Source organism: Macaca mulatta, chromosome 1 (genome assembly GCF_049350105.2).
Source record: "Macaca mulatta isolate MMU2019108-1 chromosome 1, T2T-MMU8v2.0, whole genome shotgun sequence".
Classification (NCBI taxonomy): Eukaryota; Metazoa; Chordata; class Mammalia; order Primates; family Cercopithecidae; genus Macaca; species Macaca mulatta.
This window is the reverse complement of record NC_133406.1, coordinates 143449440-143593618: the sequence shown is the minus strand read 5'-3', so window position 1 is coordinate 143593618 and position 144179 is coordinate 143449440. Positions and strand designations below refer to the sequence as shown.

General features: G+C 36.4%; 1 protein-coding gene across 4 annotated transcripts; it reads left to right on the top strand.

Moving 5' to 3' along the window:
* The first annotated feature begins 44438 nt into the window (after positions 1–44438).
* On the top strand, positions 44439–138486 carry PTBP2 (polypyrimidine tract binding protein 2). Of its 4 annotated transcripts, none has more exons than XM_015145532.3 (14): positions 44439–44527; positions 46224–46254; positions 75644–75719; positions 93013–93185; positions 94004–94147; positions 100834–100998; positions 101085–101195; positions 108263–108458; positions 127678–127817; positions 129299–129332; positions 129750–129842; positions 136408–136624; positions 136728–136805; positions 136979–138486. In XM_015145532.3, the coding sequence occupies exons 1-14, from the start codon at positions 44520–44522 to the stop codon at positions 137106–137108; spliced, it is 1596 nt and encodes a 531-aa protein (XP_015001018.1). In that variant the 5' UTR covers positions 44439–44519; the 3' UTR covers positions 137109–138486. The 4 variants fall into 4 exon arrangements, with proteins under 4 accessions (XP_015001018.1, XP_015001016.1, XP_001105316.2 ...); XM_015145530.3 differs by having other exon boundaries at positions 136976–138486; XM_001105316.5 differs by having other exon boundaries at positions 127663–127817.
* The last annotated feature ends 5693 nt before the right edge of the window (positions 138487–144179 follow it).

The following is a 144179-nucleotide window of genomic DNA, read 5'->3' as shown; positions in this document are numbered from 1 at the left end:
ACACGAGGGAATATGCTAAAGAAAAAAATTAATAAAATTTCAACTGAATTAAATAATTTAGCAAAGCCCTTTTTCCATAAACTTATATAATACACTATTTTTATGATATTTCAGGCATATAAACATCTCACTAAACCTACCTTAAATATATTCCTGACTTGTACTTTAATGACAAATTAATAATTTAGAGTAGCAGTGTCAGTGGGGGAAAAAAATGTCCAAGAAATATATCCAAGTGTGATTCACTTTATAAATTTGTATTTGATTTTTTAAAAGAAGGAATTAAATGCAGATATCCATGATCTCTTTCACTCAATGATCTTTCAAGTGTTTTTTGTTTTTTTTTTTGTTTTTTTTTTTTTTTTGAGCAGCAGCAAGATTATTGCAAAGAGGGAAAGAACAAAGCTTCCACAGTGTGGAAGGGGACCCGAGAGGGTTGCCCTCAAGTGTTTTTTGAGTTAAACTTTTGTCTTTAATGGTCTTTCTACTAGTCAAATCTCTCATTCCTAACATTGCAATATTTAAATATTTAATTTAAAATAAGTACATAATTTGAATGCCACGAATTCAGATTAGTCCATATCTTCCACAACCAGGTCAAATTGGTGACATTTCCTGGTACAAATATAGAGAAAGTGAAATGCTTAGCATACTATGCCTAGCACATAGTAGATACTTAATAAATCTTTGTTGAATTATTCCATGAATGAATTCTATAAACCCAGGAACTGAAACACCAATGTGGATCTTTTTCTTTTCACAAAATGTCAACTCAAAAACATAGGAAAGGTCTATTAGTGAAAGAGAAAGTGCATTTAATTCCTTCTGCATGAATATCCAAAATATTTCAAAATAAATTTATGAAATGAATTTGTCCTGGATGTATTTCTTGAACCATTTTTTTAAAAGATTGGTTCACTGTCCAGGCAACCTACAGAAGGGGAGAAAATTTTTGCAATCTACCCATCTGACAAAGGGCTAATACCCAGAATCTACAAAGAACATAAACAAATTTACAAGAAAAAAACAAACAACCCCATCAAAAAGTGGGTAAAAGATATGAACAGACACTTCTCAAAAGAAGACATTTATGCAACCAACAGACACATGAAAAAATGCTCATCATCACTGGTCATCAGAGAAATGCAAATCAAAACCACAATGAGATACCACCTCATGCCAATTAGAATGGCAATCATTAAAAAGTCAGGAAAAAAAGGATGCTGGAGAGGATATGGAGAAATAGGAACGCTTTTACACTGTTGGTGGGAGTGTAAGTTAGTTCAACCATTGTGGAAGACAGTGCAGCAATTCCTCAAGGATCTAGAACTAGAAATACCATTTGACCCAGCAATCCCATTACTGGGTATATACTCAAAAGATTATAAATCATGCTACTATAAAGACACATGCACATGTATGTTTATTGTAGCACTATTCACAATAGCAAAGACTTGGAACCAACCCAAATCTCCATCAATGATAGACTGGATTAAGAAAATGTGGCACATATACACCATGGAATACTACGCAGCCATAAAAAAGGAGGAGCTCATGTCTTTTACAGGGACATGGATGCAGCTGGAAACCATCATTCTCAGCAAACTATCGCAAGACAGAAAACCAAACGCCACCCATTCTTACTCATAGGTGGGAACTGAACAATGAGAACACTTGGACACAGGGCAGGGAATATCACACACCGGGGCTTGTCATGGGGTGGGGGGCTGGGGGAAGGATAGCATTAGGAGATATACCTAATGTAAATGAGAGTTAATGGGTGCAGCACACCAACACGGCACATGTATACATGTGTAACAAACCTGTACATTGTGCACATGTATCCTAGAACTTAAAGTAAATTAAAAAATAAATTAATTTTTAAAAGATAGTTCACTATCACTACTGTTTTAAATTATTAATTTGCCATTGAAGTATAATTCATGAAAACATTTAAAGTAGGTTTTGTGAGAGGTATTTATGCAGGCACACCCTGAAATAGCATTCCCTATAACTTTATGAGTATATAAATAAATACAATTATTTTTGAAATATTCAATGAAGGAGTTTTGCTAATGTGATTATATAAATGTGCTTCTCGATCTCCTGCAGTGGAGAGCAAAATTCATCAAAGGCCTCGGCCTTCATGCCCTTCAAGATCTACCCCAACCCCAGCCTGATCGTGGCAAGATCATGTTCCCAGAAAATGGATATAGTGGGGGATAAGCTTAATCCTGCAAGGCATGGCATTCCTTAAATGAATGGCTTTGGCTCAAGAACTCTTTATTGGCCTGACCAAAACTTTCTTAAATATGGCTTTAGTCTGCAACTCCTACTACTGACTCCTTCTTCCTTCCTCCTCTTCCTCATAGAGAGCAAATCTACATTGCACACCATCTGAATTCTCTTTCCACTTTCTCTGGCTCCTTCCCCTTTATATTTCACAGATATTTCCCCCAATAAATCTCCTGCACTCCTAACCCCACCTTTGTATCTGTTTCTCAAGCCAATCTCAAGAACAAAGCTGAATAACTCAGTTTAGTTGAAAGTTTAAGATTGTTTTGACTTTAAAATCTTCTCTGGGGTTTGAAGACCATGCAGGCCTTTATAGAACTCTTATTCTATCCAGTATAGATGTACATACTAATATTAACCATTAATATTTGTATAGAATTCCACCTAACAGTATGGAGATTTTATTGAGACTGGGAAGGACAGCAGGACAAAGCAAGCCCCAAATAGCTGTTCAATTAGGTTTGCATGAGTTGTTAGGCTCCTGGACTGGAACTGGAGAAAGGTGCTAAAAATCAGAAAGAGAGAAATATGGTGGGTGTCCTTCTCATTTAGCCCATTGTTGACCCGGCTTCTGAAAAGCTTCTAAAGTAAACTCAGATTGTTGAACATGGAAGCCAGTCAACCAAATCCAGGAGATATTGCCATTATGTCTTGGAACTTAAGAATTATTATAACTTTTTTTAGGATCAAATTGTGGTTAAAAAAATAAGTCTTAGTGGTGAGCAATGCCTTGATTTGTGAAATTAAAGCAAAGTTTAGCTTTGAAGATCTTATAAAACTTCCCTATTTTAGTAGAGGACAAAAGAAAGTTAAGATATGATTTTTGGGGTGCCAGGCGTGGTGACTCAGGCCTGTAATCCCAGCACTTTGGAAGGCCAAGGTGGGTGGATCATTTGAGGTCAGGAGTTCAAGACCAGCCTGGCCAACATGGTGAAACCCTGTCTCTGCTAAAAATACAAAACTTAACCAGGCCATAGTGGCACATGCCTGTAATCCCAGCTACTTGAGAGGCTAAGGCAGGAGAAAGGAGAATCATTTGAGTCTGGGAGGGTGAGGTTGCACTGAGCCAAGGTCTCACCACTGCACTCCAGCCTGGGTAACAGAGTGAAACCCTGTCTCAAAAAAAAAAAAAAAGATGTGAGGTTTTTTTTGTTGTTGTCAAAAAAGTATTCTTATATTTAAAGAGCTCTCAAATATATGCTTGCATATTAGTTAATGTTAAACACTGCAGTTTACTCCAATTTAACCTTCACCACTAGGCTGACAACTCTCCAGATGTGTCCTTGTTTATCCAATGTAATGATTCTTTTTCTACATGTACAATTCCATATCAAGCATGTTTCATTGTTTCAATGTTGTTTTCTTATTACAAACAGGAAATTAATTGTGAAAGAATGCCTGGAAGAGAGGAGTAATAAGTTGCATGACCTGTAAAAACATTAAAACATAACATAAAAACTACAGTAAATAACTACCATGAATTGGTTGACAAAACAGAGAAAACAGTATTTACAGTGATTATAATTGCATACCTGTACAGAAGCAAGATTATAGTATTAGCTATCAAGGGACACAACTGAGGCATCTGTAAGACATACGAGAAAAAGAGTAGAATGTTGTAGAATTTTGAAAGATGTGAATAAATGAATCAGTGAAGGCTTGTTGCAATAATAAATTGACTATTTAGAAATAGAACTAACAGAGAAAACATTTTCTTGCCAATCCAGAGATAGTACGTGGGAAGCTATCTTTGGGTCACATGTATGTGGCCTGTGTTTAGCAGGTGTCCTGCAAACTCTTCTAGCCAGCTATGAGGTTCAAGAACAAGAATGAGAATGTATTTCACTTTTCTATGACTTACTGCACTGTTATGCTATAAGATTTTCAACTATTATGAAATAATTTTAGATTTACAGAGAGATAGTGTTTGTGCAGATAGTACAGAGAATTCCCATATGCTCTTCACTCAATTTCCCAGTTTCTCCTAATGTTGACATCTTGCATATCCATGGTACATTTGTCAAAAGAGTTATGAAATTAACATTGGTACAACACTATTGACTAAGCTACGCTGTATTTGTATTTGGCCAGTTTTTCCACAAATATCCTTTTTCTGTTCCAGTACCAATTCCGGATACCATGATAACTATTTAATTATAAAGTCTTCTCTAACCTGTGAGAGTTTCTCATTATTTCCTTGTTTTTTAAGATTTTGACTGATGAACAGTTTTGAAAATTCTTGGTCAGGTATTTCACAAAGTGTTCCTCAATTTGGGTATGTCTATTATGTCATCATTAGACTAAAGTTGTAGATTTTGGGGGAACAACATCCCAGGGGAAAAGTGCACTTGTCCATTAATTTCTAATGTTCCAAATTATAATGCCTTTTTTTTTTTTGAGACGGAGTCTCGCTCTGTCGCCCAGGCTGGAGTGCAGTGGCCGGATCTCAGCTCACTGCAAGCTCCGCCTCCCAGGTTCACGCCATTCTCCTGCCTCAGCCTCCCAAGTAGCTGGAACTACAGGCACCCGCCACCACACCCGGCTAATTTTTTGTATTTTTAGTAGAGACGGGGTTTCACCGAGTTAGCCAGGATGGTCTCGATCTCCTGACCCTGTGATCCGCCCGCCTCGGCCTCCCAAAGTGCTGGGATTACAGGTGTGAGCCACTGCGCCCGGCTATAGTGCTATTTTACAAAGCAGTGTGAGCATTTCAAATCACAGGCAACACATGTCAAACCTTAAGCCAGTTTTTGATTGTGCAAAATCTAGATATCTTGGTAAATAGTTTTTTTGTTTGCCAGAACAATTTAATACATATTCTAGATATGCAAAGGTAGGCTGGGAGTCTAATCTGGGAGTGGGAGGGTCAAGACCTAAATTAGATGGTTGAGTAAAAATATCTGGTCCTGTTTTGCCCCTTTCATTACTGATCCCAGCAGCCACTAGAGAACAGGAAAAGAAAAATAGACTATTTGGTGGGCATACACCCAAGTTTTTTTTTTTATATTGCTGTCATGGGGGATGACACACTGCACAGTACTTGGCACATACTAACTGTAATAAATATTTGTTAGATGAATAAATAAATGACTGAATGACCAGTCCCCAAGGCACATCTACTGGTACCAATGACAGAATATTGGGCTCTGGGGACAATGGATTTGACCCAGTATGTCCGGCAATTTTTCTCTTTAGATGTCACAATAACCTGCCAAGATTAGCTATATAATAGCCAATTGAAGGGAAACTGCCAGTGGGATCACATCAGAGGCTATGATAAGTATAAAAGCTAGAAATTAAATTGAACCACACGAAATAAGTTCATTTTTGCTTTCTTTTTCGAACCAAAAAGAAGATCCTAGAAAAAATTATTCTTTCCATTATTTTAATTGGGTATATGTATCTAACGACCTTAAGTCACTACATTTTTGTAACATTAAAATGAAGTGTATTGTGGGCAAAGATGACAAGAATTTTCTTTCTGTTGCCAAACTTAAGTGTAATGTATATTATTGGCAGTACTTCATTTTCATTATTCTCAAGGGGTTTACCTAGACAAATTCAAAAATGCACACATCACTGAGAAGACAGTTTTCTATTTCTGAAATAATTCCCCCTTAAATAATGTTCCTGGCTTAAGGAAAATTTGGAAAAGATTTTCTCTTTGGAAAAAAAAAAAACAAAAACCTCAGATGATTGAAGAGATTTCACCTTCAAAGAGTTTTACTCCAGAGGGAGCCCCCTTTGAGAATTTTAAGCATTGCATGAGAAATGTATTCTTTGAAGATTTTCATGTTAAAAAACAGTTGCATGACTTGGGTATCCTCTTTGAAGTTTTTTTAAAAACAATATTTAAAGGATTTCCCTCTTCGAATAATTTCATGTTCCTGAGTTCTGTTTTTCTGAAAAGTATGACTCTCTACTCAGGTGGTTTGCTTTTCTTTTCATTTCCCCCCATTATTATTATAGCTTTAATGATTTTGTTCTAATAAGAGAGACTGAAGACGCTACTGTGTTAGGGCTCCTCCTACGTACTGTAAAACGAAGATTGGCTTTCCCATCTTCTCCCTGCATCAGATCAGATTCAACAATACTGTAAAATTACTACCTCCTATAAGTAGCCAATGTAGAGATATGACCTAACATAGGAGATTCTCTAAGAGTTGGTGGTATTTGGTGAATTACTCAAGAGCATCATAACTTGATTATAGGTAACAGAGAATATCTCAATGAATAATGTAATTATCATATTCCTAAATCAAATCCAGCTAAAGAGGAGAGAAAGAAATATTTTAGGGTAGATTGGGAGAGGCATATCTTGACTAACAGCAGGTTTCTTTCCTCTGCCTAACTTTTAGTGAGACTCTGTTTTATTTCCGAGGTGCTGAAGAAAACATAGCAAAAAGTATCAGACTTACTTTCAAATAGTTTAGGGGTTTACTTGGATAGTCTAACAAGGAGTAAGTGTATAATCTTACAAGGAGCCTAAAATGCACACAGATATCTACAACACGAGGTCTTGTGTTAATAGGTGCATCAGTGGAAAAAAATCCCTTAGAGCTTAGAGAAAGGAAAGGCTATTTCTGATTAGGGGCATACACATCTTTGTAAAGGAAGGGATATTTTATTAGGTTGGCGCAAAGCTAATTGTGGTTTTTGCCATTAATAGATAAGCATTAAAGCAATGCTTCCATTTGGAGCATAGTAATCCATAATTGGGTGAAGAAAACAATTTGATGGTATGAGACTAGCATTTTCTTTCCATAAAATAGTATGGTAGAAAATAGAATGTAATACAGCTTTAAAAAAGAATGTTCATCACAGAAAGTGGGGGAAAATGTGCTTTAATGAAAATTGTGTTTTATTTTTAAATTTCTGTGTATGTGTATGCATGTTTGGTTACAATGTAAATATATTTCTTACAATAGGTCTCAGTAAAACAAAGCGAAGGTCATTTGAAAGCCACTATGTTAAAAGATAGAAAAAGAGAGTCCAAGGAGAAAAATGAGCTAGGAAAATGAATACATTTTTTGTAAAGGCCTCTGCCTTTGGAAAGATGGAAACATGTTGAAGGACAAATTAGCTCACTATCTGGAAGAGAGTGTTCCCGAGCGGAGTAAGATAAGGCTGAAAAAGTAAGATGAGGTGAGAAAAGTAGTGAACTACAGAAGACTTGAAATCCAAGCCAAAGATTTCAGGTTTTGTTCTCATGTAGAGGAGAGCCATTGAAGATGTTTGGACAGGGGAGTAACAGTGTCAGAGTTACGTACTAGGAAGATTAATCCATCAGTGATAGATTGCAGGAAGTAGGAATTAGACCTGGGCAAGAGATTAGTGGAATATTATAATACTGACTGAACAAGAGTGATGTTTGTTATTTCAAAAATAAACCATATCTATTTGAAAAATACTTTATACATTCGTAAACACTAACACAGGATAAAGCATCATTGCTATTATCCCAAATAGAGATTTGTTTTCTTATATTAAAGTTTAAAAAACCTTCCTCCTTAATTGTGTTCTTTCAAATAGAAAGAATAAAAATTACATGATAGTGACACTACTGCAACACTACATACAAACACTATAAAAATTGGGAATTAATTTGTAGGCCTTTTTCTGTTTTCTTAATATTAGCATTAGGCTTTCTTTTTCCTAGGCATGCAAAAATTATAACTCAGAGATTTCCTTTGAAGTTATAGCACTCTCATGTTTAGTAAATTACCAATACAGGTAGAATTTATATTGCTGATATGTCTAAGAATTACTGTAACTCAGGAAAACCCCTCAAAAGGCCAGATTACGTCTATGCCTCATTGTATTTCAGGCCCTAGCATAGTGCCTGATGCATAAGAGGTAAGGTTGCCATATTTGACAAATAAAACTGCAGTATTCCTAGTAAAATTTGAATGTCAGACAAAAAATGCATATTTTTGGTGCAAATATGTTTCATTTCAGATAAACAGCAAATGATTTCTTAGTATGCATATGCCCCAAATATTGCATGGGACCTATGTACCCTAAAAAATTATTTATTATTTCTCTGAAATTCAGATTTCACTGTGCCATATATTTTATCTGGCAACTCTAATACTAGGTGTCCAGTAATGTTAAATGAATGCGTGAATGCTCATGTGTGTGTGTTTTATTGTGAACAAATATGTATAGTATAAAATTTACCACTTTAGGTCAGGCGCAGTGGCTCATGTCTGTAATCCCAGCACTTTGGGAGGCTGAGGTGGGCAGATCACTTGAGGTCAGGAGTTCGAGACCAGCCTAGCCAACATGGCAAAATCCTGTGTCTACTAAAAATACAAAATTAGCCTGATATGGTGGTGTGTGCCCGTAATCCCAGCTACTTGGGAGGCTGAGGCAGGAGAATCGCTTGAACCCTGGAGGCGGAGGTTGCAGTGAGCCAAGATCTCACCAATGTACCCCAGCCTGGATGACAGAGGGAGACTCTGTCTCAAAAAAAAAAAAAATTCACTTTCAAATGTACAGTTCAGTGGCATTTAGTACATTCACAATGTTGTGCAACCATTAGTGTAATCCCTCTCCAGACTTTTTCACCATCCGGAATGGAAACTCTGTACCCATTAAAAAACTGCTCCCCGGCCGGGCGCGGTGGCTCAAGCCTGTAGTCCCAGCACTTTGGGAGGCCCAGACGGGCGGATCACGAGGTCAGGAGATCGAGACCATCCTGGCTAACCCGGTGAAACCCCATCTCTACTAAAAAATACAAAAAACTAGCCGGGCGCGGTGGCGGGCGCCTGTAGTCCCAGCTACTCGGGAGGCTGAGGCAGGAGAATGGCGTAAACCCGGGAGGCGGAGCTTGCAGTGAGCTGAGATCCGGCCACTGCCATCCAGTTTGGGCGACAGAGCGAGACTCCGTCTCAAAAAAAAAAAAAAAAAAAAAAAAAAAAAACTGCTCCCCATTCCTTTTGGTCACCGCTGTTCTACTTTGGTAACCACTATTCTACTTTCTGTCTCTATGACTTTGCCTATTCTAAGTACCTCATATAAGTGGAATCATAGAATATTTGTTCTTTTATGTCTGAATTATTTCATTTGGCACAATGTTTTACCATTTATCCATGCTTTATCATATATCTGAATTTTACTCCTGTTTAAGGCTGAATATATGTGTTTTTGTTAGAGCATCTTAGTAGAATGTGAACATAAAGACGCCTCATAATCCTCACATAGTCTTTCAAGCTTTACCGCAATTCCAGCCCTTACGAGGTCGGAGTTTTGATCCTTATTATTGCCCATTTACAGGCCAACAGCTTTCCACCCCCATGTAAGGAGTATATAGGAGTCGGAGGGCAGCACCACCTGCAATAGAATCATTGAACAAACACATCCTCTTGTTCTGTCCCTATGTGATGTTGCCTCCAGCTGTCACAGCTTCCTCATTTCCTAAACACAGGAGCTTATCAACCCAGTCCTTGAAGAGCCAGCCACCAGAGTCTTCTGGCTTTGCCAAATTTCCTGAACTTCTAACACATTGTCTCAAAATAGATCCTCTAAAGCTTTCTTCGCAACTGCTGCCATGTACTGGGGTGACAGCCCTTTACAATATATTCAGTAAACAATTGCAGTAAATATTTGGTAAGACCAATTGAATTATTTTGTATTATTTTGAAAAATGTACAGTCATTGACACATCACTGGCCATTTTGAAATCATGTTGGGTAACTACATTTAATTCCATGGTAAGACTTTTAAAAATCTTTTGAAATATGTTTATATAATAATATTTTCGTATATCTGAGATTTGTTTGATTTTCAACTCTTAAAGCAATTTTATGCCATTCTCCATATATATGAGATGGTTGCTAGGGAACTATTCAAGGTAAATATCAAGTAATTTGAGTTTGGGCTTCAAAGGGCAAAGATCTAAATTTGAGAGATCAGAGAAAGATAATAGCAGTTTGTTTCTTTTCTTTTTTTTTTCTTTTTCTTCCCCACTTGCAAATCCAGAGACATATACTAAAGTCTCCTTTGTTCCTGTGCAAAATAAGTCAAGTATGGTACCCTGTACCTTGCCTGTGATGACACCCATCACATCTTATGGCACTTGTTTAACTGTTTACTCCTCTGTGCTATGCTACATACTGCATGAGGATTGTCTTGTGTTCCCGCTGGTTCCTTCCTCAATTCCATGATACAAATCTAGGCCTATAGTAGGCTCTCAATAAATATTTGCTGTTTAAGTGAATAAACTGGCTAGACTAATGTAATCGTTTATTTGATTTTTCCCAATTTTGTTTCTATTTCTCTTTCTTCTAGAAGTGGCAGCTAGGTGTGCCGGTGATCTAATAATGGCGGTCATTTTGTGTAATTTATCCTGACCTCACCCCAGCAGTGATTAGTACAAGAGTGAAAATATAATCCAAACTTGGGAAAATCAAAAGGAATTTTGGAGTTTTTGCTGGAGCTTGTGGAAAAGGGGAAACTTTCTTTGTCTGGGGTTGCTAAACTAAGGAATTGTAAACCCAGAGCGTAGAGGGGCCACTCTGTGAATAAGGCCAACAGAAGAGAACAGAATTGACAGACTGAGGCCTCCTGACAAATTCTGTATTTCTGAATTCAATTCTGCCTGACCTTTTCTATCTTTGCACATTTCAGTTTCATGAGTCATTGTATTCCTTCTTACTGTTTAAAAGAGTCTGAATTTTCTGTTACATGCAAATAAGAGTCTTATCTGAAGTAGCAAGTTTTAAAGTAGATGGCTGATATGAAAAACCCTAGTAATTATGAGCAAAATTTCTCATTTTCAAAGTAATTTTAACTAACCCTCAAATTTTTCTCTGTGTGTGTGTGTGTGTGCGTGTGTGTGTGTGTGTGTGTGTGTTAACTGTATAGCAAACACTGTTGGTCTTCTCTCCAGAAAATATTGCATGGCTTTACACTGTGAATTAGCCATGCATTTTTAGTAGGAGTAACCTTTTCATCTATTTCTGTTCAGGTAAGCACATGGAATCCTTTGGCTACAGTTTTACTACTTTGAGGATAAGTACATGACCTTACTTGGTCCAATCAAAGCAAAAATCAGAATTTTATTTTAATGGTTGTGGGAAGAAAAACTCTTTCTCTCCTGAATGATGTGGTGTGCAGATGTACGGCCTGGAATTGCTGCAGCCATTTTGCTACTGAGAGGTGAAGCCAGCTGGACTTCATGGGTTGAGTGGGGACTTGGAGAACTTTTCTGTCTAGCTAAAGGATTATAAACACACCAGTCAGCACTCTGTGTCTAGCTAAAGGATTGTAAATGCACCAATCAGCACTCTGTAAAAACACACCAATAAGTGCTCTGTGTTTAGCTAAAGGATTGTAAATGCACCAATCAGCACTTTGTACAAATGCACCAATCAGTGCTCTGTGTCTAGCTAAAGGATTGTAAACGCACCAATAAGCACCCTGTAAAAATGGACCAATCGGCACTCTGTAAAATGGACCAATCAGCAGGACATGAGCAGAGACAAGGGAATAAAAGCTGGCTACCCCAGCCAGCAGCAGCAACCCACTTGGGTCCCCTTGCATGCTGTGGAAGCTTTGTTCTTTCTCTCTTCACAATAAATCTTGCTGCTGCTCACTTTTTGGGTCCGCACTACCTTTATGAGAGTAACGCTCACTGCGAAGGTCTGCAGCTTCACTCCTGAAGTCAGCGAGACCACGAACCTACCAGAAGGAAGAAACTCCAGACACATCTGAACATCTGAAGGAACAAAATCTGGACACACCATCTTTAAGAGCTGTAACACCCACCACAAAGGTCTGCAGCTTCATTATTGAAGTCAGCGAGACCGATAACCCACCAGAAGAAACCAATTCCAGGCACAATACCAGGAGGAAAATCAGTCTGAGGATAGTCAACACACACAGGAAGATGAAGCTGTGAAACGCAGAAGCAGCCGGGCACGGTGGCTCATGCTTGTAATCCCAGCACTTTGGGAGGCCGAGGCAGGTGGATCACCTGAGGTCGGGAGTTCAAGACCAGCCTGACCAACATGGAGAAACCCCGTCTCTACTAAAAATACAAAATTAGCCGGGGTGGTGGCACATGCCTGTAATCCCAGCTACTTGGGAGGCTGAGGCAGGAGAATCGCTTGAACCCGAGAGGCGGAGGTTGCGGTGAGCCGAGATCGCGCCATTGCACTCCAGCCTGGGCAAAAAGAGCAAAACTCTGTATCAAAAAAAAAAAAAAAGAAAGAAAAGAAACATAGAAGCAGAATCTAATTCCTAATCAATTCTACTCTACTTTCATGCACCTGTATGTTGTTCTCTTTATTGTTGAAGCCAATTGAATTTAGTTTTCTGCTACTTGGGTTTGAAAGTATTCTATTACAATGTCCTAATTAAATCCCCAGTCAACTAATAAGACAAGATAAATTCACTGCAAAGTGCCTTATTTTGCTAAAATATCTCTTTTTCAAAACCAAAGAGGCTAGCACAAGGTATGGCACATAGTAGGAGTCCAATAAATGTTGACTGAATTGGATCTAAGTATTATTTTAAATAATAGCTATTATTTTAACAAGTTATGCCAGGCTATGCTAACGACATATGCATTCCTCATTAAATCTTCAAAGTTGTAGTTTATTATTAATCTTCATTTTATAGAGGAGAAGACTAAGGATTCAATAAATAATTAGTCAAAGATGTTCTGATTTAAGAGCACTTACACTTAATTTTTAAAATATTACATGCCATTTATAAAAGGGTTTTATGTTCTGAAGCTTGGCTAAGTAATAACTAACTCACATTTGAACTATGAGAGCTTCAAAAGCCAAAAAGGGCATATAAATTGACCAAGGTTATGTATCATGTTTGACAAAGGGTCCAGATAATTTTACCAAGTAGGAGCTACTTTCATTTTCCCAAAGTCTTGAGATCACTGAGGAGAAAGAAGTAAAGGGAAGGGATTTACTGTCAAGGAAGTCCCTTAATAAGGTGGTCAGTAAATTTTGCTAATTAAGTCCCCTGTTGCTTTCTTCTTGCTCCTCCCCACTGAAGATCCTGGAAAATCATAGAGAAGTAATTGTGGGGTGATTGGGTGAAAGGAAAAGAGAGCTGTAATGGAAAATGGAATGGGAGGTGTATGAGCCAGTATTAATAAAACAATAAATAATTAAGAGGACTTGATCTAACATGCAAGTTGAGAGCCCTTTCAGGAGGCTCTTGCCATTATGGTGTGTTTTCTGCCAACTTGAACATGATAGATATAGGTTTTTGCTTTTGTTCTAATTATATCTAACGTTAGTTACTGATTTTCTTTTATAGTTTTACCCACTCTTCTGACACTCATCCTATTGGTTAGGAAAGTAATAGTCAAAGCACTAAACATCACTAGAGTATGGAAATAGATGTACCAACTGTGGTAGACAGAACAACAATACCCCCTGCCCACCCAAAGATGTCCATGCTCTAATCTCTAGAAATTGTGAATGTTACCTTACATAGCAAAAGGGACTTTGCACATTTTATTATGTTAAGGATCTTGAGATGAGAAGATTATCCCAGATCATGAAGATGAGCCTAATGTAATCACAAGAATCTGTATAAGAGGAAGGCAGGGGTGTCAGCAAGATAAAGCAGGTGTGGAAGAAAGCAGAACTTGGAGTGAGGTGCTTAAAGATGTTGGAAGAAGCCACAAGCCAAAGAATGCAAGTAGAAATGCATTTCTAGCCTTTAGTAGCTAGAAGAAGTAAGGAAATGGATTCTCCCCTGAAGGCTGCAGAGGAAACACAGCCCTTCCAACAGCTTGATTTTAGCCCTTCAAGACTAATTTTGGCCTTCTGACTTCCAGAACTATAAGATAATAAATTTAGGTTGTTTTTAAGCTACTAAATTTGTAATAAGCCCTTCAGTTTGTGGTAATTTGTTATAGTAGCAATAGTAAACTAATACACCAACTAATTCTAATGGATGCTGATCATAAACACTGGCACAGCAGTAATGGTATATACTGGCTGAATAAAGTACTGTCTGCAGGAAAACCAGTCCCTATTCCAGGGATGGGATTCATGCCTGAGCCAATGAATACAATAAATTCCAATAGCTACAATGATTGGTTCAAGGATGGTTACATGAGCCAAGCCACACAATCAGAGTCCATCTCAAAACTTTTATAGAAGTTTCTGAAAAAGAGACTACTTTTTTGCCATTGGATGTGAAGTTGGAAGAATATAGGCCAGAATAATCTTCACACACTTAATGAAGGTCCTGTCTGAGAGTAAGACTAGCAGAAGAATCAGAACTAAGAGTTGAAGAAGGAAAAGCAGATCTTAATGTAACTGTTTAAAGTTGCTTTGCTCAAATTTTTCAATTATTTTATATCAGTTATCTGTTGCTGTGTAAAAATAACATCAAAACTCAGTGACTTAAACAATTAACATTTATTCTTGGTCGTGAGTCTATGGGTCATCTGGGTAGCTCTGCTGATCTGGTCAGGCTGGCTCCTTTTGACTAGGCTTTCTTAGATGTATGTGGTCATCTGGGGACTGATTGGTCTAGGATGGCTTCATTTACATACCTGGTGGTTAGTTGCCTGTAGGGTGGAGCAAAGAGGACTACAACTGGTCTTTTGTCATCTAGCAGACCAGTGTATGTTTATTCACATGGCAATTACAGTATGTATTGGATAGCAGAAATGTACAAAGACTCTTTACTCTTATACAAGGAATGTTACTTCTGCCAAATTTTATTGGTCAAAGTAGTCACAAGGAAAGCCCAGATTCAAATGCTACTGAAATAAACTGTCTTGATTGAAGGAGCTGCTAAGTCACCTTGGAAAGCATGTGAATACAGGGAGGGATGAAGAATTGGGGATAGTTTTAAAATCAATCTATCACATGAGCCTAAAGTGAGTTCTACTCTTAGATGTCTCCATTATAAGAACCAATACAGTCACTTTTTGATTGAGCTTAGTTTCTTATCTCTCATATCTACCAGAATTCTAACTAATGCAATGATTGTTTGACCTATGCAGCCAGATTTTGGGCTACCAAAGGATGAGTTTCATATGCACATATATGTCCCTCAAAGTTACTCTTGGTTGGTGCCTGGAAATTTTACTGTTTAAACTACTGTAATTGAGGAAATATTATATTAGGACTGCCCAATAGTAGCAACTAGCCACATGTGACTATTGAATACTGAAATGTGGCTAATTTGTACAATAAATTGACCGGTAATCATATTTAATTAATTCAAATTTAAGTAGTCATATGTAGTATGAGAGCATGCTATAGGTTGAATATTTATGTCCCCACAAAATTCACCTGTTAAATGCTAACTCCCAACATGATAGTATTTGGAGGTCAGGCCTTTGAAGGTAATGAGGTTATAAGCTCCTTCACCCCTTCTGAAACGTAAGGACACAATGAGAAGACAGCCATCTATGAATCAGCAAATAGGTCCTCCAGACACCAAATCTGTTGGCACCTTGATCTTGAATTTCTCAGCCTCCAGAACTGTGAGAAACACATTTCTTTTATTTATAAGCCACCCAGTCTATGGTACTTTGTTATAGAAGCCCGAACAGAGTAAGACAGAGCACTGGAGAAAACTGACAATATCGGAAAGAAGAAAATAAAACTCACCTATAACTAGGATGACTATATTACTTATTGTCCAAACTGATATACTTTTAAGAGGGAAAAGGGCACTTTACTTTTAAGAGTGAAAAGGGCACTAATGACAATTACAGTGGGACAATAGGTGGAAACCAAAACTGATCCAAACAAATCAGGGTATATGGTCACTCTGCATAATACACAACATGATGTGATCTGGGTACATATGCTCTCTGATGTCTGTCATACTATAGGGATAGATTTTGTAGTATATAAAGAAACAGATGGATGGTGTTGCTTTCAGTCAATTCTTCAAAAATAGCTTTTCTCTGGCCAGAACTTTGAAAGTCGTTGAGTAACAAATTGAAGATTGGCACATCAGGATGTATCTCTATTGAATATTGCAGATTAAAAACAGGCCCATGTGTTTTTAACAGTCAGTCAAAGAGAGGGTTGAATTTGCGTCTTTGAAAGCTTACTTGGAAATTCTAGCAGGGGAACACAGCTGCTGGTATACCCTTGACCAAAGAATGGTTCCCCTTTATGAGGGAAGGTCATCCTCTTCAACTGAGCACAGGAAGGATGCACATGAAGGGGACACCCGCCTAGCCAGCCAGATCAGCCCAGCCAACCCAGGAAATCAATGGGATAACGGATGTCACAGCCAGAGTGCCATCACATTCTGCATCTTTCATTAATAGAATTAGCAATGGCTTGCGAAAATATTTACTATCACTTTAATTCTAGGAAAATAGGAACAAATAATCTCTCATTTATGTGAATGGTAATTTGCTTACAAAATGAGAAGGTAATTTAACTGTGACTTAATAATCATGGTGCTTTATATTATTTCATTACAGCACTATAAAAACAATTTTATGGCCGGGCACAGTGGCTCAAGCCTGTAATCCCAGCATTTTGGGAGGCCGAGACGGGCGGATCACGAGGTCAGGAGATCGAGATCATCCTGGCTAACACAGTGAAACCCCGTGTCTACTAAAACTACAAAAAATTAGCCGGGTGTGGTGGTGGGCACCTGTAGTTCCAGCTACTTGGGAGGCTGAGGCAGGAGAATGGGGTAAACCCGGAAGGCGGAGCTTGCAGTGAGCTGAGATCCGGCCACTGCACTCCAGCCTGGGCGACAGAGCGAGACTCCGTCTCAAAAAAAATAAATAAATAAAAATAAAAAATAAAAACAATTTTATTTGGAAAATAAAATAGATTTTAAAAGATTAAATGTAATCATTTTTATGTAACATTTTCAACCAATATTAACCACTTCCTTTTCTTTCCCTTCTGAACCTGGGTCTTTATATTTAAGTAAATATATTTATATTTTAAAGTTAAATATAAACTATTTATATACTGGTGGACATTATATAGTTGATTCCACTTTTTATTCAAACTGATAATATCTGCCTTTTATTTGGACTGTTCACACTATTTATATATAATGTAAGTATTGATATAATTGCATTTAAATCGTTCACCTTAGGGTTTTTGTTTGTTTGTTTGTTTGTTTGTTTCCTATTTATCTTATCTGCTTCTTCACCATTTTTTTTTCCGTAAATTTTCTTGCCTTCTGTTGGATGGAATATTTTTCTGATAATATTGTAACTTCTCCTTTGGCTTCTGGCTATAATTCTTTATAGGTTTTTCAATATGCACCTTTGACTGATCATAATCTCCCTGTAAATAATATTGCACCTCTTCATATATAATTTAAGAGTCTTAGGCTGGGGGCAGTGGCTCACTCCTGTAATCCCATCACTCTGAGAGGCCAAGGTGGACAGATCACCTGAGGTCAGGAGTTCGAGACCAGCCTGGACAATAAGGTGAAACCTCCATCTCTACTAAAAATACAAAAATTAGCCGAGTGTGGTGGTGTGTGCCTGTAATCTCTGCTACTTGGGAGGCTAAGGCAGGAGAATCCCTTGAACCTGGGAGGCGGAGATTGTGCCACTGCACTCCAGCCTGGGTGACAGAGAGAGACTCCACCTCAAAAAAAAAAAAAAAAAAGGAACCTTACAACATTATGTTTTAATGGTCCCCTTCCACTCCATGTATTGCTGTCATACATTTACTTTAACATTGACTAAATTTTTTCACTACAATATTGTAAAAAAATTTTACTTTGAAAATAAAAGAGATGAAAAATTATATAATATCATTTATATATAGTATTTTAACAAATGCTAGCTAGTTTCTTCTGTTTCAACTCTTAATAAAGAGTTGTTTATTTTTGCTTTAAACTATCAATTATCTTTTGAAGAAATTTAAAAGTGAAAAGGATGTTTTTAAATATACCTTCAGGGCCAGGTGTAGTGGCTCGCACCTGTAATCCCAGCAAGTTGGGAGGACAAGGTGGGAGAACTGCTTGATGCCAGGAATTCGAGACCAGCCTGGGCAACAGAGCAAGACCCCATCTCTCCAAAAAAGAAAGAAAGAAAAAAAGAAAATAAAAAAGCTAACTGAATACAATGGCATATGCCTGTAGTCCTAGCTACTCAATGGGCTGAGATGGAAGTTATTCCTTGAACCCAAGAATTAGAGGCTGCAGTGAGAGATGGCTGCATCACTGCACTCCAGCCTGGGTGACAGAACAAGACCCAGTCTCTAAAAGATAAAAATGAAAATGAAAGGCCAGGTTGGTGGCTCACACCTGTAATCCCAGCACTTTGGGAGGCCGAGTTTGGTGGATCACAAGGTCAGGAGATTGAGACCATCCTGGCTAACACAGTGAAATCCCGTCTCTACTAAAAATACAAAAAAATTAGCCAGGCATGGTGGCGGGTGCCTGTAGTCCCAGCTACTCGGGAGGCAGAGGCAGGAGAATGGTGTGAACCCGGGATGTGGAGCTTGCAGTGATAAGAGATCACACTACTGCAGCCTGGGCAACAGAGCAAGACTCCGTCTCAAAAAATAAAAGAAAATGAAAGTGAAAAAAAATATATATACCACTGTGTTTACTTTTTCCAGCACTCTTCATTCCTTTATGAATATTCAGTTTCTCATCTAGTATAATTTTTCTTTTACCTGAAGAACATTTTTATTACAGTGCATATCTGCTGATACATTTTCTCAGCTTTTATCTGGAAAAAAATACTTTTTTTTTTCTTAATTTTGGAGACATTTTCTCTGAATGCAGCATTCTCATTTGACAGAATTTTATTTTATTTTATTAATTTTTCTGGAGGCAAGATGCCTCTCTTGGTCACTCAGGCTGGAGAACCGTGGCGCGATCTCACTCACTGCAGCCTCTGCTTCCCTGGCTCAAGTGATCCTCCCACTTTTTGTAGAGGTGGGGTTTGGCCATGTCTCTGAGGCTGGTCTGGAACTGCTGGGCTCAAGTGATCCGCCCACCTCAGCCTCCCAAAGTGCTGGGTTTACAGGCGTGAGCCACCGCCCCTGGCCCGACATAATTTTTTTTCAACATTTTGAAGATGTCATTGCATGTCTTCTGGATTTTTTTTTCTTTTTTCTCCTGGTGAGAAGCCTGCAATCATTCTCATCTTTATTTCCTTTGGCTGCTTTTAAGATTTTCTCTTTATCACTGGTTTTCAACAATTTGATTATACTGTGGCTTCATGTGGTTTTCTTTGTGTTTATCATGCTTAATGTTATTTGAGTTCTGGGATCTGTGGGTGTACTGTTTTCATCAAATTTGGAAAACTTATAGTCATTATTTTTAAAAATATGATTAGCCCTTTCTCCCAACTCCAGTATTTTAATTATGCTGTTTAAACTGTTTAATATTGGCCGGGCGCGGTGGCTCAAGCCTGTAATCCCAGCACTTTGGGAGGCCGAGACGGGCGGATCACGAGGTCAGGAGATCGAGACCATCCTGGCTAACACGGTGAAACCCCATCTCTACTAAAAAATACAAAAAACTAGCTGGGCGAGGTGGCGGGCGCCTGTAGTCCCAGCTACTCGGGAGGCTGAGGCAGGAGAGCGGGCGTGAACCCGGGAGGTGGAGCTTGCAGTGAGCTGAGATCTGGCCACTGCACTCCAGCCTGGGCGACAGAGCGGGACTCCGTCTCAAAAAAAAAAAAAAAAAACTGTTTAATATTATCCCATGGGTCTTTGAGTCTCTGTTCATTATTTTCAACTTTTTTTTCTCATGTCAGTTTGCCTAGTTTTACTGATTGCTCTCCGTAAGTTCACCAATCTTTACTTTTGCAGTTTCTAAACTCCACTAGGCTCATCCCAGCAAAATTTTCATATCAGATATTATCTTTCTCAGCTCTAGAAGTTTCATGTTATTTCTTTTAAAATCTTAGTCATATATTATGTAATAATGTTATATACAGTAATCTTTTTATATCTTTTATGTCTGTCCTACTTATGTTTATATTTTTATTTAAATCTTTGAGCATATTTATAGTATCTATTTTATTTATTTTTATTTTTTATTTTTTATTTTTTGAGACAGAGTCTTGCTTTGTTGCCCAGGCTGGAGTGCAGTGGCATGATCTCTACTCACTGCAACCTCTACCTCCTGGGTTCAAGAGATTCTCCTGCCTCAGACTCCTAAGTAGTTGGACTACAGGTGTGCATCACCACTTCTAGCTAACTTTTGTATTTTTAGTGGAAACAGGGTTTCACCATGTTGGCCAGGCTGATCTTGAACTCCTGACCTCAAGTGATCCACCCACCTTGGCCTTACAAAGTGCTGGGATTACAGGTATGAGCCACCATGCTTGGCATTATAATATCTGCTTTAAAGTATCTGCTAAAACCCATCATCTGTATAATTTCTGGACATATTCCTACTGATTGATATATCTCTTGCACATGAGTCTCATTTTCTGCTTATTTGCATGTCTTGTAATTTTGGGTTAAGTTCTGGACATTGCAAATGTTGTGTGTGTGCTTTTTTGTTTTTTAGAGTATTGAATTTTGTTTTGTAGACATCTAAGTTACTTTTGGATCAGTTTGATTCTTTCAAGATTTGTTTTGTAGCCTGGTCAGGATGGTAAGATTAGTCCTACCATGAAGGTATGACCTTTCTGGGGTCTCTACTGAATTTCTAGGGAGTTCAACAAGGTCTTTCTATTCAAATACCTGCCAACCCTGTGCGAGCAATGGGATTTTCTCAGTTTACAGTTCCTCAGTCATTCTTTATCAGCCTTGTAGAGTTTCATCCTATGCATATGCAGCTCATTATTCACCATCAGACTTAAAGGTAACCCTTTTAGCAGATTTCTGGAGCTTTTTCTGTGCTCTCTTTCCCTTTTAATTTTCAGTACTTCAAATTTCACATGACTTAGCCTCCCCTAAATTTGATATTTGATATCAAGTCTGCTTTTCTTAACTGTCTCCTCACTTCACCAGAAAATGCCTTCAAGGCACAAAACTAGAGAGAACATGGAGCTCATCTCATTTTTTTCCCCTTCTCTTAGTCCTACACTGTTTGTTGCCCAATGTATGAAAACAGTTTGATATGGTTTGGCTCTGTGTCTTCACCCAAATCTCATCTTGAATTATAATCCCCATAATCCCCACGTGTCAAGGGAGGGACCTGGTGGGAGGTGATTTAATCATGGGGGCGGTTTCCCCATGATGTTCTCATGGTAGGGAGTGAGTTCTCACAAGATCTGATGGTTTTATAAAGGGTTCTTTCCCCTTCGCTCTCTCTCCTGTCTCCTGCCACCATGTGAAGAATGTCCTTTCTTCCCCTTTGCCTTACACCATGATTGTAAGTTTCCTGAGGCCTCCCAAGCCATGTGGAACTGTAATTCAATTAAACCTCTTTTTTTTTTTTTTTTTTTTTTTTTTTTATTGAGACGGAGTTTCGCTTTTGTTGCCCAGGCTGGAGTGCAATGGAGCGATCTCGGCTCACTGCAACCTCCACCTCCCGGAATTCAGGCGATTCTCCTGCCTCAGCCTTCCTGAGTAGCTGGGATTATAGGCATGCGCCACTACGCCTGACTAGTTTTGTATTTTTAGTAGAGACAGGGTTTCTCCATCTTGGTCAGGCTGGTCTCAAACTTTAGACCTCAGATGATCCGCCCGCCTCGGCCTCCCAAAGTGCTGGGATTACAGGCATGAGCCACCGTGCCCGGCAAACCTCTTTCTTTTATAAATTACCCAGTTCAGGTATTTCTTTATAGCAGTGTGAAAACAGAATAATACACAATTTTTTTTAAAATATTTTCTCAAGTTTTCTGGTGTTTTTTTTATTTTAATGTTTGGCGGAGGATCCAATCCCAGTTACTTTCTAATGACTAAGGACAGATTAATTGCACGTTAGAGCAACCATGTTGTTCATTAGAGTGTGGCCTAGATTCTTGTCTGGGGTCAACTGTCTTGACTATTTACTAGTAAATTTTCTGTTTTCCCCTGCGTGCACTGCTGCTGCGTTAGCTAGGAACCCAGATTCCACCACATGGAACTGGGTTCAGTTTGATCTACTCCTGAGAGTTGGAGATAGAACACAGTGATTTTTGAAGAAAAAATATAGAGCAAACTACTACCTGTGGTCCTTATGTTTTCTGTAGCTAAAGGGCCTTGTCCCCAGATGCCCAGACTGTGGTGAAGCTCATACCACTAGAGACTCACTCAAGATTTTGGTCATTATTTCCTAACCCAGGTGGTATCAGTTTAATATTCTTTAAAGTATTTGTGAACATTTGTGTATGGTATGCATGAAATATTTCACAATGCAAATTAAGAGTTTTGCTGCCAGGCGCGGTGGCTCACGCCTGTCATCCCAGCACTTTGGGAGGCTGAGGAGGGCGGATCACGAGGTCAGGAGTTCAAGACCAGCCTGACCAACATGGTGAAACCCCCTCTCTACTAAAAATACAAAAATTAGCCAGGCATGGTGGTGCATGCCTGTAATCCCAACAACTCAGGAGGCTGAGGCAGGAGAATCACTTGAACCCAGGAGGTGGAGGTTGCAGTGAGCCAAGATCACACCACTGCACTCCAGCCTGGGTGACAGAGCGAGATTCCATCTCAAAAAAAAAAAAAAGAAAGAAAGAGTTTTGCTTACAGTAAAGTTGAAACTTTAGAATTATGAAGTTCACATTTTGTGTTTTAGCCTTTGTGAGGTGAACATATTCCTGTGGACATATTGTGATCAGAAAACAGCAAACAACCAACCAAACAAACCAAGAAATAAAAACCTATTTGGCAATGTTCTATCAATTCTAAAAACAAGATGTCCAGGGAAAAGTATTAATAGTTATGAGGAACCCGATTAACTGTATTTCAGTATGGTAGCACTATTAAAAAGTTGGTCAATCCAGGCGAATAAAATGTAGTTTCTACCCTTAAGGACCTACAAGGTGTATATGGTAGAAGAGACAGGGCAATGCGGACAGATCATAGGCTTAAGGAGATAATTAAGAAATAACAAGAATGGGTGATGGAGAGTCACAGGATATCATTACAGCACAAAGGGAAAGATTTTTAGGTAGAAATGGCTCATTAACTGACTCTAATAAAGTAAACAAATTATTTAGGCAAAGGGCATGGGTGATGTGATGTGATGTAATGCAGTGTGGGAAAGTTGGGAAGGTCATAAACAGACATAAACAAGGGCACTAAGACAAGAAATGCCATGATGGGTGCAGAAACTATTGATGTTTTGTTTGTCTGGGGCATAAAGTAAGAGACTGGGATTGCCTGGAAATGAGGCTCAACACTATAAAGAGTTTGCATACCATGTTAACAAGCTTGAACTTTACCTACAGTGAAGGGGAATCATTAAAGGACTTTAAGAAAATTGGTCCCATAAACACATCTGTGTTTCACATACGGTGGAGTGTGGAGTTAATATGGACAAGAACAGAGGTTAGGAACAGAGGTTAGAAGAGTCAAGATTATTATAGTAATTGAGTTCAGAGATGATGCCTGCCCCTAAACAAAGGTTAACGATAGAAGAGACGGAGTAATTGACGAATCAATGACACAGATGGTATACCATCAAGGAACTAGAAGGAAAGGAGTGTGAATGGTTTATGTATATTATTTCATAGGAAAAGATCTGCAAATTAAGAGAGATTGTGCTTTATGGCTCTGGTTTTCTCAGTGAAAGTAGTCTGAAAGTAAGTGGAGTATTTCATAAGATGTGTGCAGACTTAGAGTACTAGTTGAGGGAGAGGAGGCTAAGTAAAAATAAAAGAATTGATGGGTGCTGAGCATACAGCTGAGGTTTGAAAATATGACCTTATTGTGGCAGCATCTAAAAGACTAGGGGATTTCTCACTAGCAGTACTCAACTGTTAGGGTGTAGGAAAGAGGAGATTAAAGCCCTGATTAGGGTTTTTTGGGGGCTAAGTTAAGAGCATAAAGTTTCAGGGTTTCTCTGAGCAGTAGTCAAAAGCTTCTCTAGGTGAGCAAAACGTGTTTCTTAAGACATCTGTCCAGTACTCCTATGACAAGGAGGAAAATTGCATTTATTGGAGTTTCTCTTGGGAAGAACGATGTACACTATTATTTGAAAGAATTATTTCTGGAATAGTTCCCCAAAGATATGTTGAAGCAATAAATAATATGAAATGATATGCATGGGGGGTGATTTTGTTTTGATCAACAGAGAGAGGAGATAGTACAAAAACAAGAAAAATGGAAGAAAGAGAAAAAGGTTGCAGAAGTCTGACTCCTGTACAACGTAACTCCTCACCATCACCCCTAAGTATTTGGGGACATACTTATAAATACCTAATGGAAACACATTTATCATGTAAACTAGACAAGAAACTGAATTTCAATGCAAGGGATACAGATGCAAAATACAGATACAGGAACTGGAAGCACAGTGGATCATGAGAATTTAACCTCTCAGGAGTGAACATTGGTGATTCACATTGTTTACCTTCATTGGCAGGAAGGCCCCCACTACAGTGTCTCAAGAGCAAGATTCAAACTCTTTTCTCTCCATGTCCTCTGTCTTTATACATATGAAGTCTTCAATAGATAAACTCTATTCTGAGGCATCCCCTCAAGGATGTATAAGAGGAAATGAAGAAAAAAGTGACTGGATTTCTGACCTTTCACTGCCTCTGAATAAACAACTCAAAGCACAGCTCAGTACTGTCATTTTCATATAACAAGGGCATGACATTTTCAAACATCAAAGTACTATGATAGCACATGAAAATTTTCTGAGCAAGACTGGGTAACCAAAAACATGTGCATTCAGTACTTATTGTACCCTCCTGTGGCTGGGCTAAAAAGTAAAACCACTCTAAAAGCAACTATATACCAAAAGCCATAGACTTCTGTTCCTCAAGGTAAATGCTGGCTCTCAGGTCTCTTCTGGCTGTTCCAAAAAAGACATTGTCTGGAAACAGCTTGTGAGATTGGTCACTATAATGGCTAATGCTGGATTAATCAATAATCAGGCTAAATTTGTGCTTAGTATGTCAGGAAAGCAGGGCTGCCACATGGTTTTTTTCTCCATTGAAATGCTTCCAAGTAATCACTGTAGGAAAATGTATTGGGCAAGGGTTGGAATTCTTTTGATTTGGGATTATACTGGGAGCTGGAGAGATAGAAACCACACTTTTATCAGTAATTATGTCTTCAAACATTATTCTGTGGCTTCTGTAGATGGGTATTATTGGCAGACATATTGGTGTCGGTTCTTAAACAAAGAGATACCAAACAAGTTGAGACAGTCACTGAGGAAGAAAAAGGAAAATGTCGAAGTTCATTTGATGAAGATGAAGGACAGAAAATATTTTACAATATTGTCTTACACATTCAGCTATCAAGTCTTAAATAACTCAAACTCTTTAAGCTAACAATATGTTGACTAATAGAAGTCCTTCGGGAACTGATTTAATTAATAGATAATAATTATTCATAAAATAATCATAATTAGCATATCAATTGTATGTAAATCCACTACTTCTGAAGTATTATACTTGAGGGTGTTGAAGGTGCTTAGAAACACTTTACAGTCTACATTATTTTAAACCTTCTGCTTATAATTAAATTATACTCTCTGTAAGCAAAGAATTATTTTTGGTAAAGAAAACTTTAAGTCCATTTCAACCTCAGATATCCTAAACAATCATGAAATCTGAATATTGCAGTTTTAAAAAAGATTGTATTGTAGCTTTTATATTTTCCTCCTCCTCCTCCTCCTCCTTTTCCTCCTCTTTCTTCTTCTTTTGGTAATATAGGGAGGGAAATCCAGAAGATGTGCCTATATTTGACATGAATAAAAAAAAGTCCAAAGATAATTTACAAAATTATAAATTATTAACAGTTTATCTTAAAATATACCATAATTGCTCATTTTGCATTCCAAAGCACATGTAACATCAGAGTGGTCAGGTTGGTATCTTCTATTTTGCTATAGCCATGTGACCAATGGGATAATGTATTGCTTATTACTGCCAGAACCCAACAAAACTTTTCTATTTTTATGGAAGATATGAAAAGGATAGCTTTTGATGAGATGTAAATAAGCTGTGTCTCTGTTTACTATCAAAAAGTATTAATCCATTATATTAACCAAGGTAAAGTTATTATAATAGTATTAACATTAATATCAGTGGGAAAATATCCTATTGGCCTACTATAGAAGCTTTGAATCAAAGATAGTTTCCAGGCTATACTAAGAATCCTTAAGAAGTAACTAACAAATATCTTGGAACTTAAATATCCTCTATCCTGTCAATATTAAAGAGAAACTATAAAATACTATACTGGTTTTTCCCTCCTCTTCTGAGATATCAAGAACCTCAAGTGGCCAATTTTTTTATGAAATAATCCTATAACTTAAAAAAAGTTAAGATCTCATGTGCCTGTTTTCAATCTCTACCTAAATATCTCATATACTGATGTATGTGTACATGATTGTCCTGCTGCTGCTTAAAATCTTCCAGCACCTATCTACTGCATTGCCTTTAGGATGCAATTTACATTTATTAGCATGGCATATACAGGCATTTCATGGACAGATTTCCTATTCATTGTCCAGTTCTTACCAGAATTCTTAACGCCATTTTTATCTCTCTATCTACAGGTTCCAAGTATTGCATCCTCTCTCATGACTCCCTGTCTTTGCACATGCTGATTTGTCTGTTGGTAATGCCCTTCCCTGCTGTACCTACTGGCAACCTGACACATGAATCCACAATCACTGATAAAAGCTGATCATGTGTTCCCAACATTTTCCAACTCACATTCTGAAAAAATTGCGCAGGAGTTCTCTCCTTTGTGCTTCTCCTGGTTATACTGGTGCTATGCTGAATTATAATCATTGACTTTCTTTTCTCTTTGCCAGCAGTTGCTTTACTTGAGGTTGAGGACGGTTGTTGTTGTTTCATCTCTATCACTCTAGGATATCACACAGAGATTGAGACATGGTGGATTTTTTTTTTTTTTTTTTTTTTTGAGACGGATTTTAGCTCTTATTGCCTAGGCAGGAGTGCAATGGCAGGATCTGGGCTCACGGCAACCTCTGCCTCCCAGGTTCAAGCGACTCTCCTGCCTCAGCCTCCCGAGTAGCTGGGATTACAGGCATGTGCCACCATGCCCTGCTAATTTTGTATTTTTAGTAGAGACGGGGTTTTTCCATATTCATTAGGATGGTCTCGAACTCCTGACCTCAGGTGTTCCACCCGCTTTAGCCTCCCAAAGTGCTGGGATTACAGGAGTGAGCCACTGTGCCTGGCCCAGACATGGTAGATTTTTAATAAGTATATGTTAAATAATTTTGAAAAATTTTGAAGAACCACAGTTCCATATCTTTACCAGCCTGGATTATTATACCTGTAATCTCGTACTTTTTTGTTTTTCTTTTTTCTTTTTTAAATCTTCCTTAAGTCTCTGCTTAAATGCCACCTTATCAGAATGGGCTTCTCTAATCTCCCCATTAAAAAAAAATCACGGCCGGGCGTGGTGGCTCAAGCCTGTAATCCCAGCACTTTGGGAGGCCGAGGTGGGCAGATCACAAGGTCAGGAGATCGAGACCATCCTGGCTAACACGGTGAAACTTCGTCTCTACTAAAAATACAAAAAAAAAAAAAAAAATGGCCAGACTTGGTGGTGGGCGCCTGTAGTCCCACCTACTCAGGAGGCTGAGGCAGGAGAATGGCGTGAACCTGGGAGGCGGAGCTTGCAGTGAGCCGAGATTGTGCCACTGCACTCTAACCTGGGCGACACAAAGAGACTCCATCTCAAAAAAAAAAAAAAAAAATCACTCGATTCTCACTCTATTACCCTCTTTCTACCCAGCCTTGCTATCTTTCTATACAACAGTTATCATATCCTGATATATATATATATATATATATTTTTTTTTTTTCTCCCTGTTTTTTTCTCTGGAAAGTAAGTTCCTTCATAGCAGTCAGAGTATTTGGTTTCTTACCTGTTGTATCCCTAGTTCCTAAAATAGTGTTTAAAACATAGAAAGTATAAAATTCATTCATTTAATAAATATTTATTGAGAGTCCAGTATTGTTCTAAGTGCTTTGGATACATTGGTGAACAAAGCACTTTGCCTATGTAGTTTACATTGAGTTGCTGAGGTGGAGGAGTGAGGAGGGTGAAAGAAATATAATAAAAAATAAATATAATAAATAAGGTAATTATGTACTATATTGGAAGACATATGGAAAAAATAAAGTGCAGTGAAAGGGTCAGGTGTACTAAGGGGTCAGATTACACTGTTAAATAGGGTGGTGAAATAAATATTTAGGAATAAATAATATTTATTGAGTAAATAAATATGTATTATATGAATGAATAAATATTTGTTTAATGAATGAATATGTCTCCTATTCTGCTTGGCCAGCTATTATATATATACATATATTCCCTTATCTAGAACAATGCCTGGCACAAAATAAATAACCAATAAATAATTATGGAATGAATGAATTAATAGACTTTGTTAAATTTTCAGTAGTAATCATTTCTGTATCCTCAGTGCAGAGGTTGAAATAAGTAATTAGATATTACAATAAGTAATTACACATACAACATTTATATGTATGTAAAATAGCTGACCAAATAGAATATATATGCATACATACATACATAAACTTGAATTAATTGAATAACTTTGGCTCACTAACAACAACGACATGAATGAAAATTTCGTGAATAGAAACTTTCTTTTGTTTGAACTAGATATTTCAGCTAATGTAAAAATAATTTGGAAATCTATATTCTTAAATAAGGTAACCTGATCATAGGACATCTGAGTTGGAAATAAATTTGTACAATTTCTAGTGATGTAATTCCTTTCAGTGAAAAAAAAGCTGTGCTATATTTCACTCAGATAGGGCTTTAGAGGAAGAGCCAAATCTCCTAAACTACCAATCTAGTGTTCTTTCCATTGTATCAGACCAATTCAAATCAAAATTTTATTTCTGAGTTGACCTACTAGCCTCATATAAATGCAACATATGTTATGTCTCTAGGTAAAGTCAACTTGTTTTCTGTATTTCAGTCTCCTAAGCTATAAAAAAGGATAAGGAAGAAAAAATTTGCCATCTGCTTTGTAATGATATCACTAGAAATAATAATGTTCCTATATGAACTTCTAACTCCCAACTTTAGCTCATTTGACTGTCTAATTACTTATTTCATATATTTAAGGATTTTTACTGGGCTGGTTCAGGCACTGTGCTAAGCACTGAGGATACAGAGATGATTACCACTGGATAATTTTTTTTTTTTTCCCAAGATGGAGTCTTGCTCTGTCACCCAGGGTGGAGTGCAGTGGCATGATCTTGGCTCACTGTAAACTCTGCCTCCCAGATTCAAGCAATTCTCCTGCCTCAGCATCCTGAATAGCTGGGATTATAGGCACATGCCACCATGCCCAGCTAATTTTTGTATTTTTAGTAGAGATAGGGTTTCACCATGCTGGTCAGACTGGTCTTGAACTCCTGACCTCGTGATCCACCCACCTTGGCCTCCCAAAGTGCTGAGATTACAGGTGTGAGCCACAGCACCTGGCCACCACTGGATAATTTAACAAAGCCCATTTATTAATTCACTCCATGATTATTTATTGGCTATTGACTTTGTGCCAGAAATTGTTCTAGATATAAGAAGAGCAGCAAAAAACAGAATATGCAGCCACTGCTGTTATGTAGTATGTGTTTTAGGAGATGGGAGGTGAGACAAATAATAATCAACTAAACACAGATAGACAATGTAATGTTAGGCTGATTATCCCTAAGAAGAAAAGTAAAATAAAGAAGGGGATAGAGAGTGATGGGATAGTTATGATTTTAAATATAACCATCAGGAAAGGCCTCTCTGAGGGGGTCACTTCTGAGCAATACCTAAAAGAAATAAGAGAAAACTGCAAAGATGTGGGAGATGGGGAATCAAGGCAAAAAGTAGAGCTGGAGACTGATCTGCTTGACATCATGTTCTAGATATAACAAGGTGGCCTGTATGAGCAGTGTGCTGAAGCCAGCTAGTACTGGCCCGTGAGGACTAATTACGTGCATCTCTTCCCAACTCTATGTTTATCACATTTGTGGCTTGAAATTGGCCATAGCGGGAGTACTTACATTAAGCAAATCAGCAGACACAACGAAGCAGTGCTTCTCTGCCAAAGAGCCATTTCTTAAACTTTTACTGGCACACCACTGCTTCTGTTCCAGTGCACTGAAGTAGGGGAGATTAGTAAAGGCAAAATCATCTCGTTAGGATTTAGATCTGACTTCTATGAGTCCAGTTCACATGGTGGAGTCCTGGTCAAATGATTGTGCTTGTTTCCTTATAAATCCTTATAAACTCCCATACCCCAAAACTTGAAGTAAGCTTGATAGTTACTGCTTTTCTTATTGCAAATAGTGTCAAAGAAAAAAGCCTTTTTTCCCCATCCTTGAACTTATGTGCCATTCCTACTTTTCAAAAATGTTTAGTCTCCTCCTTTGACCTGTAACATTGGTTTTATAGTATTCACAATACCACCGTCTAAACCTGAAAGAACAAAAAACAGCCTTGAGAAAGGCCAGGAATCAAAAATACTAATACCTTCCAAAGTGAGTAGGACATAATAATGGTTTCATAATATCCAAATAGAAAGATATAGTACTTTCGTGTGACCCTAAAATACTCAGCATCGTAGAACTGCTATCTTAATTTTTTTAGAACTTTTTGTCAGCTGGGAGTGTGATGGTAGTGATGGTAAAGCAAATAATGCATTGCAAGAAATGTCATATGACATTGTTTTCTTTTTTTTTTTTTTAATTTTTGAGACGGAATTTCACTCTTGTTGCTCAAGCTGGAGTGCAATGGTGCCATCTCAGCTCACTGCAGCCTCCACCTCCAGGGTTCAAGCAATTCTCCTGCCTCAGCCTCCTGAGTAACTGGGATTACAGGCACACACCACCATGCCCGGCTAATTTTGTATTTTTAGTAGATGGGGTTTCTCCATGTTGGTCAGTCTGGTCTCAAACTCCCGACCTCAGGTGATCTGCCCGCCTCGGCCTCCCAAAGCCCTAGGATTACAGGTGTGAGCCACTGCACCTGGCCTCATTGTTTTCAATTAATTCACAGTGTATGCAATTATAATTAATGTATACAGAGAATCTTATTTTTACTATTTTTTATATGTGATAGAAGTTTTCATTTATTAACTCAGATACTTAAATACAGATAAAAAGAGGTTAAAGGCTGGGCGCGGTGACTCACGCCTGTAATCCCAGCACTTTGGGAGGCAGAGGCAGGTGGATCACCTGAACAGGAGTTCGAGACCAGCCAGGCCAACATGGTGGAACCCTGTCTCTACTAAAAATACAAAAAGTTAGCCTGGCGTGGTCGTGGGTGCCTGTAATCCCAGACACTCGGGAGGCTGAGCCGGGAGAATTGCTTGAACCTGGAAGGCGGAAGTTGCAGTGAGCCGAGGTCGTGCCACTGCCCTCCAGCCTGGGCAACAAAGTGAAACTCCATCTCAAAAAATATAAATAAATAAAATAAAAAATAAAAGAGGTTAAAAGCTAAATAAAAGTTTTATTGGTTGTGAATCTGGTTTCAAGTCATAGAAATAACTCGACTGGCTTAACGAAAAGAGAGAGAGACACAGAGACCGAAGCAAAGAGAGACAGAAACTCAAGGGTAAGATTAGCTTTGGATCTTAGGAAATACTGGAACTAGGACCTGGAAAGCCATTGTAGATATAGTCTCTGTCACTTAGTTTTGTTCTCTCTACATCAGCTTCATTCTTTTATTCCTTCTTTAGATCAGTTATCTCTCCTCTTAGCCCACATTGTAGAAACTGACTATCCATTATTTCTGAGTTGACATGTTATCTTTCTAATCACAAAAGAAGGCCAACTGAGTCTTTTCTCCTATTTCTAAACTTCTGTGTGGAAGAATCTGACTGGCACACTTCGATAAGCAGCCCATTCCTGATCTAATCAGCTATGGCCTAAAGGACTAGGCTCACACAGAACAAATATGGCTGCTGAAAGCCCATCTGTTTGAAGAGGGTCAAGGAATTAGGAAAGAGATAATTCATACAGAACAAGGATTTTTTTATGGGCTAAGCAGATATCCCATAAGTGGCCACATCAAAATCTTTTTTGTTGTTGTTTTTGTTTGTTTTTTTGAGATGGAGTCTCACTCTGTTGCCCAGGCTGGAGTGAAGTGGCACTATCTTGGCTCACTGCAACCTCCGCCTCCCAGGTTCAAGTGACTCTCCTGCCTCAGCCTCTGGAGTAGCTGGGACTACAGGTGCCCGCCACCAGACCCGGCTAATTTTTGTATTTTTTAGTAGAGACGGGGTTTTGCCATGTTGGCCAGGGTGGTTCTCTAACTCGTGAGTTTATGATCCGCCCACCTCGGCCTCCCAAAGTGCTGGGATTACAGGCGTGAACCACCGTGCCCTGCTCAAAATCTTTCATAGTAAATTCTAGAGTAGAAAGGGACTTAAAAAAAATCACCAAATCCAATCCACTGCCCAGTCCAGTGATCTCTTCTGTCATCTCTCTAACAGATGCATTAAGCCTCTGCTGGTAGAGAGCTGACTAAAGCATGAGGCAGCTCATTCCAGTATGAAGCAATTTTATTGTTAGAAGGTTCATTCTTAAGCTGAGCTGAAATTTGCCTCTCTATAACTTTAATCCATTCTGCTTTGTAGAACAATAAAAACATGCCTAGTTCCTCTTTTTTTGTATGACAGCCCTTTGTTTATTACAAGATAACATGTTCTTCACTAGTCTTCCCCATGGTAAACATCTCCAACTCCTTCAAACATTCTTTCTTGGACATGGATCCCCTATCCTTCACTATTTTAGTAGTCAGTTGGTTTTCATTGTCTAAAAAAAAATTTGTACTCTAAATGTATAAAGCAGTAAAGGAATACCTTGGCTCATATCAGAGTCAGTCTTCAGAAAGTGGATGATTCAGCAGCTCAGTTACTCATTCATCCTTCAACAAATGTTTAGAGAGTGTCTACGATGTGCCAGGCATTTGTACTAGGCACTCGAGAGACATCAGGGACAAAACAAACTGTTGTTCTAGAACTTGTATTCCAGAGGAGGGAGAAAGATAGTAAACAATAAATGTAAAACTAAATAAATTATATCACATATTACCATATAATATATGTTTTGAAAAAAGAATAGAGCAAGAAAAGGGGGTTTGAGACTGTCAGGGAGGAACACCAAGTGGCTGTATTAAATAGCGTGACCAGGGTATTTCTCATTGAGAAGGGAGGACTTGAATAAAGGCCTATAAATGAGGGAGTTATCTAGGTGAAGAGGGGAGCAGGGAAGTTTGAGGGAAGAGCAGAGAAAGAGCTTAAACAAAGGCTGTAAGGCAAGACAGCGTCAGGCATGCTTTAGGAAGAGTAAAATAGGCCAGTGTATTGGTGAGCAATGAGTGAAGAGGAAAGACATTAGAGATGAGGTCAGAGAGATGACGGGATTTAAAAACCTTTGTAAGGACCTTGGCTTTTGCTTAAAATGCAAGCAGTTTCCATTTCTAGATTCTCAGCAGAGGAGCGATATGATTTTATAATTTCAAATGAATCTCCTTGGTTTTCTCCTACTAAGAATAGATTGTTGGGGCCAGGCGTGGTAGCTCACACCTGTAATCCCAGCACTTTGGGAGGTCAAGGAGGGCAGATCACCTGAGGTCAGGAGTTTGAGACCAGCCTGACCAATATGGTGAAACCCTGTCTCTACTAAAAATACAAAAATTAGCCAGGCGTGGTGGTGTGTGCCTGTAGTCCTAGCTACTCGGGAGGCTGAGACAGGAGAATTGCTTGAACCTGGGCGGCGGAGGTTGCAGTGAGCTGAGACGGAGCCATTGTACTCCAGCTTGGGCAACAGAGTGAGACTCCATCTCAGGACAAAAAAAAAAAAAAAAAAAAAAAAAAAGAATAGATCGTTGGGATACAAGAGCTTCTTTCCTCTTTCTATAGGCTTTATGTTTAGGTAAGCACCTTTTGCGTTTTAGTGTGGCTGCCAACATTGATCAGAGCTATATGCTTCCATTGAATACATTTGTGTCTATCATCACACATCAATTTCATGCTTATTAACTCACCTTTGAACCAACTCCTGGATTCAAGGAAATGCTATGCTTTGACTGATTTTAGGTCTGAATTACCTGAAACTATCACCATGAAAGGAGAATGATCACTTTGACTGGTTTACATCTGGAGCTGGGAAAGAGGGTCAAACCTACCCAACTTGCATGGCTACTCCACATCAAGAGCACAGAATGAACACTAAGAATGCCCGCCCTAATCATCCTAGTATAAGGAGAATTATTTTTTCATATTTATTCTAACTCAACATAATATGTGCGCAAAATTGAGTAGAACACGATGAAACTGTGACAACCTTAACTGAATACTTACTTCATTAACAAAACCTAAGATTGTAATTGCTTTGGGTCAATGCCTCATGATTTCTTTACAGGGACTGTTATCAAGCCACACATCTCCTTATATGGTAAGTATTTATGCAGCTTGCTTTTTTTTTTTTTTAAATACTGTAAACACATAAAATTTTTATTTGTCAATTAGAAATGAAAATAAAAAACTAAAGCAATACGGCCACTGTGTACATCAATGGATTTCTAGTTGGCAAGTTAGGTTAAGTGAACAGGAGGATTCCTAAAAGCCAGAATTAGGAATGGGTGTATATATCCACAGTAGTATACTGTCTCTCTCTACCAGTTCATTCAATTTTTTTTTTTAATTAATCCTTTCTGTTGTTCAGAGCTGTAACATCCTTCTCTAACCACCTTTGTAAAACAGTACCCTCACTCAGCTACTCTATTTTTTTAATCTGTTGTATTTCCTTCAAAACTCTTACCATCCTCAAAACCATTTAATTTGTCTACTTGCACATAGTTTATTTCTTCCACTACAATGTAAGGTTATGAGAGAAGGGCTTTTTTACATCTGGTTTACTGTTGTATCCTTAGTGCCTGGAACAGTATCTGACATACAGTAAGTGCTCAGTAAGTACTGACTGAATCAATGAATTAATTATATAATGGATAAATGAATAGAAATGCTATGAGTGGACCACTACAATCTCAAGAAATAATTCATATACATTATAAAAATGGGAAATAACAAAAGTTGTTTGATGTTATAGAAAATTGAGCATACTTACTGGTTTGTGATTTTTTGTGTGTGTTGTTTTTGTTCTGTTTTTAACTTTTATTTTAAGTTCAAGAGTACAAGTGCAGGTTTGTTACATAGGTAAACTTGTGTCATGGGGGTTTGTTGTACAGATTATGTCATTACGCAGGTACTAAGCTTGGCACCCATTAGTTATTTTTCCTGACCCTCTCCCTCCTTCCACTCTCCACTCTCCTAAAGGCCCTAGTGTGTGTTGTTCCTCTCTATGTATTCATATTTTCATTATTTAGCTCCCACTTCTAAGTGAAAACATGCATTATTTGGTTTTCTGTTCCTATGTTAATATGCTAAGGATAATTTCCTCCAGCTGTCCCCGCAAAGGACATGATCTCATTCTTTCTTATGGCTGCATAATGTTCTATAGTGTATATGTACCACATTGTCTTTAACCGGTCTATAGTTGATGGGCATTTAGGTTGACTCTATGTCTTTGCTTTTATGAACAGTGTAGCTCGATTTTTTTAACCTATGAGAGACTTTCCATTTATATTCATTTTATACTCCTTTCAATATCATTTGGAATGCTGATTCTGTCTTCCCAATATATTTGTCATTTGCAAATTTGGTAAAAATACTTCACTGTAAATATTAAGTAACAACAAAATCATATTCCCTTCCCCTTCCTTAAAAAGATACTTTATTTTTGTCAGGCCTCTGAGCCCAAGCTAAGCCATCATATCCCCTGTGACCTGCATGTATACATCCAGATGGCCTGAAGCAACTGAAGATCCACAAAAGAAGGAAAAATAGCCTTAACTGATGACATTCCACCATTGTGATTTATTTCTGCCCCAACCTAACTGATCAGTGTACTTTGTAATGTCCCCCACCCTGAAGAAGGTTCTTTATAATCTCCCCCACCCTTAAGAAGGTTCTTTGTAATTCTCCCCACCCTTGAGAATGTACTTTGTGAGATCCACCCCCTGCCCCCAAAACATTGCTCTTAACTCCACCGCCTATCCCAAAACCTATGAGAACTAATGATAATTCACCACACTTTGCTGACTCTCTTTTCGGACTCAGCTCGCTTGCACCCAGGTGAAATAAACAGCCATGTTGCAGCCATGTTGCTCACACAAAGCCTGTTTGGTGGTCTCTTCACAAGGACACGTGAGACAATTTCTACAATTGAAAATGATTATGGGGGTGAGGGGATCATAGTCTGAAGTGACAATCCTTCAACAGAGACATCTATTGCAAAACAATTAAGAGACAACAAAACTGGAGCTATTTTCAGCTTCATTTTTTAGTTCTTCATTGCTACTGTTAAGAATTAAAACTACTTTGAAAACTTTAGAAATATTAATAGATTTTGAAAAGGCTGATGGCTTTCATTTGTTGTTTCATTTGTTTCATTGTTTCAAAGTTCCTTTCTTTGTGACGTTTTCAAAGAATTTAGTTTTGAAGTGTTTTTCATACCAGGTATGAGCTTAAAACTTGTATGTTGACTTAAATTACAGTATTTTTTTCTTTTTTTTGAGACCGAGTTTCACTCTTGTTGCCCAGGCGGCTGGAGTGCAATGGCACGACCTCGGCTCACTGCAACCTCCAACTCCTGGGTTCAAGTGATTCTCCTGCCTCAGCCTCCCTAGTAGCTGGGATTACAGGCACCCGCCACCACACCCAGCTAATTTTTTATAGTTTTAGTAGAGACAGGGTTTCACTATGTTGGTCAGGCTGGTCTAGAACTCCTGACCTCAGGCGATCCACCGCCTCAGGCTTCCAAAGTGCTGGGATCACAGGCCTGAGCCACCATGCCCGGCTCAACTATAGTGCTTTTATTTGCAAATCACTTTCTTTGTTTTCACCCATGTGGCTGTTTGCATAAGGCCACATACATTATGATGTGGATTTTATAAGATTTTTGTATTTCATAGTTGGTAATATTACAAGCAAAATGATGTTGTTTCCTTTGTATTTAGCATTTTTTTCCCATCTTTAACTTTTCTGTGTATTTTTCTTTACTTTTCTCATTTTCTCCCCTAGTTTAGGTCTTTATGTATGATCATTCTAAAAACTGCTGATCCACTCAAACTATTGTGTTCTCTTCCAAGAATAATCTTTATTATGTGCGCAATATAGGAAGGACAGCCAGCTATGCTGAGCTTTTTTCAGTAAACATGGAGATAAGCAGTCACTATTGCTGAATACAAAAGAGGCAATGTTTGTGCTAAAACAGTCCTTTTCTCACTGCCATCTAATTCCTTCTCTTTTTTAATGTAAAATTTATTTTTATCAAAGTAACACATGCACATAGCTTAAAAAGTAAATAGTTCTGGAAGATTTACTGTGACATTTTTAAACCAAAAGTATCTGAGACAGGTTTCAATCAATTTAGAAGTTTATTTTGCCAAGGTTAAGGACATGTCTATGACAGCCTCAGGAGGTTCTGAGAACATGTGCCCAATGTGGTCAGGCTACAGCTTGATTTTACATGTTTCAGGGAGACAATTTGTACATGTTCTAACTGAAAAGGTAGGACAACCCAAAGCGGGGGCTTCCAGATCATAGGTGGATTCAAAGATTTGATGATTGGCAATTAGTTGAAAGAGTTTATCTATAGACCTGGAATCAATAGAAGGGAGTGTCTGGTTTAAGATAAGGGCTTGTGGAAACCAAAGTTTTTATTATGCAGATGAAGCTTCCAGGTAGCAGGTTTCAGAGAGAATACATTGTGTTAAGATCTCTGTTTTAATGTTAATGCTGGTCAGTTCCTTGATTCTGAAGACTAGAGGATACAGTGAGGCCACCCATGCCCATCAGGGCCTGAACTCCTGTTTTGGGTTAACTCTGGAATGCCATTGGCCAAGAGGAGGAGTCCATTCAGTTGGAGGGGAGGGGCTTCAAATTTTATTTCTGGCTTACAACAAAAACAAAACTCAAAAGTATACTTTTCTATCTCCTTATTTCTCATCCTGTGGTGCCATGCCCCAGAAGCAGCTACTTTCAATTCTCCCTAATCATCATGATATTTACCTCCATACTTCTGAAAAATATGCTCATGTGCCATTTTCTCACCTGTTAATTCTAGACATATTCTATTGACTTCCAACTTTTGAAGATGAGAGTTTATAACCCTACCACATACACATATGTGCACATCCATATTTCTCTTCCTTCTTTGACAAAATTGTTTCATAATCTTAATTTTGTTAGTATTCAGTGCTTATATTATTATGAAGATGGAATTACTTTTACAAACCGAGCCACAGAGTATGCTATAATTATATTTCTTTACAACTTTTCCTTATTCTGTAGTTAATTTAAAACATATTTCATGTGTTTTTGATTAATGCTTTCCCTAAGCTTGCCAATAGCACCACAAACCTCCGCTAAACATATACAGACATACTATATTTTATCTATAAAAGTTACATGTTTTTCTTAGAGACTTCTTTCCTTGAGCCTTCTGGTCTCATATTCCATTGTAATCATAGGACTAATGCAGAGCTATTGGAGCTTCTTTCACCAACATACAATTTTCTTCTCTTCTATAGTGGATCTCTGGTTTCCTGGGTTCAACATCTTCTTTCCTGATATATTAACCTCATTGGGAAATACATCTTCCAGAATATTCCAAATAAAAAAAAGCCATAGAAAACAAAATTTTGACATTTTGTGTATCTAGAGTTATGTTTATTCTATTTTCATATGTTACTGATAGTTTGGAAAGGAATACTTTTTCCCAGTACTGCACTCAGAAGCTTTGTGCTAGTCTGCCTAGAAGGGGTGTTGACAAGTGAAAAAAGTATCTTAGTACAGTTTCACCTTGAATTCCTTTAAAATGAGGCTGAGCATATTTGTTTTTACTTTTCTGTAATATGTCATAATCTATTCATATGCTTTATCTATTTTTCTATTTGATTGTTGACTTTTGATTTTTTATTTGTAGGAACTCCTTATATATTAAAGAAATTAGTACACTTCCCTTTTTAAATGGTAGGAATTGCTAATATTTTACACCCATTTAGGCAACTTGGCAGCCTTTTAAAATTTAAAAAAAAAAAAAACCCTATCTAGTAATTTTTATTTATAGTATTTATCCAGAAGACATATTCACACATGCAGGGAACATCTTAGAGACAAGGATATTCATTGCAGAATTGTGTGTAAATAGCAAGATTGGAGGCAACCTAAATGTTCATCAATATGATCAAAATAAATAAATCATGATTTACTTATTCAGTGGCGTATTATGCAGGTGTGTATAAATGATGAGGCAGCTCTAAACATACTGATAAGGAAATATCTCTAAGATGTAAATTTTTAAAGTTGAAAATATGTTACAGAATAGTGTACATAATAGTTACCAATTTTGAATCAAAAGAAAAACTATATATGTAATCAATATATGTCTTTGAACATCTCTTAAAAAGTATGTAATTAACTGGTAAGATAGTTTGCCTCTGGAACATAGAACTCAGTAGCTGGAGAGCAGGAGTGAAGAGTATATGCTTTTTATTTTTTTGACACCACCTCCAAGCAGATATAGCAGAAAGTTTACAGGCACAGTACTGAGAAAAAAAGCATTCCTTTCCAAACTATCAATAACATGTGAAAGTAGAATAAAACATATCTCTAAATATGCAAAATATTAAAAAAAGTTTCCTACAGATTTTTTTTTTTCTGGAACCTTCTGGAAGACTCCAGAAGAGAATTGGATATATTCCCAGTGAGGGAATATATCAAGAAAGAAGATATGGGATCCAGGAAACCAGAGATCAAATATAGAAGAGAACTATATATTGGTGAAAGAAGCCCCAGGCCAGTAGCTATACAGCAGCTTTATTGATATATAATTTACATCCTCTGAAATTTATCAGTATTAAATGTTTAATTCAATGAATTTTAATATATTTACAGAGTTGTACCATCATCTCCACAATCTGGTTTTCAAACATTTCCATCATCCTGAAGAGAAATTTGTGCCCGTTTATAGTAATTCCCCATTCCCACTCCCAGCTCTAGGCGACCACTTCTTCACTTTCTATCTCTACATATTTGTCTTTTCTGGAAATGTTGTATATGATTTCACGTCTTTTGAGTGTGTTCGCCTCTATTTTGTATTTTGATCACCTATTCAAAAGTAAAATATTATCTAGTTGATCCTATTATTATTCCTTCTTCTCAAATGAAGAAACTACAGGATGAAAAATTTAAATGATGTCTTTGGTAGTATAAGCAGTCAAGAGGTGGGGCTAAGAATAAAATCAGAACATTACAAACCAGATTCTACTTCCTATTTTTATTGAATAAATATTAGTCCTTATTTTGGCCTAGCATACGCTGAAATTTAATCATCGTTCACATAAGTGTAAATCTCTATAAAAGGTCAAAACATTTACCATTCAGATGGGAAAGAACAAATAGTTATACTGAAAAAAGATATGGGTATGAAAATAATACTGTACAGACACTTCACTTTTTATTGCCTTATTTTGTTAGGAATTCATAAACACTAATAGAATCTTGTCATATATTACAAAGGCTGGCCATCTGCTAATGTTGAGATTAATAATCTACCCCATGGTTAACTCATAAAATCATACAGATTTAGATTTGGATAGGGCTTTAGAAATTTATCTATGACATTTTCCCAGATTTATTCCTGTAGATACTAGCCAATCTTACTACTTTAGTGACATGTTTAACAACCTTTGTGAAAATCTCTATATAGATTTATTTTTATGAATATTGTTGGCTGTTACAATCTAAGCTACAAATTTGTGGTCTGTTCCTTCTCAAATGAATAACAGTGATAACAAAAATAATAAGCATGATGATAACCCTCTTTGCTAAGTATTTACTGTAAGTTTTTAACTGATCTAGGGAGGTGCCTTACATATGTTAAGGTGTTTACTTCACAGTCATCTAGGATGAAGGCCCTATTTCCTTTTTTTTTTTTCTTTTGAGATGGAGTCTTGCTCTGTCGCCAGGCTGGAGTGCAGTGGCGCTATCTTGGCTCACTGCAACCTCCGACTCCCTGGTTCAAGCTATTCTCCTGCCTCAGCCTCCTGAGTAGCTGGGATTACAGGCACATTTCACCACGCCCGGCTAATTTTTGTATATTTAGTGGAGACCGGGTTTCACCATGTTGGCCAGGATGGTCTCAATCTCCTGACCTCGTGATCTGCCCGCCTTGGTCTCCCAAAGTGCTGTGATTACATACCTAAGTCACCGCGCCTGGCCCAGAGGCCCTATTTTTAATCCTATATTCAGCAAAGGAAAGTTTCCTGGAGAGGTTAATGAATGTGCCTAATGTCACACAGGTATTAAATGAAAGAGCTCAAATCTGAACACAGGCTTTAATGAATATGCTTTTGCGTACACTGTTGCATTAGCCTCATTCCTGACTCATGCTATGCTTTGCCCTCTTGTTTTATTCTTATTTCACTTCATGTCTTAATCTAGTACTTTATGTGCGTTGATTTGTAAATTACCTTGCATTTTTTCTTTTCTTTTTTCTTTTTCTTTTTTTTTTTTTTGAGACGGAGTCTCGTGCTGTCGCCCAGGCTGGAGTGCAGTGGCACGATCTCGGCTTACTACAAGCTCCGCCTCCCGGGTTCACGCCATTCTCCTGCCTCAGCCTCCCGAGTAGCTGGGACTACAGGCGCCCGCCACCTCGCCCGGCTAGTTTTTTTTGTATTTTTTAGTAGAGACGAGGTTTCACCGTGTTAGCCAGGACGGTCTCGATCTCCTGACCTCATGATCCGCCAGTCTCGGCCTCCTAAAGTGCTGGGATTACAGGCTTGAGCCACCGCGCGCGGCCACCTTGCATTTTTTCAAGAAAGTGTTAGCTTAAATAAGCAAGGAGATTAACTACTGTATGTTTGTGGTTTTGTACTGTATTAGGAAAAAAATAAAGAAAAATGTGTTTTTGTGAACACTGTAATTTCTTCTGCTGCCTAAGGAGAAGCTTCCCTCCTCATAGAATGGTTTGTCTTTGCTAAGGTAAAGTGAGAACCAATCAATCAATATTGATCAAGCGAATGTGAGTAATACCGAGAATTAATACCATAGTTCCTGCCCTTTGGAAGCTTGCATATTTAAGTGTTGAGTGAAAACACATGTACGAAACCACAATATGAAAAGTGATTATTAATGGCACCAATAACAGATCCTTTATTTTAAGGTTTAAGGTGAAGGGGGTTATTGTAGGAAATTTGACGTGTGTGTGTGTGTGTGTGTGTGTGTGTGTGTGTTTTCTTTCTTGAGGCGGAGTTTCACTCGTTGCCCAGGCTGGAGTGCAATGGCACTATCTCGGCTCACCGCAACCTCCGCCTCCTGGGTTCAAGCGATTCTCCTGCCTCAGCCTCCCGAGTAGCTGGGATTACAGGCATGCACCACCACCCTGGCTAATTTTGTATTTTTAGTAGAAACGTGGTTTCTCCATTTTGGTCAGGCTGGTCTTGAACTCCCGACCTCAGGTGATCCACTTGCCTCAGCCTCCCAAAGTGCTGGCATTACAGGAGTGAGTCACCGCTCCTGGTCTTTTTTTTTTGACAATCCCATAGGCAAATCAATAATTTGTAAAAATGTGGGTGCTTTGAAGAGTTCTATAGCAAAGTGTTTGGACAAATGCTCTTTAAGGGTCTATCCAATTTAAAAGTAATATTATTTACTGCCGGGCGCGGTGGCTCACAGCTGTAATCCCAGCACTTTGGGAGGCCGAGGAGGGCGGATCACCTGAGGTCCGGAGTTCGAGACCGGCCTCAGGAGGCGGAAGTTGCGGTTAGCCGAGATCGCGACATTGCACTCCAGCCCAGGCAACAAGAGCGAAACTCAAAAATATATATGTATTTTAAGAATTATATAGACTATAATTTAGTATAGTGAAATTCCAATTAGTAAAGGATAAGCGCTTTGCCTGAAGAAGATATGGAAAAACCCAGAGTATTGAGAGTAACTGGAGGGACACAGGGAGTATTTGTCATTTTTCAGAATTATAAGTGCCTTTGTGCTTGTGTGTGTTGGGGGTGGAGGTGAAGGGTGCAGGAGAAGGATGGGTACTGGCAAAGTCGTTACTCACTGAGCAGATTTTCAAGAAGTAGGTGCCTCTCCCAATTTTGTTGAGCCTCTGGTAAAAACACTTTAAAGTAAAATGTCCACTATAGTATCAAGTAAAAATTGAGACCGTAAGATATAGCAAAGGGAGTCAATTTGCATAGCCCATTTTAATGCTTCTACCTTCTCTAAACAATCTGAAGACTCAGTTGCTCCCACTCCCATCTCCACTTTCCCTTTCATGCCTCCAAATGTTAAACTCCAACTATCGTAGCATTTTAACACATCGCTCCATTTGTGTCTATTTCCACGTAGGGTATCGTGAATATTTTCTACAGTTGCACACTAATCACCAACTGAAGTGAGGATCACATTTTCCTCCACGTGGCTTGGTACTACAGGTCTTGAAGCAAAAGCCTTATATTTCAGTCTGAGGAGTTCTACTTGCTTGAGAAAGTACTGTTGTTACCAAGTGGTCTTGCTCAGTGGGGTAAAGATTTTTGTTTTAGAGGCCGGAGCCAGTCTGCAAATAAAAGATGGCTTAGGAGAAAAGCTATCCAACGTTTTTTCCTTGGCCCGCATAGGTTGACGGTAGCCAAGCTGGTACTTGGCGTGGAGTGAAAAGTGGAGGCTGCTTAGGGGCCGTCCTGCAGTCAGGGAAGAGACAGTGTGGAGGGCTGTTGGGAGGTGTCCCACCCACGCCCCTCAAGGAGTGGAAACCAGAACGCCGCTGTCTGCAGCAGCAGGCCAGGTTCCAGAGGGCGGCAGGCGGAGGGCGGAGGGAGGAAGGCGCGCGGAGGCGCGGAGGAGGCGTCGGCGGCGGCGCCCACTCCCCCTAGTCCCCGCGCCCCGCCGCTCGCCTCCCGCTGTCGGGCGCCGGCGCGCTCGGCTCTTTCCGCCGCCGCCGCTGCCGCGCGCTGCCCCGTGCGCCTCGGCACCTTCGGCAATTTCCGTCGGGCCCCAGCCGCCATTTTCTCGCCGCTTGTGTGGCTCGCTGGCTGCGTGGCTCGGTTCTTGTGAGCGAAGCTTTGTCCGGTTCGGCAATGGACGGGTATGTAATCGGGCCGGCGAGAAGGTGTGTGTGAGAGAGGAGTTGGACCGTCCTTCGGCCCTATCCCGGGCCGGGGAGAAACCCTCCCGCGGCCCCTCCCAGGGCTGGGCTGCCGTTACCCAACCCCCGCCCCATCGCACACACCCCTCCCTTTGCTTCCCCCGGCGGGCTTTGGTCGAGAAAATGAGAAGAAAGCGGGCTTGGAGGCTGGGGAGGCACTGGGGCGATGGCGGGGGTGAGGATCCCGGAGTGGGAGCGGGCACCGGCTTGGCGGCGGGGGATGGGGTGGGAACCCCATAACGTCTCGCCGGTCCGTCCCTGCCCCCTCTAGGAGCCATTTCGATCCGTACCCTGGGACCCGACCCTTGGGTTAGCGGTGCCTGTGAGAGCGAGTGGGATGGGCAAAGACAGGCCTTTGGAGTGGGGGAACCTCTAGGGGAAGAGAAGAGAGCCACCCCTTGTGGACCCCAGCCGTCCGCAGCCTCTCCGGCCTCGCCCGGCCCGCCGTGGTCGGGAGAGATGCCGGTGGCGGGAGCTCCGGGGAAAGCCTAGTGGGAGCCGCTGGGGAAGGGGGGAGGGCGTGCGGCGGCGGGAGGAAGGGGGAGGGCAGATGTCATACTCCTTTGTTTTCATTTGAGTCTGGTAGTGGGGGCGGGAGGGAGGAAAAATGCCTTTTTGTGGGGACTGAAGACATTCAAGGCTTGGCAAAAGGGCCCAGAAATTAAATCATCTAAAAAGCGAAGTGTTTGAGGCCGACATCAGTCACATGGGCAAAGGCCAACAGCAATGGCAGAAACAAGAGCAGATAGTCAACACAGGGCTATCTCTTTAGCTACTTTGGTCAGTTTCTGGAAAAATGACTACAAAAACCCAGAACCATGCTACATCTTTGCGAACCTGAGTGAAAACAGAATGCTGAGTGAGGTGAGAGGCAAGACTGTGAAATGGTAGGGACCAATGTCTCTCTGACACGCTTCACACCTGAAAAGACTCAGTAATTTAAGTCATCGTTAGAAAGGGGGCAGGCTTAAGGTCGAAAATATAGCAGTATGCAGCTCTTTTGGGACTGTAAACATAATATCATTTAGCAAATACATTTATTAAAATCAGTGAGTATTTGAAGAATCAAAAATTTGGTTAAGCGCCTAGAGTTTGGTGTTTTTTAAAAGATGTTATAAAGAAGATTTTATAAAAGTTAACACAGTTTTACAGAATTCAAATCGTCCTAGATGTTACCTTAAGATTATTTTCCAGATGAAACAGATCCAGAGAATTTCAGTTTTCCCCCCAGGTCAACACGGCAATTGATGTCAAAACTTGCACCAGAATTCATGTTTCCTGATTCCTGGTTCCTATGGAAACTACTAAAGAGTTTAAGCGTTAAATTATTAATCTCAGTGTATTGGTATTGTGGAAATGGCATAGTGTTTTGGGTTTTGTTCTTTTGGCTATTGAATATGTTGTCAAAAGATACCACGAGGTTACTGAATTTTTGCCTCACGTTTGAAAGTTACTTTTAGAAAACCAGGTTGATAACAGTACAGGTAAGTCACTGACCATCTGTGGTATTTTTTTCCCCATCTGTGTGTGAGTGGCTGGAAGATTTATGAATGATGAACTATCTTAAAAAGTTGTAGAGCCAAAGAGTGATTAGAAGAATAACAAGAAGTTGAAACTATTTATTTTTTCTTTGCAGAATCGTCACTGAGGTTGCAGTTGGTGTGAAGGTAGGAAAAGATTATGTTTGAAACTGGGATCGTTGGATCTACTGTCATCATAATTACTGGAAAATTTTAGCTTTTGCTTTTGAAAACTATACTGTAGCTAACAAAACCCAAGTGTAAAATGTTTCATTTCTAAAGTTGGACCATATTAACAGTTTGTAATCACCATAAGTTTTTCTAGAACTGGCCATCTGCAAGAATAACCTTTTAAAGTAAGTATGAATGATCAGGAAATTAAAAATGCTTTCATACATGGCTTCTTGTAATATAAAATGATACCCCAATTTTCTGAGGGGAAATAATGATTTTAAATGGATGGTAAGTGGTTTGACCTATATCTTATAATTTTGTTAATCTAAGTTTTTTTTTTTTTTTTTTACTTTTTGTCATATGAAAATGAATATATTTTGGTCAATTAGAAGGCACATTAGAAATGAATTATCCTGATCCTTAAAAAGAAAGTTGTTGAGGCAATTAGCTTCAAATTTGAATCAGAAGTTAAGAGCTGGTTTTTCTATTAAAGAAAGGCTTTATGGTAGAGATCCTTTGGAATCCTTCCTTTTGGCCAAGAAAACTACTCATCGTTTAAACTTTAGTTCTAATGCTTAACATTTTCTTGAGTACTTGCAAGTTTTAATGTCACGATGTATTGTAATTTTTTTTTTTTTTTTTGAGATGGTGCTTCACTCTGTCGCCCAGGCTGGATGCAGTGGCGCGATCTTGGCCCGCTGCAACCTCTGCCTCCTGGGTTCAAGCAATTCTCCTGCCTCAGCCTCCTGAGTAGCTGGGATTACAGGTGCTCACCACCACGCCCAACTAATTTGTATTTTTAGTAGAGATTGGGTTTCACTCTGTTGGTCAGGCTGGTCTCGAACTCCTTACCTCATGATCTGCCTGCCTCGACCTCCCAGTGTTTTGGGATTACAGGCGTGAGCCACCGTGCCCAGCCTGTATTGTCATTTTTCATTTGCAAACCTGTCTGTCCTGAGAGGCTATCTGCTTAGTCCATTGATGCTGACTGTTCAAACATTTTTTGGAATTCTTAAAATTGTATCCATAATGATGTTATGTTCTTTCGAATACTTTTGGGGATGTTACTGTGTTTTCTTGCTTATTTTCTGTCGTCTTACCTATAGTGAACTAGATATTTGTCCATTCTTTAGGCTTGTTTCTTTAGTTCATTTTGTACAGACTGAAGGAGAAATAATAAGCTCTTTTTGGTGTTAGTATTTTTCTTTTTTTTTTTTTTTTTTTTTGAGCCGGAGTCTCGCTCTGTCGCCCAGGCTGGAGTGCAGTGGCCGGATCTCAGCTCACTGCAAGCTCTGCCTCCGGGTTCACGCCATTCTCCTGCCTCAGCCTCCCGAGTAGCTGGGACTACAGGCGCCCGCCACCTCGCCCGGCTAGTTTTTTGTATTTTTTAGTAGAGACGGGGTTTCACCGTGTTAGCCAGGACGGTCTCGATCTCCTGACCTCGTGATCCGCCCATCTCAGCCTCCCAAAGTGCTGGGATTACAGGCTTGAGCCACCGCGCCCGGCTGGTGATAGTATTTTTCAAGTTGAGTTAGTCATGGGATTTAAAATCAGGAATAGCTAAAGAGTGCAGAATGGTAGATGTTGTAGTTTCCATCCAAACAGATTTCTTCTGTGAATTCTGGAAAATAGTAAATGATACAAGTGTGAGTGTCCACTGTTAGAGGAAAAGGAGAGTAGTTTGTAGATAACGCTCAGAATGAGTAGACAGAAAAAAACTGAGGAGACTAGGAGTAGGATGTCCAGATGTAATGTATTGGTTACACCAGTTTTTTATGTTAGTAATTTGAGGAGAACACTTTAGAAGATGATAAAAAAAAGTTGCAAACCATTTTTAAAAATCCATTGTTTAGTATAAAAGTCTGAATAATTAAAGTTAATTTAATTTTCTGGAATAATGGTTAAGAATTTTTGCTTTGGCGTCAGGCCTGTGTACAAGTAGTTAAGTGTTCTTTAAAAACATTTGTGGCCGGGCACGGTGGCTCAAGCCTGTAATCCCAGCACTTTGGGAGGCCGAGACGGGCGGATCACGAGGTCAGGAGATCGAGACCAGCCTGGCTAACACGGTGAAACCCCGTCTCTACTAAAAATATAAAAAACTAGCCGGGCGAGGTGGCAGGCGCCTGTAGTCCCAGCTGTTTGGGAGGCTGAGGCAGGAGAATGGCGTAAACCTGGGAGGCAGAGCTTGTAGTGAGCTGAGATCCGGCCACTGCACTCCAGCCTGGGTGACAGAGCGAGACTCTGTCTCAAAAAAAAAAAAAAAAAAAAAAAAAAAAAAATTTGCTTTAAAGACACTGATGCATGTTTAAAAAAATTCAAACTGATTCACAGGTTTTTTTTATTTCTTAGGTGTAGGTAATTGTGTTAAAATTTTGTGCCTTTTTACCTGAAATTATTGATATATTACCACACATATAAACATCTTTATTTACATAATTGGATTTAAACTATTGTTCTGGCCCACATCTTGCCTTTTTTTTTTGTTTTTTGAATGGGAGTCCCCTCTGTCACCAGGCTGGAGTGCAGTGGCACGATCTCAGCTCACTGCAACCTCCGCCTCCCGGGGTTCAAGTGATTCTCCTGCCTCAGCCTCCCGAATAACTGGGACTACAGGCGCCTGCCACCACGCCAGACTAACTTTTGTATTTTTAGTACTGACGGGGTTTCACCATGTTGGCCAGGATGGTCTTGTTCTCTTGACTCCTTGATTCGCCCGCCTTGACCTCCCAAAGTGCTGGGATTACAGGCGTGAGCCGCTGTGCCCAGCCCGTCTCTTGAGATATAATTTGACATAAAATAAACTACCCATATTAAATATACAATGTTTTGTCTCATACATACTCTTGTGCAACCATCACCACAATCAAGATAATGAACATCAGTCACTCCCCACAATATCATCTTGCACCTTTGTACTCCATCCCTTCTGCTTTTCTTTCCCCAAGCAACCACTGATCTGCTTTCTGTCACTGTAGATTAGTTCACACTTTTTAGAATTTTAGGTAAATGTAATCATGTGGTATGTACATTTTTGGCCTGTGTTAGTCCACTCAGAATTATTTTGAGATTCACCCATGTTGTGTTTCAATAGTCCATTCTCTTTTATTGCTTAGCAATATTACACTTAATGGCTATACAGCAATTTGTTAATCCATTCAAGTCTTGAGGGACATTTGTTTTCTGTTTTGAGCTATACCTGTACAAGTCTTTGTATGGACATAGGCTTTCATTTCTCTTCGTCGGCGGGGCTATGATTGGAAAGTCTGGATCATGTGGTAGGCATATGTTTAACTTTTTAAGGAACTGCAAACTTTTTAAAAGTAGTTCTACCATCTTACATTGCCATCAGCGGGGTATGAAATTTCCAGCCCCTCCACATCCTTTCTAATGCCTGTTATCTTGTCTTTTTGATTGCAGACATTCTAGTGTATATGAAGTGATATTTCATTGTGGTTTTAATTTGCATTCCTCTAATATCTATGATGTTGAACATCTTTTCATGTGCTTTTTGTCAACTGTTACCTTTGGTGAAGTGTGTGTTTATATCTTTTGCCCAATTTTTTATTTGGTGGTTTATTTTTAATTGAGTTTTGAGAGGTCTTCATTGTGGTTATAAGTCCTTTATCAGATATATGGCCTGCAAATCTTTTCTGCCACTCGTCTTCTCGTTCTCAGCATTGTCTTTTGAAGAGCAACTGTTACTAATTCTTGTGGACTCCAGTTTACCAAGTTTTTCTTTTATGGATTGTGGTTTTGGGGTCTTGCCTGAGCCATTTTTGCCTAACTGTAAGCCATGAAGATTTTTTCCTTCTGTTTGTTAATAATAATAAAAATAATAATAATAATATTTTTTAGAGACAGGGCCTGTCACCCAGGCTGAAGTGCAATGGTGCAGTCGTAGCTCAGGATAATCTTGAACTCTTGGACACAAGGGCTCCTGCTTCAGCCTCCCAAGTAGCTAGTACTACAGGCACACAGCACCATGCTCAGCTAATTTTTAAATTTTTTATAGACCTGGTGTCTGTCTGTTTTGCCCAGGCTGGTCTTGAACTCCTGTCCTCAAGCAGTCTTTCTGCCTCAGCCTTCCAAAGTGTTGGGATTAAAGGAATGAGCCGCTGCCCTTGGCCACCTTTTTTTCTAATAGAAGTTTTATACTTTGGTTTAACATTTAGGTCTCTTTCATTTTGACTTAATATTTTGAATATGGTACAAAGTGTGGGTCAGAAGTATTTGGTTTTGCATGGGGACATCCAGTGTTTACAGCATTATTTGTTGAAAAGACTATCCTTTCTCCATTCACTTGGCTTTGCAGCTTCATGAAAAATCAGTTATCTCTGTATGTATGATTATATGTCTGTACTCTATTCTTTTGTATTGACCCATTTTCCTTCAGATGTTAGAAACATACTGTCTTAATCATTGTAGCTTTATATCAAGTCTTGAAACCACTTACTTAGTCTTGGCCCTCCAACTCTGTTCTTTTTCAAAGTTGTTTTTAACTCTTCTGAGTCCTTTGTATTTTCATATGAGTCAGTTTTTACAAAAACTGCTTGGATTTTACCGGATTTGACTTGAATCTGTAGAGCAATTTGGGGAAAATTGTCATCTTAACAAGTGAGTCTTTCTAACCATGACTACAGTTGATGTCTCTATTGGTCTTTAATTTCTTTAAGCAGTGTTTTTTTTTCAGTGCACAGGTTTTGTACATTGTTTGATTAGATTTATCCATAAGTATTTTATATATTTTGATGTTATTGTAAATGATATTTTAAAAACGTAATTTCCAGTGGTTTACTAGTATATAGAAATGATTATGGCATATCGCTCTTGTGTTCTGATCCTTTGCGAAACTCATTTAGTAGGTCTAATAGTTTTTTTTATATGTCCCATCAGATTTTCTTGAGAGGGAGTCTCAGTCACCCAGGCTGGAGTGCAGTGACACGATCTTGGCTCACTGCAACTTCTGCCTCCTGGGTCAAGAAATTCTCCTGCCTCAGCCTCCCAAATAGCTGGGACTACTGGTGCATACCACCATGCCTGGCTAATTTTTGTATTTTCAGTTGAGGCAGGGTTTCACCATGTTGGCCTCAAACTCTTGACCTCAAGTGATCTGCCTGCCTAGGCCTCCCAAAGTGCTAAGATGATAGGCGTGAGTCTATACCATTATTACCTATACCAGCCTATGCCATTAAATTTTCTACATAGACAATTTATACCCAATTGTTTTTAAATAGTTTTCTTCCTTTTCTATCTGGGTGCCATTTTTTGTCTCCATTTTCTTGTCTGTGGTATCCAGTACAATGTTTAATAGAAGTGCTGAGAGAATATCTTTACCTTGCTCCTGATACTGGGTGAAAACTCTAAAATTTCTTCCTTAACTGATACAATTCACTAGTGAAGCCATGTGGGGCCAGATGTTTGTTTTCTTTGTTGGGAGGTTTTAAACTACATATTTAACTTATTTAATAGATACAGGGCTATTCAGTTTGTTTAGTTCTTGAGTGAACTTCGGTAATTTGTCTCTTCTGTAGGACTAGTCCATTTCCTTTTAAGTTGCTGAATGTATTTGGGTAGAGTTGTTCATGATACTACAGTTTTTTTTTGAGACGGAGTCTTGATCTGTCGCCCAGGCTGGAGTGCAGTAGCGCAATCTCCGCTCACTGCAACCTCCGCGTCCCGGGTTCACGCGATTCTCCTGCCTCAGCATCCCAGGTAGCTGGGATCACAGGCACACACCACCACACCTGGCTAATATTTTGTATTTTTAGTAGAGATGGGGTTTCACTATGTTGGCCAGGCTGGTCTCGAACTCCTGACCTTGCGATCTGCCTGCCCTGGCCTCCCAAAGTGCTGGGATTACAGGCGTGAGCCACTGTGCCCAGCCATGATACTACACTTTTGATACCGTTGAATCCTTAGTGATGTCAGCTCTCTCATTCTCAGTAGGGATAATTTATGTCATTTTTTTTCCTTGTCTGTCTGGATTGAAGTTTATTGATTTTATTAATCTCCAAAATATCAGCTTTTGGTTTCATTGAGTTTTCTCTGTGGTTTTTCTGTCTTCTATTTTATTGATTTCTGCTGTTTTTATTTTGTTTTGCATTGTGTTTAGCTTGATCTTCATTTTCTACTTAGTTAATGTTGAAGTTGATGTCATTAACTTGATACTTTTACTTATGTAGGAGTTTAGTGCTGTAAGTTTCCCTTTGAAGTACCGCTTTCATGGTATTCCTCAAATTTTGACATGTATATTTTTATTCATTTCAGAATACTTAAAAAAAATTTTTTTTTTGACCCAGGAGTTATTGGGAAGTATGTTATTTATGTTATTTAATTTCCAAATATTTGGAGTTTTCTATATATCTGTTATGTATTCTTAATTTTTGTTTTATTCTGGCCAGAGAATGTATTTTCTAAGACTTGAATCTTTGTAAACATGGAGACTTGTTTTATGGTCCAAATATTATATATCTTGTTAAGTATTCACTGAATACTCTGATTTCTCTGCAGATTTGGAGAGATCTCTGCAGCTCTTTTCTCTGGTACTTTGACCTGTAAACTCTAGTTACTTTGGTCTTCTCAGGCTCTTGGCTCTTTCACAATTAAAGTAGACTTTGAGGCTCAGTGTGGTTTCCTTATAGTTGTGCTGTGGCCTGGACACTTAAGGGAGTAAGCTGAGGCAAACATGGACTCATTTGTTTTCTAACTTTCAGGGACTATTGTCCATCATTGCCTGATCTCCAGTGTCTTGAAAACCCATTGTTCTGTATATTTGCTTGATTGTTTGTTGTTGTTTCGGGAAGGCAAATCTGGGTCATGTTATTCTATCTTGACTGGAAGTAGAAGTCCACTGTTTTTTTAAAATTATTTTTAATTTTTTTTATTATACATTAAGTTCTAGGGTACATGTGTACAACGTGCAGGTTTGTTGCTTATGTATACATGTGCCATGTTGGTGTGCTGCACCCATTAACTCGTCATTTACATTAGGTATATCTCCTAATGCTATCCCTCCCCCTCTCTGCACACCCCACGACAGGCCCTGGTGTGTAATATTCCCCTTCCTGTGTCCAAGTGTTCTCATTGTTCAGTTCCCACCTATGAGTGAGAACATGCAGTGTTTGGTTTTCTGTTCTTGTGATAGTTTGCTGAGAATGGTTTCCAGCTTCATCCATATCCCTACAAAGGACATGAACTCATCCTTTTTTATGGCTGCATAGTATTCCATGGTGTATATGTGCCACATTTTCTTAATCCAGTCTATCATTGATGGAGATTTGGGTTGGTTCCAAGTCTTTGCTATTGTGAATGGTGCCGCAATAAACATACCTGTGCATGTGTCTTTATAGCAGCATGATTTATAACCCTTTGGGTATATACCCAGTAATGGGATCTCTGGGTCAAATGGTATTTCTAGTTCTAGATCCTTGAGGAATCGCCACACTGTCTTCCACAATGGTTGAACCAGTTTGCAGTCCCACCAGCAGTGTAAAAGCGTTTCTATTTCTCCACATCCTCTCCAGCACCTTTTGTTTCCTGACTTTTTAATGATCGCCATTCTAACTGGTGTGAGATGGTATCTCATTGTGGTTTTGATTTGCATTTCTCTGATGGCTGATGGCCAGTGATGATGAGCATTTTCTCACGTGTCTGTTGGCTGCATAAATGTCTTCTTTTGAGAAGTGTCTGTTCATATCCTTCGCTCTCTACCATCAGAGTGAACAGGTATGGCAGAAAATTTTTGCAATCTACTCATCTGACAAAGGGCTAATATCCAGAATCTACAAAGAACTCAAACAAATTTACAAGAAAAAAACAACCCCATCAAAAAGTGGGCAAAGGATATGAACAGACACTGTTTTTTAAAATTACATAATGTGGTCTCAGCAGTTATAGTTCTGCCTCATTCTTTGTTAATGACAATGGAGGATACTCTTGTGTGACTGCACCACAGTGTAGTTACTGGACATACCACAATTTAGTTTCCTACATTGATGGACATTTAGGTTTGATTCCAGTTTGTGGTTAGTTATAACGTGTGGACATATTTAGAATAGAAGTAAAAATGCTGTGTCAAAAGAAATTTATGCTTAAAGAGTTACTAGAAACCACACTGCCAGAACACTCATTTGTTTTTTACAGGTGTGTATGGGAGTGCCTGTTTTTCCATACCCTTGGCAATTCTAGGTTTTATCAAAATTTAGAATATTAGATTATTTTACACTAAAAATGTATTTCGTAATTTATATTTTGAAATGAGTGAAGTTTTCAAATTTGGCTATCTGAATTTCATTTTCTGTCAACTGCTTGTTTGTGTACTGGACCTAGTTTAATGGTCATTTTTATCACAGTTCTTTGTATAAAAAAATTGATTTCATATGCATTGTAGGTATTTTTTCTTTGAGATTTTCTTTTTTGCTTTTTTGATATTCTTTGTTGTATAGTTTTAGGCATATATATATTTTGATTAAGTGATTTTGCTTTTAAAATCCATTTGATATGTAAACATTTTTAGCCGCAGCTTCTTCATCTTTAAAATTAGGATTTTATTTTTTATTTTATTTATTTATTTTTTTTGAGACGGAGTCTCGCTCTGTCGCCCAGGCTGGAGTGCAGTGGCCGGGTCTCAGCTCACTGCAAGCTCCGCCTCCCGGGTTCACGCCATTCTCCTGCCTCAGCCTCTGGAGTAGCTGGGACTACAGGCGCCCGCCACCTCGCCCGGCTAGTTTTTTGTATTTTTTTTTTTAGTAGAGACAGGGTTTCACCATGTTAGCCAGGATGGTCTCGATCTCCTGACCTTGTGATCCGCCCGTCTCGGCCTCCCAAAGTGCTGGGATTACAGGCTTGAGCCACAGCGCCCGGCTAAAATTAGGATTTTAATAGTTCCACAAACTAGGTCCTTAGTTAATGTTAATGTATTTGCATTTAGAATATCCACATTTTTATGGCTTCAGGATACAAATGAAATCTCATTTTCCATTATTTTATAAATTTGCTGTATTTGGCTTTTCTTGATTTTAGACTTTTTTTTGTTAGCTCAGTGAGACTATAAGAAAGAATATTTGTGAGTTTGTAATAGGAAATTTGTTACTTTTTTTAAAATGGCTTTTTATTTTGTTCGTAATTTGTAATTTCAGTGGTGTCATTTCAGTACTCTTAACTGTTTTGCCAATGTGAAATCCTTGCAAAGTAATGGACCTATTACTTGGGAAGACAGAATTGTATGAAATGACTGTAGAATAATAGAGGATGGTCCCCAATACGGTAAAATGTTAACTTTTTAGATGTAGATTTTAAGTATGGTGAAAGTTGTAGCAGTGTTCTTTAGGAAGTTAACTATTAATATCTCAAGACCTATAACTGGACAACTAATAAATAACCTATTTCTTAAAATGTCAGCTTTTTCTAACTATTCTGAAAGTACTAGTTGTAAATTGCTGAACTCATGATTTAAATTATAATATGACTGTTGAATTCACTATCATTGGCTTGCATAGAAAATTACAATCAAATAATGCTAAATGTAACTTTTCTGGTGATAGTTGAGTATAACTGGTTGTTTATTATGGATGTGTTATTCAAAACTTTGGGTTTTTAGGTTTTGACTTTTCTTAAAATGCTTTTCTTATGCTACTTAATGCTTTCTCTAGGGTATTTTTATTAGAATTTCAATTAACAGATATTTTAATGTCTGCGAAATGACAGTACTATGTTAGATATTGATGTATTGTCTCCTTGAGGGCAGTGACCCTAGTTGTTGTGTTTGTTCCTCCAACATTAATAGTACATGTGTTAAATAGTGCATACACACTTAATATTTAATAACTCTTAGAAGTGTCATAGGCTTTAATATGCTTATACTCTAATGAACCATTTATCAATAAAAAGGTGAATTCCAAGACTATGTCTTTTAGGACTTCATCTAGTTAGAGAAATAAGGATCCAAGGTTTTAATTAAGTGCTATGTGGCTACAGTAGGAAAGATTGATTTGGGTTGGTAGGCTCAGAATAGTGATCTGTGACCTAGCCAAATTGGGAGATAGGGGAAGGAGTGGAGAGCAATAGGCATTGAGAGAATGACATTAACTAAAGTTGTGTGTGTAGGTTGGCATAATTTTACAACCATTGATCAGTGAGTTGAATAATTTGGCCTTTATGGCTAAGAGTGTGTATATGGATATAAGAGAAAAGATAGAATGGCAGGTTATATAGAAGGCCTCAATTACAGGTTGTGAAATTTGTACTTCATCTAGTAGGCATTATTCTATATACCTGTAATTTCTCACATAAAAGTAGCTCATTATTCTGCTTTCTTTTTTTTTTTTTATGCTATAACAAATTTATTGTAACAACACAAAGGTATTATCTTACAGTTTTGTAGGTGAGAAATCTGACACAGGTGGGCTAAAATGAAGGTGTTAGCAGGGCTGTGTTCCTTTTTGCAGGATCTGGGGGGGAATTTGTTTTCTTCACATATCTCAGCTGTTAGCTTCATCTTCAAAGAAGCAATGGCAAAGAAGACTCTCACATCACATCACTGACACATTCTTGTGCCTCCCTTTCCCACTTATAGGAACCTTGTGATTACACTGGGCCCAACTACATAATTCAGGATAAATGTTTAAATTACAAATTAATGAAGTGGCAACTGAAACAAGTTTTAACCTATTCACAAGAAAGGGCTTTGCTGGAGTGGTGGCTCACACCTATAATCCCAGAACTTAGGGAGGCTGAGGCAGGCAGATCGCTTGAGCCCAGGAGTTTGAGACCAGCCTGGTCCTCATAGCAAGACCCCATCTCTACAACAACTTAAAAAAATTAGATAGATCTGGTGGCATGGGCCTGTAGTCCCAGCTACTTGGGAGACTGAGACAAGAGGATCACCTGAGCCCAGGTGGCAGTGAGCTGTGATCGTATCACTACAGTCCAGCCTGGGCGAGAGGATATCCAGTCTCAAAAAAAGAGAAAAAGGCAAAGGGCTTTCCTGAGGGTCAAATGAAGTACAGTTGACCCTTGAACAACATGATTTTGAACTACACAGGTCCACTTATGCATGGATCCACTTATACAGAATTTTCTTCTCCCTCTTCCACCTAAGACAGAAAGACCAACTCTTCCTCTTCCTCAGCCTACTCAATGTAAAGACAGTGAGGATGAAGACCTTTATTATGACTGATCTCCAAAAAGATTGGCTTCAATATTTCATGGAGTGTTATGAATTAGAATCCTGAGTCTCTATATTGTTAATTATTTTCGTCTCTTGGTCTGTGTGTGTTCCTAAACTGTAGTAGCTTTCTTAATTTAGTTCCAGGCATACTACATTAGGGGATAAGGTGGTTAAGTGATATTTTCACTTTAAAAGTAATAAGGTGTCACAGAAAGTTACCACAAGAGGTTTTTTGAGTAGTACTTCTTTTTTATAACTATTGTAATGAATTTTAGACACAATAGTATCATGAACCATTGTGTGTGTATCATTCAGTCCCAAAAACCATCAGCAACCCCTAGCTAAAATGATGATATCCAAACTCTGCTTTTCTACTTCTGTTATTTTGAGATAAATTTCAGATATTCATATTGTTTTATCTGTAAAGGCTTCAGTGTATAACTTTAAAAATAAAGACTCTCTTTTCTTTTTAAAATATAATCAAAAGACTGTTAGGACACACACACAAATTAAGTTACTTCATATTATAAAATGTCAAATTTGTATTAAAATTTCTAATTGTCTCATAAAAGTCATAGTATTTTTATAGGTTTTTTTTAGAGGGGGAAGGAGTCATGATAAAATAAGATCAGCATATTTAACAGGTCGTTATTACCTCTTAAATATCTTTTAATGTACAAGTTCTCCGTTCCTGTTTTTTTTTTTTTTTTTTTGGTTTTTTTTGTTGTTGTTGTTGTTTTTTTTGTTGAGACAGAGTCTCGCTTTGTCGCCCAGACTGGAGTGCAGTGGCCGGATCTCAGCTCACTGCAAGCTCCGCCTCCCGGGTTCACGCCATTCTCCTGCCTCAGCCTCCCGAGTAGCTGGGACTACAGACGCCCGCCACCTCGCCCGGCTAGGTTTTTGTATTTTTTAGTAGAGACGGGGTTTCACCGTGTTAGCCAGGATGGTCTCGATCTCCTGACCTTGTGATCCGCCCGTCTCGGCCTCCCAGAGTGCTGGGATTACAGGCTTGAGCCACCGCGCCCGGCCTGTTTTTTTTTTTTTTTAAGTTGCATTTCATTTGTTGAAGAAAACTGGTTGTTGGTCTTACACAGTTGCCTATAGTCTACATTTACTGATTGCATTCTGATTTTGTAATTTAATATGTTCTCTATGTTTCCAGTAAATTGGTAGTTGGATCTAAAGACTTGGTCAGGATCTCTGTTTTTTTGGTAATATTTTTAAGTGGTGGGTTTTTATTTCTATTAGACATGGTTTCTGACTTTTCATGTATGTGATGTTTTTCCTAGGAACATTTCTTATACTTTACCTTGTTTGTGCTAGGCATAGTCTGTGCTCAATAATTATCTCTCTTTTTTTCCTGTTTTTTGAGAGATGGAGTCTTGCCCTGTTGCCCAGACTGGAGTGCAGTGTCCCAATCTCAGCGATTCCTCTGCCTCCCGGGTTCAAATAATTCTCCTGCCTCAGCTTCCCGAGTGCTGGGACTACAGGCGCCTGCCACCACGCCTGGCTAATTTTTGTATTTTTAGTAGGGACAGGGTTTCACCACATTGGCCAGGATGGCTTCAAACTCCTGACCTTAAGTGATCTGCCCACCTTGGCTTCCCAAAGTGCTGGGATTACAGGCATGAGCCACTGTGCCTGGCCAATAAATGTCTCTTAATGAGTATTCTTAAAGGATATCTAAAAAGAAATGTAACTTAAAATTCACATAATAGTAATACTATGCAATGTTAACATTTAATGTAAGTTGGAACTATTGATGGTGGACAAGAATGTTTTGTCAAGTTAAGAACATATGATTTGGAATGAAAAGATGAGGGTTTGACTTTTATAGCATTGAACAGGTTAACCTCTGAGCTTCAGTTTTATACATTTTTAAATGGTTTAAATTGTACCTACCTCCACAATTATTTTAAGTGTTAGATGAGGTAAGGAAAAGACTTATGCTGAAATGATGAGAATGGTTGTTGTTGTAGTTCTTTAATCTGTAAATCTACATTTGGAAGGAACACTTATGGAAATCAAATACAGTAAATTAATTTCTAAGAGATCCTGGAGTTCAGGTTAAAAATAGCTGCAGACAGGACTAAATATCTTTATTAGTGAACAAAAAAATAAAAGTGACTTAGAATTTAGCACAGAGAAACAAAGAGATGAAAATAGAAGGGTTAAAAATACATTGGAAAGGAAGAGAAGTTCTAACAAACATCTAATTAGAATTCCAGAAAGAAGTTAAAGATTGCAGAAAGGCAAAATATGAAACTCTAAAGGCTGATAAGTTTTTAGAATTGGTGAGCTATATGAATTCTTAGATTTAGGAGACACAAGAAAACCTGGACATGTAACAGTGAAAGAGCGGAGCACCAAAGACATAAAGATCTTTAAAGCAGCCAGAGAAAATCAGATTCCCTAAAGAATAAGAATTAGAAAGCCCCAATATGCTTCATCAGCATGGGCATCCAGAAGATAGTGGAATAATATTTTCAGTGTGTTGAGGGAAAATAGCTGTCCGCTTATTATTTTGTAGTCAACTAAATTATCATATAAGGAGAAGAACAAAATAAAGACGCTTTTTGAAACACTTCATTCTGCCTCCAAAAAAGCAATTTAGGAAATTTATCAACAGATCCACTGAAGGAATTTCTGGAGTTTGTACTTCAGGAAGAAAGCCAATGACACCAGAAAGTAAGTCTGACGTAGAAGTGAGGCTAATCAAGAAAATTGGTAGGCCTGTGAGTAAATCTAATTATTGACCATATAAGAATGTAATAGCAGTGATTGTTAAGGGGTTTAAAAATAGAATTAAAAATACTGAATTATAACAATATGTAAGAGAGTGGTAGAGACACTGGAGTTTAAGTTCTGATGATGTAGTATTTATTGGAGCTGTGTTATCAGTTACAGTAGCTACTAGTCATTTGTTACTAAGCACTTGACATGAATGTAGTTTAAGTTGATTTTCTACCTTAGTTGAAAAATACAGATTTCTAAGCCGTAGTCTGAAAGAAGAATGTAAAATATCCCACATTTTTATATTGGTTACATGTAGAACTGATAATATTTTTGTATTTTGGGTTAAGTGAAATGCATTATGCATTGCCTTTTCCTCTTTCTTTCTTTCTTTTCTTTCTTTTCTTTCTCTTTCTCTTTCTCTCTCTCTCTCTCCCTCTCTCTTTCTCTCTCCCCCCCGCCTCCCTCCCTCCGCCTCCCTGTCCTCTCTCTCTCTCCTCTCTCTCTCTCTCTTTCTCTCTCTCTCTCTCCCTGTCTGTCTCTCTCTCTCTCTTTCCTTTTTTTAAGATAGGGTCTTGTTCTGTCCTCCAGGCTGGAGTGCCATGGCATGATCATGGCAGCCTCAACCTCCTGTGCTCCAGTGACCCTCCCACTTCAGCCTCCCAAGTAGCTGGGACTACAGTTGTGTGCCACCACACCTGGCTAATTATTGAGTTTTTTTGTAGAGACAGGGTCTCGCTATATTGCCTAGGCTGGTCTGAAACTCCTGGACTCAAGTGATCCTCCTGCTTTAGCCTTGCAAAGTGCTGGGATTACAGGACTGAGTCTGGCCACCTTTTTCTTTGTACATAAATTGGCTAATAGAAATTTATGAGATTATATTTGTGGTTCATACTACATTTCTTTTGGACAGTGCCAGAGTGAATCAGATAAGCTTGCGTTTTGAAATCCTAAGGGTGAACACAATAGAGATAGAACCCAAAGAATTGGGGAGTGGGGTTGACTGAAATTAAAGATGTATAATCCAAAAGAAGGCAAAAAAAAAAAAAAGAGTAAGACACAAAATTAGCCTATATGTTAATAGAGTGGAAAGGTTCTGTGAAGGGTTCCTTAGAACCTTTAAAGGTAGAATTTTCTTGTCTGGTTGCAGGAAAGAGTGGCATTGTTTTTGTTCACTTTTGAAGCTACAAAAACAGGTAATGATGAGGAAAATTGGGACATGTTGAGGAAGGAAGTAGTTTTTTGGAATGTAGGTTGGGTTAGAGTAGCAGAAGACAATTTAAAGAGTAGTTTTTGACAGTAATATGGAGAGCTTTGAATGCAAAGAATTTGCAGTGAGGACCTTTGAAAATTGGACCTGCTTTCTCCTATCTGTATTTATGTTTAAATAAACTTGACTCTCTGTGAGTATTGTTATATATGTTTTCATAGCTACTGTTGTAGTAGCGTTTCGTTTTTTTACTAGCTTGCTTTCAAGCCACGCTGTTGATTAAATATTTGTGGGCCATTTTAAGACTTCTAATCTTTATCTGTGATGAACTTTGAGGAACAGTTAGGTTTTGTAAGTGTTGAACTCCAATAAACATAGTTCCACTTTCCTTAACTTCTCAAAAAGATTGCTGTTTGATACAGATAGTTGTCTAGGCAAGCTATTAGCAGGGTTTCAGGTAAGACATAGTGTTTGCTATTTGTTTTAAGCAAACTCTTCCTTCACTTACTCAAATTGTAGCAAACATCTTCTACACCCATTTCCAGTTCTTTGTCTTAATAGTTCAACTATTGTAAAAAGGAGTGGTATATATGTAAACTCTTGGTAGGCTTTGGTTTGATTGAATTAATAAGGTGGTTTTTTGTGTTTGTTTTGAAACGGAGTCTTGCTCTGTCGCCCAGGCTGGAGTGCAGTGGTGCAATCTCGGCTCACTGCAACCTCCGCCTCCCGGGTTCACGCCATTCTCCTGCCTCAACCTCCCAAGTAGCTGGGACTACAGGTGCCTGCTGCCATGCCTGGCTAATTTTTTGTATTTTTAGTAGAGACAGGATTTCACAGTGTTAGCCAGGATGGTCTTGATCTCCTGACCTCGTGATCCACCCACCTCGGAAATACTTTGCATTGTTGCATTGATTGGGTTTGAGCCCCTGTTGTACTTAAGTGATAATGAACAAGCCTTTTATTCTCTGAATTTCCCTTTCTTAGTTTGTAATATTGAGGATAATTTCTAACTTGCACGATTGTTGTGAAGATTAAATAAGACAATAATATTGGTAGGAGCTGTTTATAATCTTTCTCTCTTATGTACAATTCAAATATATGTGGGTTTAAATACCAAAATACCACTTTAAAAAATCTAGGCTGAAATGGACACTTCTAATGTAGAAGTAGTGCTTTAGAAAAGAATGCTTTGTTTCATACTCTTTTTTTTTTTTTTTGAGACGGAGTCTTGCTGTGTCGCCCAGGCTGGAGTGCTGTGGCGCAATCTCTGCTCACTACAAGCTTCGCCTCCCGGGTTCACGCCATTCTCCTGCCTCAGCCTCCAGAGTAGCTGGGACTACAGGCGCCCGCCACCACGCCCGGCTAATTTTTTGTATTTTTAGTAGAGACAGGGTTTCACCATGTTAGCCAGGATGGTCTCGATCTTCTGACCTTGTGTGATCCACCCATCTCGGCCTCCCAAAGTGCTGGATTACAGGCGTGAGCCATCATATTCTTTTCCCAGTATTTTATGTCTAGTAACTCAGAAAAAAATGATCAGATAAGTATATTTTTAATATGCTGATTACAACATTATTTAAATATTTAGAAATAACAAATGTTCAGTGATAAGGAAATGAATCTGTTCATAAACATTACAAATGTTTTCTAAATGTTTTTCATATGTGTGAAAAGTAGGATTAAAAATAACTTTGACAAATGCATACAATTTGTATGTGTCCCCAAAAACTGGAGGGCAGTATACCAAAATAGAGTAGTTCTCTTCAGGTTGATGGGATTCGTTTTTCATAATTCTTTATATATTTTGTCTATATTCCACATTTTAAGTATTTTATGATAAAGTTATTAATATTCAGTTATTAATATTTCTTAATTGATTAAACACTGACATTTTCTTGTTTCTTTAAAAAACTTAGCATAACTTGATATAAATCTTTTTAATTGCAAAAAAAACATAAAATTTACTGTCTTAACCATTTTTAAGTGTACACTTAAATTGTTCAGTTATTCTTATACGTACTTAATAATGCTACATTGCGAAACCCATCTCCAGAACTTTTTTCATTTTGGAGAACTGAGACTCTATACTGATTTTAAAACTCTCCCTTTTGTCCTTGCCCTGGTAACCAGCATTCTGTTTCCTGTGTCTATGAATTTGACTACTTTAAATACCTCATATAAGTGGAATTATACAATATAGGTTAAGCATCCCTAATCTGAAAATCCAAAGTCTGAATGCTACAAAATGTGAAACTTTTTATTTTGTTTAGTTTAGTTTAGTTTAGTTCAGTTCAGTTCAGTTCAGTTTAGTTTTTGAGACGGAGTCTTGCTCTGTCGCCCAGGCTGGAGTGCAGTGGTGCAATCTCGGCTCACTGCAAGCTCCACCCCCCAGGTTCACGCCATTCTCCTGTCTCAGCCTCCATCGAGTAGCTGGGACTATAGGCGGCTGCCACCACGCCCGGCTAATTTTTTTGTTTTTTGTTTTTCTTTTAGTAGAGATGGGGTTTCACTGTAGCCAGCATGGTCTCTATCTCCTGACCTCGTGATCCGCCTGCCTTGGCCTTCCAAATTTCTGGGATTACAGGCCTGAGCCACCACACCTGAAACTTTTTGAGCACTTACACATGATGCTCAAAGGAAGTGCTTAGTGGAGCATTTTGGATTTTAGATTTTCAGATTAGGAATGCTCAGGTTGTGTTTGTCCTTTTGTGACTGGTTTACATTCACTTAACAATGTTCTCAAGGTCCATCCGTGTTGTAGCATGTGACAAGATTTCCTCCGTTTTTAAGGCTACATAGCATTCCATTGTGGTACACAAAAGTTGATTTGAAGCCCCCTGTGTCATCACTCATTCTTCCATAACAAAATACCATAGACTGAGTGACTTAAAAAAGAGAAATTCTTTTTCTCACAGTTCTGGAAACTGGGAAGTCCAAGATCAAGGTACCAGCAAGGCAACTTTCCTTCTGAGGCCACTTCTCTTGAAGCGAGGCCATCATTTTACTTTGTGTGCCTCACATGACCTTTTCTTTGTCAGCACACTTTGGGGGAGTGGGTGGCACAAGCTCTCTTGTGTTTCTTCTCATAAAGGCATTAATTAATATGAAGGCCCTGCTCTCGTGATCTCATGAAATCCTCCAGTTAACTCCTAAAGGCCCTATTTCTAAATTGCATCACATTTGGGGTTAGGGCTTCAGCATGTGATTTTCGGGGAAACATAAGCATTCAGTTCATAATACCCTGCATATAGTTGACCCATACTTCTCTCCTCCAGGTGATTACTATACTAAATTTGATGTTTACCATTCGCATCATTTTCTCATTTACTACGTTTATATATTTTTATCTTAAGTAATACATGGTTTTGTTTTGCATATTTAAACTATAGATGTACTATCATGCTATATGTATTCTGTAATTTGCTCTTTTTGTTCAGTGTTATTTTTGTTTTTTAAGTTTATATGCATACCTCTAATTTTCATTGCCATATAGTATATGTTATATGAATATATCATTATCTTGTTGACAAATGAGTTAATATTTGTCGAGATTGATTTGTCAAATATTTTAAATTTTTTTCCATTACAAACTGCTGCTGTAAGCATTTATATGCATATTCTAACGTGTTAATATTAGAGTTTCTCATAGATTGTGTCTTTTCAAGTCGATTGAATATTAGCATATTGCTTTCATAGGTGATTATACTAATTACACTGTTAGTGCTGGATGTAGATTCTTGTTTCTGTACATTCTTTGAAAATCGGCATTGTTGGACTTTTTAATTTTGCCGATCAAATGTACATGGGAAGGATATCTTGTGGTTTTAATTTGCATTCCCTATTAATGCTTTATTTTAATGATACATTTTATTAGTTTATTGGCCATTGATATTTCTTCTCTGTGAAATGCGTGTTTATAGTTTGTTCATTTTCTTTTTGACTGTAGTTTTATCTTTTTTAAAAATTGATTCCTGCTCGGCATGGTGGCTCACGCCTATAATCCCAACACTTTGGGAGACCGAGGCGGGTGGATCATTTGAGGTCAGGAGTTCTAGACCAGCCTAGCCAACATGGCAAAACCCCGTCTCTACTAAAAATGCAGAAGATTAGCTGGGTGTCGTGGTGGGTGTCTGTAATCCCAGTTGCTTGGGAGGCTGAGGCAGGAGAATTGCTTGAACCCAGGAGGTGGAGGTTGCAGTGAGCCGCAATCCATTGCACTCCAACCTGGGCGACAGAGCAAGACTCTGTCCCCCCGCCAAAAAAAAAAATTGGGTTCCTAGGAGGTTTTATATACTCTGAACACTTAATTGTTTTGTTAGTTTTTTTTGTTTTGTTTTTGTTTGAGAGAAGGGGTCTCACTACGTCACCCAGGCTGGAGTGCAGTGGCACAGTCACAGTCAGTGCAGTCTTGACATCCCAGGCTCTAGCAATCCTCCCACCTTTGTTTCCTGAGTAGCTGGAACTACAGGAATACACCACTATGCCCAGCTAATTTTTCAATTTTTTTGTAGAGATGGAGTCTCACTGTATTACCCAGGTTGGTTGCAAACTCCTAGGCTCAAGCAGTTCTCCCTCATTGGCCTCCTAAAATGCTGGGATTACAGGCGTGAGTCACTGTGCCTGGCCTGTTTTGTTAGTTATATGTCCTACAGATAACTCCTTCCTCTCTCTGACCTGTTTTTTTTACACTGATGAATAGAAGTTGTAAATTTTAATGTAACATTTATGTTTTTCTTTAAAAAAATATTTAACCTAAGTCCTTACATACAGGCTTGTGTATTTTATTTTGAAAGTTTTAAAATTTTGATTTTCACATTTAGGGCCTTAATCTACCTGGAATGTATTCTTTGTGTAACATATGGTACAGGTTTAATTATTTTTTCTATAAGGATAGCAAGTTTAGTACCTACTTGATTGAATAGTTCAGCTTTTATCCAGTGATCTGCTTTATTAGCCCTTCAGGTTTCCATATATTCATAGAACTGTTTCTGTGCTATGTGTGGTAGCAGTACAACAGTGTCTTAATTACTATGGCATCAGCATTAAGTTTTGGAATCTTGTACAGCGAGTGTCAAAACTTTGGTTTTCAAAATTGTCTTGGTGTTTTCTTCGCTGCATTTATTTTAAGATCATTTGGCTAAGTTCTATGAAGACTTTTTGGGTCTTATTTATACTTGCCTTAAATTTAGTAGTTAATTGGGAGAACATTATAGTTGCATTATCAAAATAAAATGGCAATTTTTTTTTAGCTGAAAGGCAGAGAACTATAACATTTCTTTGGAGAATTTTCCACTTTCTTTCTAAGAGACATGCTTAATGCAGAAAATATGTTAAAAGGATTTTAAACAGCTTATATGTAAGGGTTGAGGGAACAGGGATACTTGGACTAATACTTCAGTTTTTCTAAAAGTATTGGTTTATTGAGTACATACCTTGAAAACTGTTTTATTGAGAGCTTCAAATTTCTCAGAATTGTATAACATTTTTGAATTCTCTCTTTTGTTACTAATATCAAGCACCTATGTTTTCTTCTATTTCTTGATTTGTTTTGTCATAGAATTTATTTTACTGGTCTTTTCAAAGAACCAACCTTTTTATTTGTTTTCTTTTTTGTTGAGGGCAGTGAAAGGGTTCACTTTAAGTTGATCCTGAACCCCTTTATTTTCTTGTTTTAAAATACATTCAAGGTTAAAGGTAATCAGCTGATAGCTTTGGCAGTGTTTTTTTTGTTTGTTTGTTTGTTTTACTTTTAGAGTTCTCTTTTTATTATAAACTTAAAGGTTTTAAGCTACACAAAAGTAGAGGGAATGGTATATAATACACTTTTTTTTCTGTTGGATAGTATTTATGCAAATCTCATATCATTTCATTTCATCTGCAGCTATAACAGAATGTGCCTCTAGCAGATATAATTTCTCTTTTAAATGTGACATTGGTACTGTTATAAAGTTTAAAATAATTTACTAATGTCATCTAATCTCCAGTATTCAAAATACTTTTTTTCATTATTTTTCTTACCTTTTCTCTGTTGTTGTTGTTAGATAAACTGAGTCATCTGTACAATTTCCACTTTATGGATTCTGCTTATTATACCTCCATGTTATCATTTCATATGTTCCTCATGTAAACAAGTTTACCTGAAATACGGGGGGTTGATCAGACTCTGGTTTAATTTTTATCAAGAGTATTTTGCAGATGTACTCTATGTAATTCCTGTTGTATCTCACTAAGAGGATCAGAACGTCATGTTACCTCTTCATAATGTTAACATTTATCAGTAGGTTCAGGTGTCAACTTGATGCATCTGTTACAGAGTGCATCATCCTTTTACCTGATAGTTTTTAGTAGCTAATGATTGCATACTTTTATTAGGTGTTGCGAAAGTGGTGCTATTCTTTTTTTCTGCGTATATTAGAATTCTTAAGAATTTTATCCATCAACTCTTTGGTCATATGTAAGTACCCTTTTTATAAGGAAAGCAGGAGAGATTTTGACTTTTTAAGTTTTCTGATGAGTTGGTACCCTAAAACCTCCAATATAACCAGTATGAGTTCCTTTTTGTTGTTAGTATTGTCGCAAAAGCAAAGAGTTTAATAACATTTATTTGCTAATGTATTGTAGTAATCATTCTTTTTTTTAAATCTCTGAGCTGTTAAATGAAAAGAGAACAGTGCTAAGCAGCTTGTATGGGGGGGGTGTGTGTGTCTGTGTGTGTATGAATTGTGAAAAACGCGGTGACTCAAGCCTGTAATTCCAGCACTTTGGGAGGCCAAGGTGGGCAGATAACAAGATCAGGAGCTTGAGACCTGCCTGGCCAATGTGGTGAAACCCCGTCTCTACTAAAAATACAGAAATTAGCCCTTTGTGGGGCGCGCGCCTGTAGTCCCAGCTACTCGGGAGGCTGAGGCGGAAAAATCGCTTGAACCTGGGAGATGGAGGTTGCAGTGAGCCGAGATCGTACCACTGCACTCCAGCCTGGGCAACAGACTGAGATTCCATCTCAAAGACAAAACCATGTATATATGTAAGTTTGAGGAAAATAATTGTATGAAAATTCAGGATAATGAAAGTAAATGAGAACTTCTTTATATTTTCTGTTTTTTTTAATTTTCTCAGTAAATGTTTGAATGTTTTTAACGTAGAAAATGTCAGTGGGGTTCTCTGGAGAGAAAGATTATAGTACATGATTCCTCCTATTGTGTATATACCTGTATTAAAATATGCAATAAATGCGATTTTTAAAAATGTCTTATTACATAGAAAAGAAGACCAGAATACTAGCTCTACACGTTATGTCTTGATCAGTGAAGATTAGCTAGCAAAACAACCATAACTTAGGGATAGCTTTATTTGTGGGAAGTGTAATTCAGTATGCCATGTATTAAAAATCATTTGTAAAGTCTTTAAAAGAGCATCTTATCTTTTTTGTAGGTGATAATATTGGCTATCTATGTAATGTCTTAAGTTCCTTAAATTATCCTTTTTCTTATTTTTTGTGTACATTGTTTATAAAATAATGTGATCATCTTAATCTACCATTTTGATTATGGTTTGATCATTCTTTACTATTTCCACTTGCTAATAAAGACTTTGTACTTATTAAATTTTGATGAAAAGGATTATTATAACATGCCTGGTTTTACTTAAGTGCCTTATTTAAACTTTCTGATTGTAATTCTTTCTTTGTCAGGTTTCTTATTGTTGTGGTTTACATCTGTTTTCAGGTGTAATTGTCCTCTCACAAATGTATCCCATTTTGGGTGATAAAATACCTGATCACCTTATCCTTATAGTTTTCTCCCTAGAATCTTTTTTGTTATATTAATCAAAGTTTATTTGTGAGGATGTTGTGAAATGTAAGAAAACGAACATCATGAACCTGCCACTCAAATAAAAAACTTGAATGCTACCAATACTGTTGTATATTCCATATGCAGCAGTATTGCTTTTTTTTTTTTTTTTTTTTTGGGAAAGAGTCTAGTTCTGTCACCCAGGCTGGAGTGCAGTGATGCTATCTCAGCTCATTGCAAGCTCCGCCTCCCTGGTTCACACCATTCTCCTGCCTCAGCCTCCTGCATAGCTGGGACTACAGGCGCCCACCACCACACCCGCCTAATTTTTTGTATATTTAGTAGAGGCGGGGTTTCAGCATGTTAGCCAGGATGGTCTCTATCTCCTGACCTCATTATACGCCCGCGTCGGCCTCCCAGAGTGCTGGGATTACAGGCGTGAGCCACTGTGCCCAGCCCAATATTGCTTTTTAATCCCCCTTCTTACCCTGTCATGGGTAGGTGGCTGCCACAACTTTTGCCTTATTTTTTCAATATGGATTTTTCATGTAAATGACAAAAATATATTTTGTTTTTTTTTTTTTTTTAGTTTATGGAAATGGTATGCCCATATAATGTTTTCCATGTCTTGTGTTTTAATTCAATAATTATTCTAATAAATAGCTGTATTTTTTGGATAGTTTTATAATAATCATTGCTGTGGTATACTCTTTTGTGAAAATACCCATTTTATCTCTTTTATTGGACATTTGGGTTGATGGACATTTGAATATTTAAAGATTTTGACTTACGCCAGGCATGGTGGCTCACGCCTGTAATCACAGCACTTTGGGAGGCCAGGGCGGGTGGATCACAAGGTCAGGAGTTCGAGACCAGTGTGGCCAACATAGTGAAACCCCATCTTTACTAAAAATACAAAAATTAGCCAGGTGTGGTGGTGTGCGCCTGTAGTCCCAGCTACTCAGGAGACTGAGGCAGGAGAATCGCTTGAACCTGGGAGGTGGAGGTTGCAGTGAGCTGAGACTGCGCCATTGCACTCCAGCCTGGGCGACAGACTGAGACTCCATCTCAAAAAAAAAAAGATTTTGACTTTAAGAACAATACTGCTGTGAACTTTTTTGTACTTGTTTCCTGGTACATTTATGCAAGCGTTTATGAGAGTGTATATTTAAAGGTATAGATACATATTGCTAGTGTGTAAAATAAACTTTACGAGATAGCACTAGATTATTTTCCAGTGTATTGTTCCTATTTATGTTCTCACCAGTAGTGCGTAGGAGTTCTTGCTTTTTCAGATCCCCACCAGCACTTGGCTAAGTAATTTCTTAATTTTTACCAATTTGGTGTGTAGTATTTTCTCTGGTCTTCCTTTGTCTTTCCCTGATTATTAATGAGGTCTTACGTCTTTTTTTCCCCCACATTTATGGCCGTGGATGTTTCTCTTTTGTGAAATTCTGTGAAATGCCTATTTGTGTTTTTTGCTTGATCAAAATATGAGTTTATTATTTAAATGATTTTGTAGTTTTAAAAAATTGCCGGAGGCAGTGGCTTGCGTCTGTAATCTCAGCTATTTGGGAGGCTGAGGGAGGAGGATTGCTTGTGGGGCCCAGGAGTTTGAGGCTGCAGTGAACTATGATTGTTCCATTGCACTCTAGCTTGGTGACAGAGCAAGACCTTGTCTGAAAAAAAAAAAAGGTGTGTCTTTTACGGTTACCGATTGTTTTTTGGTTATTTGTGTTGCTGGTGTCTTTTCCCAGTTTGTAGCTTGCCTTGTCACTTCTTTATGCTGTCTTGTCTTGACTCACTCTTTCTCTCCTTCCTTCCTTCCTTCTTTCCTTCCTTCCTTCCTTCCTTCCTTCCTTCCTTCCTTCCTTCCTTCCTTCCTTTCTCTCTCTCTCTCTTTCTCTCTCTCTCTCTTTCTTTCTCTCTCTCTCTCTCTCTCTCTCTTTCTTTCTCTCTCTCTGTTTCTTTCTTTCTTTTAAATAATTTCAACTTTACTTTAGATTCAGGGTTACATGTGCAGGTTTATTACATGGGTATATGGCATGAAGCTGAAGTTTGCAATACAAGTGATCCTGTCAGCCAGATAGTGAGCTCAGTACCGAGCAGTTAGATTTACAATCCTTTCTCCCTTCCCCTGCCACTAGTTCCCAGTGCTTATTGTTGCAGATAATACAAATTCTTAATGCATAGAGTTTTAATGTGACCACAGATTCCCTTTGCATCTTAGATAAAAATCATTTATATGATCCCATTCTTTACACATTCCAAATTTTCCTTTGCTCTTGTCGGACATCTTCCATGTTGATTGTTGGAAGTCTTGAAGGCAATCTCTAATAACAGTTTTTAGCTCCTCAACTGTTGCTATGATACTGTTTCTTATAAGAGATTTTAAGGTAGAATTTATCAGTATGTTCTTTCATATTCAGTTTTCTTGTGTCTTAATTTAAAAATCCTTACATACTAAGAGTTCATAAAGGTATTTTCTTCTGAAATTTTTCAAAAATTTGCCTTTTATGTTTATCTCTATCAAAATTACTTTTGTGTATTGTATTTGGTAGGGATCTGGTTTCATTTTTTTGCCCTTATTAAGAGAGTCAAATTGAAATCTCTGTAGTGACTTTTTCATATTACAGGTGTGTATATCAAAAAGTCAAGGCTGAAAAAACTATCATAACAAAATGCAGAACATAGTGGCATAAATACACTAGAAGGTTTTTTTTGTTTCTTTTTCTGTCATAGCAAAAGTCCTGCTGGTATAAGAAAGTGATATGAGTCTGCTCCATAAGATTATTCACTGGGCCAAGTTTCTTTGATATTGTTGCTTCACTAATCCCTAGGCTTTTGTTCTTGGCTATGTGATCTGTTGATACGTGATTGTGCTCTCCTTGTTTTTAAAAAATGTTTTCCCTGTAGTTTTCTATTTCGTTGTCTTTTTTTAAAAAAAAGTTAGCTTTTGATTTTACAGATCCTCTTCATTATTGTCTTCTCTATTTTTATTTGTTGCATGAGTCAGGGCTTTTGCAAGCCTTTAATAGGTAGGTGGTATTCAGTCCACCTCTTCATCATCTTTGTGGCACCTCTGTTTAAGGAGACCAGGAATATTCACCTAGGTACGTACCTTTCTTCCTCTCTGAGAATCTGTTTTTCCTCAGGAACTTATTATTTGTGTCCTTGCCCTGTGTCTTTCTCTCATGGTTCCCCAGGCTGACATCTCCAGAGGAGAAAATGTTTGGTTAGCTCTCAGTCCCAAACCATAGCAGAGCCCAGAGACTGTTGTCACTCTCAGCCTTCAGTCCTTGGTTGCCTTCTTGGCAGACCTGGCATCTCTTCCACCTGGAAGTGATACATGGTATTAATAGTTGGACTGGACTATTATGATAAACAGAGTATCTAATAACCATGAAAAGAAAAAACAAGAAATTTGTAACATTGAAATGAGTGAATGGCCTTTAATCTGTACTTTTGCATTTTTTTTTTTTTTTTTAGTCATTTCTTTCTCTGACGTGTAGAGTGTATCTTCCTATTTTTGCATTTTCTTATTTCTGTGGGATGTTAGTTTCTCTTGAAATATCATTGATATTACACAGGAAGAAAAGTTTCTATGGTCAGATTTAATAAGAGTATTACGCTAGTCTTAACATTTAATTTCTTTTAGTTGAATCTAAAATTGACATCATTCTTAGATGAATTAAAAAATTTAAAGAGCACATATTCTTTCGTAGGTATTTTGATTCTAAGAACCACTAATTTGATTTGTTTCAGCAGTCATTAATGTGGGGCAGTCGTCAGTCACTACCCATTGATCATTTATTCCATATACATTCTAAGTTAAATGATCAGACTGAAATAATTCAGGTGAAATTATTCTATCAGTTAATGTGGTAATGTTAACATTTATCAGTAGTGCTGAATCACTTCTTTTGGGCATAATAGTGGTAAGCTTTTTTGCTTATTGGCAAAGACAGGCATAATTGCTTTTTTAAATAAAAATGTAATTTGTAAAAATACTCCAGTAATTTTTGTAAAATCTCAAAATTGCAAATAATTTGACATTATTCTCAGTAATGAAGGCTGTTAAATCTGCTCTCTTAACAGCAGGTATGAAACCATTTGAGGAAGAAAAAGGTCATAAATACAAGCTTAAAATGGAAAGACTTTTCCATGCAAAAAGATGCATTGCAGGAAGGAGGAAGAGTATCCTTCATAGCACACCACAAGTCAGTGTTAGAGGCTTTCTTTTATACTTGAGTAGGCCCAAGATTCCCCACCTATCATCTTCCAAAATTACCTGTGATCCACTGTAATCACAAGTTTTGCAGTGGTATACTGTAGGTGTATGGAAGGATTTGAATTCACAAATAGACATCTAAAGAATAAGCTGATAATAATGCATTTGAAAAGAGGTCAGGTATATTTTTGAAAACTAGGAGAGTTAAAGTATTTTTGTGAACTAAGGAACAAATAAGGCATTGACAATATTTTAATTGATTAGGAATTTTGTTCAGGTTGGTAAACATTAAGGATCGTTTCAGTTTTGTTTTTGTTTGTTTTTTACTTTTAAAATATCTAATCTGGACTTCTGTGGGTTTATGGAAGGGCTGGCTTTATCTCTCTATCCTGTGGTGGCGGGCCAACCTTGATTTTGTATACGGAGTAACTTGACCTTCAGTTTTTTTTGGTCTAAGAACAAAGGCCAAAAAATATGTAACTGTTAATAATAACGTTAATTCACTTACTGAGTCAGTAAATATGTGGGAACGTTGTACTTGGTTGACACTTGGGAATATTATAGTGAGCACTACTGATGTGGGCCAGGCACTTTGCCTGGTAATCACTGTTCATGTATTATCACATTTAATCCTAAGGGCTGTGATGTGGATGTTATCCCTATTTTACAAATGAAGAACTTGAGGCTTAGAGTGATTAAATACTGTTAACCTAACTGGTAAGTGGAAGTTGAGCTTCAGAGCATCCTTTCTTAATACCATATTTTCTACTTGTCATGACAACTTGAAGAAAGCTAGGAAACATCTATTGTTGATAATGAGCCAATAATGTGTATCAGTGGCTCTTAAACTTTTGCATGCATGAGAAACACTTGAGGATTTTTTTTTAAACCTGGCTTTTTGGACCGCACCCTCAGAATTTCTTATTCAGTAGGTCTGGGATTGGACCTGAGAACATGTATTATCAGTAAGTTTCCAGGTCTAATCTTAGGATTAGGCACCACACTTTGAGAATCGCTAGAGTATTCAATTAGATCTTAGGGACTACACTGTGAGAATCACTAATGTATACAATTCTGCTCATCATGTTCTTATAAAATTATGCCATGCCAAATCTTCCATATCTAGTTTAGAAATTGGTTAAGAAATTAAGCCTGGTGTAAATACGGTATCAATGTGACTTGAAACTGGTTGTATTTTTTGGTTTTTTTCTCTGCGCATTTGATGCCAATAAGTAGAAAGCTCTTAAAATATTTAAGGGAGATGACCTATGGATATCTGTTTACCGTTCTCATATTTGTTGTAATACAGTTTATTCATTATGAGTTTAAATACAAATTAGCATAAAGCTTATGGTTAAATTTGGATTTTTTGGACTTTCTGAAATGCTTTGATAATTCATTATCTCCTTTGCACATTTTTTTCATTTTGATGGTTGCATTTAACTTCTTTGTACTCATTGGTTGTTTAAATCAGCCAGTATTGATTTAACCTATTTAAATACTAATATCCATGTATGTAAATATACATAGCCAAGGCAAAACAGTTGATTTTAGTTAGTTTAAATATTAGTCCATTCATATTTTTGTAAATACATAACATTTTCAAAATAGCTAAAATGTCACTGGCTGGTTTAAACAACTGTGCAGTTCCCAAACAGATGAATGTATAACCTTTTCTCTATTTTAAGACATAACCTTATTTTTTTGCAGAAAGAAATCTCTCATTCCAAAGATTTTGCCTTTGCTTTCAGTGTTCTAGCCACTGAAGTATATACCTGCTTAATTTTAATAATGATGATGATACTGATATCTAACTCACCAGAATGAAGTTCTAATTTTATAAAAATCTGAGTTATCTGCATGAATAAAGGACCATTGGGATGGAGGATGTAGAGAGAACGTTTCTGAGAAAGTCTAGCTGGTGTGGCTTTGGTTTGTTTGTAAACAATTTGAGATAGCTTTCCAAAGCTTTTGCTTATAGAATCTAATCACTTTTTCTATTTATTGCCTTTTGGACTTAAAGAAGGGAGGGGGAACATTGTTGCCTTTGTGAGAATGGGGGAGGGATAGATGGGAGAGTAGAGGGATGAAGTTAATTTTTTATTACAGGGATTAACATTTTTCACTGTTCCCAATAGTGTAACATTTGACATTTGTTTAAGTGAAAGACTTTTAGATTAATATTTTTAAATTTAAAGATATCTTATGCTAACTTGTTTTTGTTTTTATAGAGAGGATCTGACGAACTGCTCTCAGGCAGTGTTCTCAGTAGTCCAAACTCTAATATGAGCAGCATGGTAGTTACAGGTAAGTGTTACTCTCTTAGCAGTCTGTCATTTACCATTTTAGGGGGCAGAATGTTAAAACTCAAATTTAACTCTGTTATACTAGGAAAGCCTTTTTTTTTTTTTAAAGCCTTTCTTTTTAAATGCTGTGTTGAAACATTTTAGAGTAAATTTTACTAGAGTATATATGAGCTGAGTGAAAACAAACAAACAAAACCACCTGAAGTTGGTGAGTCTTAAGTTTGATTGCTTTTCATTTTTGAACCACAAATGTAATTCTCACATTATAGTCCCCTCATGTGCCCCTCTGGTATTTTTATTTTGTTTTTATTTTTTGTGTTTGTGTGTCATATAATATTTTTACTTTAAGTATTTATGCCACAACCCTAAAACCCACATTGTAAGTAAAAACCAAAGAATTCAGCTACATAGTTGCAATGGTTTTAACTAATTTTTTGCTGAAACAGTATTTTAATTCTTAGAGTTGATCCTTTTATGTTGTCTACCTGCATATTTAAGATGATTTGTTTTAATCTTCAAAGTTAGAGTTAAAAAAAATTTGTTTATCTGAAATAATGTTGGTTGGTTGTAGGATCTGTTAGTAAACCAGTATAGACCAAATTTTAGACCTTAGTTTTATGGCTGTTGGGCCAAATTTTTTTTTTTTTTTTTTTTTGTATTTTGTTTTGTTTTGCTTGAATTAACGTGTTCTCATCTGAATGGGCCAAATTTTGAATTTGATGATTATTATTATCAAATGAATTTACCTCACAGCTCAACATTTTACATTATTTACCTGAAACTAAAGTTCCTTTTTCTGTATTTTAACTTTGAATTATTTGCTTGAGGAACGAATTATATTTGGCAATAAAAGGATCATAAAAGACTAGAAGACATTTTGATTTCCCTTAGGTATCTGTGCTTATGTATACATACATCTTGACACACATAAACACAAAACACACATCTCTGACAATTCAGTTAACTAAAAATTGTAAGGACTTAACAGATAATAGTCACGATTTGAAGATAAATTTGTCAGCAGGTCATTATCATTGATTTTGCTATGTAGTGATTACAAAGCAAAATCACTGGGCCATGATTTTGATAGTCAAAGTACCATGTACACGTAATTGAACAGATAGGCTTAAGTGTGTAACTTGTCGGTTTCTCTTTTTGTTTTTCCAATGCATACTGTGATTGATAATGGGAAATTAATTCCAAATTAATTCCTGATATTTAGGGCTCATGACAGAATAACTAGTAGTAGCCTTGACCCCTTTTTCGGTCTCCCCACAAAACCAAAAACTGTGTAACTGAATAAAATATGTGGAACAACTGTTGTTTGGAAGTGATGAGCAGACGGTATAAGATCATCCTTGAGAGAAGGGTAGCATGTGAGGTAAGTATCATGAACACTCTGGCTTTCTGCCTTGGACCGTTTCACTGCTGTAAACCACAGAGAAGTGGAGAGCTCAGTATACAGGTCTCACTGAGCTGAAGAGACTAAGAGTGGGTGTCAGAACTGCTCAGTCATTTGGAATTTATGGGGAAGTCCTGGAGAAAAGAGAGCTGTCTAGGGGTTTAGGGGTAGAACAGGGGGCAGAATTTAGTATGGTCATTCACTTCATTCAGAGTTTTGGATAATGACTGGGTTACATGTGTGCAGGTTGAGACTTTGCCAGGTCTGTCAGAAATTGTCTGCTCTGGGGCTAAACAGTGATTCCATAGGTTGCATAGTACTCTGAAACATTGGAGTTCTGAGAAGTCAGAATGCAGACACCTTGCAGGGTACTTCAAACACTCCATTTAGACTACAGAAAGCCTGGACCTGAATAGAAAGGATCACACCCCATAGGAAGTGCCATCTATAAGACTGAAATAAAAACAAAAAACCAAACCCGATAGGAAGTGAAGGATTCACCAGTTAATCTAACCAGTAACTGATGATGGATTAACCAATAATTTAGTTGCCTTTCAAAACAAAATAACACCCCCAAGAAAGACAACATGATATAGTTTTCTTGCTACTATCTTCCATAATATCTACCATACCATCAGAAATTATAAGTAATGTGAAGAAGCAGGAAAGTAACCCATGAAATATAAAGACACATTGAATAGGAACAGATTCCAAAATGACCTAGAGTTAGAATTAGCAGACAAGGACGTATTTTAAGTTGTAAAGGAAAAGATTGAAATAATGAATGATGGAGGAGTGCTTAAGAGATAAAAAACTATGAAGAAAGCATGTAGAAATATTCTAATTGAAAAATATAGTATTTGAAATAGTTGGGACTAATTCACTGGTTGGAACTAATAGCAGATTGGAGACAAGAAGAAATGTTAGTGAACTTGAATACACATGAATACAATGATTAAATCTTTCAGAGAGGAGAAAGTATACCTAATGGACAATGAAGCAGTCTGACATATAATTTGAGCTTCAGTGTGAGAATGTGGAGGGAAAAAACATATATCTGTTTGAGGTAGTAATGACTGAGAACTTACAAAATTTGAATAAAATATATCAACTTACATTCCTAAGAAGCTCAGGTAAACTCCTCATGTAGGCTAAATAAAAAGAACCATACTTAGACACATAGTGGTCAAAATATTGAAAACTAGAAATGAAGAGCAAATCTAAACAGCCAGGAAAAAGACATCTAACAGGAGACCAATACCTTGTATTAAAGAGAAAAAAAAAAAAAAGAGAATTTCTTTAGACTGAATGGAATGACATTAGATAACTTGGCTCTGCAGGAGATAAAGAGGAGTACTGGGAGTGGTTAATATGTGTATAAATTTTAAAAGGGCTCTTTCTTTTCCTCTCAATTTCTTTGAAAGACTTTATGTAAACAACAACTTTGTATTATGGGGTTTATTATGTAAATGGATTTTATATGACAACTGTTAGTACAAAGTGAAGGTAAATGGAATTTTTCAGTGGTAAGATTCTTATATTTTACCTGAAGTGATGCAGTGTTAACTTTAATATGAAAAGATTCTGTTAAGGTTGCATATCAAAATTCTAAGTGTAATCTCATTTAAAAAGATTTAAAGAAGTATAGCTAAAAGCCAATAGAGGAAAAATTGGAGCATTGATGACTACCTGTTTTCAAGAATTACTGCAAAGCTACAGTAATTAAAAATAGCATCATAATGACATAAAGATAAATAGGTCAGTGAGACAGAGCAGAGAGTTCAGAAATTAACTCACACAATTATGGATAACTGGTTTTTGACAGAGGTGCAAAGTCAATTCAGTGGGAAAAAGAGTAGACTTCAACAAAGGTTACTATAGCAGTTGGATCTATCCATCTGCAAAAAAAAAGATCTTGGATATGTATCTCATACTACATATGAAAATTAACTCCAGATGGATCATGACCTAAATGTAAAACCAAAAATTATAAAACCTCTAGAAAAAAACACAGAAAATCTTTGTGACTTTGGATTAAGCAGAAATGTATTTGATATAACCCTAAAAGTACAATCTGTTAAAAAATGGAATTTGACATCAGAATTAAAATCTTGTACCCTTCAAAAGAAACTGTTAGGGAATGAAAAGACAAGCCATAGACTGAAAGAACATCATAACAAAGCATATAGCTGATAAAGGACTTCTATCCAGAATATTAAAAGATGCAGTATATGTAAACTCAGCAGTCAGGCAACAGACTACTCAATGAATTGGCCAAAATATTTGAACAGGTAATATTGCACAAGAGATACACAGATGGTAAGTAAGCACATGGAAAAGCTGATCAGCATCATTAGTTATTAGGGAAATGAAAATTAAAACTACAGTGAAATAACATTACAAACCTATTAATAGTGACTAAGATTAAAAAGAGTGCCATCTTGGAAAGCATGATTTGGGAAGAATGAGGAAGAATCATAATATTCACAATACTGCTGATGGGAGTGTAAAATCATAGAACTACTTTGGAAAACAATTTGATAGTTTCTTCATGATCCAGATTATTTGTCTCCTAAGTATTTACCCAAGAGAAGTGAAGGCATCTGTTCATTAAAAAACTCTCATGTTAATGTTCATAGCCATTTTATTTGTAATCACCAAAATGTGAAACAAACATTCATCAACAGATGAACTAATAAGTAGATTCCTGTTTTGGCATCATATGCTTTTCTGTACAGTGGAATATAAAAACAGCCATATAGAATGAGCTATTGATAAACACAATAGCAAGAATGAATCTCCAAACAGTTATGTTGTGTAAAAGATGAGAGAGAAAAAGAGTACATCCTGTATGATTCCATTTATATAAAACTCTGGGTAATGCAAACTAATCTAAAGCAAATTCGTGGTTCCTAGGAGTTTAAGAGTGGGAAAGGACAGGCTGGAGGGGTGACAGAGGGACACAAGAAAACTCAAGGGTGATGGACATATAAATTATTGTGATGGTGGTTTTATGGATGTATATGTATGTCAAAACTTGTCAAATTTTATAATTTAAATACATGTACACATACTAGAATGGCCGAACTTCAGAACATTGATAACACCAAATGCTGGCAAGGATGTGGAGCAGCAGGAACTCTCACTTACTGCTTGGTGGAATGCAGAGTGGTACAGCCACTTTGGAAGACAATTTGGCAGTTTCTTAGAAAACTATATGGCCGGGCGCAGTGGCTCATGCCGGTAATCCCACAGTTTGGGAAGCCGAGGCAGGCGGATCACCTGAGGTCGGGAGTTCAAAACCAGCCTGGCCAACATGGAGAAACCCTGTCTCTACTAAAACATGCAAAATTAGCCAGGCGTGGTGGTGCATACCTGTAATCCCAGCTACCCAGGAGCCTGAGGCAGGAGAATTGCTTGAACCCAGGAGGTGGAGGTTGTGGTGAGCCAAGATTGTGCCATTGCACTCCAACCTGGGCAACGAGAGTGAGACTCCATCTCAAATATACTTTTATTGTATGATCCAGCAGTTGTGCTCCCTGGTATTTGCCTAAAGGAGTTGAAAACTTAGTCTGCACAGAAAGCAGCTCATGGATGTTTATAGCACTTTTCTTTATAATTGCCAGAACTTCATAGCAACCAAGAAGTCCTTTAGTAGGTAAATGGCCAAATAAATTGTGGTGTATATCCAGACAGTATAGTGTTAATCAGCACTAAATGGAAATGAGCTATCAAGCCATGGAGAACCTTCAGTGCGTATTACTAAGTAAAAGAAGCCAGTTTGAAAATCCTATATACCATGTGATTCCAACTATATGAGATTCTGGAAAAAGCAAAATTATGGAAACAGTAAAAATCAGTGGTTGCAAGGATTTGCGAGTTGAGGGAGGGATGAATTGGTGGAGTACAGAGGATTTTAGGGCAATGAAAATATTCTGCATGCTATAATGATAGATACATATCATAAATTTTTCCAAACCCATAGAATGTAAGACACTTGGAGTGAACCCCAAGGTAACTACAGACTTTGAGTGATTATAATGTGTCAGTGTAGGTTCATCAGTTGTAACAATGTGCCATCTGGTGGGAGATGTTGATAAAGGGGAGGCTATTTGGGGGCAGGAGGCAAGGAAATCTCTCTGCTTTCCTCTCCACTTTGCTGTGTACCTAAACTTACTCTGAAGAATATCTTTGAAAATTTATTCATGTGCTTGCATTGCATTTCTTTTGGATATTACTGGTCTAAGTAGTCCAATTAAAAGACAAAGATTGGGCCGGGCGCGGTGGCTCAAGCCTGTAATCCCAGCACTTTGGGAGGCCGAGACGGGCGGATCACGAGGTCAGGAGATCGAGACCATCCCGGCTAACACGGTGAAACCCCTTCTCTACTAAAAAAAAAATACAAAAAAACTAGCCGGGGGAGATGGCGGGTGCCTGTAGTCCCAGCTACTCGGGAGGCTAAGGCAGGAGAATGGCGTGAACCCGGGAGGCGGAGCTTGCAGTGAGCCGAGATTGCGCCACTGCACTCCAGCCTGGGTGACAGAGCGAGACTCCGTCTCAAAAAAAAAAAAAAAAAAAAAAAAAAAGACAAAGATTGTCAGACTTGATTAAAAAGCAAGGCCTAACTACACTGCCTATACGAGGGTCAGGTGGAAATACCAAGATGCAGGTTGAAAGTAAAAAGATGGAAAGTGATATTCCATGCAAACAGTAAGCGCGAGAAAGTTGATATGATTATATTACTAGACAGAAAAATTTAAGACAAGAAGTATTACCAAATATAAAAAAGCATATTTCATAATGCTGAAGGGTCAGTTTATCAGAAAACATTTCTTAATTTGTATGCCAGTAATAACAAAGTATGTTAAGAAAAAGATCTCAGAGCTAAGTAGAGAAACAGAAATCCACAATCATAGCCTGATTTTTTAAACTATAATTTAGAGTCATTGATAGGACAGTTACAGTCCTATCCCCCAAATAAAAAGATACATAATTTGAAAAATGCTGTCATGTTGGCTTAACTCACATTTATAAAACTATACCCAGTAACTGTAAAATAACTTCAAGTGTACATAGAACATTCACAATGGTAGACCATGTATTGGATTACAAAATAGCTCAATAAATTTCAAGTGATTGACAGTTCATATAGTATATGACTATAGTGGAATTAAATTAGAAATCAAAAATAGACATCTAGGAAAGTATGAAATATTAGAAATTATACAATTGTGAACAGCACATGGATTATAGAAGTGTTACCACAAGGACATATTTTTTTTTTTTTTTTTTTTTTTGAGACGGAGTCTCGCTCTGTCGCGCAGGCTGGAGTGCAGTGGCGCGATCTCGGCTCACTGCAAGCTCCGCCTCCCGGGTTCACGCCATTCGCCTGCCTCAGCCTCCCGAGTAGCTGGGACTACAGGCGCCCACAACCGCGCCCGGCTAATTTTTTGTATTTTTAGTAGAGACGGGGTTTCACCGTGGTCTCGATCTCCTGACCTTGTGATCCGCCCGCCTCGGCCTCCCAAAGTGCTGAGATTACAGGCGTGAGCCACCGCGCCCGGCCCATAAGGACATATTTTTGACTGAATGAAAATATATCAAAATTTGTTGGATACGACCCAAGGGAGTGTATGGTGTGAAGTATGTCTTCAAATACCTATATTATAAAAAAAAGGTTTAAAACTCCCTATTTAAGACTGACCAAGAAAAGACATAATTTACCAGTGTGGGAATCAAAGTCGAGATAATCACTTTCACAGAAAGTGGAAATGTACAGAGTATAATAGTATAACATTAATAATCTAAAGTGGAGCTAGCACTTTCAATAAAATCAGAGATATATAGAATATAATAGGAAAATAATATTACCAATGTTGTTAAGGCTAACAAATTCAACAACTTAGATGAAGTAAGTTTCTTGACAAATGCAAAACTGACTTAAGTATATAGCTTAACAGCTATATACTACTGTATTATACAAATCGGAATTTATAATTAAAAAAATATTTCCACAAAGATTACTCTAGGCATAGGTTGTTTTACTATTGAATTTTATGAAATTTTAAAGAAATAATAGCTGTCTTTGAAAATGGAGGAGGGAATACTGCCCTGTTCACTTTATGAAGCCACTATAACTGACAGCAAAACCTGACAAGGGTAATATATCAAGATTTCAGACTAGTATTTCTCATTACCCTAAATGCATATATTCTTAAGAAAATGTTGGTAAATCACCTCCAGTAGAATATGAGAGGCAATTCTGAGACTTACCACAGGATTGTAAGGTTTGTTTAACATTTGAAAATGAACTCAGTGTAATTTGTCACAGTGATAGAATGAAGAAGGAAAAATATCTCTCAGAAAACTAGTAAGAGAAGGAGCTTTTTACAATGTAAATAAGGGGTATCTAAGAACCTACAACAAATTTCATACTTAATGGGGAAATATTGAATGTTTTCTTCTTAAAATCAGAAATGGAGCAAGGGTGTCTGTTTTCTCAATTTTTTCCCCCTAACTTTCTGCTTACATTAAAGCAGGTGAAATAAAAGACATAAAGATTGTAAAGGAAGAAAGAAAACTGTCTTATTCACTGTTCAACATGCTTTTTAAGATAGAAGACCTAAAGGAATCTACAACAGATTTGGTAGAACTAATAAGTGAATTTAGAATAATTATAGGATACAAGTTCTGTATACAAAAATAGTCTCCTTATACTAGCAGCAAATTCTTAAAAAATGAAATTTAAAAAAATCCATTTATTAAAAGTAGCAGACAAAAAATATCAGGAAAAAAACTTGACAAAAGATGTGTAAGACATCTGCACCAATATGAAACACTGCTAAGAGAAGTTTTAAAAAGACTTACATGAAGACATAGACCATGTTCATGAATTAGAAGGCTCAGTATGTTAACATGCCAGTTCTCCCTAAATTGGGATGGCATTGAATCTATAAGGACTTCTAAATTGAGAGTAGATTCTAAAATTTATGTGGAAATAAAAAGGAGCTAAAATAATTAAAACAATTTTGAAAAAGTAAATTTTGCCACTGTTCTCAGGACTCACCACAAACCTGTAGTTAATCCAAAACAATTTAGTGCTAGCATAGTTAGTGACATAGTGATCAGGGAATAACTCATGCATTAAAGTTGCCTTGGTCACTCAATGAAGAAAGAGAAGGCTTTTAAACAAATGTGCTAGAACAGCTGAATATACGTACAAAAAAACAAAAGAAACTCAAACCCTACCTTATTGCATATAAAACAATGAGATCATATAAAAACTAATGTATAGCGTTTTTAGGAAAAAGCATAGGGTATACTTGCCACTTTGGGATAAATGAAGATTTCTTAAAACAAAAATTACTCATCTTAAAGGAATATATAAACTTGACTCCATCAGCATGGGAAATTTCAAAAGACATTGTTCAAAAGACATTGTTAAGACAATGAAAAGGCAAGGCACAGACTTGGAGAATATAATATTTACATATCAGTACATATATATGACTGTATTAGTCCATTTTTATGCTGCTGATAAAGACATACCTGAGACCGGGCAATTTACAAAAGAAACCAGTTTAATGGATTTACAGTTCCATGTGACTGGGGAAACCTCACAATCATGGTGGAAGGCAAGGAGGAGCAAATCTACATCTTACATGGATGGCAACAGGCAAAGAAAAGAGAGCTTGTGCAGGGAAACTCTTCCCTTTTTAAAACCGAGAGACATACTTCATTATCACGAGAACAACATGGGAAAGACTTGCCCCCATGATTCAGTTACCTCCCACCAGGTCCCTCCCACAACACATGGGAATTCAGGAGGAGATTTGGGTGGGGGACACAGCCAAACCGTATCAATGATAAAGGACTTGTATCCCAAAAGACTTGTAAAAAAAGCTCCAATCAATAAATATGAGCAGCCCAATTTTTTTAAGTGGCAAAAGAAGTGACATTATAAGAATGGGTAACAAGCACACGGAAAGATTACACTAGCCATCAGGTAATCACAAGTCAAAACCATTATGAGACAATTGACACCAACTAGAATGGCTAAAATCAAATAGGTTGGCAATACCTAATGTTGATGAAAATGTGGAACTGCCTTTGATTACTGCTGAGTATGTAACATAGTTGGGAAAATTTTTTTTTTTTTGAGACAGAGTCTTGTTCTGTCACCAGGCTGGAATGCAGTGTGGCATGATCTTGGCTTAAACTGCAACCTCCACCTCTTGGGTTCAGGTGATTCTCCTGCCTCAGGCTCTTGAGTAGCTGGCACTACACGCGCACGCCACAACACCCAGCTAATTTTTTGTATTTTTAGTAGAGACTGGGTTTCGCCATGTTGGCCAGGATGGTCTTGCTCTTTTGACCTTGTGATTCACCCACCTCGGCCTCCCAAAGCGCTGGGATTACTGGCGTGAGCCACTGTGCCTGACCTAGTTTGCCATTTTCTTACGGAGTTAAACATAAACGTACTTTATGGTCCATAACTTCTACTTTTAGTTTTTTACCCAGTAATAACATGTTTGCTGTAAAACTTGTATGTGTATCAAAAACTTGACTGATAATGGTCCCAAACTTGAAATAACACAAATGTTTATCAGCAGGAAAATGGATAAATTGTGGTATGATCATACAATATATTACTACTTACTGATAACAGAAGAGTGGTTAGTAATACATGCGAAAACATGGGTGAATATTAAGCATTGTATGAAGCAAAATAAACCAGACAGACCTGAAAGAGTACATAGAGTGATTCAATTTCTTGAAAGTTTAAGAGCAGATCATTAGTTTTTTGTTTAGAAACCAGAATGTTGGAGATTAACAGAAAGGGAATATGGTAGCATTTTCTGGTGTGATGGAAACGTCCTATGTTAATAAACTAAGTTGCAAAACAAATCCAAAATTTGTTTGAAGCAGTAGATTATCTCTGAGAACTCTGAATTACCGGTAGTTGTGTCTTGCTATAATGCAAAATATGAGATTGGGAATGCCTAGGTGAGTCCATGTAAGCAGGGGCCTAGATATGGGATTTGGGGGGTGTGTGTGTGTGTGTGTGTGTGTGTAGCTTGGACTTTGTGTTGTGTGTGTGTGTGTGTGTGTGTAGCTTGGACTTTGTTGTGTGTGTGTGTGTGTGTGTGTGTGTAGCTTGGACTTTGTTTTGTGTGTGTGTGTGTGTGTGTGTGTGTGTGTGTGTAGCTTGGACTTTACCAGATTTACATTTTAGAAAGAATTTTTGTTCCATTTGTATTTCAGAGGCAGTATTGTATACAGGGGAGAATAGTTTTAAAACATTACCGTAGTTCATTCCAAAGATACCAAGTTCCTGAATTTTAGGGTCTTGGAAGGAGAATATGCAGGAGATGTTAAAACGAGTTATCTGGAAGAAGACAAGTTTGGAATAATATGAAGGAGTTTTGTCTTAGAATTCCACTGGGTTGGTGGAAGATGATGCCATTAACAAAGGGGGAAAAGTAGGAGAACAAAGGAGACTCGTTTTTGGTGGAAAGAAAGAATAATCTGCTACTGCTCTATTTTTCTAACTATGCATTAGGGATGATATATGGTGTACTTCATGACCAAAGAATCAATCTAATCTTTTTGTAATGATGGCATAAAATTCCTTTAAGCTTGTTTTAACACAAGAAGTCAGTTTATTTAACTTCTGCGTACAGAGGAAATGCTGAGTTTTAAGATTTTTCTATTTTTTTCTGACAAAGATGAAAGTCTGCATATATTCTAAGAGACACCAGTTTGAATACTGTCGCTTATAAGAGCAAATAGCATAAAATACCTTTAAAAATTGGTGATTATATTTGCCTGGAAAAATAATCCATGAAATTCAGATGACTCAAAAGGACATTGGTAGACAATGTTACAAGGACACTTTTATGGTTATCAGATATAGTACAGGATTTCATTTTTATGTTCCAGCTTCCAGCTTTATCTAAAATATTTCTTGTAATAGATTTTACTGTGGAATTGTTTCCTAAGGCATCTGTCTCAACAGCCTTTCTCTTACCTATGCAGACTTTTCTTTCTCTGTACCTGTTGAATAGGTGCTTTTTGTCAAAGAAAAAATTAATTTTACAGGTTAGAAAATTTCATTTTATTAGAAACTTAATCTCAGGTAAATAAATGTTTAATAAATTGATACAGTAAGGACATTTTCTAATGAATTGGTTCCTTCGAGAGATATAAAAGTGAAATATTTCAAAAATACAACTGTTCCCAAGTAGCATTAGAATTTGATTTTGTTAAATTTGTAACTATTTAGCAGTGACTAGGAGACTTGACAATTCTAAGATATAGTCTCTTTAATTTTTTAGTGATTTCTTTGTAGATATGGAACTGGAATATCCCTTTAGGTATACGTATTTCTGCCAGTGCTGATTGTTACTCTATAATAGCAGGATTTTTTGAAAATTATTGGTAAACATGACATTTTGCTCTACCTGAAAGCAGTTAAACCATTCCAAAGAGTCTGGAACATTTTACTTAGAACTCTTTTAAGATTTTCATTTTGACTTTTACAGACATATTTTTGAGGTGATGTCATTTCGTTTTGCTATAATGTTTTGAGAGTATTCCAGTAGATTATTTCATAGTTTTACTATTTATGAAGGCTTTAACAAGTTATCTTCTTGCATATAAAGGTAGTGAGAGCATTCTCTAGGTGCCTTCTGTGTTTTTCCAGCTCATGCCTAATATACTTTGGACAACTAGGCCACACAACTACTTGGAAATACAAGAGTTAATAGGTTTCCTTTTACGGAAACCTCGTGAGGCTTTTTGTATGGTGGGTGTTGCAGAAACAGCCAACAGAATAACAGAAGTACCACCTATCTGCATCTACCTGCTTTTTTTCTTGTTAAGTCTTCTTTGGAATTTGTTTCTCATACAGGAAAGAGTAGCAGCATTCATTTTTTTTTCTTAGAGTCTTTTTATTTATTTATTTTTTGTTTTTCTAAAGCTGGAAAACACTGCTTTGCTTTGAAATCTAAAACTGCTTAGAATTAAAACTGCTTTGCCTCTCAGTTTCGTATTTGATAAAGAGAGTTAGGAAAACTTTTATAAATGTGTGCCTCTGAAAGACTTGGAGAATGAAGATGTACTTAAGTTTTGTCACTAGTTTTCACTGGACGGAAGCATAAGGTTTTGCAGTGTTGTATTTTATATTGGTACACAGTTGAAAGTATAATGGTGAATGAGTAGGACTAAATAATTTACACATTATATGAGAAAGTAGGCCAGGTTCTGTTGCTCATGCCTGTATTTCAGCACTTTGGGAGGCTGAGGCAGGTGGATCACTTGAGGCCAGGAGTTGAAGACCAGCCTGGCCAACATGGTGAAACCCCATCTCTACTGAAAATACAAAAATTAGCTGGGTGTGGTGGTGCACGCCTATATTCCCAGCTACATGGGAGGCTGTGGCACGAGAATCACCTAAACCTGGGAAGTGGAGGTTGTAGTCAACCAAGATCACGCCACTGCACTCCAGCTAGTACAGCAAGACTCTGTCTCATAGATTAGATGGATGGATGGATGGATGGATGGATGGATGGATAGATAGATAGATAGATAGATAGATAGATAGATAGATAGATAGATAGATAGATAGATAGATACTGTGAAACCCAGTGCTAGAGTGTTTATATTAATAAGTAAAGATAGGTAGAGTATCGGAACAAAAACAGCATGGGAAACTTAACAGTTTTGGGGAATTAATGAGTAATCGGGATTCAAAGCAAGTGTCAGATGAGTCGGGGAAATGAGAAAAGTAGAAGTGGAAATTTTAGGGGTGCTATTAGAGAAATTCAGTGAGGAAGAAAGGGTTCACAGTTCCTTGTCGACTGATGGATGTGGTGATTTTAAAAATTACCCATGATCTTGCCGACACCCATTTATGTAAAATTCGACACCCATTTATGTAAAAATTGCAGGTAAAAGCTAGTGGAGAACAAAGGTCAGTCAGAAGGAGAAAAGTGATGTACTGATAGAGGTGAAGATGCTGGCTTTAGAATTGAGGTAGAAAACTGGTTTTGAGGTTGAAAGAGAAATATTCAAGTAGAAACCATTTTAAAATTTTATTTGCTTTGAATCTTTGAGTACATGAACATCTTCCCTAAGCAAGAGGCTTTAAAAGAGTTGAATAATATATGGAAAATGGTGTGCTTAAAGATTTTTACATTCATATGCAATGAATAAAATTTATATGCATAAATAAAAGCATTACCTCATACCTTCTTAATTGAACAAACATTTGAATTATTACTGGTTTTTACACACCCAAACAAAAGTTCTGGGTTTCCTGGAGGAATGGAAGGGAAAGATCTCTTTCATTCCCTCAGTAGACCTTTCCTATTCAGGATCGTGGGAAGATGCTGAAGAACTGTAGAACTGTAACACAGGCAGACCTAATGCTTTGTAAGTTGTGAACCACAAAATTTTGGGCCCTTTTTCAGTGTTGCTGGAGTGTTTTTATATTAGAAAATAGGCTTTGTTATATTATTAAAGGAGTCCCCATTCCCACATTCTCATAGTATCATTTATTTAAAATGAAGACTTTTATAATATTTGGCACTAAGATATGAATACTTAGTAGTCACCCTCTGGAAGCTATTAACTAACTGAGGGAGTGTCAGGTGGTGCAAATGTTGATCGTTTACTACAGTAACTGGCTTGGTCTTTGGGAGAAAAGGACAGATCTTTTTTAGGCAACCTGTATGTAATGTAAAGTTTGTATTTGAGTTCCTTCTATAGTGTAGTTGTTTAAGAGCACAGACTAGGAATCATACTCCCTGAGTTTAATCCTCTCTCTACTACCTCTTGTCTGTACCACTTAGTAACTATCTAATCTTGGGCATTTAACTAATTGTTACCTGTAAATGGGGTTGATAGGTCGTGATGATAGCAATCTGAGAGTTATAAATTGCTTGGCGTGTAGTTAATTAGCAGTGAATGTTAAATATTGATGCAAAATAAAATTATGTCTTTTCTGTATTTTTCTAAGACGTCAAGATCTTTGTCTTTTGATTCTCAAAAGTGTCCTACCTTCTTTCTGTGTTATTCAGCTGTTGTACTTCTGCTCAACATCCGCTGTCCAGAAAACATCCAATACAAATCCAAAGTAAATTATTTAATTTCCGTAATAATAGGTTTAGGCAGGCTTTTGCCTTTTGGGAATTATTTTTGGAAAATCATTTGAAAGGGGAAGCCTTTTTTCTCCTTATGGGTACAGCGATAGGTAGTATCTTTATTGGTGTTTTTTTTTCCTTGTCTTTCTCCCAGAAGGAAAAGGACAGACCAAATTAGGAGAAACTGAAATTTACTTTTTTGAGTATCGTGATACCATAACCTATAACACATGGGGCTTTAGGTTGAACTGTGTAGTATTTGTTCTTGTTATTCAAACAAACTAATGAACGAGAACAGATTATCAAGTTTCAGTATTCACACTGCTTTGTCAAAAAAAGGTCTTAGTCCTGTATCAGAAGAATATGTGTTCCTTGTTGACTGATGCCAGTTGTTGTGTGTGCCAATTACATGTTTTAAAGTATATGCATATTTTTTGGATTCTGTGCTTTAGCTTACATTTTCTGTTAACTGGCCTCGAGATGATTTTGTTAGATAAGATACTACAAAATGCAAAGTTCAGTCTCTTCCTTTTGACAAATTCAGGTGCCCTGTGCACACACAAATCTTTGTCAGTAGTGAAAGGACATGGGATAGCTTCCTGTAGTTTTTTTTTTTTTTTTGAGACGTAGTCTCGCTCTGTTGCCCAGGCTGGAGTGCGGTGGCGCGACCTCCGCTCACTGCAAGCTCTGCCTCCCAGGTTCACGCCATTCTCCTGCCTCAGCCTCCCGAGTAGCTGGGACTACAGGCGCCTGCCACCACGCCCAGCTAATTTTTTGTATTTTTTTTTAGTAGAGACGGGGATTTCACTGTGTTAGCCAGGATGGTGTTGATCGCCTGACCTCGTGATCCCCCTCCGCCTCCCAAGGTGCTGGGATTACAGGCGTGAGCTACCGCACCCCGGCCAGCTTCCTGTAGTTTTTTCATATTTCTGGAGTGGTGAAGAGCTAGCCAGCCAAGATTTTCAGGGTAATATATTCAGAAGCCAGAGCTTACTCTTCTGTACAAAGACAACCTAAGGGAATTTTTAAATGCATTGGCTAGCTGTTCAAGTATATAAACCTAAGTGAAACTCCTACAGTAAAATATGACTTAAGTATAGCTTGAGTCCATATATTATCTCTTAGAGATACCTTCTCTGGTCATCCAGTAAAATCATTACTACCATCATCTTCCAGTCCTAGACAAAGTCACTTTTAAGCACATCACTGTTTTACTTCATAACACATACCATAGAAAGTATCTGGTTCAGGTACTAGTTAGTCCAGCTCCCCACTATAAGGTATCAGGAATCATAATCGTTTTGTTCACTCTGCTGTACCCTCAGAACGTAAAACGTTGCTAGACACATCCCTGAATACCCAGTAAATGTTTAAGGAATTAATGAGTGAATTAATTTTGAAGACACTTTGGAGACCAAGATAATCTTACAGTCTTACAGATATTGTTGAACATATACAAACACATTATATTGTTTATAGGTTGTGTTGAATGTTTTGGGAAATACCATAAATTACCTAAAGGTTTATACAAAATGGAGTATACATGTATATTTCTGAATGTGTCAAGATCCTTCATTTTAGCTACAGTCTCAGAAATATCCTTGAGATCCTAAAAGATTGAGAACCATTGATTTGGCATAGTAGATTGCAAGTCCTTCAAACAACTCTATTTAAATATTACCTATTTTATAGGCATTTTGAATAATGTTTTTATTTTTTGGTGAAGATTTGGAATGAAGGCCATTAACTAATTTGTTGATTAAATTATATTACTTTAAATCTCATGGTAATAGAATAAGATAATTAAGTTCATGAGTGATTTAGAGTATATTGATCTTAATAGTCACAAAATATTAGGTAGTTTAGATGGTAATAGTAATATATTAGAAGAAGCTCATTGTAGATAAGCCATAATTGGATTGACTGCATTATCAGTTTTGTAAACTTTACATTCTTTGATCCCACATTCAAGTACGTTTTTCAAATCAAACAATTTATCATTTCTCAGGTAAAATTATCTTCCTAATTTTTGTCAACCTAGTTTTTTCACTTTTAAAAATATTCATATTAGTTCATTATAAGATGATTAAATTACAAGATACAGTCATAAATCTTGGAGATAGTGATGGGGATACCCTCCGGGAAATGCATTGTTAGGTAATTTTGTCACTGCATAAATGTCATAGAGTACATTTACACAAACGTGCTACCCATGTAGGCTATATGGTATATGTAGCCTTTTGCTCCTAGGCAACCAACTTGTATAGCATGTTACTGTTCTGAATACTGGAGGCAGTTGTAACACAGTAGTAAGTATTGATGTTTCTAAACAGAAAAGGTACAATAAAAATATGGTATTATAATCTTATGGGACCACCATTGTATATGTGGCCTGTCAGTGACCAAAATGTAGTTAATGTGGCACGTGACTGTGATTGTATTCTTTAGTCATTGGACAGTTTCTTTATGAGATTACATTTTAATGTTGTTATTAATAATTACTCTTTATAATACTATTGAGAAACACATTAACAGCAATCTTAACTAATTGATAATTTCATTTAATAATAGGTGGATGGGATTTTATTCCTTTGAAAGCCTAGCATTTGAATTTTTAAGAATTATTTAAGTATTCTCAGATACGTTTTTAAGTTCTTTTTGGAAATTTGTAGTTTTTTACATAAAGAGGAAGATTCATACATTCTTTTATTGTTGATATATAAAGACTATTTTTTAATGTCTTTCAGCCAATGGTAATGATAGTAAAAAATTTAAAGGAGAAGATAAAATGGATGGTGCTCCTTCTCGTGTACTTCATATTCGAAAATTACCTGGGGAAGTAACAGAAACTGAAGTTATTGCTTTAGGCTTACCTTTTGGTAAGGTGACCAACATCCTTATGCTGAAAGGAAAAAATCAGGTACACTTTTTTTGGGGTTTATGAAATGTTAAACCCCAAACTATCCAGCAGGTGTGAATTAATTGTAAAAGGGAGAAAATAGGAGGTTATTTTTCTTAAAGAACAGAAGTTGTATTCTCAATTTTTCAAGTAGGTATCTGTGGGAAACTAATGCTAGGTAGCCAAATTGAATCACTATAGTTTTTAAACTTTGCCTTTTGAATTCACTTTAGGGCTGTAATTGAGTAATTGTTATGAAATTGTGGAAAATACAAATGAAGTATTTCTTTTACTGTGGCTCTGTCTTGGATATCAGAAATCAGTAGAAGTACTAGTCGCATCTTTCCTTAAGCTTACTTTATGAGAATATGCAATTTTATTTAAAAATATTAAATGATGCCATTTAGAATAATTTATGAAATTTAACACTCCCTTTTATATACTTAATGTTAATCTGACATTTAATTTGTAATGTTTTTCTTTGTCTCTGTATAATTATACTGCTTTGTAAATGACTTGGAAATCATATATTCTCTAGGGTAGAAGTGGTAAAATTCTGATGCTAGAAAATATTTACATTTTCTCTAGCATTTGCTGTGGGAATAGATTTGTGGGTGTGAAAAATCATAGGTGGAAGGTGTACTCAGTTCTAACTTTCTTCTGAGGTTAGCTTTAACTGTATACCTAAACTTCAACAAGAGATTTCTAATTCTACTTATTTAAAAGTAACTTGAAAGATTATATTCTAGATAATTGATTAAAATCAACTGAATAGATTGCTCAGATATTAATTTTATTTGAATTTATAGTATTAAAAATTGTGCTACTTAAATTTTCAGGCATTTTTGGAACTAGCAACCGAGGAAGCGGCTATTACTATGGTTAATTACTATTCTGCCGTGACACCTCACCTTCGTAACCAACCGATATATATCCAGTACTCGAATCACAAAGAACTAAAGACAGATAATACATTAAACCAAGTAAGTATGTGTAGATGCATAAATAAAATGGCCTAGAACATATTATGAATCTCATAAACATTAATAGGAAGGAAATGTTTACCTGTTCAGATGTTCCTCATAGGCATCTTCTTGTTATTTTTAAGGTATTTTCATGCAGAATGTTTCTGAGTATTAAATACTATGTCATTTTAAATTCCTTTAAACCCCTGATCAAATGTTCTTTTTCTTGTTGCAAGTTAAAATTTTTGTGGAGAAGCTTATCAGGTAGGATTTGTTATTAGCATAAACTATTTATACGACTCTCCTGCTTAGAATTTAAGGTATGAAGTTCAGTGCCTTTGGTTATTTGACTTTTTTTATAAGTTTTAATTTCTTATGGAAAAAAATTTTTGAAGATGTGTTAATGGTTTTCCTGGAAAAGAAATCTTAAGGATGAGGAATATATGAATGTATTGATGTTTTAAAAATGTAATGTAGAAGATATTATTTAAAATTAATGTATTTAAAAATAGCATTAGAATGTTTTCTGACCTACATTATAAGACTGCTGTAATTATCTAAAACTTTCGCTGTTTTAATATAGTTTTAAAACTAATGATATCTTTCTCTGTCAGTAAAATACAGACTTTTTCTTAATAAAAATGTAACGGAAAACTATTCCTTATAGATTTTTGTCACTTTACAAAGTGACAAAATGGTTTAGATAGTTTATGAAAAATAAGCTTGTAAAACTTTTTACCTAAAAGATAGGACTGAAATTTCAGCTGGTTTTTTAATTTGATGATGAATTTTTAATTTCTTTTGAAAAAGAATGTACGCTTCTAATAATTATCAAGAGGAAGAATACCAAAAGAAAATATCTGCTGTTCTTTCTTTTTACTTAGATTTTTTTTTGCATTTTTAACTTATTTTTAACAAATAATGGTATATACTTAACGGTGTTCAAGGTGATGTTTTAATACATATATATAGTGGAATGACCAAATATGGCTAGTTAACATGCTCATCATTTCCAATACTTACAATTTCTTTATGGTAAGAACATTTAAAATTCCTTTAGTACACAGTGGAATGTGGAAAAACTGTTTTTCCTCTGCTCACACCACAACAATCAACACAGAAGGCTTCTGCGGCCAGAAATGTGAGGGAATTTTTTTTCTACATGGCAAGCAAGCAGTCAGGTCTACAGTGTTCTCCAACTTAGCTCAGTTTCAACACTATCTGCCAGGAGATAGCATCAGATCCCACAGGTTGAGGGCTCAGTCCCACAAGATGTCCTCAGACACCAGCAAGTCAGGCCTCTGGAACTTCTGATTGACCAGCTTTAAGTTAGGGTTCCCACAGCCCCCTTTTTGGATTTCGTTAATTTGCTAGAGCAGCACAGAGAACTCAAGGAAACATTTACTGAGATTTACTAGTTTATTGTATAGGATAGTACAAAGGATAATAAGCCTCTAATCATGCCTTGGTCTTTCAGGTGACCAGTCCCCATCCTGAAGTGGGGCTGCCAGCCATCAGTCAACTCATTAGCATACAATATTATGCATTACAGTAGTTGCCATGCTGTACAGTAGATCACCAGAACCATTCTTCCTGTCTGAAACTTTGTACTTTGACCATCATCTCCCCTTTCCCTGTTCATTCCTCCCTCCCCCAGCTTCTGGTGACTATCTTTCTACTCTACTGATGTGAGTTCTGCTTTTTTAGATTCCATATGTAAGTGAGATAATGTGTCCTTTGTCTTTCTTTCTTTGGCTTATTCCTTATTCCCTTAGCGCACACAGTGTCCTCTTAAAATGGCATTTAATGTCCCATTTCTATTTCATTATTATTTAAGTAATTTGCAAGCACATTCTCATGTTAAAAGATTAAACAAAAGGAACACGTAAAGAATAAAGCTGGGGACTAGGCTTGGTGGCTCACACCAGTAATCCCAGCACTTTGGGAGGCTGAGGCGGACGGATTACCTGAGGTCAGGAGTTCAAGACCCCCCCCCCCCCCGACCAACATGGCGAAACCCTGTCTCTACTAAAAATACAAAAAGGAAAGAAAAAAAATTTAGCTGGGCATGATGCCAGATGTCTGTAATCCCAGATACTCGGAGGCTGAGGCAGAGAGAGTTGCTTGAACCCGGGAGGCGGAGCTTGCAGTGATCCCAGATGCGCCACTGCACTCCGGCCTGGGTGACAGAGCGAGACTCTGCCAAAAAAAAGAACAAAGCTGGCGCCTACGCATGGATGTGGAGGAGGGGGACTTAGGATGACCGTTGGAAGCCCCATTGAGAGGGGATATTTGAATAATGATCTTCAAAGTGGTTAGGGAATAAGCCACTTACTTCAGACAGAAGGAATAATCAGTGCAAAGTTCTTCTGTTGAAAAAAATGCTTTACAATTTTATTTTTCATTTTCTAAAGCCCTTCAATCTCCTTTGGTCATCTTTTTTTTTGTAGTCAGTTATGTCTTGTGACAGCAGTACTTTGAGGATACTAATTACAGTATTTAAAAAATATATCACTCTATGCTGAGTTATTTTTTCAGTGTTAGCATTTATGTTTATCTTGTTCTCACTCTCTTCATCCCCTGTTTGTTGTCTCTTCATATTTCAGAATGGACAATTATATTTTGTTAAAGTTGTCTGCTTTCCTCTAGGATAAAGTAATGAAGAGTGTCTACCAAGCTGTTACTCCCATCCCCCCCAAATACCAAAGAGCTCTTATTCTGGGTCACAAAACTCCCTTTAGAATTTCTGGTACCAGCAGGGCACTTTGGCTCGTGCGTGTAATCCCAGCACTTTGAGAGACTGAGGTAAGTTCGGGGCAGCAGTGAACTGGTCACACCACTGCACTCCAGCCTCAGCATCAAAATGAGACCCAGTCTCTTAAAAAAAAAAAAGAAATAAAGAAAGAAGGAAATTCTGGTGCCTTTAAGAGAGAGGTTTTTGTTGTTGTTGTTGTTTGATGGTGAGGGTACAAGTTGGTCAGAGGAGGGAGAAGAGAAATTTAGCTCTTTGTTAATGAACTAGACTTTCTGTTCATCCATTTTTCACGCACTCCCTCCTCCTGTGAACCTGCCAATTTCTAATTTGGTTCCTGTGACTGCTACCAATATAACTCCTGTTTGCTGTGTGTTCACTGTGTCTCCAGTCTATTTGGTTCCATTCATTTTCTGTGTTCCAGGAATTTGATAAAATTATTCTCAGCTAATGATGACCTTCCCTCCCTTCAGTGTTTGTTTATTTTATATTCATTCACTTCTAGGCATTTTAATAGGGTTTCATAATAGAAGACATGCAAATGGGTATGCATTAACCATGAATTCTTCCACATCCCTTCTTGAAATCACCAGGTCCTATTAGTTCACACTTTTTAATTATCTGCCTTGTTTTCTCCATCTTTCCTGCTACTTGTATTGCTCAAACACACTCATCTGTTGGCTATATTACTACAACAGTTATCTTTATAAACTACTTTCTTTTTCTTTTCCCTCTTGGAATTTTTTCTGCCTAGTACAGCCAGTGTGTATCTTTCTCAAATGCACATATCTAAGTTACGCCCATGCAGTAGGTCCTGTTCATGCTCAGGGTAAAGGCCTTTTCTGAGATTACTGCTCTTTGTCCTCTGTTCTACTTCCACCCTATTTGCTTATGCTTCTGTCCCAAAAGTAATGGTGTATCCTGTAACCTGGCATGCTTTCTCCTGATGTTAGTTGTTTGCTGCCATTATGTCACTGCTCTCATGCATGGAATATTGTGGGTTGGCCTGCCTTTTGCACCAACCTTCCTCCACCTCACACTTCACATGACCAGTGTTAAATATCTTGAGGTCTCCCTTTAGCTATTACTTCCCCTAAAAGCTATCCCCTGATAAGCAAAGAGTAGATTAGGTTTGGATTGAGAGCCTTAACTCCAAATGAGATACCGCTATGCACATAACCAGAGTGGCTAAAATTAAAAGGATAGGTAATAAAATATTGGTGACAGCCAGTTTTGAAAACTTGGAATATCTGCTAAAGTTGAGCATATACTATTCTTTGACATAAACTCAAAGTAAACTCGCTCCTAGTTAACATACCTGAGAATATATACATATGTATGTTAAAAGATATGTCCAAGAAAATTCATGGAACACTGTATGTAGTAGTCCAAAAAACTATAAATGATCCAAATGTTCAACAGCAGCAGAATATGTTGTGGTGTATTCATTTAGTGGAATATTGCTTTTTTTTTTTTTTTTTTTTTTTTTGAGATGGAGTTTCAAGCCTAGGTTGGAGTGCAATGGCGTGATCTCAGCTCACTGCAACCTCTGCCTCCCAGGTGCAAGCGATTCTCCTGCCTCAGCCTCCCGAGTAGCTGGGATTACAGGCATGCACCACCATGCCAGGCTAATTTTGTATTTTTAGTAAAGACGGTGTTTCTCTATGTTGGTCAGGCTGGTCTCGAACTCCTGACCTCAGGTGATCCACCCACCTCGGCCTCCCAGAGTGCTGGGATTACAGGCGTGAGCCACCATGCCCGGCCGGAATATTGTATGGTAAATAAAATGGACAAGCTACTGCTACGTGCAGAACATGGGTAGTGTACATCATAATTACTGAAAGAAGCCAAACCTAAGTAGAATACATCTGATACGATTCCATTTTTGTAACATGGAGGAAGCATGAGTATGGCTTACAGAGTGTTGATAATATGTCGTTTTTTATCTGGGTAGTTATTTCACAGAGATGTCCAATTTGTGGTATTTTATGGAGCTTTATACTTAGGTTTTGTGTCCTTTTCTGTGTGTGTGTAATATTTTGGTAAGAAGTTTTATTAAAATCTATGTTGGCAAGCCAACTCTGCTCCATGAATTATAAGAAAAAATATATGAAGTCTTTAAAAAAATGAAATCATAAAGAAATGTATGAAGTAATTTGTTACTGGTGTGGGAGAACATGATTGTTAAGCCATAAAAGGAAGATAGAGAACAATGAATAGTGTTAAATAAAAGTATGAATAGTATTGAATTAAAAAGTATGAATAGTATTGAATAAAATATGAATAGTATTGGGAAAAAAGTATGGAATAAGTATAATATTTGTGTATATATATATGCTTGTAGATGTAGCTAGTATCTCTGGAAGGATACCTAAGATAATACTGTAAGGGGTTGGTAGGGGAAAATAGAATGGATGACAGAGTTGCAGAGGAATTTTTAATCTTTTACACCACTTTTATACCATGATCATGGATTCCTATTTTAAAAAACACATTTTATTATTTGAAGCAGTAGATGTTAGTGTTTTTCTAAGTTGTGGTAGTCTATGCTTGTTATTATAGGTAAATACCATAAGAACATGTTCACTAATGAAGATAATATTGCAATGAGCTACTTAAAATATTTAAATATATTTAAACATTTGAATAGCTACTGCTCTATAAATCTAATTTTACCAATTTACGATTAGTTTTTCAATAATAGTATCAAGATGTCTACTAAAATAAATAATCTATTACATTTCAAAATGTTGGGTTTTAGTAAGTCATTTTGGCTAATATATAAATTTATAGATAAAATTAAGTAACATTTAAATGATTGTGTAGATATGTATCTGGACTCTCAAGCCATGTGATCTGTGATTATATAATATTTTAGTAAAATGACTGTTCTTGTTTATTCTCCTAAGTATCTTAATTCTTTTGTATTCTCTTTCATTAACTGTTAATGTAGATTTTTCAAACTGTAAAGCTATGTATAGGTATTTGTGGTATTTGTCATTGTTATACTTTAGAACTATTTGCCTTTGTTGTTTTTTGACCACAGATAAGGTAGAAAGAAATTATGTCCTTATCATAGACTCTGTCATAATAATAATAGGAAAGGGATAATAGTAATAAAGGCAGCCTTTTGGAGGGAGCATTTAACATAATATTTGATTGGAAGATTTCCTACAAATACTATGTTTATTCAATTTTATGGTTATATTTTTTCACATTTTAAAATCTCAGAAATTTGATGTGTCCTACAGTAGTCTATCTTCCATAGTTCAATTGGCAACATCTATTAGTCATACTTAAAACAATAGTGCATTTTATAATTGATGGTGTATTTGATACCGTAAAATGTATGGGAAATATCCTTCATATAATATCTTGAAGTTTACCTGAGAATTTTTTGGTTTTGGACTGGACTACACATCGATTTCTAATCTAAAAATTTTGGTGTCAGAAGTTAAGTGTAGTATGAAAAATGTATTTTCTGCACGTTCCTATTTTAAGATTGTATTAGAAATAATAAGCTTTATGGGAATTCTTTTGGATAATTCAGTAACCCCCTTGTTGAGATTTACAACGTCACTGTTTTTTGGAGTGATTAATGTTAAAGTTTTATTGTTCTCTAGATTTCTGTTTAAAACATTTTCTGATGATACATGTGTCTGTAAAACTACATCTTGTTTTTTGAGAATAAATTATATATCGTATCTTTGCTTGTTCAACATTGATTCAAAGCCTGGATAATTTTTTTGAATGAAATACTAGTAGAATATTTGATTTATTAAGCAGGTAGTACCTGGCTCATGGCAGGTGCTTAAAAATATTTGTTGGGTGGCCATTAAATGTTGTTTAATCTGTGTAAGTTCTAGGAACAAAGTGAACTAGTAGTGTAACAGGTAGCAAAGTATGTGACGATAGTGGGTATGTTTCTAAACTACATAATATTAATTTCCAGCGTGCTCAAGCAGTTCTTCAAGCTGTGACAGCTGTCCAGACAGCAAATACTCCTCTTAGTGGCACCACAGTTAGCGAGAGTGCAGTGACTCCAGCCCAGAGTCCAGTACTTAGAATAATTATTGACAACATGTACTACCCTGTAACACTTGATGTTCTTCACCAAGTAAGTTTAATCTTCATAATTACCTATAAATTAGAGAAATAATAATATAGTAAATAAGTAACGTTTTATTTTTAATGTTTTAACAGATATTTTCTAAGTTTGGTGCTGTTTTGAAGATAATCACATTTACAAAAAACAACCAGTTTCAAGCTTTGCTCCAGTATGGTGATCCAGTAAATGCTCAACAAGCAAAACTAGTAAGTCTTTCTTTTGAGATAGTGATTTTTTTTAATTGAAATGTATATGTAAAAATATATACATATACTTAATGATATCTTGCAGTATAGATAGTAGAAATTGATAGCATTAAAATAATATTAAGAAACCTTAATATTTGTCATAAAAAAGAAATACTTATTTTTAGGAAAATCATAGTTGTAGTTAACCATAATGTAGGCTTCTATTATTTTACTTTTTTTTTTTTTTTAAATTTAAGGACACAAGTTTGTACTCTTAAGAAAAAAGCAGGACTATGTTGGGGATGTGCACCTGCATAAAATTTGAAGTGGCTTTCAGTGGGAATTTCAAAGTAATTAGTTTTCAAGAGAGTTTGGCTGAAATACTCAGATGTGGCTCAAATGCTATGATAGGCTCTCAGTTTATTTAAAATTATATATTTAATGTCTTTTTTTTAAAGATTTTATGAATAGGTTTCTAGACACATTTTATTTATATCATTTATCTTTTTTGTCATTGTTATTTATGGAGGATGTGAGGTCATTGAGAAATGTAAAATTTCCTGTCAAGGCTGCCACTGAAAACTGCAAACCACATCTTTGCTTCCAAGTACCTTAATCTTCTGTTTGTATATCTGAAATCTACTTTTGCTCTGTCTCTTTAACTTTTTGTGCTATAGTATCTCATTATTATTACTATTCCATTATTAAGCCATTAAAAATTCGTTATTAAGCCATTATTATGAAACCATTTAATAAGCTTACATTTGTCGTAACTGGTTTTCTTTCGTTCGTTCGTTCTTTTACTTTCAGATTAATTATTCTAATACTTAAATGCTTCCTCCAGATCAAGATTACTTCTGTGGAGCCCAGACCATTTTTTATAATTGTTTCATTGCATTTGCATCCTCACAACCTCATTTCTGGAGCAAAATTAGTTGTAGGTAGCAGAAAGGCTATACAAGTAATAATAGCATAATTGTAATAGTTTACCAAGTGCTATAGTCTCATTTTTTCTGACCACTACTCTATGTTATCAGCAAAACAGGGGTTTCCCCTTTGTTACAAGAGGATGCTAAGATTTAAAGGTGAATTACTTATAATGAACACTACCTATAAGGTAGACGTTTTTTCAGTCTCAGACTTTCTTTCAGTATGCTGCTCCTCACTGGTTCTCAGGTATAATCTAATCTTATTATGCTTTCCTCTTCAGGCATAGGTTGACAATTAGAATTCTTTTTTTTCCAAAAAATGAGTATCCTCCTTTCACATGCTGTGGCTACCAAAATCAATGTGGTATGAGGTTTTATGATTAGGAGACAATCTAGAAATCATGGTTTCTGTGACATTTTTCACAACTTCAAACATTTAAATATAGTCTACATTTTTCTTGGTGTGGAATATTTTCCTTGCTCTTCTGACCTCAAAGAAAAGTATTTGTTAGAGGACCAATTAAATGAAATTTGGGGATTGTACTGCATTTGAGCTATAATTCTTATGGGGAAAATAGTTTATATGTGTATCTTGTCTGAAATAATACATGATTACATTTAATCTCATAAAAGTACCTCAATTAATGTCAACTGTTTGCAATTTTCGTTTAATCTTCTGTGAACAGATACTAAGCATCCAACTATAATATTGATGTTTGTGCACAGGTATGCACTCAGGTCTTCTTGGCAAAGATCTAAAGTTATAATTCTAAGATAGTAGATAATTGTTTTATTAAGTACTTATTCTGGTATCAGAACTCACACTTCACTTATTAGAGAAGGAAAAATAAATTTGTTTCCTAAACTTGCTTTGCCCCATTACCTTGTAATCTAGACCCTTTGGTAAAATTTACATTTTTGATAACTGCAGTAATGTTCATTTTACATGCCTGCATCTGGGCTTTACCTAGAGAATATCACATAATAACATAATTTGACAATTGGTACCAGTTTAAATCCATCAGCATCAACTACAAAGAAGCCCCCTACTCTAGTTTAAAAATCTCCTCACATTTCTTCAGTCAACAGTTTCTCTGTTTTTCACAGTGCCTCTATCAGATAGAAATTTTCCCTTCTACCATATCTCTCGTCACTCTCACTTGCTTGAAGAAGAAAATCACATGGAAGCCTCATCAGTTTTTCTTGCAAAATCTGCTAATACTCACACTTGTCTTTCTCTTCTAATAAAAGGCATAGATGTTTAGTTGTGTAAGACCAATAAACACCAAAGCCTATTGTCTTCTGCCTCTCAAGAGACTGCACTATCTGTCATCCCCTCTTTCTCATTTGTTTCTCTCTATGTTGGCCACTTTTCACCAGTTTCAAGTATTCTCAGCCTCTTACATTTTAAATGAATTTACCTTCAACTTTCAATCCATCCATCTATAACTCTACTTTCTATCACCCTTCCTCCCCTCTCCCTTTTCACTCATGACTTCTTAAGTAGGCTATCCTTGTTGTTTACTCTCATTTCTCTACTTACTATAATTTGGTTTTAGCACTGTTGACCCAAATTACTCTTCCCCAGTGCCACCAGTGATTATTAGAGTAGCTAAATGCTAGTGGTATGATTCAGTCCTTGTCTTACTTAATATCTAGATAATATTTGACACTGTGCACCATTATCTTAAAATTCTCTTTCTTCCTGGTCTCTGATACTTCTCACCTAGATTTATCCTACCCCTCTGACTGTTTCTTCCTTGTCATGTCACTCCCCTTCTACCTGGGAGGCCTCACCTGCTCTCACAGCTCCGTTAAACCTCTGTGATTCAGACAGTGTTCACATCACATTTTCTAGCTCAGACCTTTCCTAAGAGACCCACACTAAGAACCTGGCAGTCTAATGATTATCTTCAAACTTAGTGTGTTCAATCCAGCTCCTGTTTTTGGTGTCTACTGTTAGTAAAGTGCAAGATACCAACGTCAGTCTCATTAACAAGCCAGAAAACATGGTATTTTTCCCCTTCCTTCCAGCCTATCATTAGATATTATTGATTATACCTCCTAAATTTTTGTTGAATCTGGCCTTTTTTCTCCAACTCTTTTGCTGTCACTGCAGTCTAAGCCATTGTTATTCAAGATGCTGGTCTCTCAAGGTAGTTAGTGTATGTCACACTGAAATCAGCATACTTCTAGCAAACAGTATACTTAATGTCGATATTGACGTAAATTTTGACACAGACTTATATTCATGCAGAGTGGCCTGGGCTGCTGGACCGTGAATCATGATTTGAGTACCATTGATGTAGTAATAGTTCTCTTTCATGTCTCTCCTTCCTTGGCCTTCTGACTGAACTCACCATTTTGACATCTTCCTCTGCCTCCATTATTTTTCCACAGAGTACTAAGAATGATATCATCCTCAAGTCATATTGCTTCTAATCACAATACCCTTTAGTGACTTTTCTGTCCTTGTGATGAAGTCCACAGTTCTTATCATGGATCATGGCTTATAAAACTCTAAATCAGTCCTCAGCTTGCCTCTCCATTCTCCTCTCATGCCTTTTTAGCTATATTGGAGTTCTTTAAATAGCTTGCATACACTGTATTTTCTCTGATGTCTTGATCTTACAGATTGCTGTTCCATTTGCTAATACTATTTTTTCTCTTCATCTCTTTATGCCCAACTTCTGCTTCTCTTTGTCTTTCAAGTATCGGTTTAGAAGTCTCTTTCTGAGAGAAGTCTTCTGTAACATTTCAACTAGATTAGATCCCTTCCTTTCTTAGTTATCAGTGCCACACATACAATTTTTAATTTGTTAAATGTGTATATTTTCTGTTGGACTGTAAGTTCTGAGTACCATGTCTGCTTTATTCTCTGCTGTATTAAGCATTGACATTTAGGGTGAAAATCAGAAGTCATAGTAACAATCCTAATTATCTATAAAAAGTATTTTATTCGATCCTCATATTTATTAAAGGAAACACCTTAATACCTTTTAGAAAATCTTGTTTATTTATTGGAAAGTAGTGTATTAGGCAAAGATGTGCCTTCTTGGCATTCTAATTCAGCTTTTGTAATGTTGAGGAATATAATTACTTGATGCATAAAAATACCAGTCTTTTTTACAGTATAATAAGACAGCTAATGTAATCTCCTTTTCACCTGGGATTTAAAAATTGTTTTACGTAGTCCTTACATTATAACACACATGAGTAGGAAATGGTTCTTTTTGGTTTTTGTTATTAGAAACAGCTTTTCAGAAACATTATGTGTTTTTTAGGAATATCTAGTTGACACTGGACAGTGATATTGTGTCTTCTGGAAGTCCTGTTTATATGATCATTTTATTTTAACGTATAAGTGGGTTGTTTCTTATTATTTATTTCTTCCAGGAGATTCCATTTCATCACTAATAATAAAAATAAATATGAGGTAAAACATTTGTGAAAGTAAGATTGTGTCATTCATTTCCTTCTCGCAGAGTACACATTGCTTTATGCAGATTCTTTGAGAGACCTAATGGATTGTCCTTTCCTAATATCTTGGGCAAAGATTCTGCTTGACATCTGCTTAATTTACAATCTGTATATTTTACATTCATATTAATGGAGAATTTATGATGAAATCAGTGGTTTTAGGATGCTTTAGGAAAATCCTGCATAATCTACCAGGGTGGAGTTGATAGTGGTAAATAATTAGTCTGAAATATTACATTAGTATTATAAGCTTAATTTTGTGTTGTTGATTTTGATAATTTTTCATGACTTGCCAAAAATTAAAAAGTAGATATTTAAAGAATTTGGAAGTTATGGTTTCTCTCATCGTGTGCTAAATCTGATCCCCAACAATCTCTTCAAAAAAGTAAGTTATAAATAGTAAACATTCTGAAAAATGGAAATAGTTTTATTGTGGCTTTTCATGTTTTTAGTCCATATGCAATGTTTCATTGTGCTGCTATAATTATGCTTTCTTTGCCTAATATCTTTCCTGTGTTTTGATTTCCATGTTTTAGCCATAAACTTCAAATTTACATGAAAATTTTTTTTCTGATTGTTTTTGCTTACTGTCTAAACTTTCACTGTGAGTAGGCACATTTGGAAGGTCTTTCTGCAAATTGTCTTGAGCTTTTACTGTCAGAAATCTTAACTCCAACAAGATCACCGCATTCCTGATTGCTGAACCACAGGACTGGTTTGTGTGCTACTGCTTTTCTTGGGATTTTGCAAATACATGAGCTTGAAGTGAGCTTGCATATGTTTTTTAAATTTGATTTTACTCCCTTTCTTGTTTGTGGTCACCTACTTTAGTCAACTATTTAAAATACCTGGATTTTTGTTCTCATGCATCCTCAACTCCTATTTCTTTCCTCTTTTGCTAACAGATGATTAATTTACATCTTGTTTGCTTATTTCTCTAGCTCTTGTACCTTAGGTATACTTGTGTATTTTCCACCTACATAAAGTTTATGTTTTTGTTTTTGTTTTTGTTTTAATGTTCAAAGGGAGAAAATTTCAAAGGTTCCTGGAGGGGTTTCTAACAATGGGCATATTAATTGTTAGATAATTTGGCAGTCGCCATCAGTATTGCTGGGAAAGAATTCAGCTCCTAAAAAACATAGTGTGGGTTTAGTAATTTTGTATCAGCACTTTTAGCATTAACCTAGATACTGTGACTCAAAGCCAGATCTTTTCTCATAAGGTATCATTTTCTCTTTGATAACATTGAAGTAGTCACCTAAGAGTGAATTTTGCTACTCCTTTTGATACTTACCTGTTGTGTAGAAATGTCAGTTCTATTACTTATCTTACATTTTCCCTATAGGAATGCTACATTAATAAATAAATACCTATCTTCAGTGCTTTGTTTGCCTTTACACCAGGGTGTTGAATTAATAGTTATGTTATTCTGGCTGATAAAGTTGATACATGGCTTCCACTTTTATGTGATGATAGGTACCTTGCCTAACCCAAATGTAATTCAAATCCTGATATGTATGAAGTCCCTTTGAGTTTTTACCAGTGCTGTATTGAAGTGGATGAACCTGTGTTGAATTATTTTCTAGGTTAGTTTTTAGCTAGGTAAATTAGTCACGTAAAAAATTCATGTATTAAGAGAAAAGGTTTTATATTCCCAGAGGTGAGAATATTTGAATTAAAAGCTTTATATACTTAAGCTAACTGTAGAGGTTTACTTTTTCCATAACACGACATGTTTATTCTTTTAATGAGAAGTTAACAGTATGTTCACCTGTTCTCTAGTTTGTTTCCAGCTTCTATCCAGCTGAACTACAAATGGTGATTATATAGGAGCAGAAAAAATACAAGATAATCATAGCAGTAACATAGTCCTTTATGTTGTATTTTCACATATGTGATCTTTAGTTTACTCCTCATAATAACCCTGTGAAGAACCATGACAGCCATTGTCATCATTCCTGTTTTCCCAATTAAGAAATTGAGATTCAGAGAGGTTAAACAACTTGCTTAAGGTGACCTAAAAGACTCTAGGCTTTTAATTAATCCTAGACCTGGCACTTGTCAGTTTCAGAACTTTTCTGGAATGACATTGGATTTACTAATTTCATCAAGACAGTCTGATTGGGGGTGAACATTTCAGGTTAAGGAAAATAGTTTTTTCTTTTTTGCCTCATTTTATGGGAATTGCTATTATGTGTTAGGATAATTTGGTTTGAAGCAGCTTTGTACAATGTGGCATCAAATAGCAGTTATCTTATAAAACTGTACTGAATCATCAAAGTACTGCCATCCAGCAATAAATATATGTATAATAAAATTAACCTTATTGAGCAGAGTAGTGTGGCACTACTTTGCAGGACTTCCTGTTTGTGATCCTTATTAATTTTTTTATTAAATTAACCTATTTGCAATTTTTTACAATTAAAAGTATTAGCATGGATGCTTAGCTGATTGTATTTTAGGTTGAAGTAGCATTTTCTATTTAAAGAAGATAATATTTGGGGGAAACTAATACATGGACAGCTGGAATAGCAAAATTTGATGTATGAAATTGGAATCCTTTTCCTGGTAGCTTTTTAAGTTCGAGTTTTTGTTGTTGAATTTTATTAAAATTATACTTTCACTAATTTTTATTTTTTGTTTAAGATAGCTGATGTACTTTATTCACTTTTACAGGCCCTAGATGGTCAGAATATTTATAATGCCTGCTGTACCCTAAGGATTGATTTTTCCAAACTTGTGAATTTGAATGTAAAATACAACAATGATAAAAGTAGGGATTATACTCGACCTGATCTTCCGTCTGGGGATGGACAGCCTGCATTGGACCCAGCTATTGCTGCAGCATTTGCCAAGGAGACATCTCTCTTAGGTATGATTTTTATTGGCTTAACCACTTTTCTCCCATTTTGCCAAATGGAAAAGTACCAGTAAGTATAATGAATCCTTCCATTTTGGACCTTACCAAATTGTGTTAGGTTTCATGAGTTTTCTTTTTCTCAAGTGAGAAGGCATATTAATACTGTTAAGAACAACCCAAAGTGTTCTCCATAACTCTACGTAAAATTATGTTAGTTTTGTTCCTTTTAATACCTTCAGCTTCTCTTCCATGCCACTCGCCCAGAACAAAAGAAGAAAAGCTCTAATGAAGAAATACTGTTGAATTCTTAATGCCATAGTTACACTTTAAACTTGATGTCACTATGCCAAAGTCTAGGCCCGAAGTTCTTGTGTGTGTTTTTCAGTGCTGATCTGATTGTTTTAATTTAGCATTGCATGGAAACAGTGAAATATTAAGAGACAAAACATACATAATGGGTGGAGGCATGTAGGATTTTTTTTTTGAAGCATATTGTAGTGGCCTTTAAACAATTCAAACTAGAAGAAATTTTCTGTAAAATTAATTTTGCTATTTCTTTGCATTTTGTCTTAATCATTTATATTTTACTTTGTACCACAATGGACTTGAGCCACCTAAAAAAAAATACAGTGCAAGCATATGCAGCTTATAGTTGATAGAGTGAAATCAAGATGAAGAAAAAAATAAAGGAAAATCTTATTTTGTAAGTAAAATATGCAAAGTGATTTTATAAGATGGAATTTTAGAGTCTCCTTTTATTTGATGTATTTCTTGATTTCTAGTATTTGTAAGATTATCTTTAAGTCATGATTTTTATACATAGGGAACTCAAAATTGATAGTTGACAAACTAGCTTTTACAGTTTAGTTTATGTCCATCATTTCAAAAAGAAAAAAATCGTACAATTAAGTAGTTATTGGAAATACTTACTTCCCAGTATATAACAATCATGCCATCAGTTTGTGAATCTGAAATCTGTAAGTGGTATATATGTAGAGAAATATACTCTTAAGGCAGTTGATATTTGATTCTAGTAACTAATCAGAATTAACTACCTGTTAATTCTGGCAACTTTAAACAAACAAATCTGACCCTTTATTTGAATTTTCTGGTATATCTAGCACAAGTCATAGTGTTTTTTATGACTGCAGTAGACGCTTTAGGTCACTTACACTCTTTCCGGACAGAATCTCTACCCCTCTGTGTGTGTCTAGCTGAATTTGTAATTCAAGTTAATAAGATTGAATATTTCACAGTATACAGTTTTTAAAGGCAAAGTCAAGAGTGAAACAGTGAAACATGGTTTTTGCTTATAATTACTACTATAGATTATTAAACTCTTTACTGATAGACATTGTTATAGAAAGAATCAGAATTTATTGAGTGGCTTCTAGGTCATAAGCATTCAGCTAGGCACTTGGCAGATACATTACTTTATTAAAACAGATGGTGTCATCAAGATTTTACATATAGTTTCTAAGAAGTTGAAAAATTCTTAGAAACAATTTAAAGATAAAATACCGAGCAACTCCAGCTAGCGTTAACAATGGACTACTAATCACTTCTTTGGACCATACTGAGCTATGTGTATTTGCCCATCTGAATATACTTAGATGCGCTTGGATCCTGGGTGGGAGGCTTGTTTAGAAGTCACCTGGATTCTTCTCAGGAATTTTTCAGCATTTTCCTTGTGATCTTATGACCTTGGTGAAACTTTTAAAACAATAATAAAGTCATTTTTTTTTTCTTTCTTTGAGACGGAGTCTCACTCTGTGGCCCAGGCTGGAATGCAGTGGCGCAGTCTTGGCTCACTGCAACTTCCACCTCCCGGGTTCAAGCGATTCTCCCGCCTCATCCTCCCGAGCATCTGGGACTACAGGCATGTACCACCACCCCGGCTAATTTTTGTGTTTTTTCGTAGAAATGAGATTTCACGATGTTGGCCAGGCTGGTCTGGAACTCCTGATCTCAGGGGATCCGCCCGCCTCAGCCTTCCAAAGAGCTGGGATTACAGGTGTGAGCCACCATGCTTGACAGCTTTTGTTCATTTTTTAAGTGTTTTGTGTTTTTACATTAAAAGCATGTAAATTAAGTTCCTCCCTTCACCAAAAAATTGTCTAGTGTCTTTTTCCCTTCACCAAAAAATTGTCTAGTGTCTTTTTCCCTTCACCAAAAAATTGTCTAGTGTCTTTTTCCACTTCTGTGTTGAATTTTTTAGTATAATGCATTTTTGTTTCTTCATCTCTGCCTCATAAGAAAAAGGAAAAAATGTTTAGCCTTTCCTAAGTGACTTCATTTTTTTTTTTTTTTTTTTTTTTTTTTGAGATGGAGTCTCGCTCTGTCACCCAGGCTGGAGTGCAGTGGCCGGATCTCAGCTCACTGCAAGCTCTGCCTCCCGGGTTTACGCCATTCTCCTGCCTCAGCCTCCCGAGTAGCTGGGACTACAGGCGCCTGCCACCTCGCCCGGCTAATTTTTTGTATTTTTTAGTAGAGACGGGGTTTCACCGTGTTAGCCAGGATGGTCTCGATCTCCTGACCTCGTGATCCGCCCGTCTCGGCCTCCCAAAGTGCTGGGATTACAGGCTTGAGCCACCGCGCCCGGCTGTGACTTCATTTTTTATCTGTTTTAATGTTTTTGCATCTTGTTATAACTGAGCTTTTTAAGTATACTCAAAAATAGGTTGAAAGTAGGTGAGTTAAAGGTTTTAAAAATCAGATAATGGACCCAAGTTTTGATAATTCACAAGAGATAACCATTTATTTTAATATTTTTAATGTAAATACATGTTTTTGTACAAAATTAAAATTGCTCTGTATTTGCAGATTTGCATTATCTTTTATTGTAATTGATATTTTACTTAGAATTTGTTTTAAAATATAGTTTTAATACCTGCATAGCATGTTAGTGGATATGTTGTACCTTTGAAAGTGGACATGTAGGCTGTTCCATACTTTTTATTAAAACACCCTTGTACTTTTTTGCCTCTCAAATTATTTTCTTAGACTAGATTCCTAGAATTAGAATTATTGGGTCAAAGAAAATGTTAAAGCCTATTTACATTATTTGCAAATTTCTTCATCTAAAGGTGATATTAACTTAAACTAACATTAATTATATATGAGGCTGGGTGTCCTACTTTTTCCCCTACCAGCATATTATTTTTTAATTTCACAAGATTAATTTGATAGGAAAATGTCTATTAATTTCTGTTAAGATTTAGTTTGCAGTCTTTAAATGTTTATTTGACAGTCACAATTCTCTAAATTGCTTACCTGCATTCTTTCTGTTAGGATGTACAATAATTTTTATAAAATGGGTAGTAAGGATATTAATATGCGTATTTTGGATAGGCCAAGCCTTCAGCTTTATTCACATATGTTAGACAGGTCAGTTTTTGGAAAAGTATGTTTAAATAATCTTACCTTTTTAAATAATTGATCTCAATCCCAAAGTATTCATTTGTACGACATGAAGACACTATTTTCTTCTTCATACATTTGGTGAATATTTGATCTCAGTTTCCACCTTTATTTTTGCTTTTTAAACATTGTTTACAGTGATACCCAATATCGCATAAGTGAGGACATGCCTTTTAGAATAGTAACTAAATCTTTTCCTCTAATTATTTAATCAGATGACTTCAACAAACTAGTATTGATGGGATTAACTTCCTGCTCAGTCTTCCTGAAACAGTACTTGTTCAAAATGAAGTCATTGAATTTGTTTCAAAAATTTTGTAAGAACACAAATATAAGGTGATACTCTTTTGCTAAATATTTGTGTTGGGCTTCCTTTACCTTGTATGATTTTTATATTAGATCTAGCTACTTGACTGAATTTAATTACTTTAGAATCAGTACTATAAATTTGAATTGATTTATTTTCCACAGTACTTTTTTAAGACTAACATTTATATCTGGCTTTTCTGTTTCCTTCAATGCTAGGTATCATAGTGTCTCAGAAAATGTAATTTGTTCAAAGAAAGGAGACTGAGTACTTTGTAATGAGTTTAAAAATCTGACATCTAAATACATAATCACAAACATGGCAGACTATTAGTCATTCACATATTCTGTTTCAAAGAAAACGGTGATCAAAAATCCTTCAGATTATAAATTGAGATATCATTATCATCGTTTTCTCATGTTAAGAGGTGTAGTTAATTTATTAAGGGGTAGATCACTTAGAAAAGTTGCTGGAAGTAATTTTTCATGATCCTGTTGTCTGCATTCTAAAAATTAGGAGAGAGAGTGTGTACAAAGAATATTTATTTTAGAGCTTTCCTTGTATTTCAAATTGAGGAACAGGCATTCTCATCATAAAGTTTTTAAAAGAAAGGCAAAGCAGATCTTTTGTAGGAAATCATTGATGTTAAAATAGTTATCATTGTGAACAGATACAACATTTATTCATAAAGATAAACATGTAGGTCTTATAGAACATTGTTTCTCAAAATTTTGCTGCACATTGAAGTCACCAAATTCTACCCCAGACTGAGAATAGTTGGAGTGGGTCACAGGCATTCCTGTGTTTTTAGGATCTCAAGATGGTTTTACTGTGTAGCAAGAGTTGAGAATTACTGACACAGAAAATAACTCGTGACTTAATTAATGTCATTTAAATCTATTTTGGTACAGTTCTGGCATAATTTTAATTAGCTGTTAAACTGAATTTTTTATTTTCTATTTGTGATACATAAAATTAACTGGAAAACTTATTTTGATTTTCTTTCTTTGTTACATTTGTATGGGTTATTCATTTGGTAATATTTATTAATTTATTATTAGAGATTTAAGCTGTATGCTAATATAACGAATCCCATACACCTGTCATCTTGGTTCAATAGCGGTGACACTTAGTTTTATCTATTCAGTTTTTCTTTTGTATTCTAAAGCAAATCCTTGACATTATGACATGTCTTCTCAAATATTACCATAGTATCTCTAAAATAATTACATTTTCTTACCAAACCATAATATGATTATTACACTTAATCAAAATTGACAATGATTTCTTAATGTCATCAAATACCCAACTTACATTAAAATTTCCCCAATTATCTTGAAAATGCTTTTAAAGTTTGATTTGTTCAGAACAAGGTCCTATGGAGGGCCGCACATAGCATTTGGTTGTTTTATCTCATTAGTCTGTTTCAGTCTGTAATAGTCATCTCCCTTTCTCTACTCCCAATCTCATATCCGTTTACTTATGAAGTGACATGGTTATCCTTTTAGAAAGTTTCACAGATTAGACTAGCCTTGCTGTTTCCTTAGAGCGTCATGTTAACTTGTTCCTCTATCTGCTGCGTTTCTTATATAAACTTAAAGTTAGTTCCAAAGGCTTGATAAGATTTAGAGCCTGTTTTTCTTTCTTTTTTTTCTTTTTTTAAGTGCTTCTTGTGCTTCCTATTGTGTCTCAGTAGGAGACATCTAATATCTGGTTGCCCCACTTTTAGTGATTTTAATGATGCTTTAAGACTTTTGTGGATTTGGGTGTTGACCTTCTGATCCTTTCATTACATTTTTTCTGCTAATGATTTTAGTATACACTAATGGTTGCTACCTTAATTAATTTCACTAGTGGGTTGCAAATATTGCTTTTTCTCCCCTAATTCACATATTCCTTCTCTACATTAATTAGCTGAAAATCTTTATAAAGTAGAATTTTCCTTCATCAACTAGAATTATCAACCTTGTAATTCAATTTGTGCAGGACAATTAGTTAAATTCTTGCATTTATTTGCTAATTTTAAGTTTTTGCCCAGCTTTTGTTTTCAGGTAAGTACTTAAACCAGCTTATGAACAGGTACATTATAGATTCTTCCCACTGTCTGCTTTAAACTTTTGAAACTGTCAGTTGTTTGCAGGTTCTAGTAGCCCAGAGTGGTTTGAAATGGTGACCTTAGCCCCGATGTATGTAATTATTTAATTTGGCCTTGAACAATGGCCCAAAAAAGGAAGGGGGTGGTGTGGATAAAGGACTAAGCAAAATTAATTAAAATTTAGAAATCTTTCTCTCAGAAGGAATTCATGCCCATAAATGGAAGACCAGGATACATTAATATTTTCTCAGTAAATACCAATAGATTATAAATCACTTTTCTTGTATACATAATTGTGAAAAAACCCATCCAGGTGTGCATGTGAGCTGTTTATTCATTGAGAGGATTTAGATCTTTTAGGTGTTTTTTGTTGTTGTATGTGTACTTTTGTGTAGTCTGCCTGTTCTATTCTTTTTGAATAGGATGATATGTACAATTTTAAAAAGTCTTTTGTGAAATGTGGCTTTCTTAAATACATTATTGCATTTCATCTACAGTGATGAAGGGAAAAACTACAAAACTAGACAGATTACATATTAATTAGTATTGCAGTAGTGAGGTAATAGAGTAATACTGATATATTTTCTTACAATATATGTAGGTGATGCTTGTGTTCTTTACTTTTGTGTGTGTGTGTGTGTTTTTAAACAAGATTCATTATAGTCTTTCAGATATGATTTAATAAATTTAGGCTGTTCAGGGTTTCCTACAGAGATGAATGCTGCTTCTAAGGTTTTGGGTTTCTTGAACCAGAGCTTAGAAAGAACAAGAATATGGCATGGTATTTTCGTGGTTTAGTAAGGCTACTTTTAGTTAATTATTGTGATGTAGGCCGTTAAGTAGACTTCTCTAAAACGAAACCCCAGTGAAAAGGGGTTTTGAAGATGCATATATACTGGTTTCTAAGAACTAGGCTTTTTGGATCATTGGTATTGGTAGAAGGGATTTGCTGTGTTTTCTGCCGCCATTGAATCTCTGTATAAAGTTTGGCTCCGCTATCAAAATGCTTAGATAGATCCCTTTGCAGTAGTTGCCACCCTAGGAATAGCTCGAAAATTATTAAGTTAATACTAGTTCCTTAGATTCCACCTCTATTCCTTGGAGTTTGTTTTTTGTTATTTGTTTTTTTTTTTGAGATGGAGTTGTCTCGCTCTGTCGCCCAGGCTGGAGTGCAGTGGCGCGATCTCGGCTCACTGCAATCTCCGCCTCCTGAGTTCACGCCATTCTCCTGCCTCAGCCTCCGAGTAGCTGGGACTACAGGTGCCTGCCACCATGCCCGGCTAATTTCTTTGTATTTTTTTTAGTAGAGACGGGGTTTCACCATGTTAGCCAGGATAGTCTTGATCCCTGACCTCGTGATCCTCCTGCCTTGGCCTCCCAAAGTACTGGGATTACAGGCGTGAGCAACCGCGCCTGGCCTGCTTAGAGTTTTTTATGTCATCATTTTGTGACACAAACATTTAAAATACTGTAGCTTAGAATGAAATGTCTCAATCCTAGGAGCCAAAAGTTTGCTGAATATGAATACTAATATTAGCTAACCATTTTTCTGTCCTGTTTCAGGCACTCAACTGTTCTTAGCCCTTCACAAGTAATACATCATCTCTAAATGTAGTTACCATTATAGATCCCATTTTACAGATTTGGAAAGTAGGGCAGAAAGAACAGTTTGCTCAGATTCCCTTAACTTTTGAGTGACCAAGCCCTGGCACTCAATGCCAGGAAATCTAGTTCCAAGGTCCGTACTCCTAACTAATAAATAGTGGAATAAAATTAGATTAGCTTGACATTTTAGCCTGTCATCTTCTCCCCTGTAGAATAGTTATCAAGAATAATAATATACATGTAGTAAAAATGTAAGTCCCATCATTTTAGCTTGCTTTCTTTTTTTTTTTTTTTTTTTTTTTTTGAGACGGAGTCTCGCTCTGCCGCCCAGGCTGGAGTGCAGTGGCCGGATCTCAGCTCACTGCAGGCTCCGCCTCCCGGGTTCACGCAATTCTCCTGCCTCAGCCTCCCCAGTAGCTGGGACTACAGGCGCCCGCCACCTCGCCCGGCTAGTTTTTTGTATTTTTTAGTAGAGACGGGGTTTCACCGTGTCAGCCAGGATGGTCTCGATCTCCTGACCTCGTGATCCGCCCGCCTCGGCCTCCCAAAGTGCTGGGATTACAGGCTTGATTTTTTTTTTTTGTTACATAGTAAGATATTTTTTGTTACCAAGTCCATTCAGTATTTAGCCTGATTATCTTATTGATTAAAAAATGAAAAGTGAGTATTGTTCATACATTCATTCAAAATTGGGTACAAAACAAGGGTAGATATGTAACATGCAAATAATAAACTGAACTTATATTTTTATCTTTTTGGCAACACATTAAAATTTATGTCAATCTAATTTTTTCAAAATCTTTTTCTATAATATTTTATTAAGACTAATTATAGCAAATAGTAGCTGTAAAATTAAACCAAAAAACTTATCTACTGCAGGACATATTTGAAAGCTATCCCCCAAGAAAGACCAAAGTAATCACATGTACATAAACATGCTAGTCTTTCTCAGAAATATTAAAAATACATAGATTTTAAAGCACATTGCTGAATGCCATGACACCAAAATAAAAAATACATATTAATTAAAAATTAATATTTTATTTTCAACGTAAATCAGAAATACTTGGTCAGAGGTCACTACCTGTCCTAACTGTCCCATAACTTTTACTTTCTCATTTCATGTGTTTTAATATCTAAGAAGTAAAAAATCGTTGGAATGTGCTTCTTTGTATGTACAATTTTAAATGATGTTGACTTCTTTGGATTATTGAACTGTCCTCTACTTTGCTGTAGCTGAATTTTTAAAATGTTAATTTTTAAGTCTTAAACTGTCTTTTGGAGGAAACATTGGAAGAGCTAAAGTAGATAGAGTTTATTTAAAATTTTTTAACACTGGATAAAATTTTTACTTTCGAGTCACAAATTAATTTGAAGCTGTGTCTTTTAGAGAGCTTATTCAGCTCTTAATTTCATTATAAGTAATATTTGAATGAATGTGTTTTATATCTGGAGTGATTTTTATCATCTGAGTAAAGGAAATATGTTTGATGGTAGTTGGGTACTTGGAAGGTATTACGGGTTACAGATGAGAAAAAAATGTTACTACATCATTTCATGTTTACATACTGACCAGCATTTTCAGTGAAATACGCTTATTACGATAGGACTATAAAATGTTTTTCAAAGGTTTAATTATCCAGGGCAGATAGTTAAGACTATGTGATCATCCATTAAAAACTTTTCACATAGTCTTGCTTAAATGGATCCATTATGTTTACCCTTTATATTGTCCTCATCTGTAGTTTTAAGAAATTTACTTCGTTTGTTAATACTACTTTCCGTTACCTTCCCCTTTTCTATGACAATCTGTTGATACTTGAAGACCTCTCTTGTATTCATCTTAGAGTTAATATTTTTAAGGCCAAACAGCCTAAGTTCTATGGTAATCAACTCCAACTTTGCATAATTAAAATCTTCTGCATAAAGATAAGTTTAAGTCAAATCAGATTGCAGATTTTATTAAAGAAATTGTGTTTTTAAGAGTTGACAAATATATATTGTATGGCTAAAACAAAGAAAATACTTATTTTGCTTCTGCATTTAGTAGAAGAAAAACTATATATGTTTTTGACCAAAGTATAAAAGATGATTCTTTCCAGGGAGGTAAATTATGCAGAAGATTTTCACTAGCAGCTCTAAACGGCTATCCTCAATTAATTGCCATGAACATTTCATAGCCCTAGAAGGATGTTGGCTCACTTCAGTGTCATCCTGGTTTATTCATTCATTGTATTATTCAGCAGTCATTTTAACACTGTGCTACACACTTCAGGGACTCAGGAGAATAACAGAGTTTCTGTTTTCGTGAAGCTTCTCATCAGAGACAGCAAACATATGAGTTAGATCTAATTGGAGGCAAACTGAAATATATAGTGGAGTTAGTGTGGTTATCAGCACATAAATGAGTGATCCATCAACAAAAGGAGAAATTGGGAGGGTTTTATGGGCCAAAAAGATAGCATGATTAAATGTGATAGAGTATATGTCATGTTTTAGGAGTGATAAACATTCAGTTATGTGTGACGAATAGGATAATTGAAAAAATATGAAAGGTAATGATGCCAGAAAGTATTATGGGACAAGATCTTAAAACCGATGTTATCCAGGGAGTATGAATTTTATATGGGAATTCTTAAACTCCTTTTTGACTGGAAGATGAGCGTCTGAGTATCTGTGACTATTTGATGATATTATGTACCAAGTTTTAGATGTTTGGCTTTTTTCAGGTTATCAAAGTGGGGGATGAGTTAAGAACCATTGCTGTGAAGGATTCATCAACTATTTTTAGGCAGTTGGGTAAAAATGAGCAATTTAGTTTTAAGAAACCAACTGCGGCTCCAGAGTATGTTGGAAAAGTGAAAATAGAGATTAGGAAAAACAGGTAGGAGACTCTTAGTTTAATTAAGCTGTAATTATACATCTAAGCTAGAAACGTAAAATGAGAATGCAAAGTAAGAAATCTGGGGAAAATTATATGTAAAAGTAATAGGACTTGGCTCTTATTGATATGATAGCTTATGAGAAAAATGAGGAGTCCACCAGACAGTACGAAATTCAGCCTAAGACTTGGGCAAGAGTTCTGTGGAGTTGTGTATTCAGAGGCCAGAGATGTGATGTTTAAAATTTTGATTTAAGATTTCCCAGGTATAAGAAAGCAAGAGGATTAAAGCATTGTAATTAAACTTTAAGCAGTGCATATTTATGTTATAGATAAGATAAACAAGAAGTCTAGCAATCAAATAAATAGGATTAAAATTAGTAGCGATTATTCAGTACAGTGTAGTTACATAAGATTATTCACAAGAGTGTATAAATCAAATTACAATGGATTAAGGATATAAATATGATGAGAAAGTAACTGTACTCTTTGAAGAAGTGTGCCATAGAAAAGAAGAAGAAATGGGGTGGTAGTTCAGGAGTAAAGTAGGAACCAATGGGGGGAATGTTTGCAGTGAGGCAGTATGTATAATCATTTAAAACATGGGCTTGGAGTCCTCTCATTTCCACATTTGGACATAATGATAATAATACCTTCCATTTAAGGCTGTTGTGAGGATTAAATGTGTTAATGTGGAAAGAACTTTGTACAGTGCCTGGCATATAATAAATGCTTGCTACCTATTAACTAGTATTTGTTTCTAAGGCTAGTTTAAGTCCTAGAATTGATTGTAAGGATTAGATCAGGAGTATAGTGTACATGTTGGGATTTAAATATAGAGATATATTTTTTAAGACCATTGTTAGAACCAGAAGAGATTTTTTATCAAGTTCACACAGAAATGTAGGTGCATTGGCTGGGCGTAGTAACTCGCACCTGCAATCCCAGCACTTTGGAAGGCTGAGGCAGGAGAATTGCTTGAGGCCAAGATTTTGAGACCATTCTGGGCAACCTCGCAAGACCCTATCTCCACCAAAAAAAAAAAAAAAAAAAGTAGATGCAGAGCTGGAAGCAGAACCGAAATCATCAGTGTTACAGTCATTATTCTTTCCTGTCACCATTATATGTCTTTATGAAGCAAGGGAGAAAGAAGAACAGATGAAAGAAGTGAGGATTTTGAAGTTGGTTGAAAAATTTGATTGAATTCTGATCTGAATATTATAAGACACTTGCTTAACAAGTTGAAAGTAGGAAAGTAGACTTAAGACTCTGTTGGATTTGGGGAAACTCTCAAGAATGGACTGGAAATTCAGCTAAAAGTGGATTACAAAATATTTCTAGAATTAGCATTTGTGGGGTTTGTGTGTTTTCACTCAAGTATTTGTCAAGCCCAGATGAAAGTGTAGACAGAATATAAGACTGGATTTATCTAAGTCTGGAATTGTGTAACATTAAAGAAATAGTAGCAAATGAGCAGAGTGTTGGTCCAAGCTTAGGCTCTATGGTAAAGTCAAGTCAAGGGAGAGTAGAAAGGGGGTCACCATAAAAGTCAAAAGTGGGTTTAGTGGTTGTGTAGGAATAGGAGGATCAAGAAAAGAAAGAAGTTAGGAAAGGAGATATAAGTGTTGAATGACCATTACAAAAAGAGACAGAGGAAAGAAAAATCAAGATGTAGCAAAAGAAGTTGCTAATATGGATGGATGTAGTAAAAACCATGAAAGTAGATGTTTTTAAGAAATCATGAGACGAGAGTCTTGGAAAAGTCATAGGTTGATGCAGGGAATGGAGAAGAAGGAAATAAAGCCAGGTGCTGAAGTCTTTATGTAATGGGAGGAGATGTTCCAGTAATCCAATGGCTATTTTGATGGGAAAGAGTGTGGTATGATTAGGTGGCATTGACATTGGAAACCAAACTTACTGATGGTGGTAGAACAGCAGTTTGAAAGTAACATTGGGCGGTGAGGTGGAGTGATGCATGATGCATCCTTATTCTTTCCTTTGGAGAAAAGTTGAGGGAGACCAAAAATGACTTTTTGAGGGGATTGTGGAAGTTTCATTAGAAGAAAAGTAAGTTTTTAATTAAAAAGTTAATCTGAGGAACAGGTAGAATAAAAGTGTAGCTGTTAATGATAGAAGAGAATGGATTCCATAAGGCAAAATAAGAACGAAAGGAAGATTGGTGGAAGAGAAAGAGGATTGAATTGTTTCAAGAAAGAATAGCAGGTGTCATGCTTATGAAAAGTAAAATTTTTATTTTCAAATCAGGAAATAAAATGTAAAATGTGCCTTCCAAACCCCTTGGTATACATGGAAGATTGGTTCTAGGACACACACAGTCCCACTCCCTACCGCCTACCCCCGCCCCCACATACCCCCGGATACTAAAATCCACTGATGCTCAAGTTCCTTGTATAAAATGGTATAGTGTTTGCATATGACCTATACACAACCTCTTATATGTACTTTAAATCATCTTTAGATTACTTGTATTACCCAGTACCATATAAATGCTATGTAAATGGTTGTTATACTATATTGTTTAGGGAATAAGGACAAGAACAACTTTCTATACATATGCAGTACACCATCGTTTTCCCCCCAAATATTTTTATCCAAGGTTGGTTGAATCGGAACCCAGAGATACAGAGGGCTGACTATACTTTAAGAATTAGAATTAGCCAGTCATGGTTGCAGGCGCCTGTAGTCCCAGCTACTCCGGAGGCTGAGTCAGGAGAATGGCATGAACCTGGGAGGTGAAGCTTATAGTGAGCCGAGATCGTGCCACAGCGCTCCAGCCTGGGCGACAGAGCGAGACTCCGACTCAAAAAAAAAAAAAAAAAAAAAAAATTAGAAGGTGCTGCCAGGCGCGATGGTTCTTGCCTGTAATCCCAGCACTTTGGGAGGCTGAGGCGGGCATATCACTTGAGGTGAGGAGTTTAAAACCAGCCTGGCCAACATGGTGAAACAACCGTCTCTACTAAAAATACAAAAATTAGCCAGGTGTGTTGGTAATCTTAGCTCCTCAGGAAGCTGTCAGGAGAATCGCTTGAACCCAGGAGGTGGAGGTTGCAGTGAGCTGAGATCATGCCATTGCACTCCAGCCTGGGTGACAGAGTGAAACTCCATCTCAAAAAAAAAAAAAAAAAAAAAAAAAAAAGAAGGGGCTTTAGAGTCCTACCACGAATGCTCTTCTGTTCAGTAGTACACAAGACTAATTACTACCAGATGTGAACAGGGAAAAGAAGTAAGACCAAAAAAAATCATAAATTACTTTGGATGGAACTTTTAGAATGGAAGATGGAGGGATAAATTTGATATTTTTCAGAATCATAAACTCTCACAAGTAAGGGGAACCTAAGGAAACAAGATGATTAGATGTAATAGGAGATACTGGACCAAAAAAAAGGGGGACATTAGATGCAAATTGAAGAAATCTGACAAAGAATGGACTTTTGTTAATTTATCAATATTGGTTGATTAATTGCAACAACTAATAAATTGCAATACCATACTAATGTATGGTGCTAATAATGGGGGATCTGGGGTTTCCAGGTTGTATAAGAACATTGTAATGTCTTAAGTTTGTTTGTAAATCTAAACCTTTTAAAATAGCTAAAAATTATAGATACAATCTCTAAATGATTTAATTAACAAAACCAGTTTAATTCTTCAGTTGAAATGAGCAAGGTTAGGGATACCTGTGTGTTTCAGTGTAATATCTGAAAGGAAGAGAACAGATACATAATTTGTATCACTTCTGTCTGGACTTAGGGTCTCTTGTCATATACATGGCTGGGCATCCAGCAGCTTCTGTGGAGGAAAGGTTAGTAATTATAGTGTCAGAACTAACATGAGAATTTTAGGAGATTGCTGAGTCACTCACAGTGTCTGGGTGACCCATCTGATGAGGGCCATTTCACATGAAGAAGATTCCTGCAGCACCTTCTTTTCTTCAGCACATGATCGTTTAGGAAGCTCTTTTACATTATTTTATCTTTATAACAATCCTCAGAGTAGATCGAGTATTTTTATCCCTCCTTATCAATATGTGAAAACAGTTTTTTCCTGCATATCTGCTGCCTTAGCTAAAGATGCAAATCATTAAAGTTAAAATTATAATTTCTGTAGCTAAAAGTAATCTGTTAGAGCCAGTGTATACAATATGTTTAATATGCTTTCTATAACTTTCTCAAAGGGCCCATGGTGAGTTTATTGTCCTCTCATTTAGCTGGGAGTTCAGAACAGAATTATTTTCTAGAATGTATTATGATATAAATAGTGCATCATGAAATATTTTGTAGGTTTGTATATTTTTATTGCAGCAGACAGTATTGAGATTAAACCTAAAAATACCTGATTGACAAAGTAATTTTTCAGACAAAAGTATATCGAGGGAAATTGGAGAATCTTCAGAGGCTTTAAAAGTCCAGGAAAATCTTAGACTACTCCAGTGATTTAGAACTGTGTAAAGGTAGCCTAAGTCGTTTTTCTAAGTTATCAGCTGAGGGGAGGAAATAATGAAAGAGAAATACATACTAGTGGGATTAAGGACAGGTGGTGGCTCCTCTTACCTATTAAAGCATTCTTACACCATACTATGAACTGTGTAAAAGGAAGGATCATTGGACATAATAGATCACCTGACAAGGTGGCCCAGAATGGTGGAAGTAAATCGACAAGTGAGGAGACTGAATTAGCATTCAGACAGTGGGGACCTCACACCTTGCATTCCCCTTTTTGGTAAGATTTTTATTACCTCCTTAGTTGGAAAGAGGTAAATTCATCTATTTTGAGCCCAAATTTTTCTGACTAGAAGATTGGTAGTCTTATTTTTGCTAAAGTGCAAGATTATTTATTAAAATATAGCATTCTCTGGCTTTTTTTTTTTTTTAATGTTTCAGATCTGTCACACTAAAAAGGGCTTTAGGCTGGGTGTTGTGGCTCACCCCTGTAATCCCAGCACTTTGAGAGGTCAAGGTGGGAGGATTGCTTGAGGCCAGCAGTTTGAGACCAGCCTGAGCAACATAGTGAGATCTCAGTCTCTACTAAAAATAAAAAAAATTAGCCAGGCCTGGTGGCATGTGCCTGTAGTCCCAGCTACTTAGGAGGCTGAGGTGGGAGGATTGCCTGAGCCCAGAAGATAGAGACTGCAGTGAGCCATGATCATGCCACTGTACTCTAGCTTGGGTGACAGACTGAACCTTGTCTCAAAAAATAAAGGGTGGGGAAGCTTTAGCCTAGACTTTTAATTCTCAAATTACCATTATAAATTTATTTTAATTATTAACTAATTATTTTAATTCTCAATTAGTGTTTTTCCATGATAAGGCTTGATGTTCTAAACAATATCATACCACCAAGTTACCTCTGCTGGAAAACCCAGATTTCAAGAAAAAAAAATGTATTTTGAAAACAATTATGTCTTAAATATTTAAAATTCTTTTTGACTGGTTTTCACCATCTTTAAATGTTTTTGGTAAGTAATTTTCATTAGATTATTTAAATGTATAGTGGCACAGTAGGGTTGTATCTCAGATATGAAGTGATTTTTCATAAAAATAAAGTGTTAACCTTAGGCCAGTATGTTTAGGTCAATACTGAATTTAAATAGATTGATAATTTTTTAAATATACTTTATGAATTTGTAATTTTTCCTGAGATTTCAAGAGGGAAAAATGAGTAGGAGATGACTGAGAGCTGTAAAGTTTGGGAGTGTCATTTAACTCATCATTCTTTTGAAAAATATATGTCATATATTACAGCATTTTCTTTTATTTGAAGTGAGTAAATGTTATCTTTTAAGTTCCTTAGTAGTTTTTGAGGACTCCATATATACAAAGCATGTGAATATTTGGTAGCGTTTTACAAATGTCCAGAGATTTGTGAGAGTTCCCAAGATCCTTATAGGGGGCCTACAAAGTTTAGTATTACTTTTCATGGTAATACTAAAATATAGTTTGCCTATTTTTACTTTTTCTCTTAATAGCGTACAGTGGCATCACTCTGAAGGCTAATAGTATGTGTGTTTGTGTGCTTTAAAAAGTTAGTGGTTTTGTCCGGGCACATTGGCTCAGTCCTGTAATCCCAGTACTTTGGGAGGCTGAGGCGGGCAGATCACCTGAGGTCAGGAGTTCGAGACCAGCCTGGCCAACATGGTGAAACCCCATCTCTTCTAAAAATACAAAAATTAGCCGGGCGTGGTGGCGGGTGCCTGTAGTCTCAGCTCCTCGAGAGGCTGAGGCAGGAGAATCGCTTGAAGCCAGAAGGTGGAGATTGCAGTGAGCCAAAATCTTGCCATTACACTCCAGCCTGGGGGACAAGAGCGAGACTCTGTCTCAAAAAAAAAAAAAAAAAAAAAAAAAAGTTCTTGGTTTTAATTTCTGAAATGATAACCATTAATAGAACCCAAATTAACAAAAACTCCTTGTGATCCTCTATAGTTTTTAAGACTATAAAGGGGGCCTGAGACCAAAAATTTGAGAACGTTTTCACTTTGGGATACAAAGTTTAAGACAATTGTAGTTAAATAAGTAGGAGATACAGAGTATTTTAATAAACAGTAGATGGTTATAAGAGTCAAGAGATGTACAGAGAAAATGCTAGTGATGAGCAGATTTTTTTGGTAACTAATTTTAATTCCACAGTGAAGATTTTTTGGTTTAGTGGGCCCTTAGAATTGCTTCTTCCTGTTAGGATTAAAAGTGAAACCAGAAATTAAAATGATTTAATTTTTTTATTGTGGTAAAGATCTAGTCCAAATATCCTTGATGGACTTTTAAAAAAAACAGGCTTTGTATTGTTAAAAAGAGAATTTGAGGCTTGGTACTGAACAACTTCTGCATGCCATATTGAAGTTGGTGGTTTTGTGTTTGTTTGCCATCAGTCGGATCTCATAAAGACTATGGAATTTAATAGAATTTTAAAGTTACCATTTTTCCTAAAAGGTAGCTAACTAAAGGCAGGAAAATAGGAGAATGATGCAACAATATAATAACTACATCTGGAGTTTCTGCTACTAATAAATAATTGTATTGTCAACTTTAGTCAAATATTCTGTGCATTCAGTCAGAGCTATCTGAAAATACTGATGAATAGTATTACAGTGTGGGGAGGTCACTTCTCAAGACTGCAAGAAAAAAAAATTGTTGTGTGTAGGAATGCATGCCTGGGAATTAGGAATGTATGCTTGACAACAAATGAACATATCTGTTGAATGTTAAATGAGAACAACTTACGGGGTGGATAGTGAGAGGTATAGTATTTAACATGGAGAAGTTAGTAATATAGTAGAATATTTGATTGAAAAGATCCACATTGGTGTATTCAAAGACACACTGAAGACTATTATGCATTAGTAAGTATTAAACATGAGAATTTTTTAAGAATAAAAGGGGATGAAACAAGATTGGCCATGAGTTCATCATTGTTAAAGCTGGGTGATGGCTACATAGAGGTGCATTATTATAGTCTCTTTACTTTTGTATATGTTGGAAATTCTTCCAAAACAAAATGTAAAGCCATAAAAAAGGTAGCAAAGTAAGAAAAAAGGAGAGCCAACAAAAAAGGGTATAGACAAAAAGCTGTGAAAAGAAACTCATCAAGAGCAAGAGTATTAAATGAGAAACATATGCCACTGACAGAGTTCTCAGAAGAGATAAAGGCTGAATTAAAAAGAGATGGAGAGGAAAGTTTCGTAAATCAAAAATTTAGGTTAAGGATTGTGAATATTAAAGAGCACTTCAGACTGCCAATGAAAGGTCACAGTAGTGTCTATAAAGTAAAAAGATCAAAAACTTGACTTTCAAAAGAGTAAGATCTCTAAAACCAAAGGTAACAGCAGATTCTTATGAAATGCACCAGAAAGCTGGAAAGAAAGAAGAAATAAAATGTGAACTTATGGAACAAGAGTGGTAAAGGCCCGTTCTACCCAGGTATGTTATGAAATCAAATTCATTTAGTTTGGGTGTTTGTTCCTCTATGTTGGGAAGGTAAAAAAGAACATACAATTCATTTGTTTAGTGAACCAATATTTATGAGAAATAAGCTAGTGTGTAAGAATTTAAGGGATGAACGTATTCCAAGCTGATTGGTAATTGAAAAGTAGATGAAGGGTGCTAACACAAAAGGGAATTCTGTCTAGAATAAATGACTGAAGAGATGGTGACTTAAAGGTAGTAGGACAGCAGTAAGACTGGAAACTAGAACAATAAAATAAGGAAATGATAACATAGATTGGGAAAGGATAGGAAAATACTGAAACAAAATCTGTGTTATAGTGATGGTTTCTTGTTCTTTGAACTGGAAGAGTGTTGTTTTGAAGAAACCTGTATTATAATTACTTGAGCGTATAATTAAGAAGGCAAGCACATTTTGCTAAGATTTTCTTTATTTGCATGAATTAAATAATGATGTTCAGAGTGATTTGTCTCTAGGAGCTGAAAGACTACTATCTTTGTTTCTTAAGCTGTAATTATTTGTCTGATTTCAAGTGTGGGTTTATGAAGAAGATAGCACTTGCAGAAAATAGTGAATTACCATTATGTATGTCGAAAGTGATACTTTTTTACATTTGGCTTATTACTGTAAATCATGGAAGTGAATTTTCCAAGCCTGTGACTTGGAATTATATTCTTCATGCTTTGTTTGCTTTTCCAGAGGAAATAGAGTATTATATATTTGATATTTTAACATAATACAGGTATGTACTTTAGTTCAATTAATGGTTTTGTTGAAATCGATTATTTTTCTCTACTACACATCAGCAAACAATTTTTCTAAACACTATAAAAATTAACTTTCAGGAACCATTTGGAATGGTCAGCCGTAAGCCATGCAGCCATCGTGCTTAAATTGGTTTTTGTAAACGACTTGTGTGTGTTTCGTAAAATATGCTTTATTTTAAAATTAGGGCTTCCTGTTGCAGCTGTTCCAGGAGCTCTGAGTCCTTTGGCTATTCCAAATGCTGCTGCAGCAGCTGCTGCAGCTGCTGCTGGCCGAGTGGGTATGCCTGGAGTCTCAGCTGGTGGCAATACAGTCCTGTTGGTTAGCAATTTAAATGAAGAGGTTAGTAAAATAATCTCTAATGTTTATTCTTTAATTCCATTTCATTCGTGAAAGTTTTTCATGTTTATTTCATTTTGCACTTGCCTTTCTTTTTATGTACATTCATTAGTCGAAGTATTTTCTGTATGTTTCTACTTCTGAATAAAATCTATGTATTGTTTAGGTAATACTTTTCCTTAAACAGTCATGTCTCTTTATATCTATATTTGTATATTTTTTAACCTAACCTATTTTTCCTAAGAAAAATATGGTGAAGTACTGTAGTTTGGCTTATCATTTTGTTGTTCTCAAAGGCAAATGTGATCTAATTTGCAAATTTAACTGTAAAACAATTTTGCTCTTTGCCTTTTCTAATTATTTGCTTGTTCATTTCATGCTTATATGTCATTGCATTTTTTTTAAATCTTATTTTATGTGAACTACTCTAATACATTTTTCTTTGAAGGTTCTTCCAAAGATCTTGACGAGGCACTCTTCCAGTCTTTCTTAGTAATTTTTTCTTTGCAGTTATTAGTCATTGTCTTCTAAAAATATTTTTTAACTTTATTCCCCTACCCCTTCCTTCCTGACCCCCGACCCACCCCACCCACCTCGCCCAGTTAAATAAAATTTATTGCTAAGTTATTTTCTTTAGTTGTACATTTTATGTCTGGTATATTTTATTTTGAATGCTATGAAAGCTGGTATGAAATGTGGGAAGCTCAGTGTATCAGTTTATGATGTCTAATTTGAATTTGTTTCATTTTTAATTGGCCTCTGTTAATATGAACATTAGCTTATTTTATCCATTTAATACTATTATCATTCACAGTTCTGCATGCTAAAATGTTTGAATCAGAGTGCCTTTGTTTTTGTTTTAAGACTTTTGCCTGCATTTCATAACCAGCCATGCTTATGCAGTTAAAGTTCAAAGTTAAAAATTCCTATGCATGCTTTCCTTCCCTATGTTGAGATGAAATGCTGTAATTTACTCTTTGATATAGATGTACTTTACCCATATTTGTCTTGGATGACTACATTTTACTCAGTTTTTCTTGTACAGTACATAAACCAACCATTTTCTGACCAAATTCCTGCATTTCCTATGTACTGACCTATATTTTATTTTGTTTTTGTTCCCCAATTCCTTATTTTTTTCTTCTGCATTGCTGTTTCCCTTCCCCATTTCATCCTTTTCCCTGTGTGTTCACCTTCCCTTTCCTTGTCTTTTCCCAAATGCCCATTCCCTTCCCTGTCTTATCCTTTATTTTCCTTGTCCTTGTCTTCATTCCCTGTCTCCATTCCCTATGTTCATGCTTCTGTGCTTGAACAAATGTTCCTCGGACCAACTTGCCCCAATTAACCGCCTTGAACCATGATCCATGACCACCTCACCATTCTGCGGGAACCACCCTTCGTTATGGATGATCTGTTCATCTCCGCTCTTCCTCGACTCTTCTCTCTTCTTGTCTTACGCTGCTTGCTCTTCTCTCCTTCTAAAGATGGTTACGCCCCAAAGTCTGTTTACCCTCTTCGGTATGTTATTGTTAGCACTATACTTTTATTATTGATTTGATTTTTGTTTCACCTTAATTCTTATTTGTAGCTAGCACTTTGGCTTAAAGTTGAATAGTAAATCTTTTGCTATTTTTCTTTGCTATTTAAAACTCTCCATAGACACAAAATTTGTTTTAATGCATGCTAATTTATTTTGCATGGTCTTTAATTTAATATCATTCACATAGCTTTGAGGGTTTATCAAAAATTATTCTTTTCAAAATTCACTGTTCAAAATCTTGATCTTCTTTATTCATTTGTGAGAATGATGAGATTGAATGAGTGATCATGTTGATGTCTGAATGTTTCATTGATATGTCAGAAAGATAATCTTTAGGTGACTTTCACATAAAATTAATTCCATTTTTGGATTACCTCTCTGTGGCTCCAAAAAAGGTGTTTATGGAGATGTGCAGCGTGTGAAGATTTTGTACAATAAGAAAGACAGCGCTCTAATACAGATGGCTGATGGAAACCAGTCACAACTTGGTAAGATTAAACTATGTTTCATCTGTACATCTTCACTTCTGCTTTCAAATGCGTATGTGAATCTGTGAATAAAAATAAACTCCTTTACATCAGTAAGAAATTATTTATTTTAATGGCCAGGGCTCAAAATGTCATTTTAATGTGAATAGTTGTATGTGGTGAACATATTTGTATTTTTCTGCTATCCTCCTACTGTTTTTCAGATGCACTCATAATAGGAAAAGATTTTAGCTTCAAAATTGTAATAATAGTTTCACATGAGAATTATTTATTTTGAAGATTCATAGTGATTTTTGTTCTAGCTACTCCTTGTTAATAGAAGCTAACTGTTCATATACCCATAGAATCCTTCTTAATGCCGTGTTATTTTAATTCTTGTAAAGTCTTGCGATACCAGGTTTACAAAATGAAAAGCTTGTGCTAAAAACACTGTTGTTAATCACTTTGGGAATCTTAAAAGGTAGTTTAGTCAAGTTACACTTTATATCATTACTTAAATAAGTAATTGATTATTTTAATTAAACTTATGTCATTTGACTTCATACATAGTTGAATACATAAATCTAGAACACACCTGCACATTCACACCAGTGATTGACTGTAAATGCCAGGATGTTCTTACAGCTCTGTTCATTGAGATTCAGGGATAATGGTGCCTCAGACTGATTGTATTCACATTGTTAATTTGTAAATTTGCCATTTTTGATGTTAGGACGAGTGTATCTTTGCTTTTATATCCCCGTGAGACTCAGATGAACAACTTGTTACACTAGACCAATTTTGGCCTTTGGCATCACGTAGAAAATTTTGAATTTCAAACACATAATAGGTTTGAATTTTAGTGTTTCTTGGCAATACTCTTAGCAACTCAGATGAGGTATAAAACGATCCATCTGGCTCTCCATTTTTAAAATGGTGGTATGTGTCTTACAGAGGTATGAAAGTGCTGATTATGTCATGATCCTTAGTATATATTTTCCTCTGTGTGCACTTCTGTACTCTGGTTGGAATAGTAATTGCTGTTGCTTTCATACATGTTGTAAGTAGCACTTGGCAGTACTTCATAATCAGAGTGTTCTCAAATATGTCATTTTTTCCCCTAATTGTTTGAGGTATGGGTGGCATTATGTGTCATTTAAATTAAGGATGCAGAGTCTTTATGGTTGATAATTACCTGTGGTAGAGTTACCTCAGATCTTCTAGATAGTTTTTGTTTTATGTAAAGACTGTTCTAAGTAATACTTTAATTTTTTGCCATACTTGTAGTCTGCTTGGGCTGCCATAACCAAAATACCACGGACTGAGTAGATGAAACAACGAAAATTTATTTCCTCAAAGTTTTCAGAAATAAAACTTTGGGGTCTAGAAGTCCCAGATGAGACTGCTAGCAGATTGTTTCTGGTGAGGTCTCTCTTGACTTGCAGCCAACCATCTTCCCCAAGTGTCCTCATGTGGCCTTTCCACTGTGCAGGCACGTTAAGAGTCTCTTCCCCTTATAAGGATACTAGTCCTGTTGAATCAGGGCTCTACTCTTAATGACCACATTTACCTGAATTACCTCCTTAAAGGCCCTGTTTTTAAGTACAGTTACATTGGGGGTTAGGACTTCAACATACAAATTTTGGGAGGACACAGTTGAGTTAATAGTACTTAAATTTGTAAATCATTTATTGTCATTAAAGTTTTGACTTGCTAGGAAGGCTTATAAGTTTTGGACTATATGTAGTGGTAAATAATTCATTTCTCATTGCTGCTAGGTAGATTTTTGCTTTCGTGAACTATGTGACCATAAAAATATGTACTGACACCATCACTTCCTTTAAAGCACACCCACACACACACACCCCCACACCCACACAAAACTCTGTGGTGTACTATTGAGAACAAATAAATGAGGCCAAAACATTTTTTTGTTTCTGAACTCTATTCTTATTCTTTTTGGTTTTCAAGGGGACTCTATTTGTGAGTATTCATTGCTTTGTATTATAGGCAGATGTCTTTATGCTTAAGAGGTAACATGGGAAAAATAAGTGGCAAGGAAAATTAAGAGAGATACTCAGAAATGTTTAAATGTGAATGGAACTGTAAATCTTACAGGCCATGTTAAATTGTTTCAGACCAGAGTTTTAAAATTTGTAAACATTAAGGTGTTTTCAAATATTAATACTCTTAGAATTTTTCTTAGAGTATTATTGGGTAATATTTCTTAGAGTATTACTGTATAATTTGTAAATTCTCATCTTTAAAAGTAGTATATTGATCTCCAAGATTAAAATAAATTCTAACGAAATGCCAACTAGTAGTTTATTCATAGTAAAATAATTGAGTTTCTCTGGTTCATGTTTTCAAGAACTATTTTTTTAAATGCCTACTTTTAATATATAGCTACCATCTCAAAAGTAAACTTAGTTCTTATTTATAATAAGCCTTTACAAAATTATATCAAGATGTTCTGTAAAGTGAGTGGAAATCATTCTGCTGTTATGATATTTGAACAGTTTTTGTGTATATTGGTTTTCACTTCCACTGTTATGAGTAATGAGTAATTGCCACACTTTGGGGTCATTGCTGTTTTCATAAAAGAGAGATCTTACCCTCCAAAACAAAACAAGGGAAGGAGAGGGAGACAGCAAATTTATATGGAGAAAAATAGGGAAAAATTAAAAATTATGGTAGAATCAAATTCTGATGCATCAGTAATAGTGAAAAATGTAAAGGAATAAATTTGTTAACTAAAAAGATTGTCAAACTTAGTATTTAAAAAGCTACCTGTATACTTTTTACAAGAGACATGTAAAGCAGAAGGATGGAAAGATTGAAAGGAAAAGGATGTGAAGAGATACTAATATACTGGGCAGATAGTAAGCAAAACAAAACTTAAATACCTTTATTAACTTAAGACCGAGAATTGATAAAGGATTTAGTTCACTGGGAAGATATAACAGTTTGTGTATATGTGTGCCTAGTGAAATAGCTTCAAAATACATAGTAAGTGGATAGAACTACAGGTCGACTTGAGCAAATCTATTATAGTGGTGGATTTCAGTTCACCTTTCTGAATTACATGTCAGACTGACCCGAAAAAGACAAAATCAACAAAGATACAAATGATACAATTACCTTAACAGAATTATGTGTCTAAAAGTTACACATCCAGTACAGTTTTTAAACACATACGGAACATTTTTGAAAAATCAGCCACATACTAAACCATAAAGCAAGCTTCATCTAATTTCAAAGAGTATCATACAGACCTCATTCTCTGACTATTGCACAATTAAGTTAGAATTAATAACAAAAAAATGCATTTAAAATCTGTGTCCAGAGATGTAAAAATAAGTCTCAGTATTGCATGAGTCAAAAGTTTGTTTTTTTGTTTTGTATTGTTTTGTTTTTTGAGACAGGTCTTGCTCTGTCCCCCAGGCTGGAGTGCAGTGGTATTGTGGCTCACTGCAGCCTCGACCTCCCAGGCTCAAGCAATCCTTGTACTTAAGCCTCCCAAGTAGCTGGGACTACAAGCATGCATCACTTGCCCGGCTAATTTATTATTATTATTATTTTTTGTAGAGATGAATTCTCACTCTGTTGCCCAGACGGAAGTTATTTTAATGGGAATATAAAAATACTTAAAATTAAGCGATAAAGTACTATATACATATAAATTAGATATATGTGGTACAGTGAAAGAGATGACGGGAAGTTTTAACTTTAAGAATAACAGTGTTACCCCCAGGAAAGGAGATATTAAAGATAAGACTAGAAATCAGTGGTATAAAAGACAGTTGAGAGAAAAAAACATGCCACAAGTTGGGTTCTTTGAAAAGACTAAAGAAATGGACAAACATCTAAAGATTGATTAAAACATGAGAGTGGTAACACAAAAAAATATTTTTTTAATTATAAAGGGGAGAACCATTGAAAAAGCTCCAGTTTCCACATCATATAAATGCCACCTATATCTGTAAATTTCTTGAGGTCTTTTAAATTTTTTATTATTCATTAATATCTTCTTCATAGATGGATTAAGGGAAAGGTAAAAAAATTACATTCAACCAAAAATGCCATTTCAATTGTGAAACACTGACTTTTTCCTTCTTTATTATTGCCTTGTCCATTTATGCCATATTTCTTAGAATAGGAGACTTCAAAGTGTAAGATTTACATTGTTTAAAATTTTATTTATTTAAAATTAGTAATTCAGATAGTTTTCTTCTGCTCTGTTTACTCATTGTGTACTTTCAGTTTTTGACAAAGCTTTTGTTTTCTTTTTTACTTAAAAACTTTGGTACTCTAATTATCCTCCCCCTTCCCCTTTAGATCACTTCAGATCCTATTGTCAGCAATCAGCTGGCTAGAACTCTCATTACCTGGCTACCTTCTGAGGTAGCTGTTTGGTTATTTTGCTTTATTCTAATCCCATTCCTCTATCACTCATCTGTTCTGTATACAGTTACTATGCCTGGGACTTTTTATTTTCTTAATTCCTTCCCTCCATTATCTCAAAGCTCAGCTGTTTGTGCTTTTTATTTAGACAGCTTTTTTTCTGACAACCTTAAGTCTACTTATTTATATCACTTTATTTCTCAAACCCATACTTAATAACACATTTTGTCTGAGGTAGTAGCACTTTATCTAAACAAAAGTTTATTCACTTAAAACAGTTACAGAACTTTAAAATTTTATAATTCAGTGGGTTTTATTGTAAAAGGATTTTATGTACTGTCACTGTAGATAATTGGTTTTACAGGTATAAGTGTAAATTTGCAAGTATATGAAATTAAGTATGTGAAATGCAGTGCGAGAAACAAATAAGAACATTCAGGCTTGTGAGAAGATTGTTGTTTTTTTTTTTTTCTGTTAGCCTTGGCGGAAAATCTGAGAAAACTTAAAATATATAACACTGGAGTGACAATCAGGAAGAGTGGCCCCCCCCCCTTTGTTTTTAAACAAATTAGAGAAGTAAGTTCAGTGGCTAGTGGTTATCACAATAAGAAAAATTTAAGCAAGTTATAGGTAAAATAATTTACTTCTGAATGGTACCTCATATTTTGACAGCATTATCCTTTTCAGGTCTGTTTTATGTTTAATTGGTTTATTTATACATGTGAGTATGAGATTCGTGGATTTAACCAGTTCTTTGTATCTTCTGTGTCAAAATGTATACTGTAGTATGCTGTTTATATTAGAAACTCTTTGAAAGTGGATGTTCTCAGTTTCCTGATCTTCCACATTGTCTTTATCTCTCTGCTGTTTTTTATTTGTTTTTGTTTGGTTTTTGTTTTGAGACGGAGTCTTGCTCTGTCACCCAGGCTGGAGTGCAGTGGCACCATCTCAGCTCATTGTAACCTCCACCTCCTGAATTCAAGTGATTCTTCTGCCTCAGCCTCCTGAGTAGCTGGGACTACAGGCACGAGCCACCATGCCTGGCTAATTTTTGTATTTTTAGTAGAGACGGGGTGTCACCATATTGGCCAGGCTGGTCTTGAGCTCCTAGACCTCGTGATCCGCCCACCTGGGCCTCCCAAAGTGCTGGGATTACAGGCGTGAGCCAACACGCCTGGCATCTACTGTTATACTTTAATGTTTTCATCTAGTTGATTATAGTCATTTAGACCTTCAGTTTAACCAAAGGGCATGACATACTAGAAATGGTCTTTTTTAGTTATTTTGACTGGTGAATAAAACATGTAACTGTTTCTAGCATCAGACCAATTCATTTAGTTTAAAAATGATCCAGCAGCTATGTCAAGAAATAGTCATGTAATGTTCTTTGTTCACACACTGCACTATGTTCTGGGGTAGAGGCAAAGGTTTGAATTTTGGAATATTTGCATTATACCAATTGAGCTTTCCAAATCTGAAATGCTCCAGTGATCATTTCCCTTGAGCAACTTGTTGGCATTCAGTTTTGGATTTTGGAACATTTCAGATTTCAGATTTCTGCATTAAGGATACTCAACCTGTACAGACCGGGAAAGGTATAAGCCATATTAAAGAATGAGTTTCAACTTTGTCCTTGAGTTTTAAGCATGTGTTGACATGATCAGATTTGTAATTTACGAAGGTCATCAAGCTGCTGTATAGAAAATGGATTGGAAAAAAAAAAAATCCAGCACGAAGACAAACGATGAGACTGAGGTATCCAGATAAAAAATAATGGCAGTGAAAAGTAGAGAAATAGAACATGAATTTGAGAGATAATTAGGAGGAAGGCTATCACAGTATTTAGCAATTAGGATGTGTAACAGAAGGGAGAAAAAGAGCTAGGGATGATTATTAAGTTTCTTGTGTAGCTCACTATATGATTTGTCAGCAGGATTGTTGAGGAAGATAGATATTCATAATCTGGATTTTCATTCTATGAAAGTAGCTGGCTTTTTTGCCAGAATGCCATGTCTAGTACAAATGAAAATGTACTTAAGTCTTGTCACCAATGGCTATGGTAAATTGGTGATTTATTTTAAAATCATAAGAAAATTCAAATTTTTAAGCTGTTACTTTAAAAGAATTATTTTTGTTTTGAGCTTTGATATTGTTTGTTAATAGACATGCTTTCTTTTTATAGCCATGAATCATCTTAATGGACAGAAAATGTATGGAAAAATTATTCGTGTTACTCTGTCGAAACATCAGACTGTACAACTACCTCGAGAGGGACTTGATGATCAAGGGCTAACAAAAGATTTTGGGAATTCCCCATTGCATCGTTTTAAGAAACCTGGATCCAAAAATTTTCAAAACATTTTTCCTCCTTCTGCCACTCTTCACCTATCTAATATCCCGTAAGTATATAAGCTAGAGTATATTAAGGAGATACATTCTATTTTGATAAAATGTGAAATTTATTATTAATCTTCACTTTTTCTTCCCATTCAATTTTCCTAGTCCATCAGTAGCAGAAGAGGATCTACGAACACTGTTCGCTAACACTGGGGGCACTGTGAAAGCATTTAAGTTTTTTCAGTAAGCAAGCTTCCTTATCTTTAAATTAGTGTCCTGATAAAAGTTTTCTTTAAGTAGTTTTTATTCTTGTTGTTTATAGAAATTTTTGATTCTGGAATGGCCAAAATTCAAGTATTTAATAAGCTATTTCTTATTTGTATGAAGTATCTGATTTTATAATTTTGTTTCAGAAGAGATCACAAAATGGCTCTTCTTCAGATGGCAACAGTGGAAGAAGCTATTCAGGCCTTGATTGATCTTCATAATTATAACCTTGGAGAAAATCATCATCTGAGAGTGTCTTTTTCCAAGTCAACAATTTAAAAAGGGGAAGATGAAGATTGGGGGTGAATCACATTGTTCAGTGTCATCACCTATTGACTGTTCAGAAAAGTGGGGACCAGAGTTTGATTTTTTTTGCTTTTGTTTTTTTGGGTTTTTTTTTTTTTCCATGCTGTTATCATTCCTTGGTTATAAAATGAAATGGCATATGTAAAGGCAGAGTTGTTAACTGCTATATTTCATCTGTTCTATAGGGAAGCCATTTTTGTCTGTTTAAAATTTCAGTTTAATTTTGCTTTTTTTTTTTCTTCCTTTCAACTTAGTTGACATACGTGCCTTAAAAAGGAAAACTAGTGTTGCTATTGTGCATTTACTAGAAAAAAGGAATTGGTTGTTTAGGGCACACTGTTATATGGGAATTAAAATATGTTTAGGCAGGGGTGTGTAAAAAGGTTAAGTTTTTGTTTCTCCTGCTTGGAACTTATTTTGAATTACTGGCTTTCACCTTTTTTTGTATTTAATCAAATAAGATACATGATATTGAAAGAATAAAGCAGCATTTTTAGTTTTTACTACCTTAGGCTTTATTGCTTTAAAAACAACATTGGCCTTTTGTATCTCACAATTCTGGTCTAGATTCAGTTATGAATGTAGGCATTAGTTAAAATTAACAAGATGCAGAGTATTAATTTCTTAAGACAACAAAGTGATTTCTGTAAGTTTGAGCCCTATGTGGAAAGCATTGTGGAATCTTAACCTTTTTGTACACACTCTTGTGGGACGTATCATATAAATGTCAGCACTAAGTAATGTCTTGTTTGTGGCTGAATATTTTTCGTAGATGTTTTTGAAGTTGACATGACTTACGTGCATTTAAATATATATTGCCATCCTTAGTTTGTAATTAAGATTTGGAATATGGTTGTGGATTTCTGAGCATGTGCAGACTGGTCTAGCTAGTTCAGGAACTGGTGCATGTATTTTTCAAAGATAAAGAAAGTGTACTGCGAAAATATGCAGGAAGATTAATTTTGTGGCAGTTTTCTAAAACTGACAACCAGGTGGGACCAAAGTTTATGTGCCTTTAGTCTTAATTTACCTTGCATTGTAATATTCAGTTTTAATAAATCTTCAAAATATTTTGTATTTAGGAATAGATCTGACTTTAATAAAAACATGGCTCAGAATCTACAGGTCAAATTAATTTGAACAGTTCTTGTCAATCTGAATTGTTGATTCTGTTTAAATGACCAATACTTTTTGAAATTGATGTACTTAGTTTCAAGATTCATAGATTCTGTTATCTATGTAGACAGAATGGTCATGTATATTTTCTATTAGTTGAGTTTTTACATCTTTAGAAATGTAAAATTCAGTATAGTTTGAAAGCGGCACAATTAAAAATTAATTTTCTAACAAAGTTGGGAGGTTTGATGGTTGTTTAATTTCATTTTGTGTGTACTCTGCTTACCTCTGTAGCATGCTCAATAAACACTTCTGTAGCTCTATATTCACCTTTTCTGTCTTTCTCTGCTGCCTTTTCTCTCTCCTCCTCTTTGTTTTCACTCCACTGTGCTTCTGAATTCATGTTTATTCTCTGCCAGGGTGGGAAAGGAGTAATAATATTACAATTCTATGGCTTTATACCATAAATAAATCTAGATGCTGTGAAAATATACCAGCTGTTTTTTTTTAATTTAAAAGATAGTAACTGCTTTTCAGGAGGACACATATTAAACATTTCCCACCCTGTTATAATCTACTGCTTTAAAGACATAACTTTTACTGTAGCTTGTTAATTCTATCTCTTTTGTTGTTGTTGTTGTTTTTTTTCCAGTAGATTTATGCACTAATAGATCTTTTGGATTTGCCATGCTCTCTTGCTGCAGTTTCATCTTTCATCTTTTGTGTCTGCTAAAGATTTCTTACTAATAATCTTAGACTATCTTGTGAGTTAACTAAAAGAACTTGATGTTACTGGGAAGAAAGAGCAGCATATCGCCTGCTTTTGCTGTGGGTGGGAAGGATGATACACATTCAAGTATTTAAAAACTTAGAGTAATTTGCATTTAACAACTAAACATGTTACTACTTTAACTTAAACAGTTACAATTAGGGTGCTATTTATATTCAAAATATTTTGGTCAGTTTTTCTAAACAGATATGTTGGTGTCAGATAACTTTGGAGTTATGCATGATGTTTCTTAGGTTTGCTCTGTTACAAAATATCCCACACTTATGCAAAACTTATACGTAGGATAATAAAAAGTAAATGAAGGAACATAAAATATGTTTTACTATACCTAATATAGTAATTCAGTTACCTCCAAGAAAGAAGAACATAGTAAGTAATTTTGTTTACACTAGTGTCACTGTTGTCATCTGAAGAACCACCATTAGAGTCAACAGTTTGGGATGATTTGGAAGCTAGGTGATCTGTGTTTTTTTTTTTTTTTTTTTTTTTGTAGCACAGAGGAACTCTAGCAACATCAGGTATGTCTAAAGTCTAAGAAACCAATCCCAGGGTTAGTGAACAGTAATTGAACAAAGCTGCTCAAGGTGGCGTTTTTCTCAGTAATGAGTGGTGGTGATAATATTTGAAAGTAGCTTTTGCCACCTTTTCAGGTGCTCATTGTGGGTGGCATTGCCTTGGGAAGGAGAAACTTAAGTCCCGAGCTGTGTGTGGGAACTTAGTTTGCGCCATTTGCTAAGCTGGTGATTGTTCCCAATCTCCCTAGTGGGAGGTAACCAGAAACCAGCTCTTCTTGCCTAAGGACTTACAGCAGATTCTATACTCTCTTACACTATACCTCAATACAGCCTTCCTTCCAAAGCACCAAGTCAGTAAAGGGGGATTTTGACATTCTGGAATATTTTTAATTCAGTACATGAAATTAACCCAGACCTTGGCATATAGCGAATTACTTATTAAAAGTTAGGTAAAAATAATAACAGCTTTGTTGTATATTAGTACTCTATGCCTCTTAGAGTGAACTAGCTAACAATGAAGTATTCTCAGGACTCAGCTGCTTTGTTAATAGAGGTATTAACTTGAATATTTAAAAATAACTTTAATCAGAAAAATTATTTTTGACATTTAATAAGATGTATTTTGGAAATGGTCTTTTTTTTTTTTTTTTTTTTTTGAGACGGAGTCTCACTCTGTCACCCAGGCTGGAGTGCAGTGGCCGGATCTCAGCTCACTGCAAGCTCCGCCTCCCGGGTTTACGCCATTCTCCTGCCTCAGCCTCCGAGTAGCTGGGACTACAGGAGCCCACCACCTCGCCCAGCTAGTTTTTTGTACTTTTTAGTAGATGGGGTTTCACCCTGTTAGCCAGGATGGTCTCGATCTCCTGACCTCGTGATCTGCCCGTCTCGGCCTCCCAAAGTGCTGGGATTACAGGCTTGAGCCACCGCGCCCGGCCGGAAATGGGTTTTAAAGCACCTACTTAAGGAAGAGATATCTACAGTTTAATGTTAGCATTTGAAAGCAACGAAGAAAATTTTTGCTTAACTAGGAAGTGTAATGAATCATTATATTAGAGATTAAATTAACACTTTGGAAGCATTTTAGCCCGTAGAGTTAAGGTTAGTATAGTGAAATTATGGTGATTAGCTTAATTCATTCATGTACATCTATTTGTATCACCAGATAATTACTAGGTAAAGGACAAATCAAAGCCTCAGTATTATTTGTAAAATGGAGGCAATAAGTTCTGCTCTGCTCACCTCACAGGATTATTATAGAGGCTCAAATAGGATAAGTGAAGAAATGCTATGCAATTAGTAAACTGTTAGGCCAGAGAGTTCCCAGACTGCCAGATTTGCCCACAGTAAACTTCATTATCCGCAATACATGTTATCCTAATATGTCTTTTTGCTACAAAGAAATACTAATGTTTTAAAATTATTTACTAGTTTCATAAAGCAGAAAGATGTAAAATGCAGTTATAGAGAGCATCCCAAGCCAAACGAAAAGAAACCATGGATTTAGTTTTGTATTTTGTTTGAACTTGATAGCCCAACCATAAAATGCACATATTTAATTATAGACTGCACTTAAGATTTCATATGTATAAAAAAGTTGCTGTGAAACTTAGAGGTAATTCTAACACTCAGGAATTTCAAGGCTAAGGAAGAAAGACATATTCTCACGAGCAGCTCTGAACTTCAAACAGGATTTTCTGGCTGCCTTAATATATTAAAATGGAGCCTAAATCCAAAAACGTTTTTTTCATCCAGAAGAAAGTACAGAATGCAGTGAAATTGAGTATACTAGAAATTCTGATGGCAAGAATTGAGCAGAAAGTCTTAATTTTAAACCACAATATTCATTGGTTATCTAAAACCTTCGTTTTATTCTTTGTTATTTTGAATAGTTTCCCTTTAAATTTTTTAGTTTCGAATTTTGCAAATAAAAGTGTACATGTTAAAGTTACAGAGTATTAGATTATTCACATTAAGAACTGTTCAAATACGCAGAAAAATAAAACCATAATGAACACCTGTGCACTTCACTCAACTATATCACTACCTTTTTCCATATTTTAAATGTAATTATATATTAGTTGAAAGGAAATGTTACAGAATGAACTGAAATCCCATATGAACCTCTTTCTGATCTTAGTTCAAACCTCGTTCTTTCCCAAGAGGTAATTGTTCCCTTCAATTTAGTATCTTATTATTCAGTGGTTGCTTTTCAAGAGGAATTTGTCCTAAATTTCTTGTTCTGCCTAGTTATAAAAATGGCAAATAATATAATACTAGGTGTTTAAATAGTACAATATTTTATTGTTCAAAACACATTTTATAATTTTTAACAGATTGGACATCATTGATAATCCCCTTATCAAATCTCATGACGTAACCAATTTTTAATAAGGATTTTAAATCGTGTTTAAGAAATAAGTCATTTGGGCCCCAGGTTTCTCTTAAATATATAAACAAGGAGCTATATCATTGGTATTTTAGAAGCTGAATTATGTGTAAGATCCTTAAATACAAACATACTCTTTGTAGCTTCACAGAGCCACCCTTTTTGCACTTCTCCCCCTTTTCTTCCTCCCTCCTTTGCTCCCATTTCAATGGACAGAAAGACTATGCGGCATCTCTATTTTCATTCACTTGGTTTATTGTCTTGGTATGTTGTATAGGTTTTTGAATCAAAGGAATTTTTAACATTTTAGATATTTCAAACATAGAAAAACTAGAAGAATGTAACAAACCCTTGTCAGCTTCAGTTAGCAACTTACATCTTCCTCGTTTCCTCCACCCAGTTATCCTTTATTAATGTAAATCTTAGACATATTTTATCATGAAATTTTGTGGCATATATTTGTGGTGTTTTATTCCTGGTCATAGTTGCTCTCTCTAAAATCTGGATTAGCCTAGCTTGTCAATACTACTTCAGATCCTAGAACCTCGCTATTAAAAATGCAGTCACCAAACCAGTGGCAAATTAATATCACCTAGGAGTTTATTAGAAACTCAATCTATGATCCTACTGAATCTACACTTTGGCAAGATTTGGCAGGTGATGCATTTGGACATAAGTTGAAGAAGCACTCTTAATAGAATGCGTTTTTTTCAGTTCTGTAAAAATCAGCTTCCAAGTTTTTTCCTAAGTGTGGAAATTATTTCTTAGTAATTTTAAGTTTTGCAGATATGTAGTTAATAATACCAAGAAATAATTGAAAAGGAACCCGGATATCCAGTTTTAACCTCCTGTTTTAAAGATAAACAGTTCTAGAGCTCAAATAAATAGTTTAGCAACATTTATTGTAACATACCTGTAGTTAGAATCCAAGTCCCTGGCTTTCCAATCCAGTCTTCAGTGTATTACACTGATCAAAAGAAATACAGGCCTGCTATTATTCATAAATTTAAACTATTACGTACAAGTTGATAGCTTATCATAGAAATCAGTATGATCAGTATTAAAAGTCAAATTTAACAGGGAAGGAATGTCCATGTGAATTGGTTTTTTTTAATAGACTGCAAATTAGTACTCTTAATTCCTGATTTGTTTATTACATTTTGTGGTTTTATAAAATGATACTCGGGTCATTTTCGTAAATAGCTTTTCTACTCATTTAATGCTTCCTCAGTCACTTTTTCTACTATTGCATAGCGCAGTCTAACAGTTGAAATGCCTAAGCCTTACTGAATAATGACTCTGATATTCTCTCTGAGAGTTAAAGCTGTGCTATAAATATACATTTACCTGTGCGAAGTATGCCTTCAGGGGCTATGCCCCATAACCTTAGCAAAATTTTAAAATATTCTTATGGCTAGCAATTTTATCTATTGTCATGTCTTACAATTTCCTGCTTACCACCCCCATTTGTCTCTCAACCTTGTTGCTGCATTAGCTGTCCATCACTTAGAACTGTTTATTTCTGTTTTTCTTCCATCATTCTCTTTGCAACTACATGTCTTAGACTTTTTATAACCATAATCAACCATAACCATATTCTTTTTATTTGTGGTTAATGAGTTGACAAACAATAGTGCATTTTATGTAATAATCAGGTGTTTTGCTATTTTTGTCTGGTTCAGCTTAAAATCTCCCTGCCCCCCACTCCCTTTTTTTGTGGGTTTTTAAAATATTATTACTATTTTTTTCCGGTTTTGTTTTGCTTTTTTAACTTCTGGGATTGCAGTGGTTCCAGATGGTTGAAATCACTAGTAGTGATTTACTTGACACATTCATGTATTTATTACTGGCATATTCAACTATAATGGAGGGAAATTGGTCAAAGAATTAGGGTTAAAGAGCTCCTATAAAAAGGAGATTTGTAGAATTCTAAAATGTGATTCCAATTCATATAGTCATGACTCTTAGAAATTAGCTACAGGGAGAGATAGTAACATTGCTATAGTTGTCTTTGCCCTAAGTGTGGAGTTTTATAGTGTAAAATATATATAATAGCTCTAATTATAAATACACTTTTACTCTGGAAAAAACATAAGACATTGACATGAGACATTTAAAAACCATTATTTTCTCATCTGTAAAATGGAGAGAATCACTTCATATGTTCACTTATAAGGATTATATACTGTTCCATTAGTAGTGTTTCTTTTCCTCTAATTAGGGGTGGGGGCAGTTTT

What these genes read in the sequence shown, in the direction of transcription:
- PTBP2 (XM_015145526.3), top strand. An exon ending in AAGTCTGTTTACCCTCTTCG is followed by an intron (nt 129,333 to 129,749) that starts GTATGTTATTGT and finishes GCTCCAAAAAAG; the next exon opens with GTGTTTATGGAGATGTGCAG. An exon ending in TGGAAACCAGTCACAACTTG is followed by an intron (nt 129,843 to 136,407) that starts GTAAGATTAAAC and finishes TTCTTTTTATAG; the next exon opens with CCATGAATCATCTTAATGGA.